At 42.9% G+C, this 132171-nt stretch overlaps 2 protein-coding genes across 2 annotated transcripts; one reads left to right on the top strand and one right to left on the bottom strand.

Annotated features, from left to right (window-relative positions):
- Positions 1-16746: 16746 nt before the first annotated feature.
- MORC1 (MORC family CW-type zinc finger 1) lies at positions 16747-94202 on the bottom strand. The gene is made up of 28 exons (XM_054974432.1): positions 94132-94202; positions 92088-92141; positions 89798-89832; positions 88473-88541; positions 83316-83403; positions 82068-82176; positions 80039-80198; positions 74955-75060; positions 72621-72746; positions 65640-65716; positions 64762-64835; positions 56660-56724; positions 55676-55819; positions 53534-53688; positions 50328-50456; positions 46235-46322; positions 45020-45030; positions 43881-43887; positions 43183-43312; positions 39716-39781; positions 37822-38043; positions 36092-36184; positions 33512-33587; positions 32376-32481; positions 28515-28628; positions 27031-27121; positions 21072-21254; positions 16747-16857 (listed from the first exon to the last, which is right to left on the bottom strand). The coding sequence occupies exons 1-28, from the start codon at positions 94200-94202 to the stop codon at positions 16747-16749; spliced, it is 2760 nt and encodes a 919-aa protein (XP_054830407.1).
- A 4739-nt stretch (positions 94203-98941) lies between these two features.
- C3H3orf85 (chromosome 3 C3orf85 homolog) lies at positions 98942-107833 on the top strand. The gene is made up of 4 exons (XM_054975002.1): positions 98942-99016; positions 102084-102226; positions 103756-103841; positions 104604-107833. Exons 1-4 carry the CDS (start codon positions 98968-98970, stop codon positions 104680-104682), a joined length of 357 nt encoding a protein of 118 aa, XP_054830977.1. The 5' UTR covers positions 98942-98967; the 3' UTR covers positions 104683-107833.
- Positions 107834-132171: the final 24338 nt, after the last annotated feature.

Raw genomic sequence — 132171 nt, 5'->3', positions numbered from 1 at the left:
TTATACATAAAGTGAAATTGAAATTAAAAATATGTTAGTTTTAATGTATTTTAATACCATGTTCAGCCCCATGATATTTATGTTAACAGGGTCTTGCAGGAGCCAAGCCAATCCCTAAGCTATTGAACAGCTATATGAAATCACTAGGAGAGGACATTCAGGAATTTGGATTGAGTTTATTTCTTTATTTTTAATTTATTTTCAATTCACTTTTCTTTTAAAGGATCCAAGGATATTTATAATGCTTATATAAGAGTAAGATTTGGGTTCAGTAGCATCTTAGAGTCCAACTAAATTTCCAGGGTGTGAGCTTTTGAAAGTCAAAGCTCCCTTCCTCAGACACATGGAGTGGAAAAAGGTAGGAGTCTTTAAAATCCAGGTAGAGGGTGGGAAGGATATCTCAAATTAGATTATCAGGAAGCTAGCTATAATACAAGTTGTAATTAAGTTGATAGAACATAGGTGCAAGTGCATAAAATTAACATCCGTAATGAGAGAAAAATCTTATATCTTGATTCAACCCTGGAGAATCCATTGTTTCAAATCTGCAAATAAACTCAGTAATCTCACATTGTAATTTTCCTTTGAAGTTTCTCTGCTTGAAAACTGCTACTCTGAGGTCAGCAATAGAATGTTCTGGCAGATTGAAACGCTCTCCCACTGGTTTCTGAATGTTGTGGTTTTTTATATCAGCTTTATGGCCATTCATTCTTTTGCGAAGGGACTGACCTGCTTGTCCAATATAGAGTTGAAGGGCATTGCTGATGCTTGATGCCATATATAATGTTGGAAGTTGAACAAGTGAATGAGCCTGAGATGGTATAGCTGGTATTGTCAGGTCCAGTGTAGTTGGGATTAATATGAAGGGCAAGTTGGCATCTTGGTTTATTGCAGGCCCTGGTCCCAGAGTTCATGTCCATGTTGGGATATACATTGTTGTGCGTGACGAGTAGTTTAAGGTTGGAGGGCTGTCTGTGAGCCAGAAAAGGTTTGCCTCCCAATGCCTTTGAGAGAGCAGTGTCATTGTTCAGCATAGGTTGCAGGTCATTAATGATGTGTTGAACTGGTTTGAACTGGGAGCTGTATGAATGTGACCACCAGTGGTGTTCTGTTGCTGTTCCGTTTGGGCTTATTTTATAGCAGGTCACCCCTTGGTAGCATTCTGGCTTTGTTAATTTGTTGTCTTACTACATTCGGCGAGTATTGTAAGTCCAAAAATCTCTTGTAGAACATGCAGGTGAGAATCTCTGTCAGAGGCATTGAAGCAGATGCAGCTGTAGCATAGAGCCTGGCTGTAAACAATGGATTATTTGGTGTGTTTGCGATGATGATTGGAAGCATGTAGATATGTTTGGCGATCAGTAGATTTTCTGTATAAAGTGGTCCTTAAGTTTCCATCCTGTATTTGTACAGTGGTGTCAAGAAAATGTACTTCCTGCGTGGATTGCTTCATGGTCAGGTTGATGGTAGTGTGGAAACAACTGAAGGCCTGGTGAAATTTCTCCAGTGCTTCTTTCCCATGAGTCTAGATGATACAAATGTCGTCAATGAATCTCAAATACAAGAGTGGTGTTAGTGGGTGGGGGCTGAGGAAGTGCTGCTCCAAGTCAGCCATGAAGATGTTCACATATGGTGCCCATGGCTGTGCCATTGATCTTAAAAAATAAATCATTGCCAAATCTGAAGTAGTTGTGGGTGAGGACAAACTGGCAGAGCTCAGTAACAAGGTCAACTGCGGTGTTGTCAGAGATGGTGTTCCTAATGGCTTGTATCCCATCTTTGTGGGAGATGTTGGTGTATACATATTTAACCTGTCAAAGGACATTTAAAACCAACATTTACAATACTAAACTTGTTCAGATGGCATCTGCATAATTAAACCAACTTCTGATTTGGACAGCTTCATCTAAGTAGCTCCACCTCACTGTTGCACCAGAATGCCAAGACCGCGGGGACCTTCCTGACATTCAGGCAGCCCACTCTACACCAGAGGGGCTGCTATAAAAAAAGCTCTAGTCTGGGCAGATGGTGGTTGAATCTAGGCAAATATCTGATGCCTAGGAGTACATTGAGAGAAGTAGTTCTGCAAAGATGAGGGTTCTAGGCCATTAAAAGCTTTATAGGTAATAACCAGTATCTTGAATTAGATTGGAAAACAGACAGACAGTACAAAACGTTTAAGATATGTATAAGGTTTTTTTTAGTTAATCCTTTTATTCAGCTAAACATTTTCTGCATGGCTTGTGCCAGTTTGGCACCCCATGCCTTTATCCTCTCTATTACCCTATCCAGCTCCTGCCGAGCCGCTCGGTTTCCTAGCTTCACTCGCAAAACACCATTCAGATCTTGCGCTGCTCCTTCCAGGTCATTCATGGTGTCGTAGGCTAAGCCACGTCGAAACAGCGCCTTGGTGTTGGCTGGCTGAAATGCCCCAAACAGGTCCCCAAACAGAAAACACGTTCTTTATCTGCGCCTTGTCACAAATGACATTGGCACATTCCCTGCCCAACTTCATTTTTATACTGCCTTTCTCCATGATGGTGACCAAAACAGCTCACATCATTCTCCTTGCTTCTGTATTATCCTCACAACAACCCTGAGAGGTATGGTAGGCTGAGAGTGTGTGACTGGATCAAAGTCTCCCAGTAAGCTTCTGTAGCAGAGTGGTGTTTCAAACCTGGGTCTGCACTGAAACTCTAACCACTACACTACACTGGCTGGGGAAGGGCACTGCTGTTCAACAGTAGCAAGCAGCCAGGCCTGGGTGAGTAATGCAAGTAATGTGGTATAAAGGCAGCAGGAGGCTGCTTCTGGGTCTGGCCCCAATGAGTCCTCCCTCAAAGTCCCAAACACCTCTTGGAAGGGCCCTACCCCATCCTAGAGGTTGCCAGGTCTCCTTACCCTACCAGTGGGAGGGGACAGACCTGGCACTCATCTTGTTTTTGTTCTTCGTGTGTGTGCTTCACACCAGGCTGATTTTGGCCCCAGGAATGCTCTCAGGGCAGTGCAATGACATCATTCCTGGGAGTCACGTTGTTGCATCACCCTGGGAATGTGCCTGGGAGGCCTGTTTCCCTGCCTTCCTTCCTTAGGTGAGTGGTGGTGGGGGGCAGAGAGTGGGAGCAGGGGCATTCCCTGCCCCCACCAGGGACCTGGGATCCCTTCCCCTCCCTGGGTGGTTGTCTAGCAACAGCCACTGAAAGCATTTGGTTAAATCTACAGCTGCTCCTTTTATCATGTTGAGGTTTTTAAAAAACCCAATGTATTTTTTTTCAGGTGTGTAGGAAGATCTGTCTTGTCCATTCATGGCTGCAGTCTCTAGATTTAAGTATCCTCAAATCAGATAATAGCCATTTTGTTATTAGTATATAAGATAAATGCTTTCATTTAATATGCTGGCCTAGATCTAGCCAACTGTCAAATATAAGGCAACTAGTGTATGCAGATTTCACTCACATTGTCTCCCTCCTACCAGCAGCCCCTTATGCCCCCTGGAAAGAGTATTCCTGGCATGGCAGGGCCTAGACGAGCAACAAGCAACTGGGGCTGAGGGAATATAATGTGGAGAAGAAAGAGAATAAAATTGCTCCTGTCTGTTAACAGAGCTGTGCGTGTCGGTTTCATGGCATCCTCTTTATCCTCATGGATAATGGCTATGGGGATCCCACACTACACTACCAAGAATCAACATTCCAAGGTTGAGAAGGGACTCCTGAGGGAAAGGGAATGTAGGGGAAATCCATAGACTCTCCACCAGTAATTCGTGGCCTCCAAGCCTCTGACTCTTTCCTGTTGCCTTCTTTGTTATTGTCTCCAATCTGGATTCTAAACTTCTTGTGGCACAAGAGTTTACAATCTCAGTTTAGTACATAAGAAGAGCACTGCTGGATCAGAGCAGTGGTCCATCTAGTCAGCACCCTATCTCACATGGTGGCCAACCACTTACTATGAAGGGCTAACGGGACAGAGGCCAAAGCCTTCTCCTGATGTTTCTTCTTCCTAAGACAGAGGTTTACTGCCTCTGAATATGGAGGTCCCCTTTAGTCACCATGGCTAGTAGCCACCTATAGACCTGTCGTCTGTGAAAGACCGACAAATGGCCTTTGTTTATATTATTCTGTCGAGTGCCATGTATTTTTATGGCTTATTTACAAATAATAGTAATCTTATGGCTGCCACTCTCAAATATTATAAAGAGTCAGTTTAGAAACAAAGTTGGATGACACAGTCCAGCCAAAGTTTAGCACTTTTATTAATTTTCATTGATGTCCATGTAAGAGATATAATGATTTATTTAAAATATTTGTATGCCATCTTTCTACCCAAAGTAGGAGCCCCAAGTTGGCAAACATTAAAAAGTTAACAAGCAACTTATTTTTTTAAAAAAATTAAATTTAAAACATTTAAAATAATATTAAAAGCAATTCAATAAACACACACGCAAACACACAACTCAAAGAACAGAGAAGAGAGCCTATAACTTGGGTTGCTAACTTCAGGTTGGGAAATTCCTGGAGATTTTGAAGATGGAGCCTGGAAAGGGTGGGATTTGGGGAGAGGAGGGGCCTCAGCAGAGTATAATGCCATAGTCCACCATCCAAAACAGCCCCAGGGGGGCAGACGAAGGTGGGTGGGAAGGAAATTAAGGAAGCAGGATGGGGGGGGCAAAGAAGGGAAAGAGAACATAGTGGGGGAGGGGAAAATGAGATGCCCCCCAAATTTTTGTGGGTCCCCACTTGTTCCTATCTAATAACTTATCCTATCAAAGATCGCTACCTCTTCTATGACTGCCCTCGGCTATGCGTTTTACCCACAGCTATGACTCATGCAGGTCTTTTATTAGTATCCAAAGTAGCCTATGTATAATGGCACTGGAGTATTTTAATATAAGTTTTTAAATCTGTTTTTAAAGTTGACTATTAATTTATTGTGTTTTAATGATGATGTGAGCTGCCCTGAGCCCATTTGTGGGGAGGGCGGGATATAAGTCAAATAAAATAAATAAATAAAATAAATAAATAAATAGTAGGTGATAACTCTTCTAGCCTGTTGTCTGTTTGATGAAGAAATGTGAAGATCTGCTTATCTGTATGCAGAGTTTTTAAACTTCAGTGCATTAGTCCAAAACCTTTTGTGATCTGACTATTACCATTGTTAAGTTCCAGCCAAAGAAATGCTGCATCAGTTGCGATATTTGGCTGCCAAAAGCTGCAACTCAGTTGCACATTTTTCTTCCTTGTTTTGTGGATGCGTTGATCTATGGGAATTTGCTTGTGATCCCTGGTTCATTTGTTTGCTTATTGTTTGTTTAAAAGTTTGTTTTTATATGGGGATTTTAATCAATAGGCTTGTTGTATTTTGGATGTTCTTCCTTGTATTATGTGATAAAACATTTGGTTTAGAACCGTGGTGCTCTGTTGTGCAGAAACAGCTGAGTTATGGTTCCGTTTAGCACTTACCTGAAATGAAAACTGCACTTTTGCCTGGCCAGTAATTTAAGTACATTATGTTAAATACTTGGATTAAGTACAGTTACTAAATATGCTCATTTAAATAATGGTATTACAGCAAAAATGAAGGTTCAGTAGGCTTTTAATTTACGCTTATCAATGCATTGCAGATTTTATGGCCACAATCCTGATCCTACTCATGCATAACTATGCGCAACTGAAACACCCAGAATTGTTACTGTATAGTTGTGCCAGTGCTTTCTTGATATCAAATGACTGGTTCTTCTTGAAGAGTTTAATTAGTAGTAGTAGTAATAGTGAAGTAGTAAGGAAGTAGTAAGGAAGCTGGAAGGATATTAGAATATTCCTCATATTAGCCTTTCACGTGGCATGGAACTCATTCAAATACTTGCTGCTATATTTGATAAAGCAAGTATATGGTTTTGCTTTGAGTTTAGCATGAATGAAGATGTTCAAATATATGTTTACAGATGTATTTTACTGGAACTTATCTCCCATTCAGATCCTGTTGATTCGCACCGTAAGAAGCTCACCTCCCATTCAGATTGAGACAACAGTGGATTATGCTTTTGTGTGTGGGGGTGATAATGATGTTTATTACATGAATCCTACCTTTCCTCCAAGGAGTCCAGTGCCACAAACATGGGAGGTTATCCATTTTTATTCTATTAATAGTCAGATTCCTTGATTGTATTTATTTATCATTTGACATTGCTTATTTATTCTACCATCCACCTTGAGTCAAGAAAAAAATTAGGATATAAATATTTTAATAAATGAATACATATTTAGTTGTGTTTTTTTAAGGAGCATATTGCCACTAATGCTGAGCATTTTTGTCTTGCTGATTTCAGTGGGAAAGGTTAAGTATGTTTCTACCATTGAAACAAGTACAAATTTAAAGGTTCTTATCTGTGTCTGAATATTTTTGTATTATAAATTACTGTAATACTCAAGAAATATTTGTGATATAGATGCTTCAGTTCAAACATGGCTGTTTTTTGATCCATAATACATTTAGGGATTTTCTCTTGTTTAAAACGTATTAACATTTTAACTTCTTGGAGAGAAATTTTATAATTTTTTAAAGAGGTAATGAGAAAAACACAACAGGGTTCCTAATCTTAAAAGTTTATGGTATTAATTTTATCTGATTAATTTGATTAGTTCTGGGTCATACTTTTCACAACAAAATTCATCTGCTTTATGCAGAAGTATACTTAGAAGTTCATTAACAAATTTCTGTGCTGCTGTTGGGTTGGAGTAACTACCAGCTATTAAGCGTTTCTATGCATTGCTTTAGATCCAGAGGAGTTATCCATGTTAGTCTGTAGTAGCAAAATAGTAAAGAATCCAGTAGCACCTTTAAGACTAATCAACTTTATTGTAGCATAAGCTTTCGAGAACCACAGCTCTATTGTGAGAACTACTGTACTCTACTGTACAGTAGAGAACTACTGCCCGGAAAATCCACAACAACCAACCACAGCTCTCTTCATCAGATACAATAAAAGTTGGTTGGTTTTACAGGTGCTACTGGACTCTTATGCATTGTCTGTTTGCCAGTGGTTTTGAGACAGAATGGGATGCTGAAATGGTCCTGGAGCACAGTAGTGCTGGCATCACCCCCTCTCTCGCTGTGAGATGGAGCTTGCTAAGAACTATGACAACAGGTGTAGGCTCATCCTACGTTGATTGTTCATTGCATAATCTAGTTCTGGGCTGAATTACTCCTGCATTGCTTCCAACACTGCAGGAGCCACTTGTCTCAGATTTCTTCTGACTGTCAATAGCCCTGTCCCCCTGGGCAGTAGCCTATTAGGAACATCCCGTTGCACCAGAAAATGACATAATTTTCTAGCACATTGGAGGAATTGCAGTGTGTGCTGAAGCTGAGTTCTGTGAAAACTGCTTCCAGAGGGTTGGTTTTTACAGCTTCTGGCCTCAGTATGCACCACTATTCCTGTCACTGATGCAAGAGGGGAGTGCGGGAGCACATGCACACGCTTCTCTTGACCATGTGTCTTCCTCTCACCTGCCAGGTGGCAGCAAGTGGGGATGGGGTTTACTCTGCCTTGGGCAGGGGTTAAGCCTAAACCCAACCTACCTGAGTGAGGGATCCTCTCCTGTTGGCAGCTGCTCCTCTTCCTTGCAGCTCCTGAAAGAAGCACACTTTCCCCCTTCAGGGGACCTTCTATTATTTGTTGTAGTGATATACAATCTTGTAGTTGGGAGGAGAAAGGACATAGTGATGATGTTTACCCTTGGGAACCCTACTAGGGGAAACAAACCCTAGTCACCTTCAGACGTAGGAGCAACAGTGCCCTCTTCCTTGGAGAGAGGGAATTCCTGCAGAGAAGACTTCAGTGAACAATAGTTACAGGTAAGTACTATCTTGTTTTCATCATTGGTCTTCAGTGCAGTCCCACACTGGGAGTACAGCAAGCTACTCACCTATGGAGGTGTGGTGATGATCTCATTGGAAGAGAGAATGTAGAACAGTCTGACCCACTGCTGCTTCTTTTCTTGCAGTTACATCCAGAGTATGATGATTAGCAATGGTGTCAGCAGAAGACCAAGTCACAGTCTGGCATGCGTCTGCCAGAGAAGCCTCTTGCAGAAATGCAGCAGAAGTGGCTTTGAGTCCTGGAAGAGAGTGTGCATGCAGATCAAGTGGACGTGGCAATCAGGCATGATCATAACGAACTTTAGTAATTGTCACTTGCCAACCCAGAATCGCTTGGGTAGATGCTGCCTTGTCCTTGTTGGGGGAGAGAATGACAAACAAAAAATTGAACATCTTTTTGGAAGGACCTTGTTCTGTCTAAATAAAACAAAACCTTGTTACGTCTAAATAGAACAATATGGCTCTCCTCACATCTAGAGTATGCAGTGTTTGTTCCATTGGTGATGTGGGAGTAGGGAAGAGTACTGATAGGACAATATCCTAGGATAAATTGAACTTAGACACCACCTTAGATGGAAATTGCAGACTGGTCTGCAGAACTACCTTCTCTGCATGTATTTTCAGAAAGGGGAATCCGTCTATAGTGTTTGGAGCTCATTCACCCTCCAGGCAGAGGAAATCATCAGCAAAATGGCAACCTTGGTTGAGAAAAAAGGCAAGGAGCAGGTAGCCATGGGTTTGAAAGATTTCATAATCAGTTTAGATAGAACTACCGAGAGGCACCATTGTGAGACAATGATGAGTACATATTAAACAGACCCTTAAGGAACAATCTGGAGGTATAGGGTGAGAACGCAAATTTACCCTCCACCATGGTGTACCTTCAGGGAGGAAGAAGAGAGCTTTGGTGTATGCAAGACAAACAGATAGTCAAAAAGTGTTGACAAAGGACAATTTACCGGGGACAGATATTTAGCACTTGCCTAGTGTGTGAACCTCTTCCACTTCTGGCCATAAGATCTTCTAGTGGAAGCTCTACAAGCATTTAGAATTACCTCAGCCGCCTGCCTGTCCAGATTGTGGTGAAATGTTAGGCCACCGCAGAAGAGCTCTGGAACTTGTGACAAACATATGCATGTGCCCTTGGCTAGTTGTTGTAGCAGGTGGAGCCAAGGCTGGCAAGGCCAGAATGAAGTAAGAACACAAGTGGAGGAGGGGCAATGGTGGGAACGCATAAAACAAGGCTCCTTTCCGGGATACCTGGAAGGCATCACCTACTGATTCTGCATCACTCCCCTCCTGGGAGCAAAAAAACTGCCATCTTGGCATTTTCCTTGATAGTAAAGGGGCCTATGAACGGGAACCTGCACTGGGCAAAAACAGGAGTAATGTAACCGGTCTGTAAGAGACTACTTGTGGTGGAACAAGCCCAGCCTGCTGAAAAGGCCCACTTTTGAATTCAGTGAACCAGTTGCAGGGCCTCCATACACAAAATTCTTGAGGCACTACCACCTTGCTTGTTGATGTAATACATGGCAGTGGTGTTGTCTGTTCGTATTTGAGCACACCTGTGGGAAACAACAGCTGAGAGGGAGGTAAGGGCATAACACACATAATTCTAAGACATTAATGTGCAATGATTTTTTTCAGAAGGCAGCCATGTACCATGAACTGAGGCATCCCCACAATGAGCTGCCAGAAAAGCATTAGTTGTGACTGCGATCTAAGGGTGGTGAAGACAAAAAACCATCCCTGTGGTAATAGAGCATTTCTTTTGTGGTGAATGAAGGACAGGATCAAAATGCCTCAGAAACCATAATTACAACCCCGTCATCTTGAGATGTGCAAATGGAACCACTGCTCTAGTAGAGGCCATCAAACCCAGCAACATTTGAATATACAATGCAGATCGGAACTTGTTACCTGTTTACCATGGTTCTCAACAACACTGTCATGTGAAGAAAGGTTCTACTAAGGTTAGTGTCGAGGAGGTCTACAGTGAACTGGGCTAAACAGGAAAGAACCAATTTGAATTTCTTCTACTTTATTTCTTCTACTCCAGTTGTTCACAAATAGAGATAGTGAGAGTCACCTGCTCTGGGAGAAGCTTGTTGGGATGCAGCAGTAAGTAGCCAATCATTCAAATAATGATATACAAAGTGACCCATCACAACAGCTAAACATTTAGTAAATACCCTTGGGAAATCACTGCATATTGAAAAATATCACCTCCACATTTAATTCTCCAGTATTTCCTGAAGTCAGGACAGGATATAGCGATGTGGAAATACGCATCTTGGAGGTCCAAGACTACAAACCAAGAATCTGGGCTAAGCATTTGTATGGCTGATGGGAGTGTAAGCATCCTAAATTTAGACACTTTGATAAAAGTATTCAGAATATGGCGGTCCAAGATAGATCTTTTCCCTCCATCTTTTTTTATCAACCAGAATATAACAGGAGAAAAACCCATATGGAGAAGCGGAGGTTTCTACTCATTGAACTGCACCTTTCCCCAGGAGAAACTCGAGGTCCTTTCCTAACAGAGGAAGATCATTTTGAGGCACATAATACACTATATGGTAGGCATTTCACAGAACTCTAAATGGTAGCCAACTTTAATAACAGAAAGAACCCATCTATCAGATGTCATTGAGAGCCAACGGGCAGGATAACTGAAAAGCCTGCAGGGGATCTAGTCAGAACTGTGGTTTCTGGCTCTGTCCTGATTCTTCAGAGGGCTGAGTACTTTGGCCTGATCTGGACCTCACACAGCTGTTATGCCTCTGATGCTATTGATGAATGGACAAATAAGACCTCTGGGGAGGATATACTGATCGGTAGGGGTGGTGATACCTATAGTATCTATATGTAAATTGGTAGTGCTGATGACAGGAGGACAAAGAAGTGGAAGGATGACCCGTGGAAGGAGTAATGCCAAAGGACTTTCTTGTCCTTTTTTTGGAGACATTAGCATCCATCCTGTGAATGGGGAGCTGCTCTTGCAAGAGGATTGCAGATTGGGCGGGGGGGGGGCTGTTGTCAGTAGCAGGAAACTCTTTCAAGTAAACAAAAAAGTACTGGGAAGGTTGCAAAACTGACAGTATTATGCCTACTGCAAAGTGTGATGTCATGTCAGTAGACAACTCCCTGGTTTTGGGTTGCATGGTGGATAGCTGTCAATTTTGTTAGTTTTTGACTGTGAAGCAGTCTTTAGAGATGGTCTTTTAGTACATGGTTTTTATTTGTATATGATTTCCATAAAATATTCACATGCTTAAGAGTTTTGTTGCTGTAAGCCATCACCATTGCTTATGCTGAAGCTCAACTGATAGTTATACTGGCATTTACTTAAACTGCTATCCACTTCTTCAAGGATTTTGCAAGTTAATGAATAATTTAATATAATCTAATTGTCATGAAAAAATGCATCTCTATCCACTGAATAAATAAGATTCCCAATTTCTCCTAGGTCAGGAATCCCCAACATGGCACTCAGCATTGAGCTTCCTTGCACTTCAATAATGACACTTCTTGAGACTTGTTTCTTTAACAAAGCATCTGTTCCCTAAAGCAAAAAAGTCACCTCACTGGAGTAAAAGATGCTTCAGAAGAGTCCAGGAAACATGATCTTTGTGTCCACAGGAAGCATCCATTCACACACAATTGCTTCCACCTTAGGAGAATTGGCTTGCAATATGCCGATATTTTGTGATTGGCTGTAGCATGCACCCCATGGCAGCCATTTCATGATTGTTTCCTGTGCCAACTATTTTGTAGTGACATCTTATGTCCCTTCCTCAAAATTCCAAATGTGCTCTCATGATCAGTAACATTAGGAACTCCTGTCCTTGGTCAATAATTCACTAGGTGGTATTGGGGAAGTCACTCAGGATTCAAAAGGACTGAATAAACTGGAAAAACATTTGTTGGACTCACAGGGCTATGGTGTGAATGACCAAGATAAAGCCTGTAGCTTATTGTATATATTAAATACTGTATATAACATTAAACATAGTAATGTTCTTAAGCTGACCTATAACAGAGGTGTAATTCATTAACGCAGTGAAACATTTTCACAAAAATAATCAACAACTGTGTATTCCATACCAGAACCTTATATATTCTGTAGCATATGGGATGAATATGTAACAGTATTTAACAGAGTATATGAAATGTAATTAGAAAAAAAAATTGCACCTAACATTCCCAAAGAAATAGAAATTCAATTTTCAGACAAGATTTTTTATTAAAAAAACCCACAGGTTATTCATTTGCATTGTTTATTCTTTTCTAAACATTGTGTCCAGTTATGAGGTATGGTGCAATATCGTGTTTATTCACAGCATGAACGAAACAAATGTTTTTTTATCATACTCATGTCAAAAGGTGTGAAAGACCGATTAATATTCTTGTGAGCTTCTGGAGTAAGTTGATGTAAGCTCAACGCTGATTTAAATTCACATAGGTAAAGTGGTCTACACCAGTGGTGAATTTTCAGTGTTTTATATTATCTGCTGACCCACTGACATTCATAATATCCCACATCACTGGCATTCTTTTGTGTGTGTGTGTGTGCTTTTTTCCAAATGATTGTGTTGCCTAGAAGCAATGATTTTGCTTATAACTATCATTCAAACACCAACTTGCCAGATGAAGAAAGAGCTGCCTTAAACCTTTTTCGGATCACTGAACAGATACGCTATGCATATATAGCTTCTTGGTAAAATTACCTTCATACCAGTTTACATATAGAAAGCTTTTAGCAGTGGGTGGCAGTCTTTCCACAGCTAGGATAATGCAGTATGATGCCTCTGCACCCACCCAGAGTGCATTCATTGTACCAACAAAGAGAATAGCCCAGTTATCTTTTCTGTGACTATTTTTTTGTTTTAGATTATCTATGAAGGGAGCCCAACCTGATTTCTTTTAGAGAACCTGACTGTGCTAATGAAGAAACAAAGCACACAAACTAGATAGAGAGAACAAGTCTACTGTAGATTTGGGAGCAGGAGGATTATGAACAGTCATAATCCTGTAGATGATGTAGAACTGCTAAAAAGCAAAGGGACTTCAATCATTGCTTCAGTGGAAGACCAAAGGGAACCTCATGTAAACCACTCTGCATCTTCTACAGGAACAGCAGGATCTAACAAAAATAAACTCATGAGAGGGTAGTTGTTTCAGTGGCCTACTTGTCAGTTGCACCCAGTGACTTCTGGCCTACTTGTCAGTAGGGTTCCCAGTTGCCTGCCTGTGGCAGGATTTGCCCTGTTGCCCCCTGGACACTGGTAATTGGTGGGAGGTAGCAAACTGTCTGGCAATTGACCGCCTCCGAAGCTAACCTGGGAATGCACACAGTGAGTGTGCTCCTGGTGATGCACGCCATCACTTCCTTGAGTGTTGTTGTGTTGGCTGCAGGCATGCTTCTGTGCTTTGCAGGGGCCAATTTTGGCTCCAAACAGGCTGAAATGGCCCTGCGTGACACGGGAGCATGCCTGCTATTGGCACAATGATATCAGTTTCCAGAAGTGACATCATTGAGACTCACTGAGAGTTCATGAGTGAGGAAACACCTCCCAATAAGTGCCAGGCCTCCCCCTTGCACTAGGAGGGTGTAGGGACCTGGCAAACCTACTTGTAAGTGGCCTTTTTGAAAAAAAACCAAGATTATTACTCTGCATTCTGAATTTACCAGAATATATATATTTAAAAAGACCAGCAGGGAGTTGGGAACTTTGTCTTTGTGTCCTAGGTGGTAGCTGGAGATCTCCCGGAATTACAACTGATCTCCAGGCAACATGGCAGTTTTGACATCTTGAAATTCTTGACCCATGGTTTTAAAAAAAAACCATTCCAGTACAATCAAAAGACTTTTGTTTAGACACACACTCTTCTTAAAAGCCAAGGTAAAGGGAAATGTGTACTTTACAGTAAAAAATCCACTTATAGGGTTGCCAGCCTCCAGGTGGTAACTGGAGATCTCCCAGAATTACAACTGATCTTCAGGCAACGGAGACCAATTTCTCTGGAGAAAAGGGCTGCTCTGAAAGGTGAACTCTACGGCATCATACCCCACTGAGGCCCCTCCCTTCCCCCAACACCACCCTCCAAATCTCCAGGAATTTCCGAACCTGGACCAGGCAACTCTAACTGTTTATGATGCTGATTGTCTGCTCCCTGTGGTATCACAAGGTCCTTTCCCCTATTTAACTGAAAGAAAATGAATAAATGTACAGACTATCCAAAATGTGGGCTGGGAAGTACAATTATCTGAATAAACAATCTATCAGCTAAGGAGTCAACTATCTTTTTGATCCCCTAGGCATTTTTGATATGTTGAGAAGAGTTAGCAGGCACCACCACAAGATGGCTGACATGGGGTGGCACTGTCAATCACAAAACGGCTGCTAGGGGATCTTGGGCAAATCACAACATAGTGAGAAATATCAAGCCGACTGTTTTTCTATGATGGAGAAATCTGTTCCTGAATGGGTGCCCCTTCTAGGTCCAAAGACCATGCTTGTTGTTATTTTCTCAAGAACCTTCTGCTTCAATGAAGTACAGTAAGCCAGGACTGGTTGTTTGCTATGTGGAAGGGACGTTTCTAGGAAAAAGCGGCTAACAACTAACACTGGTGGGCCCGCACAAAGAAAAACACCCAGGACAAGGCAGGGTAAGTGCCAGGCTTCCAATCTCCCACCCGGGGTTGTCAAGCGACCTGGCAACCCTAGTATGAAGGCCTTGCATGGGATAGCCAATATCATGAATTGAGACTGGTAACTGATGGGAAGCCAATGTAGCATTTGCAAAATGGGCATACTATGCATGCTCCATCTAGATCCCAATAATAACTGAGCTGCAGCATTCTGTACCAACTGGGGGAAGCCTGCAACTGCCCATACCCATGCTTCCTCTGGGTGGAAATACATACTGTAAATTACCCGGGGATGCTCAAGTGCAGGATTTTATGTGTGGTCCTCAATTCACGAGCAGGTTGTGTCTTGCTCGGCACACACAGATGCCACTTTCACAGGAGCTCCCTTTGTGTGATTGCATGTGCGAGTACGAACGGCAGAGCTCCAATTCAGCTTTGTTTTCGCAGCAAGAATTCTCAGGGATGGACACTGTAGAGCAAGTACTTTAGGCTCCTCTAACTTGCCAGTTTGCATTTCTTCAAGGTGTGAGAAATGAGGCTCACTTGAGCATCCCTAGGTACTTCGTAATGTGTATTTCTGTTGTGGTCCCCACTTTATGGAATGGCCTTCCTGATGAAGGCCATTTCCACATGCCCTTAAAGGGACAGTCCACTCACCGAACACTGGTGGCTTTTCCTCATGAATCCAGATGTATCTGCTTGCCAAACAGTTGCGGGCCGTTCGGCTTCAATTTTTGTGCTGGCTTTTTTGGGAACACACTTTCCATGGACCCAGAAAAAGCACCGAAAAACAGAAGCCAAATGGCCCACATCTGTTTTGCAAATGGAGACATTTGAAAACTATGCAAAACTGAATTATTCAGGAGGGTTTTCTAAAGCAGGTAATAGGACTGTATTGAAATAAAATGGTTGAGAAAGATACTTTAGCAAAGAGAGAGGGATCATGGAATATACTATTGTGTTCTGTGTGTTGTTGCAAGCATGCTTCTACTGTGTAATTTCTTTTATTTAACATGTCAGGTTTAAATGCTTATGCTTTTGTTTCAAGTTTGTTTCAGATTTTTGCTTGTTTTCAGATTTCTGCAGTCCAAACCCTACTGCACTATTCTATTGGAGGTCCTGTCCTGTTAATAGTATTTGATTTACACTATGTAATCTGCCTTGAAACTCTGTGAGAAAAGTGGATAATATACAAAGAAACAAACATCTGGAATAAGATTACTGCAAGCTAGTGATATGGTGAAGCATTCATTCCACATCTTAAGCATTTATTTGCTTGTACTGCAAAATCCTAGTTAGGACAGGGTTTCCTTGCAGCTGTGGCGGCTGATGATCAAGAGCAGCAGCAACAGGGCTTACACGTGATGGCTTCTCCACATTTTCCCTACTCTATGATGGGCATTTCTTCTTGCACCTTGGGGGAACGGGGCATCTCCTTTTTTCTTTTAAAAGTAATTTACAATGCTATAGCATTACTCTACAACAGTCTGTCAATTACTGATTTTAAAAACCCTGAAAAAGCCCTCCAGTGGATTGGGGGAGTGGGAGTGGCAGCCACAGGGACTGGGCAGGTAAAATGGTACCATTGTGGGTGGGTTTGGAAAAGTTCTGGACTTTCCCATCCATACAGCACCCATCCAATCCCCCTGGCACAGTGTAGCAAATTAGGGTTTGGAAATATCGCAAGAAATCTGGGGATAAACTGGAAAGTACACAAAAGGAATACAATGCTGTGTGGACGTAGCAAAACTTCTCCCTCCCATTAGCCACCAAGTCAGACCAAATACCAGGTATGGAAGCAACACTAGCCACTTGGTTTGGCAACTAAACACTTGCTTTGGCAACAATCTTTCTTTATTATGTAAGACAGTCTGCATCACTAATAAGTTAAAACGGAAAACTTTGATTTCTTCTGAAAAAATAAAATATCTACTGTTTGTAGTGTTACATATTAACATATTAATATTTTCAAATAAACAAAAGCAACTTTTTAAAAGCTCCAACTCTTCAACTGACACACTAACAATGTCAAGTTTTAACACACACCACTTCCATTCTTCAATGGGTCTTGTGTGGAGAGTCCCATTAGAATGAATGGAAACTGCACAGCAGCAGTGCTCACAGGATTACTGCCACACTACATAATAGGGTTTATGCATTATAAAGTGTTACAAGCCTCACACTTCGTATTGCAGCAGTATAATTTTGCCTCATTCACTGGCACTGCTGGTATTCACACAAAATAATGTACTTAGGTGCTCTTCCTTCTGAATTTCTTCTAGGTAGCCATCAATGTCTTCCAGGTTATTTATAAGAAGATGCTGAAACAGAATGAGGTAATACAATAATGATTAATGTATACTCAGAGTAAACAGTCACTGAACAAGTATGCCCATGATTTCCTCTGCAGAGCAAATAACAACTGGGTATGGGTGGGTTACATTAGGGAAACAGCACAATGAAAAGAGTAAAGCTTTCTACACCAGCACCATGGTTTCAATTCAATTTAAGTGACCCTATAGCAATGTTTAACTTGTAAAAGATCCTAATGTCAAAAAAATTGTGATCTTCAAACTGCTAATTTCTGGAGCAGTATTATTTATTTCAGAAGCCTTACTCCAAAGTAAGCAGTTTAAAGATTTCAGTTGAACTGTAGCTTTCTTTTTTTTTTTAACAAGACTCTTGTTCGGTTACTGATATCTGTATGGAAGATAACATAGAGAAAGTAGAAAATATAGAAATGTCATCTGCTTTGATCAGATAGGGCACAAGCCTCAGATGAAAATCTATTTTTGTTCTTTGAAAGGAGATAAATAATCCCAGGAACAAAGGGCAGTAGTATGAAAAATGAGGGTAAGAAGTTTTACATAGACTTTTTATGTTTATAAGACTTCCTTATCCAGTATGCAGCCTTGGAAACACAAGATTTCTCTAGTGTCTTCCACATTAGCTATCTGCTCCAAGTTAAATGGTTTGGGGCAGTGAGATTTTTTTCATGTTTCCTTACAGCATTGTGATGCATTTGTGCACCTCAAGGATTTCTCTGGCTTTTCTCTAGCCTTTTGCAAACCTGCTTTGCTCTGAAGTTTCGGGAAAGATCACAGTAAATCCTGGATCAATCTTGTGCATGTGGGAAAATTCAGATTTTCTGGGTCTTATGGTGATAATTTCCCCTGACCCTGTCCTTGCAGCAACCATTTCTTCTCCCTGAAACTAGGGGGCTTTTAATTTTTTAAAATATTGGCACCAGAATATCATTGTATCAATATACTGTTGTAATGACAAGTATAGCAGTTTTTCTGAAATCCCAGGTTTAATATTTTTTTAAGTAAGCCTCTAGTCGATTCCCTTGTGGAGATATAGGGGGAAAAGGCATATTTTTGCTAAGGAGGGGACAAATGACTTACTTTAAAAACAATGAAAGCTGGGAAGTCAGAGAAATTGCTACACTTATTGCTACAGCAGAATATAAATATAATGATATTCTGATGCCATTTTTTTAAAAAAAACGCAAAAGCCCTGGTGACCCAGAAGAGGGAGGTGGCCGCTTCCAGGGGGTTGGGGCAGGGAAACTTTGGGGTAACCTGCCACGTGGAAGCTCCGTTGCTGCTGTGCTTTATCTGCAGCCACACCATCAACTGGAAAACTACAAAATCCTGTCCCTTAGTGGAAGGTACTTCCACAGGATGAAGGTGGATAGTTTGACTACTGTGCTTGGTCTATAACAATTTCTATAACAGGATGCAAGTCTTAGGGTTGAACTATATGTTACAATTTAAACCTCATTTAATGTGTTCCCCTCTCCAACTTCCCATGCACTTGCACACTCCCCATGCACTTGCACACTCCCATGCACATGTACAGTCACACTTCAATTTGCTCCACGTGAGTACATTCATGCATTCAATCAGTTCCTCCTCAACTGCTAAAAGTATCCAGGCTGTTTACAACTGCAAAATTCCAAGTTTCCTCCACCTCCCACATTCATTGTTTGAAATGTAGCTCTTGACTCTCTCACACCTTAAAAAGAAATGCAAATTGGCAAGTCAGAGGAGCCTAAAGTACTTGCTCTACAGTGTCCATTCCTGAAAGTACTCACTGCTAGAAAAGAATTGGAGCTCTGCCCTCCCAACTCCGCATTTGTACTCACTTGCAAATGCTATCACACAAAGGGAAGTCTCATGAAAGCAGCATGCATGTGTGCCAAGCAAGAGACAGTCTGCACGTGAATTGAGGGCCACACATAAAATCCTACACTTGAACGTCCCCAGGTAAAGCACAACATATATTTTCTCTCTTGGATTACCCCCCCCCTTTCACTTGCATGTTTTAGACATTTTTTTCCATATAGTCAAAACATTCATTTCATTAGAGCCGAAACTCAAGCTCTTTGAGAACTTAGAATAACGTGCCATCAGGCTGAAGGTGGTGTAGATGGAGAGTAATGGAGTGACAGTTGCCAACTGCAGCCTGGAAATTACTGAAGATTTCAGGGTGCATGAGGATTGAATGGATGGGGGGGGGTTGTCATTGACATTATTCCATAGAGTCTGCCTTCTGTAGCTGACATTTCTTACACGGGAACTGTTACCTGTAGTCTGGCGATCAGTTGTAATTCCTGGAAAACTCCATGCCCCATGCAGAGGATGGTTACCCTAATGCAGTTAGGCTACTGAGAGGATAGTTAATGTCAGGAATTCTGGGAGATGCAAGAATATACCAGGAGGGAGGGAAGCAAAAAGAAAGAGGGGGAGGTGATTCTGCAAATATTTCTCTTACTCTCATGTGCCTTGCTATGAGATGGGGAGGTACAGAAAAGAGGTGGCAATATGTTAGAAGAGCAGAGGAGAGGAGATATTGCTTTGGCTCTCAGATTTATCTTCTGAGCAGAGGGATTCAGCAGTCATGAGGTCACCTTACTTTGGGGGGGGGGGGTTCTAAGCTGCTAGAGCTCGTACTCCAAGCCAAAGAAGCTTTGTCAGCCTCTCTAGTAACTGCAGGTTCTATCATTTTCACTGGGCCTGAATACTTCAAGTGCAAAACTTTCTGACATTCTTTGGATCATGCATCTTAAAAACTCCTGATTCTGATAATCAAAGAACCCTAGAGTTTATGTTTAAACACTGAATACATATATTCCATTTAGTTCAATGCTATCCAAGCATCTATAGTAAGAATTTTACAATCAAAGTCACAGAAGAAATGGGGGTTTGAAAATATTAATTGGTGTGATATTGATCTCAACATATGAAGTAAAAAATTAGAGCTCCTAACCAATTAAATAATTTTTAGTGAACTAATATTTGCCTTTTGACTGAATATAGTCAATGATTATTTAAACTAATAGATGTAAATGAATTTGCACAAAAGTATAACACAACTTACAATTTCATACACTTTTCCATTTATTTTTGCATGGAAAGGTTATATTTAATATTTTATCCTTTCATTTTCTTCAATATAATACACACAGAACTAACATAAACTTAAAATAAATGTTCCCTTAACTCTCAGCCTCCTTAATTTGGGTTCTTCCTAATAATCAACTATAATGTAAGTTGACTAAACTCCTGATTCAACAGATCAGAGGTTGCAATCCTATTTAAAATGGAGTGATGACGGCATGGCTTCTTTTCTAATATATAGTGAAGAGTATCACTGGTAAGAGTTCCAGAGGAGTTAGCCATGTTAGTCTGTAGTAGCAAAATCGAAAAGAGTCCAGTAGCACCTTTAAGACTAACCAACTTTACTGTAGCATAAGCTTTTGAGAATCACAGTTCTCTTCGTCAGATCACAGTTCTCTTCATCAGATGCATCTGACGAAGAGAACTGTGATTCTCAAAGGCTTATGCTACAGTAAAGTTGGTTAGTCTTAAAGGTGCTACTGGACTCTTTTAGATTTTACTGGTAAAAGTAACAGACATTTTTTCAAGAACTGCCACTCAGGAATATTATTTGCCAAAAAAAATGACAAATAATAGCTTGGAACTGTCATTGCCTTTCCTCCCCTTCCTTTTAAATTCTCTATAGTGTAGCGATTAAAGAATTGGTCAGGTTCAAATCCCAGCTCTGCCATGGAAGCTCACTGGATAACTTTGGCCAGTCATTCTCTGTCTCTCATTCTACGTCTCTTTGGGTTTCTACTGGGTAGAACTGGCAGGGTATAAGTCTCTAAACAAACATTTTCCTTATGTTATGGCAACTGTTGTTAGCAGCAGTGTATGGCAAGTGGCAAACAGCCAGCTGATGAGCACTGGAAGTCAGCACCCAAGGTGCCCCATGTGTTTAAGGCACTAGGTAGGAACAGAATGAAGGGAAGGCTGGCACAGACACAGAGAGACAGAGATTCAGCCACTACTAGGTGAGAGGAAGAAGGCTGTGACTCACATATACAAAAAGCCAAAGGCACTTGAGGTTTAGATGCTCAACTTTGTAGAGAAAGTAAACATTATGAATTGCCAAAGCTTAAATGCTAAGTGCTGGAATACTAGTTTCATTGGCACGTCTAAAATTCAATTAAAACAGAAGCACTTACTGGATGAATTTTCAACAGAAGTTGTGCCATCTTTTCCCGAAGATGATTAAGTCTTTCTTGTGCAGTCTTTACTTGTACCTCACACAGACCAATCTTAGTTTCAGCTTCAGCTTCAGCATGTTTAGCTTCAAGGCCTATAGACTGGATTTTTTCTGAGGTATGTCTTTCACATTGTGAATAATACTAAAACACATAAAGAAACCCCCTTAGCATTTTACACTCTACTATTAATTCCCCCCTCCCCTTAAACATAAAATAGAAAAAAACATTGATCTTTATTTTTTAAAAAGTACAAATTCTTTTAAATTGGGACCAAGGGAAAGCTCTTGCATAGGTTAATAGGACACTGCCATGGTAAAGGATAAGCTTTGCATGTACAGTGCCTTGAGTCCAATTCCTGGTATCTCCCATTAAAGTCTCTCATACACCATGGCTTGGAAAAGCGTCTGTCTGAGAGCCCTTACCAGACTTACTAGCTATTGCATGTGTTATGTGCCATCACGTCGCCTCCAATCTATGGCGATCCTATGAAGGAAAGACCTCCACAACGTCCTATAACTAACAGACTTGCTCAGATCCTGCAAACTGGAGGCTTCTTTTATTTAATCAAGCCATCTTGTTTTAAGTCTTCCTCATTTTGTATTGCCTTTTACTTCCCCTAGCATTATTGACTTTTCCAGAGAATCTTGTCTTCTCATGATGTGACCAAAGTACGATAGCTTTAGTTTTGTCATTTTAGCTTCTAGGGCTAAAGATTTATACGATCTTAAGAGAAGCCAACATTGCGGGTTGGCATTCTAAGAAATCTGACCTTTCATTTCTGAATTATCTTTCCTTGTTTGATATTGTCCTCCTCCAGGAAACCTGGTTATCAACACCTTTGCTAATTGATGGGTTCTCTACCAGCTTCTAGGGAGAATTCAGGCTTGATTTGATCTAGTAGACACATATTTGTCTTTTTGGCTGTCAAGGGTATCTGCAAAACTCTCCTCTAACATCACATTTCAAATGAATCATTTTTCTTCTTGTCAGCTTTCTTCACTGTCCAGCTTTCACATCCATACATAGTAATGGAAAAATATGCCTAAATTTTTATTCCGCTCCAGCCGCTGGGCTCCCGCCTCCCCTCTCCACAGGCCCAATGGCCTGGCCTGCTCTGGTGGCTCCTCCTCCGCTCCTGCCTTCCTCTCCTTTGGCTGCGTTTTTTTTCCCTGCCTTCCTTCCCCACCTGCCCCCTCCCCTCCTCCCTCCCCCAGGCCCCCAGCTACATGGAGCCAACAACAAAGCACAAGTGGTGGCGGCGGCAGATGGTGGTGCTGTGGCAGTGCTGGCGACAGAGGAGGCGGAGGCGGCTCAACATGTCTGCATAACAGCGGCCGCGCTGCCGCTAACCTACATAGTAATGGGAAATACCATAGTTTGGATTATCTTGATCTTGGTTCCGCTAACCTACATAGTAATGGGGAATACCATAGTTTGGATTATCTTGATCTTGGTTCCCAGATAGACACATTTATCTTTAAGGATCTTCTCTAGCTCCCTCACAGCTGCTCTTCCAAGTCTCAATCTTTGTCTGATTTCTTCATTGCAGTCTCCATATTCATTGCAGTTTCTCCATATTCTGTCCTGACAGTAGCCTCTTGTCCAGAGTACAGGTTGCGCATCAAAATGATCAGATGTTGTGGCACCCCCATTTCTTTTAAGACTCTCCATAGCTTTTCATGATCCACACAGTCAAACGCTTTGCTGTAATCTAGAAAACACAGGCTGATTTTCTTCTGAAATTCCCTGGTATGTTCCATTAGCCATTGTAAATTTGCAATGTGACCTCTGGTGCTTCTTCCTTTTCTGAATTCAGCTTGAACATCTGGCATTTCTCGCCCGCCAGTACACAACATGGTAAGAGCCTTTGCTGTAGAATTTTGAGCATCACTTTGCTTGCATGGGAAATTAACACAATTGTCTGATAGTTACTGCACTCCTTGGCGTCCCCTTTTTTGGGGATTGGAATGTAGACTGAGCGTTTCCAGTCAGTGGGCCATTGTTTTGTTTTCTGTATTTGTTAACCAATTCTTGTTAAGATTCTGATGGAATCCATTTCTGTAGTCTGAAATAGCTCTATTAGTATCCCATCTAAGTGCTTTGTTTTTCCCAGTTGCTTTGACTGCAACTTTTACTTCACTTTCTAGTATTTCTGGTTCTTTATCAAAAGATTCTTTGTCAAAAGTATCTGTCATCCTTCCATCTCTTTTGTATAGTTCTTTGGTGTATTGTTTCCATTTTTCCTCTATTTTGTCCTGATCAGATACTGTATTTCCATGGAGATAGGTCAAGATGGGTGGCCATGTTAGTCTATCTGTAGCAGTGGAAAAGAGCAAGAGTCCAGTAGCACTTATAAGTGGTAGAGTATGAGCTTTCATGAACCACAGCTCATTGTGGCTCACAAAAGCTCATAGCCTACCACTAATTTTATTAGTCTTATAGGTGCTGCTGGACTCTTGCTCTTTTCCACTGTATTTCCATGTTGATCTTTCAGCATCCCAAGCCATGGCTTGAATTTCCCTTTGATTTCTCAGATCTTTTGGAACAGATCTCTTTTTCTATCTTTTTTGTTGTTGTCTTCTATTTCTTTGCACTGGTTATTATAATACATTTCTTTGTCTCTGCATGCAAGTTGCTGAAAAGCTGCATTTAGAATTTTGACCCTATTTCTGTCACCTTTTGCTTTTCATCTACTTTTGGCCATTTTAAGAGTTTCCTCACAGTCATCCATATAGGCTTCTCCTTTCTTTTGCCATCAAGAATAGTCTTTGCACATTCTTCCTTCATAATATCGTTTCAGTCCACAGTTGTTCTGGATCATAATCAATTAAACTTAATATTGCAAATCTGTTCTTTACCTGGTCTTCAAATTCTTCAGGAATATTATTTAGATTGTATTTTGGCACGATGATTCTTTTAGTGTTTCTCTTCAGCTTTATTCTAATTTTTGATATTAGCAACTCATGATCTGTATTGCAATCAGCTCCTGGTCTTGCTTTATACTATCTATACACAACCAGGGAAAACAACAGTTTCAAGATATCTGTCAGTTTTATAAATCTTATAGACATGCAAAGTGCAAAACCAATTAATGTAAATATAAACACAATATAGTCAATCAATAAATAGTAATGTTACATCCAACAGGTAGAGTCAAAAGTCCATCTAATGGAAGTCCAACTGATGGAGAGTCATACAAAAGTCAATATTCCATTTCTCTTTCTTTCATTAACAATTTTTTCTTTCTGTCATTAACAAATTCTTTGACCTGGACCATCACATAATCTATAAGGATTAGAGCTGGACGTTCCTTCAAACATACTGCCCGATTTCCAATTCCCATTTCATACTCTCACTTCCTCACAGGCATGGTTTTTATGGACTGGAATAAAAGTATTTTATATAATGTAAAAAGGCATTATGTATTCTTTATAGTAGAACAAAGATATAAATACAATAAATACAATTATACAATAGTAGAACAAAGATATAAATACAATTAAGGAACGTCCAGCTCTAATCCTTCAAGATTATGTGATGGTCCATGTCAAAGAATTTGTTAATGAAAGAAAGAAAAATTTGTTAATGAAAGAAAGAGAAATGGAATATTGACTTTTGTATGACTCTCCACCAGTTGGACTTTCATTAGATGGACTTTTGACACTACCCGTTGGATGTGACATTACTATTTATTGATTGACTATATTGTGTTTATATTTACATTAATTGGTTTTGCACTTTGCATGTCTATAAGATTTATAAAATTGATATCTTGAAACTGTTATTTTCCCTGGTTGTGTATAGATAGTGTTTTGCTAGTCCAGGGGTCCCCCCTTTGTTGTTGTGGGTTCGTGGTCTTGCTGTAGCAGAGAGAATAGAGCTTCTCCATCTTCCGCTTCCAATTATGTAATCTATTTGGTTCCTGTATTGGTCACCCAGTGATTTCCACATATACAATCATCTTTTTGGTTGCCTGAAGCATGTAATATCCACGAACAGGTTGTTGGCTTCAAAAAATTCTATGAGTTGCTGTCCTGCTTCATTTTGTGATCCTAGTCCAAATATTCCAATTATGTTTGATTCTGCTTTATTTCCTACTTTTGCCTTCCAGTCACTGCATATCTTGTTTAGGTGTACAATCTATTTCTTCTTGGACACTTGCGTAAAAGTTTTCCATTTCTTCCTCAGCAGCCATAGTTGAAGCATAAACTTGAATGATGGTTATGTTAATAGGCTTTGCGTGAAGTCTGATTGATATTACCGGTCAGACTTTGTGTTGTAGCTCTTGACTGCTTGTGCTATGTCTTGCCTCACTATTAGAGTAACACTGTTTCTTTTGAATTAATTTCCGCAGTAAAACTATGGTTTTCTGACTGATAGTGTCCTGAGCTGGTCCACATTAGTTCACTCACACCCAGGACTGTAATGTTTAAACATTCCATTTCTTGTTTTACAATTTCTAGCTTACCTGGCTTCATACTTCTCACATTCCATTTTCCTATTATGTGTGTCGCACAGCTTTGGACATTCCTTTTGCATCTATTCACGTCCGCAACTGGACGTCCTTTCGGCTTTAATCCAGTCCCATCATTAAGAATAATGTTATTTGTACTTGTCCTCAACTCTTCGCAAGTAGCCAATTGAGTGCCATCCAACCTGGGGGTCCTGTTTTCCAGCACTGTATCTTTTTCATTTGGATTGTCTAATCATAGGGTTTTCAAGGTAATAGATTAGCAAAAGTGGTTTACCATTGCCTTCTTCTGTGCAGTACTAACCAAGGTTAGTTGAAGTGACACTGCCGTTGTCTGTGAAAGATCTTCTGCCAATGTCGCTTTCCACTATTGCTGCTGCCCAGTAGCTAATCTTCAAGAATTCCTCCCATCTCCATTGAAACAATTTGCTCCCATCTCCATTGAAACAATGTCAATGGAAATTATAAAAAACTAATGGAGGTGTACATTTTTTCTTATTTCCCTTATTACAATGACTAGTAGAAATCTGATAATAAATCAGTTCAGCATATTAATTAGCCATATCAAATATGGTTTACCTGATAGATGTCTAGAGGTACCTTCTTATTCTGCTCAGAATGCCCTTTCAGCTTTTTTATATAAATAAAACAAAATGCATAGATTTAGAAAATTGAATCAGATGACCCTTGTATAATATGAAAACAGTAAATAGAAAAGCTGAGACATGGAAGCAAATTCAAATAGTAAAGAAAATGCAGATATTTGCACTAACACACACACACACACAAATATTTCAGATTGCCACTATCTTAACTAAATGTTGGATTGACTCACACAATCTCTAACAAATTCTGGTAACTAACATACAGGTCTTGTGTGTATTCTGCAATTACATGTGAACACAGAATTTGGTTCTGGAATCAGGTCATGATACTAAGTTACCTTTCACACAGTCTTTGTAAACCATTTTGGCTGTTATCCCACCCACCGTTACCCCACTCTATCCTATCATGGCTGCTATCGTCATTCACTGGCTATTGTCTTCGCATCTGAAATCACTCTCCAAGATATAAGGACAGATGGATTCATGTTCTAGTTGTACCTGAAGAAGTGAGTTGTGACTCATGAAAGCTCATACCCTACCACAAATGTTGTTAGTTTTATAGGTGCTACTGGATTCTTGCTCTTTTCTACTGCTACAGACTAATATGGCAACCCATCTTAGTTTAACTTTAGTTTAACTTTTCCATTCCCCTTCCCCCAATTCAGAAATTGAAAATGGTGAAAAAATAATTTAGAGAAACACACAAAGGACAATGGACAATGAGGATAATAACTGCATATGTGTGATCAAATGCTGTTGCTCTTTATTAGCTAATTATAAGTATCAGGACATGTACTCAAACATTTAAATTAATTTATATTTAATTTAGATGCTCACTTACTTTGAAAATAGACAAAATATCTTCAGTGGACATACATGTAAGATGTTCTCTTGAAAGAGAACATTTAGGTAAAAAATACATCAGGACTTCTCTAGAAAACAACAAAAACATTTTTATCAAAACATGTATGTCTATCGTAGGTTCAAAATAATGAATCCTATTTATACATCTATTTATTTAAAACATTTACGTCCCAGCTTTCTATAAAACTACACTCAAGGCAGTTTTCAATATAAATAATAAAGAATAAGCCAGTGAAATAATTAAAAATACAGTCAACAATTAAAAACTATCAATTAAAAATATCAGACAATGCTAAAGCAATAGCAAGTTTAAATTAAAGATGGGCACGAACAGCAATATGAATCAAAAAAGCCACAAGCAGCCTAATCTGCTGTTCATGAACAAGCTGTTCGTGAAGCCCCATTCTAAACGAACAGGTGGTCGTTGCACGCCTCGTTCGTTGCTGTTCATCAAGCCAGACAGTCGGGCACCTGCAATCAATTCTCTTGGCAACTTAGGCAGGGATTGTCTGAACTCTGTCTGAATGCCTGCTGTTACCCTGGAAACCCCAATCTAAGCCCAATTTGGAGCTCCAAATTTGTTACAAGAAAGCAAAGACCATGGGGGAGGGGGGGCTCCCAGCTCTGGCTAGTCTTTGCAGACAGTGGAGAGGGAGAGAGACAGCTGCTGTTGGCAGAGAGACAGGGAGAGTACATTGGAGCTCGAATTTTGTGTGTGATGGGATATGGATCTACCCCTTCAGGTTCCAGGGCTGCTGCCAGGCTCTGGGGCCAAGCTATTATTTACTATTGGTACCTTTGCTGCTGCCTGCTCAGGTAAGGTTTCCTGGAGTGGTGCAGTAGAGATCTTGACCAAACTTGGATGATGGCTGGAGGAGAGCCTGCTAGCCCCCACGAACATCCAACCACAAACATATTCGTGAACAAGTCATGCTCATAAGTGTTCGTGAGTCCCTGTTTGTGGATGGCAACGAACATCATGTTTGGGTTTTTTTCTGTTCGTACCCATCTCTAGTTTAAATCACAGTCCTATGAATGTTTATATAGAAGGAAAGGCCAACACCAAATGCTCCGTTTCCTTGTTTGGCTCCCACACTACAATTCACTAATGAGCAGTTTCATGAATGCAAATGCTCCAGAAATGCAAGCCAATGTACACACAGACTCTGCACATTATTAACTCAATATCTAAAAGGTACATTTCTGAGTGGGCTTAATTACTTTCAGCAAAATAACACAAAATAACCTGACAGAGGTAGTAAGAAAGCATTTGAAAACAATTCCTATGAAGTATGGAAGATCGTACCAGAAAGAGCCAACATTTGTCTAGTTGAATACTGACTGCATAGGGATTATCCAGCGACCATCTTGATTCATATTTTTCATGAAATCGTATCTCAGAAAGTTATTTGTTAGGAAACAAGGGCACCAAATATTTCTTTGTGTCTATCAAATACTTACTTTATATGGTCTGTTAATGTCTCAATAGTTTTGCAGTGGGCCACTGCAACACCAGAGTCCTGCACACTAACATGTGCTTGTTCTGAATTGCTCGCTTTATGTTCTGTTGAACTACTGAAATAAAGCAAACAAGGATCAACTTGTAACCAAGTCACAAACAATAACTGGGATGGCTTTGCCCCTTGGTTAGTTGTGGAAGACACTGGGTACCGTGTGGAGAGACAACAGAATGCTGTGTTGGGGATGCCTCCCCACTCCCACCTTCTGCCCCCCTGCTCTACTCACCTGGACGGCAGGGTCGGGGAGAGGGGAGAGGCTGGCTAGGAACCACCAGAGCACTCAGTGAAATGACATGAGCACTTGCTGAGGCTCGGATGATACATTTCTAGTGGAAAACTGGAAACTATGTGGTCTCAGTGGAGTCAAATTGATCCCCCCCCCACTTTTAGGGTAAGGAGGGCTGGCAACTCTATGCTGCACACGTTTCTGGACACTGTTACCGCTTCACAGATCTAAGCCTTTACACTGACTATACTTTGATGAATCCAGATTCAATTATGGGCTGATTAGAACTTCCGTATTGATGACTCTCAATGTGTTCTATGTGGTGTTGTGATGCCATAGAGTCAGTTAACAAACTGCTCGGGACTCAGTCCTGCTAACTCCATGCACCTGAGCTAAAAGATATTCTTCCAGGTAATTAGTCAAGGCTATTCCAGCTGGTGAGTTTTGCATCCTGATCTTAGAGTTGGGAGGGGAGGAATAAAGAGCACCCCGAATTACCACAGTATGACTTCCTAATTGGCTGAAGTGGGTCTGAAGCCTATAACTGGCCTAAGATCTGGCAAAGAGAGAGTGAGCATAGGAGCAAACATTAGACAAGCAGAGAGTTGAAGAATTATGAGCTGTTGGTGCCTTGTGGGTATATTTGCCCGGCTGCTACTTGAACTGTTTGTGCAAGGAGCTAGGGAACAACACATGCTCCAGGTAACTAGCCACAACATCTTGCTAAGTTAGTCTTTCTTATTTTCTGTGCTTCTGAACTTTAGAGACTTGCACTGGATGTAATTTTAATTGTTTACTTAAATTGAACTATTTAATAAAGAGATCATTTTTCTTATCTCAATTGTCTTTGCTTGTGAGTATACCAACCCTGGAACCCGGGAAAGGTGAGTGGTGGTCTTGCCAGGGAGTATTAGGAGTTCAGGGGTTCCTCTGACTTCCATACACGGTGGGTCAGAAGGAGCACCATGAACTAGCCTCTTTCCTCGCCCTTTGCAGAGCTTAGGCACTGTTGGGGTGGTGGTGAAGGAAAGCAGAGAGTGTGCCCAGAAAGGGGGCTTGTGCATCACAGGTGTCCTTCCAGCAACCTCAGCCACTTCATACACTTACTATATGACACAGTTAGATGCAAGTACTTTGCCTTGTTCTCTAAGTCATTGGTACATATGGATATGTTTTTGTAGGTGTAGTAAAAGCATGGAAGGGTACACATCTCTCCATTATGCCCATGGAGAAATCACTAACAATAGAATTGGGCCTAATATTAGGAACACTACCAAATACCTTTACTTGAGCTCCAATTTTTGTCACTTCTCAAACTTTCAATGAGTGAAATTGTGTGTATTATATCTTGATATAGAGGATACTAAGGACTCCAGTTATATATCTGATGTATATCACTTGAATAATCTTCCTGACATATTATCTCTTTAATAACTCCTAACAGAACCTTTTTTCTATATTGAAGTTGCTTCATATGTTTTGCAACAACATCTTTCATTGTTTTAGAGTCATTTTATCTGGGTGGTTGTGTGTGTGTTATGTGCTGTCAAGTTGCCTCCAACCTATGGCGATCCTATGAATGAGAGACCTCCAAAATGTCCTATCATTAACAGACTTGCTCAGATCCTGCAAACTGGAGGACATGGCTTCTTTTATTGAGTCAAGCCATCTCGTCTTCCTTTTTTTCTACTGCCTTCCACTTTTCCTAGCATTATTGACTTTTCCAGAGAATCTTGTCTTCTCATGATGTCACTAAAGTACAACAGCCTCAGTTTCGTCATTTTATCTTCTAGGGAGAATTCAGGCTTGATTTGATCTGGAACCTACTTGTTTGTCTTTTTGGCTGTCCATGGTATCTGCAAAACTCTCCTCCTCCATTTCAAATGACGCAGTTTTCTTCCTGTCAGCTTTCTTCACCGTCCAACTTTCATGTACATACATAATAATGGGGAATATCATACTTTGGATTATCTTGATCTTGGTTCCCAGAGAGACATCTTTATCCTTGAGGATCTTTTTTAGTTCCCTCACAGCCGCTCTTCTAAGTCACAATCTTTGTCTGACTTCTTTATTGCAGTCACTTTTTTGGTTGATGATTGAGCCAAGGAATAGAAAATTGTGAACAATTTAAATTTCCTCACTGTCAACTTAAGAACTGTGTAATTCTTCAGTGGTCATTACTTTTCTTGATGTTCAGCTGTAATCCTCCTTTGGAGCTTTCTTCTTTAACCTTCATCAGTAGCCATTACAAGTTTTCACTATTTTCTGCCAGTAACGTGGTGTCATCTGCGTATCTCAAATTGTTAATATTCCTTCCACCAATTTTCACTCCACCTTCTTCTAGATGTAATCCAATTTTCTTTATGATATACTCTGCATAGAGGTTGGACAGGGTAGGAAGATAATATGCATTCTTGACTGACACGTTTCCAATTGGAAACCATTCTGTTTCCCCATATTCTGTTCTGAAAGTAGCTTCTTGCCCAGAGTACAGATTGCACATCAAAACAATACGATGTTGTGGCACCCCCATTTCTTTTAACACTCTCCATAGCTTTTCATGATCCACACAGTCAAAAGCTTTGCTGTAATCTAGAAAATACAGGCTGATTTTCTTCTGAAATTCTCTGGCATGTTCCATTACGCATTGTAAATTTGCAATGTGATCTCTAGTGCCTCTTCCTTTTCTGAATCCAGCTTGAACATCTGGCATTTCTTGTTCCATATATGCTAATTCACTGAAGAATTTTGAGCATCACTTTGCTTGCATGGGAAATTAGCACAGTAGTCCAATAGTTGCTGCACTTTTTGGCATACCCCTTTTTTGGAATTGGAATGTAGACTGTTTTCAGTCTGTAGGCCATTGTTTTGTTTTCCATATTTGTTGACTTCTTGTTAAGATTTTGATGGACTCCATTTCTGTAGCCTGAAATAGCTCTATTGGTATCCCATCTACTCCAGGTGCTTTGTTTCTCTCAATTGCTTTGAGTGCAGCTTTTACTTCACTTTCTAAGATTTCTGGTTCTTCAGCAAAAGATTCTTCATTGATGGTATCTGTCATCCTAACCTGCAAGAATTCCTCCACTCCCATCAACATTGGAACATTCAATTCTCTTCTGCTGATGTGACTGTTGATTCCTGAAGGGCATGGATGCATCTTAGTCTGGTGTCTCAGCTTTGACAATTCCACCTTGAGTGACTCTTCCAGGAGTTTAGGATCTTGACCAAGCTTGCGCTCCTGATGGCGTTGCTCTCAGTTTCACTGACATGCTCAAACCACCTCACCATGTTAAGGTGTGTATCCAAGAGGATGCGGTTATCTTATGTTTTCATCTGCACCTACTGGAATAAATTGTGTCCACCAGTGTCAGATCTAGCTACATTCCATTTTACTTTCTGTTCAATGCTATGCAAACTAATTTCAGTATCTTTGATTGATACAATTAAACGCATCAATATCTTTGATTGCTTAGTTCAATGCCATTTCCTTGCCCTTAAAACCTACTGTGATGTTTTATCCATTGGAAATGCTGTAAAAATCAAAAGCCTGCCTGTTGAGAATTCCAGCACACTCACCTTTCTGAATCTGTTTGACACAGATCCTTTTTCTCAGGAATTATGCAAGCCTTCAAGTTCAGCTGAATGTCTTCCTTTTCACCACGCTGCACCTGTTTTTCTTCATCTAATGTAAACATTTAAGAAAAATGGTATGCAAAGTTATCAACCACATATTTAACCTGATGAGCCAGCTTAGGCTGGGGACCATCTGGGAACTCCTCATCAATTGTAATAAGGTTTCTGAAGGAAGTGATAGGAAACATGGATATGTAGGCCAGTGTTAGACTCTGGGCTTATTCATGGCTTGGGTTTTTAGCTATCTGCCACTGAAGCATTCCAAAAAGCATAATACAATTTGTGGACAAAATCTCAACGTGACAAAGGCTGTATGCTAACCTGGGACTATGTCCTACTGACTCAATAGCATTTACTTCAGAACAGACCTGCTTCGGATTGCCCATTGTAGACTGTCATCTGCAGCCACTTTGATTCACAGTGAACTATCAGACTGACACTAAGCAGCAGCAAGCAAGGAGAGTATTTGTTGCAATGCTGCTCCTTTGCAAAGCCTCTGGTAGCTTATGCAGAGATCAATCTATGCATTTAGGATGCAGAAAGCTTTTCACAGCAAACCACTGAAGACGGTTTCTGCCCATTTTGATCATATGAGGTGGCAACTAATTAATGAAAAGGTTTCTCTCCCTCACCACCGTCTGTCTCTTTAATCTTTAACTGCAATATATAGATGTATATGGACCCTAAATATATAACACCAATGATTGTTAAATCTCATTGGGTGTACATACTTGAGTTAAAAAACAAGCACTACTGGATAATGCTATCCCTACAGCTGCTCCTCTCTTCCTCCTGTAAGAGAGATTGCCTCTGCTGATCATCTTTCTGTGGAGTTATAACTCTTGTTACTTTCTGTTCTGGAACATATGCATAGACAAAGAAAACAACAGACGTGAGGCAGACAATTCTTGTATTATCAATGTTTCTGGTTACCTATATTAAAGTCCTTAAAACCTCCATGTCTCTGATTTCAACTCACAGCAATAAATAAGTGAACATCCTGGTTCTGACCCATAAATGGAAGCAGCTTCCTTTAACCCAAAGATGGGGCTACTGAAAGAGCAACAGTCTTATTTTACCTTTGTGTATGAAAGCAAAGTCTTTACATTCTTCATGCATTGGCAAATCTTCATTCTCGCTGTCAGATATTATAATCTACAATATAAAATTATTTTTTTTAAAAAAGGTTATTTCCTTTGAAAAATTGGAAATATATAAATTCTTGGCATTGTTTGATCTTGAGTGGTTGGCCTCACAGCAATCCCATTATCCTTTATAGCTGGTGCCTTATGCATCTTACAATACATCTTTATTTACATTATTTATAGTCTACCTTTCTCACTGAGACTCATGGCAGATTACATAGTTTAAATCAATACAATTAACAGGATTGGATATCCAATAAACAATGTAATAGGATTAGGTTTACAGAAATCTGAAACCAAGTAGAAATCTGAAACAATGCTGAAACAAAACATATATTAACATGACATGATAATGAAGCAGAAATTACATAATAGGATAAACTTAAAGTAACAGATAGTACACAGTAGTGCAGTCCACAGAGCCTTTCCCTTAACTGAAGCATCTTTCTTATCCATTCCCTTATAGCAGAGCCCTATTACCTATGTAAAAATGCCCTCCTGAATAATTCTGTTTTGCATAGTTTGCAGAGAGTGGAAATCTTCCTGACTTTATCTGGCAGGCTATTCCAATAAGATGCGGGGAGGGGGGGGCACAACAGAGAATACATGTGTACAGGCAGTTGTTGATCTTTCCCATTTGCAGGGTGGCACCTGCAGAAGGTCCTGCTCAGATGAGTGAAGCTGTCATGGCAGAGAATAGGGGAGCGGTATTTATTATTTATTTATTTATTTAATTCGATTTATACCCCTCCCTCCCCATAAATGGGCTCAGGGCAGCTAACAACATTAAAAAAATACATTAAAATCACAAAAACAAAAAATCAACAATATTTTTTTTTAAATCATTAAAATAGTCCAGGAGCAGGCTATTTATCTTGTTGGTATCTTGCTGGTATCTGAAAATTTGGCTTCAAACTAAACTCACCACAAATCAGAGATATTAATTCTAGAACATGTCTTCCTAGTAAATCAAGCCAAATAAGTCAAGCCAATTATATCTGTACTCGTGATAAGTCAAGCAAAGTATAATTAAAGGGGGAAAAATTTCTCACTCCATTCTTGCTGCTCACTTGCTTAAAAAAATTGTGTAGTGATGTCCAACATATAGACATTCTCCCAATTTCTCTAACCCTAACCTTGCCTCCTACCCAGAATGTTCTCTTGAGAAGCATCATCTGTTACCAGGACAACTGCAGCTTGCCAGGAAGCACAGCTTACTCCATGGGACCCAGAAGGAAACAGCTACCATGTCACATAACTTTATACGAGTATAATTGAAAGTACCTTTAACATTCCTTCAAAGGCATTAATGAATAAATTATAGAGGGCTTACCCTTACTTTTGACACCTCCTCCTAATCAGAAACAAACCAATTAAAATTACACTTGCAGGGGGAGCTCTTTGCTCAATAACATGGTGATTTCCTAGGCTGGCTTACTTAACAGAAAACAACAAAAGATTTTCTATCATGTTTGCATGTATCTTTGAAGCCTCAGCAACATTGATTTTAATCTCTCATTATTGCTCTTTATATAGCCCTCAATGGCCTAAACTAATCTCATATGAGTCTCAGGTGTTTGTTTGAATTGCTTTCTGAGAGCCCTTTTCTTTGCTTCCTTACTGATTTTTCTCATTATGTTACTTGTTATCACTACAGCCTCCTCCCAAAGTAATCGTAATATGTAACATCTGACATATGTTACCACAATCTCGCTTGCTGGCATTCCTTTTTGTTTTGGATCGGCCACCTGCTATTTACAGTAAGTAGAAGGAACATAATTAACTCAGAAAAGTGCACCCTTTTAGACATCTGCTAATTATACCTGAATAATATACTTTACTGTTTATGGACTGCTTTTCCACTCCATTAGCAGCACAGTATATTTCTAACAAACCAACACAGCAGAGTAGATGAGCTGTAGGTAATTAAGGAAAGCAGTATTTCAAAGCAGGGGTTTAGAGTTCTTAAAGTAGCTAGCAGAATATTTAGGACCTGAAGTTATTTAATCCCCCTTCTATGCTACATTTTGGTAATTAAAATTGCTTGGTACCAGAGTATTACACTGTACAAGATGATTGTTTTGGAAGCAGATATTACTGGAGGGGTGAGGTCAGGATATGCGGATTTCAATGCACACTTCCACTCTAACCGTGGAAGCTGCAGATTTGTCTGTCTAAACCTAGATCTGCCCAAACCATATATATAATGGAAGGCAGAATGAGCCCAGTTTTGAGAAATGGGCTCTGCTCATTGCGATCCCTTCCCTAGCATTTTTCTCCCAGCCAGGCTTATTTTAAGTATTGGAGCTTGGTTGAGAGAAAAGTTATATCATTGACAAACTTTGAGAAAATTAGCAACGAGACCTCTACCCCTAGCTTAATATACGATCAGAGCAGATCTGGATTTAAACACATGGATCTATCAATGCCAATAGACATGTTTACATAAACAAACGTAAATGCCACTACCAGCAAGCCATGTTTACACAAAAAAAATAACAAATTGTCTCTTACACAAATTACTTCTGACTCACTGTCTGTTTCAATTTTGATGACCTCAGGCTTTTCATTCAATGGTTGTTCATCTTGTATTTCAAGAGGCAGCAGCTGTATTAGAATTAGAACAATTACAGTGATTAATCAAAGTTCAGCAATTATGACAGATCTATTTGATAACAGCACAAAAAAGAAGGAACGGTTTTCGTCAAGGTATCTTATTTAAGCTGAACAGTATTGCACCACATTATTAACAACAGACTGTAATATCATAGGGACTAAGTAGCTATATGGTAACAATCGCACAAAATGTGAAATATTACCTCCAATACAGAATCCAGTCCACCTGCTCAAAATAACAAGAAACACAGGAACAGGTTCTTTTAAAAAAGAAAATAACCCCAAGAGACCAAAACTCTCAGTTAAGCAGTTTCAAGAGCCACTGATACCAATGGAATGTTATCATATTGCAAAGTACCTTCAATATCAACAGGATTTCAAAGTGCTTCACTTTTGCCTAAATGATGGCCCAAGTTTCTGGTAATCACAACTGAAAACAAAAGTTTATTGTATAGTTCTTGCAAAACATTTAGAAAAAGAGAGAGTCCAAGTACAACCCCCCCTCTTGGATATACACCTTAATATGGTGAGAGGGTTTGAGAGTGTCAATGAAGCTGAGAGTAAAATGGTCAAGGGAGCACAGACTCAGTCAAGAGTCTAAACTCATAGCAGAGTCACTCTAGGAAGAATGGCCAAAGCTGAGACGCCAGACTAAGATGCATCCACCCCTTTCATGAATCATCACATCAGCAACAGAGAACTGACTGTTCGGATGGTGATGGGAACAAAAGAATTCTTGAAGTGTAGCTATTGGACAGCAGCAGTAGTGGGAGGTGACACTGGCTGAGGATCTTTCACATACAATAGTGGTGACTGTTCAGCTAACCCTGGTTAGTACTGCACAGAAGAAGGCAATGTGTAAGTTTACTTGGGATGATACCATTGTTCTCTCGATACTGTATTGCACACCTTCCTAAATGTAGCCAATAGAGGCACTATCGACACCAATTCTGGTAAGCTATTCCAGACGACTGGACCTAACACAGAAAAAGCTGACAATTTACCTGTTGCTCTATGGACAGTCTTAACAGAGGGCACCACAAGAAGAAAGCTATCTAAGAAATGTAGCTGGGACACAGGAGTATTCAGGGAGAAGTGGTCTGATCACTATGAGGGCTCTAGGACATGATAAATAGTAACTAAATGTGTGAACTGACTCCATGGAAAAACATTGCATATGGATACGAACAGGAAGAATCTAGCTATTCGATTGTGCCTATTCACACTTGCAAGTCATTTCTGAATGAATGACTACGATCATCAAGAAATGAGCTGCACATACGAACCTGCTCAGAAGCACACCTCTCAGCACTCTTCATGACTGGCATCCATTTTTATCTGAACTCCTCCTACGAATTATTCTATTCACAAAAGCCAGTTTTTAACCGATCTTAAAATACCCTTTAGGCTATTTAACACCCTACTTTATAGAGAACTGAAGACTAGAGATTACTCTGCCATGGTAAACTTCAATTTTCACTACTCATAGGCACATCGATTCAAACAACAGAGTTCAATAGGGTACTCAAAAATGTAACGTAAATTTAGGCAAGAATGATTAGATTCTCCAACTATTATGAGGCTTACACAATATTTTTGGCACACACTGTAATACAGCTCTACTATACCATTGGCATATTGTGAATCATCCTGTCATTCGGTTCTGAAAGGCGATATTTTTCTTCCTGATGAGGGTGCCATTTCCTCTGAGAGTGAATCTTTTGCTTTGCAGGAGGCTGCTTCTGAAAGCTCAAGTTTCGTACTCGTCTTTTATTTGCACTGTTCTTAATCAAACAACTGCAGGCTGGAGATGGATCTTTGTGAAAAGCTTCCTTCTGGCACACTGTCTTCTCAACGTTTTCATTTTTCTTGAAAGAGAAATCAGCATCATTTTAGAAGCTTTGATAAAATTATTCCTATGAAATACTTCTATATCTGTCCTATGTAGTATTTTGATTATGCGAGATGTGGTTTGCTCAAGGACAAAGCCAAAGCCACTGAAGTTCCTAGAAATAATTTCAGCGGTCAGAAGTTGCCAATTTATTTATTGTGCTGCTGCATAGCCATTCAGATCAGTTCAGGTTTGCTGATCATTCAACATTTTGCAAGGTTGGAAGGTACAGTAAGGTACAGTACATAAGGACAGCAAACTATTCAATGTTCCCCTTCTTCAATATTATAACTCCTTTTCACATTTTTCCCTACCCTAAGGATCACATAACACACCAGAAACCAGAATCAAAACCAGTATTGCCATATCATTAAAAATACCTTAAGAAAAAACATGCAGACTGATTGATCTGCATGTTGTTCAATTATATTGGGCGAGTCAGACTCTGAGGCCAACAAAAACATTAGCCTGAGAATATTTTTGTTCTTCGTTCCATCCACTCAGGCATATCACCTATCATGCACTACCCGTGTCTGAGGCCAATAACTGGGCCAACGTATGCAAAGTTACACCTTTCTAAGCCCACCGAAGTCAATGGACTTCTCTGTAAATGGCAGTACTAGCCCTGTTAAGTGACAGTGGACTTGCCAAATGTTTTTGGATGATATGTAAGAGAATTATCATCACTCACTCTAGTGATGAAAAAGCTAGGGTCTGTTTCTAGTTATTTACTACATTTAAGATCTTTCCTAATTTTATTCTCATAATAAACCTGTGGATTGGGGGCCCTTTCCATTTTAACCTGGTTATTATTCATTGATGACCCGACTCTGTGTAAAGCATGTGGAGATGGTGGTTTCAAACAGCACTTACCTCTGTTTATGAACCTATGTGAACCATATGTGAATCACTAAGGCCATTTAAAACAGTGCTGCTTTCCTTGTGGTGCTGCAATTTTTTGGTTTTTTTTTTTTTTACAATTTAAATTTTAGCACTATAGTGTCAATTCACTATTATAGGGCTGTGTACCAAAAAAGAAAAAAAATCCAAGAAATCCCGATCTGTGTTCAGGGAAACAAAAAAATTCCAGTTTCCTTGAAACCCAGGTAAGATTGTCTAATCCAGTTTGGCAATATTAGAGAATCCTGGATTTATTCAGCCATTATTTTCTATGGGGAACCCTAACTGGGGGCTATTGGGGGTGGGGTATCATTTTCCAAGCAAACTCCACCAAATTTGCAAGGAATGTCATCCTGACTGTCTTCTAAAGACCTCCCAAGTTTCAGGAAGATTGGACTTCAAGGTCCAATTCTATGGGCCCCTAAACAAGGTGCCCCTAGCCACTCTCCATTGTTTCCTATGGGAAAAAGTCAAAACGCTCAGGCCAAAACACACTGGGGCAAGGCTGCCATAGCCAAGGCACACTCTCAAATGTACCTTCAACACACAGACACCCAACAGAACCAAACTGACACCCCCAAACCCAAGTGCCCCCTGAGCAAGCTGCCAAGTTTTATAAATAATAACAAAATATACATATTTACAGCTATCTGATCCAGAAAGTTCAACTTATTTCTGTGGGACTTACTCCCAAGTAAGTGTATTTGAGACTTCAGTCCATATATACTCACATTCTTAGCAATTCTTCTATCTTCTGTATGCTGGACCACAGTGTGTGGTTGTACCAAGTTAAATTTCTGCAAGAAAAAAGAGGATTCAGCATTTAAGCATTGGTTCTCCATTTTTATCATCTGAAGCAATGATCCCATAAATATACACATTCTTGGAGACAACCTGGACTTAGTACCACTGTTTGTGGTATAAAATTCTTATGGAGAAAATTCTTATAGACAATCCTGTATCAGAGTTAGTCATGTTTAGGTTAGAACATGTGACAGTCATACATGTGGGTTGTTTGGTGTGCACTGTTATTACTTACACATGGCACCCAATACCCATACATACTGTACACTATAGGTAGATTATTATGTTAATTCTGAGAGCACATTTGTGTGGGAACATTTTAACATATTCAATAGCAAGGTCACCATTGTATTTGTTTAGTAGAGTGAATCCCTCTCCCCACCCCCATTTTGGCTTTAGGGGTTATTTGGGGACCAATTCTATGTATGAACAACACTCATTAGCTGCAATGTATTATTTTTCTTCTGTTATGCTCAGAAAGCAAACTTATGTGAAATGCAAGTAAACCATCTGCGTAGTAGAGATGTGCACTCACTGCCAAATAAATGAAAAAAATAAACTGAAAAAATGCCAGATTTGTTTCCAAAGCTGTGGTAACAAAAACAAATAGGGAAAACAACAAAATAAGTGAATTTTATTCCTTCCTTTGCTGCTTAGACAATTCGAGGAGATGACTGGAAGAGGAAAAATTAGTGGTCAGTACTGGCAGTTCACAAATGTAGAACAACAGGCAATACTTGTACAACTGGCATCCCTTTTCTTAGATTACTTCTTCCCCATGTCTCATTAGTGCTACAGAAGATTTATATGGAGATGTAATATACTGGTTTCCCCAAAAGATAATGCAATATAATTGCTGGAATTAGAAAAACCACTCCAGAGATCTTCATGGGCTTTAAATGTGGCCATTAGGATTAAAAAATAACCCTTTTATTTAAAACAGCAGATTTTTTACTGTTTACTGAGGGGCAAGACCTCCATGTTGCTCACAAAATATATGAATGCAAAGTCTTGGCATCTTGTGTGAAAGAGGTTAAAAAATCCTATTAAAATACAATTAAACAATTATTTTCACTCATATGACTAAATTTCTAGGTACAGAGAAATTTGAACTTTGTACAAATGTTCTGATACTATTTTGACAACTAAAGTTGAAACCTGAATTACCTTTTGCTTTTACTTGCCGTATCAAAATACTCTCTGTGCCTGAACAGTGAAAATGGAAGTTATGAAAAACAAAGAAACAATGTCCCATCATTCTGTCTTGTGCACAAGGTCAAGCAGAGTCTATCCACTGTCCAGAACTTTGAGAACAGGCTGAAATACAAATCTCAATTTTCTTCTCGCCATCCTTTCCTCACAGGGGCCGTAGCAAATGAAAATACTTTACTGCAATGTGTTCAGGGTATTTGTACAGTTTGAGAGACGTTCAGTGTGGATTCAAATAGGAGAAGACACACTTATTCTTAAAGAGTGCCAGCAGATCATTTACTGATGCAAAGATAAAGACATATATAGAGTGCAAAGTACAGTTAAAAGCCTTTATTAAGAAAAAGCACTGGACCTGAAAAGCATGTGACTTCTGAGATACAAGAGCATCCTGGACAGAAAGCTATCAAGAACAGACCTCCCACCATTCTTTTCAAAACGGGAAAAGATAAAGTATTTGGGGCTTCTTAGAGTAATGCATCAGAGAGGCTGCAAATTTGTTCCTAATAATATGTGGTATGCATAGACACATTTTTATTAAACATTTGGGACAGCCATTTGTTCAACCAACAGAATGTATAGTTAAAAAGTATAAAAGATGTGTTCTGTGCCTTTAGTAAGAGAAGAGATGGTACATGTACAGAAGGAGAAGGAATGGGTCTTCATGCGGAGCACAGACAAGAAGATATTCAATATCAGGGCCGTGTCCTGTCATGCTGTGCTCAATGTCAGCTATCATTAGTGAAACACTGCTGTTGACCCATGTCATAGACTGGTGAAACAATACCACATATTGTGAGAGGCACAGCAGTCCCTAGGGTCCCATTCTGTATGCTTCTTTGTTGACTGACAAGCCACAAAATTGGGCCTTATGTATTTTCTACAAAACATATATATTCTCCATTATGCTCAAAACATGAGAATGAAATATTACTGGCGGCACAATCCTATGCAGAGAGGTATACAGAAGTCTAATCCTGCTGAAACCATAGAAAAGCCAAGAACTGCTTTAAACTGCATCCCATGGCATTAAAAGTACTTAAAAGTGGCTTAAATGTGCAGCTACATCATCGGCACTGGCCTTCACACTGCCAGTTCAGGACACTCTTAAAAAGTTCATGAACTATTGTTTTAAGTTCCTCCAAAGAACAGTAGAAACTTTTCAATTATAAGAGAGCACTCCAAGACTGGTTTGCTCAAAATTTTACTCTGATCTGCTCAACAGAGTGGTTTCAGGTAGAGATGGGCACGAACAGAAAAAACCCCTGAACATGATGTTCATTGTTCGTTGCCATCCATGAACAGGGACTCACAAACAACCACGAACATGGCCCTGCTCACGAACATGTTCATGGTTGGCTGTTCGTGGGGGCCAGCAGACTCTCCCCCAGCCGTCATCCGAGTCAAGATCCCTACTGCACCACTCCCAGAAACCTAACCTGAGCAGGCACCAGGAAAGGTACCAATAATAAATAATAGCTTGGCACCAGAGCCTGGCAGCAGCCCTGGGACTTGAAGAGGTAGATCCCTACCACACCACTCCCAGAAACCTGACCTTAGCAGGCAGCAGGAAAGGTATCAATAATAAATAATAGCTTGGCCCACAGCCTGGCAGCAGCCCTGAAACTTGAAGGGGTAGATCCCTATCCCACACCACACACAAAGAAAATTCAAGCTCCAATGCACTCTATCAAAATGCCAATAGCAGCTGTCTCTCCGTCTCCAAAGCCAGAGCTGGGATCCCCCCTCCTCCCTGGACTTTGTTCCCTTGTAACAAATTTGGAGCTCCACACTTGAAAGGAAGACCTGCCTATCAAGCTAAATCGGGCTTAGATTGGGGTTTCCAGGGCAATAGCAGGAGTTCAGAGAGAGTTCAGACAATCCCTGCCTAAGTTGCCAAGGGAATTGATTGCAGGTGCCAGACTGTCTGGCTTGACAAACAGCAAGACGAACAGCAATGAATGAGGCTTGCAACGACCACCTGTTCGTTTAGAATGGGGCCTCACAAACAGTTTGTTCACGAACAGCAGATTGGGCTGTTCGTGGCTTTTTTTTGTTCGTATTGCTGTTCGTGCCCACCTTTAGTTTCAAGTGGTTTTAGGACTTCCCTAGAATCCTTTTAATCTGAGGTCAAAAACATCTACATCTCCACTGAATTTTACATATTTTCCAGCAAAGAGCTTACCTGGTTTTTCAGCTTCCTTTGAGGTTGCTGGATGGAATCTATAAGTAGTTTTCCTTTGTCATTCAGGGACCAGGATGGCGAGTGAAAAGTACCCAAAGGAATAGAGGGTAAATGTTCTGGAACATAACATCTATGAATGATACAGACCAACATAAAGAAAGGGAAATTACTGCGAAGAAATGCTTCTCTTTCTTCCTCAAATTATCTGACAAGAGTATTTTTACACTGGGAATGACCCAAAGCCCTGCAGGCACAGGAACTTCCATTTCACTTGTATGACAGGAAATTTTTGGTGTGCATTAAATTGTCCATCGGAAAAGGCAAGCACACAATCACCTGTGCATGTTCACTGTCCCTATTTGGACTCCTCCAGTGGGGTGTATGTGTGGGAGAGTGAGAAACTACCTCTGAGGTAAGGCCAGGCATTAGACTATATACAAACTTCCTACTGTGGTTGCTCTAGTCCAAGAGCAATGCATTTACATGAGGAATCTGCCTAGTGGCATCTTAGAAACACCACCCACCACTGCTTTCACTCTTGATATGATTGGGGCCCAAAATTACCGTATTATGGACAACATTTTCCACCCCTACATTTTGCCCCAAATTCACCTCCTGTGGTGGCTTTTCAGCCTTCCTTGTGATTAGGAAGCTACTGCATGTGTTGTCTTTTCTGTATATGAATCTGGAGACTGTACATCTTCTCTGGCAATCAGACAATTTAAAAACAGAAATAAATACCAAATATGAAAACAACAGTTAAAAAAATGGGGAAGGATAAGAGATCACTGAGGGAATATGAAGTGAAACACTAGTGGAAGATGGCAACAGAAGAGGACATGTGAATCTCCCTGCGGAGAGAGTTTCAGAGTTTTGGTGCCACTGCTAAGAAGGTCCTCTTCCCAGACTGCCACTACCTCAGAAGGCCACCCAAAGCAGGGCCCCCAAAGATGTAGGGTAAGTTCATAACGGTGTAGGGGCTCTTTCAGGTATATTGATCTTGAACCATATAAAGCTTTAAATGTTAGAACTGGGGCCTTCTATTGGGCCCAGAAACAATTGGGCCCAGTTTAGATGAGCCAAGACTGAAATGATATGTTACCTGTAACCCACTCCAGTCGAGATGCTGCCTGCAGAATTCTGCATCAGTTGAAGTTTCCAAACTCTTTTCAAGGGCATCCCCATATACTGCACACTGCAGTAATCTAATTTAGACATAACCAGGGCATGTACCACAGTGGTTAGATCTCTTCTGCCCAGAAAAGGCTGCAACTGGCTAACCAGTCAAAGCTGATAAAAGCACACACACACACACACACACCCAGCTACAGTGGCCACCTGCTTATCCAGCAGTAGGCCTAGGTGCAAGAACACCCTCAAACTATGGACATGTTCCTCCAAGGAGAATGCAACCCCATCCAGAACAGGTGATGGGGTCAGAATCCTGGGGTCAGAACTTCTGCTCACCAAACAAGAAGATAAGTTGGCACCTGACACCATCTGACCATGTCACTGCCAGCATGAGTCCAAGATGGAATGGATACAAGACTTCTTATGTGTAAAGTGCTGAGAAATATGGTCAAAGCAGGCCACCAAGCAGTCCATTTCCTCCTGCAAGCCAGATTCCCAACAGACCACTCAGAATAGCTCTGCTGGCCTACATTGTGCAGATTCAGTGGCAGCATAAAAGTATTGTTTCTTTGCTGCCATTACTGCCATGGAGCATGCTCTTAAATGAACTTTTGCCCATGTCTTGTCAGATTCATTCCTCCTCCTCCTCCACTGTTGCTCTAGCCATTTCCCTTGACTTTTCATTGCCCACAGCCCCTCAGTAAACCAAGGGGCTGCCTAGGCTTTAACTGTAGAGAGAGGGGTCTTTGGAGAAATCATGTCAACCACCTCAGGCCATTCTGTCATTCCAGAAGTCCATTAGGATATCGGCAAGAGCACCAACCATATCAACAGGAAAATCTCCTAGAGCCATCAGAAAGCCATTCGGATCCATTAGGCTCCAGGGGCGGATCATTTAAATAGATCCTCGGCAGACTCCATCCCTGCAGACTCCATCCCTCCATCAGCTCAGGCAGGAAGACTGTTGGGCAGCGGAGTGGGTGGCACACAAACAGAATCTCAGTCTTGTCTTTCAGTACCATTAGGTACACAGCCTGGAAGTTTAAACTGTCCTGAATGGGGCACCATGCTAGGACGACAGAATCTTTATAGACTACAGCAACACAACCTCCCCACTCACTCAACCTATGCTGATATATCACCGAATACCTTGGGTGACACAGTGGGAAGAGGTTAACCCCCTCCATCTCCCCCAGCCAAGTCTCAGTGATACATGTCAGGGCAAGTCAGTCTTCTCATCCAGGATTAAATTTTGGATGAGTGCTGTTTTTCCTGTGACTTCCACTTTTCTCCATGATGGGAATGCAAAACAGCTGATATAATTTTTTCTCCTTTTTCTCTTCACGACAAGCCTGTGAGGCAGGTTAGGCTGCGAGAGTGTGACTGGCCCAAAGTCACTCAGTGACCTTCTACAGCAGAGTGGGGATTTGAACCTGGGTGTCCCAGATCCTAGTATGAAACTTTAACCATTACACTGGCTTTCATGGGTTAGCTGCTGTTGAACAGTAGCAAGCAGCCAGGCAGGGGTGAGTCAAGCAAGTTGTATAGTATCAAGTCATCAAGTGGCTGCAGCTGGGCCTAGCCACAAGGAGAGTCATCTGCCAAAGGCCAAAACATCCCTAGAAAGGCAATCCTTCCTCCTCTGCCTTTTCCTGATAGAATCCAAGGCTTGTAATTGCCTAGCAATGGCCACTGAGGGCACTTCTTAAAGGTACAGGCACTCCTTTTATCATTTCAGGATTTTTATCTTCCTGTACATTATTTCTTTTCAGATTTCAGATTTTTCTGCGAACTTGGGATTTTTCTCAGGTTTGTAGGAAGATCTATCTTGTCTATCCATAGCCCCAAACTGCAGATTTAAGAATCCACAGACAGGACCATGGTGAAAATTAGATATATTGATTAAAACTTAAAAGCTTACTTATTTTCTTCACAAATCCAGATGTCACGATATCGTTCATTATTTATATTGGTGTCAAGTGACAGGAGCCTCCACTTGAGGCAAATATCTATGAAATTATAAGATCATTGTTAATGTTTACAGATCATGACATTATTTTATAGGGCACTGTGACTGATTACATGAATCATTTTTAAAGTTATCAATTCTCCCCAACAACTGTGGTTATTAATCAGATAAAGTAATTCTCCCTTAAAAGGAAAACTATTCCCTTCCTTTTCAAATGCAGAATGTGGAGTACTTGCTCAGGGGCAATTATTTAGCCATTCACATACATACCTTGAGCCTTCATCACTTACACTGCAATGCTAAGTAGATTTACTTCTTTCTAAGCCCAATGTCTTCAATGGATTTAGTAGGGTGTCACTCTTCTAAAGAGTGCACGATTAATCTTTCAATTTGAAGAGCCTCCAACGAAAACTTTTTGGTTTCTGTGATGTTTGATCTGTGAGGACTTCATGCAAGCAAAATATCTTTGAATGATGAACAGGCATGTGTGCCCTATCTAAATCAGAATATGATTAGCTATAAAATAAATAAATGGATAATTTCCTTATTCAAGACTCAAACAATGAATCAAGGAAAGAAACTCAATGATAAGCCTTTTATTCTAATGGCAGTTGTTCACATTACATAGACAACATGGTACTACAAAAATTATTTTGTATACCATCCATTCTCCATTTTGTTCTGTTTGGGTAGCTTGAGAGATGTTGATCGGCCAAAGCTCATCCAGTGACTTACATGGCAAAAAAGAAACACTGGTTTTCCCCACTCTAGTCTAATACTTTAAGCACACATCTCCCTGAAGGATCATGATACATGTTGGCCAATGTGTATGCTGTTTCTATTTTCAGCTTTTATTTCCTGAAAATAGTTAGTTGTTCAATACTTTAGCAGTGGATTATAATAAGGGAAGATCTTGAATGACATCCCACCTTTGATGGGGTTCAGTTGATCCTGACTGACTCAGTTAAGAGCCTTGGGGTTATACTGGATCCAGCACTATAGCTAGAGAAGCAAATAAATGCAGCTGAAAAAAAGGCCTTCTCTTGGCACAGATACCCTAGAAGATGGCACCATCCTTGAAATCGCCACCTGGATTCATGCCACAGGGACACTGAGACTAGACTACTGTAATGCACTCTACATAGGACTCCCCACAAAGTCAATTTGGATATTCCAGCTGGTGCAGAACACCACAGCTAATTTACTGTAAGGTGCTAGACAGAGCATGCATATTACTCGCATTCTGCAGTCACTCCATTGACTACCCATCAGTTACTGGGCTCAATTACATACAAAACCCTTCATGGCCTTGGCCTCTCATATCTGCAGAACTGCCTTTCCCCCTAGATTCCACCACAGCAGCTTCTCTCATCTGAACAGGTCCTTCTGCAGGTTCCACCCTGCAGTTGGGCAAAATCAACAGCTTCCTGTACATCTGTACATGTGCTTTCTTTGTGGCAGTCCCCACCTTATAGAATGGCATACCTGAAGAGGTCAGGACAGCTCCCACTGTCCTGGCTTTCCACAAACTATGCAAAACTGAAATATTCAGGAGGACTTTTGTACTCAAGTAATAGGGCTGTGCTATAATAAATGGCTCGAAGAGATGCCTTTGTGGAGGAACAGGGACTGTAGACTGGGTACTGTCTGTTGATATAGATATGCTCCCGCTGAGTAGTTTCTGCATCATTAAAAATGTTATCACTTATGCTTTGTTTCAGCAATGTTTTCATCTCTGTGTTTGGATTTATGCTCATTTTAAATTTTCTGCAACCCCTACCCTATTGTATTTGTTCACGGAATGTCCTAGCTGTTGATTGTACTGACTTGCACTATATAATCCAACTTGGGTCTCACTGAGAAAGACCAACTACAAGCAAGCAAGCAAGCAAGCAAGCAAGCAAGCAAGCTAAACTAACTAACTAAAGTCCTCTGTGCACAGGTACGCAGACAAACTAACAAACACATAAATAGTACCATCTAAATTCATCTTGAAACTTTTCAGAAGTTTTAAAATAAATTTTAAAATAAACATCAAATTAATGTATTTTAACTCCTCCCCATCAATCTAAATTCCATACTTGCAAAATATACCTAAATATATTCAAAAATCTAAACCCTGCAAATGTATCTATTTATCTAATTATAAGCCTACTCCCAAAGAGTGTACCAAAATGTATTTCGAAAATCAGCACAACAGATAGAGAAGTTGTTTCTACCAATATGGGTAAACCCTATCTAGCCAACATGCTTTTCTGAATAAATAGCTACTTAAGATACATCTGTACCTGGGTTTGATTCAGTGGACTGGATTTCCTCCTTCGGCTTTGCTTTCTTCATCCTTTATCTCTCAACCTAAATTACCTTGTGTGACCCCTCTAACCTACCACTCTGCACAAACCTCTTTTTCTGATTCTGAGGTGTAGACAGGTTAGGTTGCCACAGGTTCAGTGCTTCCCTTTCACACTGCCTCCACATACATACATGCATACCTACATACAAATGTTTGTGTGTGTGTTTGTAAATGTGTGCTGGTATGTATATAGGCCAAGGTAGGTTTGCCAGGTCCCTTCACCTTCCTAGTGGGAGGGGTGGGGAACCTGATATTTTACCTTCTGGGACTGATGTCATCACACAGGCCTGGGAGTGCTCCCATGGAATTGGCCAATTTTGGGCCTAAATTGGTCTGGTGCGCAGTACGGGAGCACTCCCATGGTCTGCTCAACGATGTCAGTCCGGAAAATGATGCTGTTGTGCTGCACCAGTAGTGCACCCCGGAAGGCCCATTCCCCTGCCTTTTCTCCCTGCTGGCCAGGCGGACTAGCAACCCTAGGCAAAGCCTGAATGATTTGTGTGTGTGTGTGTGTGTGTGTGTGTGTGAGAGAGAGAGAGAGAGAGAGAGAGAGAGAGAGAGAGAGAGAGAGAGAGAGAGAGAGAGAGGTTTCTTACCCTGAGACAACTCGCTCTCAGCCAGTAGGGATGAATAAAAAAGAGTTAACTTTTATTTAAAACTTTAACCACCACTGGAGTCATTCTGATACAAGAATATGTTTCTTAACCCTTGAACTTTTGATCCCTAACTCTCATTATTCTTCAAGTTCTCTCCATTACAAACTCCATTTCTTACAGCCAGCTTCTGGTTCATGCTGTTTCTCTTACTGGCTCAAAACTCCAACTGCTCTCTCTGTTCCAATTGTCAACTCTCAACCCTCTCTCAATATTCAATCACCTCTCTTGGTTGACTTTGGTGAGAGGCAGAACTGGACCTGTCTGTCATACCTTGCAAGGTCGTTGTGAGGATATATGGGAGGGTATAACCCCCTGATGTCTCAGGCATAAAGGTAGGAGATAATTGACAAGATTTTGAAGATACCTTTGAATTCTCAGATGAAAAAAAAAGTGTGTTAAAGGCATTTCAGTTCTGTACTGAAATTTGGCAAATAGGTAGCTCAGACCAAGGCTTGCCCACATGCCCCAAACAGGATATATCCCAGGCCTGTCCAAAATCCATCCCAGAATGTTTGACTCTACTTTCTGTAAACATTTCCTTCCTTTACCCCCTCCAAATGAACCCTTTTGCCCAGGGAGAAAATCTGAAAAGCAAGTATGTTTTTAAACTGTCTTCTGTCACAAACCTTTGAAAAAACTGACCCTAAAAGCAGCAACTTGCCTAAAATCTTCTTTTTATCATCTTGAGCAGCCGACAAAAGCCACTTAAGTTATATGCTGGCAGCCTTTTTAACAAAACATGAAGGACACCAATTACATTAGCAGCCCCACAGTATGCTCTCATTGTAGTATAAAGTGAAACAAAAGAGTTGTTTCAGGGTTGTTAAGTGAAACAAAAGAGTTGTTTCAGGGTTGTTTGTGAGAGGATTCTTTCAAAGGAGGAGGAAGTGAAAAACACAGCAGTATACAGCATCAGTGACAGGGAAAACTGGAAATAACTTGTTTGAAGTCAAAGAAAAAAGCCCTTTCATTCATATTCCACTAAATCCTTTATTTCCTCCTTTCTCTTTTTAGCCACCTCATTTTATAAACTCACCACACTGAACAATATCTGGAATCTCTACTGCCCTTCTTCTTTTGTACTGAATTGTATCTGAAGGTTTCTCATTCCACTTGGCACCCAAGTAGCCAAAGTCGCTCCAGAAAAACATTTCTCCTTTTTGACCTTGAATAACAACAATTCTTTATAAGATACTGGCAGTAGTAAGGCAATAAGCTATTTATTCAGCATTAGTGGGTATTGGTCTGCTCTGGTATATATTGGTGGTGGCTGACTAGAAACACCAGCCAGATTGCTCTGGGCAGGGCTAGTAAATTTCCCTTAGATTAGAGTATGGGTTACTGAATCCAGAAGGAAAGGTGAACCATACGTGAACAAGTAGTTTCTTCTATATGCTCCAATGGGACCTTATTTTATCAGGAACAGTGCCTGTTTACCAGTACGTGTCCAGTAAATCACTGATCCTGTTTTGTTCCAATGTTTGCCTTCTTACGTTTATCACCGCCATTCTTCAGGGTCCCAATCCCTTCTTTAAATCACTAGAAGTTAACTGTCTGAACATGGAGTAGATGCATCTGGCCTCTCTGGAACCAATGGCAGCTATGGGGAGCAGCACATCCCTGCTGAACTCCCTCCCCATCCACCCTTTTCAGGCTCAGCCCTAAATCTCCAGGAATTTCCCAACCCAGTGTTGGCAATTGTACTGGCTAACCTTGGGCCAGTCACACTTTCTCAGCCTGATCTACCTAAAAAGCTTGCTGTAAGAATAAAATGGGGAACCTTGAATCTTGTACACTGCCCTGGTCATCTTCGAGTAAGAATGGGATTTTAACAAGTTACAGTTTATACATGGAAGACCAGGCAATTACAATATTGCTTTAGCAATATACAATAAATGGACAGGAGGGTTACTGGATCATGGGAGGCAGGCATGACAGTGACATCATCATGTCATCAATGATGCACTGACATCACACCAACGCATCTAGAAGTGATGTCACTATGTTCCTGGGGGATGCCTGCAATGCTCTAGTATTTGAGCAAAAGAGTTTTGCCCGAATACCAGAGTATCCCGCAACACCCCCCCCACGCCCCCGCTATATGCCGACATGACTTTTTGGTGCACGAGACATGACATCAGTGAGTTGAGATGCTGCTGACTTCCCTCCACTATTTCCCCCTTGCCAGTCAAGTGAGTGGAAGCAGGAAGAACTGTTGGTGGTGGGCGATAGTAAGCCTGGAGCCATTTTACCTCAGCTCCACCCTGCCTCCCCTCTGGTTGAGCCATTCTGAGATGTTGCCAACTGGCTTTGCGGCGGCAGCTCTTTAAAGGCAAATTCCTCCATGGTGTTGTCTTTTTTTTTTTGCAACAGCTACCAGACAGGGATGAGGACTTTTCCTGCTACCAGACAGTAAGAGAACTATTTTTGTTTGCATATTGTAGCAAAAACATCCACACCCTTTAATTTTGGCATTCCGCAAATAAACAGGTGGCATCAATCAATTGTAGTTGAACACATTTGAAGGCAAAAATGTAAAAAGGCTCAGTACATTATTTAAACATTTTACATTAATATAAAAACTAATGATTAAAATCAGGTTAAAAATATGCAAATGTTCACCTACATTTGCATATGCATGCAGATCTAATTTAGTGAAAAGAATGCAAAAACATATTTGACTGTTCTTTCAGCTTGTCTACTGGGGGGAACAGCAATCGCCAGATTTTATTAGTAACAAGTATCTTGCGGTTTCCCCTTTCTTTTTGTTCTCTCCTTGTTCATATGATGTAATATTTATTTCTTCCTGTCATTCCCCTGCTCATTTTACTCAATCATAGAAGAATATCTTACAGGACATATGAATATGCCTTATACCAAATCAGGCTTTTGTCTATTTAACTCAGCATGACTACATTCTGGGAGTTGATCTCCAGGATCTGAGATTCTTTCACAATACTACCTGGAATCCTTTCAACAGGGATTTAAAGGGTTGAAATGTGGACTTTTTGTAAACCAAGGATGTGCTCGAATGCAGTAATACATGGGAAGAATCATGCTAATATCCCTTTGTACTCAGGAATGAATATGTTCCTCTCTATCTGAACTCACACATTTATGTCATTTATACCCTGCCTTTCTTGCCAGTGGGGATCCAAAGCCGCTTATATCAGTCTGCTCTCCTCCATTTTATCCTCACAAAATCCTGTCAGTAGGTTAGGCTGAGATTGTGTGAGTGACCCAAGGTCACCCAGGGAGTTTCCATGGGGCAGTGAGGATTTGAACCTGGGCCTCCTAGATCCTAGTCTGACACTCTAACCACTACACCCCGCTGGTTCCACACAAACTTATACTGAATTGGGTCTATGAAGGTTAGTATTATCTATTCGCAGCAGCTCTCCAGGGTTTCCAGCAGAGATCATTCATATCACCTACTACTCCATTCGCAAGAGATGCGGAGGATGGAATGTGGGACCTTCTGCATGCCAAGCAGATGCTCTGCCCTTGAGCCACAGCCCTTCCTTTCCACATGGTTTCTATATTTTTCTACTGGGAGCAGCTAGGATGGACCCAAGCAACTGGCAAATACGGTGATCCTGTCTCCTGTGGTGAGCCAAACACATCTTTGGTGCAATGAATTTTTTTAATGGTGAGTTTATGTATTTTATTTGATATCATTTTATTATATATTTCATTTCGAGTGTCTATTAAGACAATAACGTGGTTAAATAAATATTCTTTAAAAGAAAGGAGCATGAAGATATGAGGATAAGCATGTCTGGTAACCATGGTGTTATATTAATGGCGCTTCAGAGGAAATTCTTTAACTCCTGGAAGCCTCGTACTGATCCCAAAACTTTTACCACTTAATTTCCATCCATCAGCTGCTTGAGTTTTTATGTGCCAGCCCCTAACCAGCCACTCTACAGCTTTCCAGAATGACTATCCACATTAAAATTTGGATTATCATCAAGACACTTTTCATAATGACCTTTAAAAGAATTAAAATCAGACAGTATTTGTGCCAGTCATCTGCCTGGAGACACTTTAATGGCACATGGATGGTGTATTTTGAATGGAATTTGTCTGGAAATGCCCAGCGTAAAGAACGTGATTGTTCACTACTTAACCACTCACCCATTCAGGAAGGTTTGTAGTGACATGGTTCAAAATTTCAGTACCTCACCACACAGATCTGCACTGGTTGGTTGAATGAGTCAGCTCCCAGAAATTTTTACTTACTGATTCCTATGTCTTTCCAGTACTGGACAAGATAGCGTCCCATTGATTTCAACAAGTGGTTATATTGCTTAACATTGGCAAAGGACTGTTTGTTATGAGTTGGCTCCATGATTTCTAAGGGTACGTCAACCATCCCTACAGCTCCAGCACCCAAACTGCAGAGATAAAAATATATTAGCATAAGGATTAATATTTTAGTCCTAGATATTTTCATTTCCATTACAAAAAGATATATCTGGTCTTATGACTATAAATAAAATTAATTAATTAAATAAATAATATAACATGTAACATGTTTCTAGCTCAGTTTATTAATATTAATGAGGTATTTATAATGAAAAATTTGAATTTACAGCCTGCCATAATCCAAAGGTCCAATGCAGGTAAAACCACCTGCTTCCCCTCAGTCATTCTTGTAGCAACCATGCAAGGGTGCTATTTAGGGAGGGCAGAACAGCTCCCTTCCTTGCCATGTGTTTCAGATTGCATGTAGGATTGCTATAATAATTTATATATTAGGTAAGATAAAGTAATCACAAGTACTCTTAAAATACACAACCTTTAAAAACTTAGGCTTGGATCCAGCAATGCACAAGCAAAAATGTAAAGAGACATAGAACAATTAAGCTTGGGCAAGATCTTGTGCAAATAACGCTTTCTTCCCTATCTTGCAGTGCCCAGAAATCACTTGCACAACTCTTACGCAAGTGGAAAAATGGTTCAAGATATACTGCACTTAACTTAGTAAACGGGGCTACTGTGAAGTTTTTTTTTCATACTTCTGCTTGCAAAAGGACCCCAGCACATGTGAATTTATACCCCACTTTTCTCTCCAATGAGAAACCAAAGTGTCTTGCAACGTTATCTTCACAACAACCTTTAGGGTTGCCAACTCTGGGTTGGGAAATTCCTGGGGATTTGGGTGCAGAGTCTGGGAGGGCAAAATTTCGGGAGGGGAGAGAGCTCAGCAGAGATATGATGATGGATGTTGTGGATTTTCCGGGCTGTATTGCTGTGGTCGGAAAATCCACAACAACCATCGTTCTCCGGCCGTGAAAGCCTCCGACAATATACAGATATGATGGTTTATAGGCTGACCTCCAAAGCTGCCATTTTCCTCAGGGGAAATGATTCCTGCAGTTTGGAGATCAGCTGTAATTCCAGCCACCACTCCGAGGATGGCAACCCTAACAAACCTGTAAAATAGGTTAGGTGTGACAAGGCCAAGGTCACTCAGCAAGCATCCATGGTAGAGCAGGGATTTAAAACTGAGCCCCCCAGATCCTAGTCCAACATTCTAACCACTACGCAACACTAGCTCTCCTATCTTTAATTCTGAATATACCTAAGGGAAGGCCTTTGGACATTACAGTAGATATCCCCTCCCCCTTTCCTGCAATGGAATATCTTTATTTCTACAGCCTTCTCCTAAGCCACTTCTATAATTATTGTTCAGATGATAGCACAATATAACAGAAGGTGAACTGCTAGAGAATAAGGTAACATCATAGGGATCCCATTCTCCTGCTAGGGGCACAGAGTCCCCTGCTTCCATTCTTCGTCCCCTGCTACCACTCCTCTGGCCAATGGGGGAACAAAAGGCACAGGAACAGGCCTCCCGGGTGCACTCCTAGGGCAGCATGACATCATTCCTCGGACTGACATCATCGTGCTGCCCTGAGAGCGCACCTGCACTTCACAGTTGGCTGATTTTGGTGCAAAACAGGCCCATTGGTGGCCAAAATTAGCCACGTGTGAAGTGCATGCACATCCGTCTTGGCCTGTTGATGTCAGTTCCTAGAAGTGACATCATCGTGCAGGTGTAGAGGATGCATGCACACATTGCGTGCGCACAAAGAGCATGATTGGAATGAAGGAAAGGTAAGCACCAGGTCCCCCCCTCCCACTGTCAACCCTGTAACAATAACCAATCACAAGATAAAAGTTAGAGAAAAAATGCAGAAATGTAAGATTTATTTTTTCCATAAATATCCATGATCAGCTCCAAGCATTAATATCTCTAAATGGAGTTACCAAAATATGCATTTGATTAAGAACTGTGAAGACTCCTAGCGCTGAAAATGAGTGACCTTCAAGCCTTAAAAGTGTCCTTCAAGTGTTACAGGTAGGAAGAAAACTTACTAAGATCCTGGTTTCTTCTGTGGTCCCACTTTCTCAAACATCCGAATCAATCGACTATTGCTGTAGATAAGCATTCCATCTCGACTTCTATCTTGAATGTTAATCCCAAATATTAAGTAGAGTGTTTTTGATTTTCTAACGTTTCTGAACAGAAAGACAAACACTATCAATACAGGTTTCTAGTTGCATTTGAAAGCTCCTAACTGTGTCAACTCAGGTCCACTGAGTGGCGATGCGGTGGCAGCCCTGTGGCTTTCTGGCTGCTGGCCTGTAGGCTCTGTGCCTCCTAAACATGCAGTGGTAGCACCGTGGCCTGCCTGGCTCCTGGCCTGTAGGTTCTGTGCCTATGCAAGATCCCCCGCAACCCTGGAGAATGGTAGCCTGTTGTGCTTCTAAGGGATCTCCAGCCACTACCTGGAGATTGGCAGCCAGTCATAATTCTGGTGGATCTCTGGCTGCCACCAGGATATTGGCAGCCAGTTGCAATACAAGAAGATGCCCTTCCTCCTCCTAGAAATTGGCCACCATTTTTCAGGTTTCAGAACTTTGGCACATAAACAGTCTTTAATATTCTGTAATTTTCCAGTTAGACTTTTTCCAAGCCAGTATGTGAACATTTTTCTTTTTGTGTTTATCATTAATGCTCTTTTTAGGAGGATCTTCTGAAAAATACATTCCTCAGCTATTCAGCCCTGAAACTGAGCCAGTCTTTAACATGAACTATTTCACTGTCACTGTTGTAAAGGAAAAAAACATTCGCCATTGCAAACTCTCATACTCACAGCAGTATCTAAAATAACTGCAGAACTGTGAAAATGTAATGCCAGAAATATTAACACGTGCATTCGTCTTAGAATTGGTTTACACTTTCCAGCCACCCTTGGTTGTTAAAGGAAGACAGTGTCTATTTTCACACATGACTCAATTTTTTTCCTGTTGCAATAGCAACTTCATAAAACAAATCTATTCTATTTCTTCACTTGCCTTTGCGTGTCTTTGAGTTTCCCCCTCATTCTCTTTTCATTCTCCACAGCATCCCATACTGCAACCTGAGCAACCTTTGTTTCCACCTTTGTAAAGGAAGAGCAGTAGAACAAGGTTTTTTTTATTGTATATTTAATTAAAAACAATCTGCTCTAAAATGCAAGGAAACCTGCAACTGAAACTGGATTATCACTCCACAGAGACTCTGTCACTGTTATTCAAGAGGTTTTTTTATGTGTTGCAGACTAAAAATGCAAGATGCTACAAGTTGTTTCCTGATGTAACAAAAACAAGCTTTTCACACAGTCCTTAAAAAACCAGGAAAACCATCTGAACCATTTGATCCATTCACTGTGCATTGTGGCCATGCATATTTTCCATTCCCAATTCCCCCAGTAGCGTCCTGAGATTTTGGAAAACCTGATGCTTGGATCCACAGGAGCTTTGTGAACTATGTAGCATGGAGCACAGAAAACTCCTGTGTAGGGTGGGAATTGGGCATAATTGGCTTCACTTCTCTGTGCTGACCTCTTGCATCAGCAGAAAATCTACTGGTGGAAGAGCAAGGAGGTCTGATGTCATCTAATTTCCCTGTGGGGCTCCTGTAAATCTTAGCATAAGCTTTTTGGAGGTCTTAGGAAGCTGCTTCTGGAAGGGAAAGATAGAAACGATTTGTGTCTGCAAGCACTCTTGTGCTTATGACTCAAAGGATCCATTCCTCCGTTATCAAAGGAAGACTCTGGGCCAAACCCATGGCTGCTGTGTCATGTATATTTCCATACAAAACATGGCACAGTGTTGGCACTATTTTTAGTCATGGTTAGACATGGGCACGAATGGGTAAAAAACCCGAACACACTGTTCATTGTTCGTTGCCGTCAACGAACACGAATAGACGAGCAGTAACGAACATGTCCTGTAAACAAACATGTTTGTTGTTCGTGGGGGCCAGAATAGCCCCTGTTGGACTTAGAGAGTTCATATTCACAAGGAGTTTTCAGCAGGCTCTCCTCCAGCCATCATTCAAGTTTGGTTAAGATTGCAATATGGATCTTTGAGTTATACATTCCCAAATCTGATGCCCCCAGGAAACTCCCATTCGATACAATTGGAGCCACCAACTGGCCCCATGTGCAAGCGGTGGACTCGAAGGTGGGCTGCCTCCCCTGTAGGGGGTGAGGGGTTTAGCTGCTTGTCAGTGGCACCCCCCATGTGCCCGCCCACCAGGCCTCCCAGAGGCTACTTTCTGCCAAGGTATTATGGTGGGTGATGTCAGTGGCTGTCGGGCCTGGCGGGCTAGGGGAGGCGGTGGCAGGCCACCTCCTCTCTAGGGGGTGGTGGTGGGGGTTGGCTGCTTGCCAGTGGCACCCCCCATGTGCCTGCCCACCAGGCCTCCCAGAGGCTACTTTCTGCCAAGGTATTATAGTGGGTGATGTCGGCGGCCACTGGACCTAGCGGGCTGGGGGAGTTAGTGGTGGGCTGCCTCCCCTCTAGGGGGCTGGGAGTTGGCTGCTTGCCGGTGGCATCCCCCATGTCCCTGCCCACCAGGCCTCCCAGAGGCTACTTTCCACCAAGGTATTACAGTGAGTTATGTCAGTGGCTGCTGGGCCTGGTGGGCTGGGGGAGGCAGTGGCAGGCTGCCTCCCCTCTAGGAGGTGGGAGTGTGGCTGTTCGCCGGTGGCACCCCCCATGTGCCTGCCCACCAGGACTCCCAGAGGCTACTTTCCGCCAAGGCCGAAAGGTGGGTCAGGTTGGCGGCCGCCGCATAACCACATGACCCAGAAGCAACAGTCTGCAAAGAAAACACTCCAGCAAGACATGATGGCGTACGCGGAGGCCTTGCACACACAAATATACACCTTGGTGGGTCAGAGACACCAACATACGCCCACCAGATGGGGACATCATGGCATCGGGGCCAATGCTGTTGTCCACACCTTGCATGGTGCAGAAGCTGTTGCCGCCCAAACACACTGGCTGGACATGGAGAATTGGATGGTTAGGTACATAGGATAGATAGGTTTCTCTATAGACAGGAGCATAGCTGTATGGGATAGGTGTATAGGATAGAGGGATGCATGGGTACATTGAATACCTGTATTGGACTGACAGGAGAAACAGATACCGTGTACAGGGATATTGGGGAGACAGGTGGATTGCATAAATATCTGGGTTATTCAGTCATTAAAAAGTTGGAAGGAAAGAACCAAGGGTGGGAGGTGGGGCCCGCCCCTAACATGTAGAAGTGGAGGCTCATGTGCTGGCCATTGAGGCGGTGGAGGATGCCTTTCCCCCCATCGTGGGGGAGTCATCGGTTCCCCTAGGAAAGGGGATTGTTGGCAGACAGGTAGGTGCCCGCGTGGGGAGCTGTGTGTTGCCCCCTGCATCACCCACCGGCCTGCCATCACAGACATGGTAGTCTATTCAGTGCACCCTACAGAAGACGGCAGTTCCACAGAATCCACACCACTCAGAGACAGCTTACCTGTACTGGCAGTACAGGCAGGCTGCCGCCAGTATCGCCCACCTTCCTGCCTTCACGGGAAGGATGGGTGTCGTGGCCGGGACCCATTTCCCCCTGCTCAGTGGGGACAGCAGGTACCCATGGATAGGGGGCACTGTGCTGTGCAACCATATGTGAAACAGCTCCTGAGCTGCCCTTTGTGCCCCAAAGCAGCAGCAGCAGACAGCACCCACCTTCCTGCCTTCATGGAAAGGGTGGGAGTCGTGGGACCCATTCCCCCCTGCTCATAAAGGAAAGCAGGTGCCATGGACAGGGGGCACCGTGCTGTGCAACCATATGTGCAACAGCTCCTGAGCTGCCATTTGTGCCCAAAAGCAGCAGCAGCAGACAGCACCCACCTTCCTGCCTTCACAGAATGGGATGGAACATTCCACCCTGCTCAGAGGGGACAGCAGGTGCCATGGAATAGGGGGCACCGTGCGGCACAACCGTATCAGCAACAACTTTTGAGCTGTCCCTTGTGGCCAAAAACGGCGGCAGCTGACAGCAGCCACCTTCCTGCCTTCACGGAAAGGACGGGATGAGCAGGACAGGAGAGGTTGTTGGGAAGGGTCATATTGGTTCCATCCACAGAGGCCGAGGTTGAAAGAGGGAATGTCCGGGAACTTGTCAGGGAGAGGATGCGATGGGCAGGACAAGTTGTGGGGAAGGGTCGTTTGGGCACCATCCAGAGAGGGAGAAGTTGAAAGAGGGAATGGGAACTTGTCTGGGAGAAGACAAAGGGAACCAGCAGTGGAAGCAGCCCCGAGAACTGAGGGGGCTAGAGCCCACTGCAGAGGAGCTTGGCCTAGAACCACAGTAGTCTTGGGGTGGCTCAGAGCCCAGGTAGGTCCAGGTTGATGGAGGAATACCCAAGAAAGTTGAGGTTGACCTTGACAAAGGTCAACATATCCACCAGGCCTGGGTGCAGATGTGCACAGCGGGGACAGAGGAGGTCTCCCAGGTTGGATAACACCAGCTTGCTCTGCAAGTTGGTGGGAGGGCAGGACAGAATGTTGGTTGCCACGATGGAGAGGTCTGGCTATATGGCAGATTTACTCGCCCAATACTCCAAGGGGTTGGAATGGGGGCTTGGTGGGCTCTGTGAGGTACTCTTGCACCATAGCCCCCGCTGAGTCCTCCACTGTGACAGACACGCCCACTGTGCTGCAGCCAACCACACAGCCAACCGAAGAAGCCCAGAGATCACGTGGGGCCATTTGGGTGGGTCTCTCCTGGTGTGGCTCTTTTCCCACCTCCTCCCACTCTTTATCCGCCGTCTGCCACTCGCCCCTGCCCAGTTCCCTCAGGTCTGCCCTCTCTTTCTGGAAATAGAGCACTGCTGTGTGGAGCTCCTTTTTCCAGTGCTACATTTGAGCCGCTCACATTTTGATGCTGCCCTTGATCCAGGGGTCACATAGGGAGGCCATTTGGCACGGCACCTCATGGCAAAGAGGATGCAAGCGCTCAGCCACACATGCCTGCATCCTCCTCACAAAGGCCCTGACCCTGGGGAGCAGCTCTTTCTCGTGCTCGAGCTCCTTGGCCAGGAACTGGTCAAGCCTGTGGATCAGGGGGATGACGTGACCCAGGCTCGCCTCATAGTAGCACAGGAGCTCAATGGCCTCCTTTAAGGGTTTCAACATCCAGGACATCTGGGCAAGGACTCTCCACTCCATGGAGCTGAGACTCAGCTCCTTTCCTCAGAACCTCTGTAGATGACAGGATATCCTGCAACGGGCCCTTATGCTCCACCAGATGACGTAGGAGTGCTACCATATGTCGTAGGAGTGCTACCACTGGGTGGGCAGGTCCTGAAAGAGTTGGTGATTGGGGTCCCCCTTCCCTCTGCCTCTGAAATAGCTCACAGGAAGAGTTAATGCTGCGGTAGGAAGCAATGCGGCGGCAGCTGTCCAGCAGATTGCGCAGCCACAACGTTCCCTTGTCCCAGTTGTCCCTTGGCTTGTTCCCTAGCCTAAGCACATCCCTCATCACCAGGTGCAGCTTGTGCACTATGCACACCAGGCCCGGGAGGGATGCCTCTTTCAGGGCTGCAAACATGTTGCTTCCCGAGTCCATCACCATGAAGCCACGGACAAACCCTTCCCCCCTGGCCGTCCACTCCCTCAGTGACGCCTTTATGGTGGTGGTGATGTTCTTCCCAGTATGGAATCGTCCATCCCCCAGGCCTGGAGAAGTACTACCCTGTAGCCTGGTGTCAAGCAGGGCACCTTTTTCTGGGTGCCAGTTCTTGGCCTGGGGTGGTGGAGGTCCTCTGGTTGTCACCAGTGGGCAGTGATGGCAAGGTAGCCATGATGGCAGCTGCTCCAGAGGTTGGCCGTGAAATGTTCTGTATGGCCTTTGGCGGCTGACAGCTCCCTGAACACCATGTCTCGCACAGACTGGTAGAGGGCAGGCAGGACTCGACACCCAATGGTGCGCCGTGATGGCATGGAGAACCATGGGGCAACGTGCTGAAGCAGCCTTTGGAAGCCCACACCCTCCACGACAGATGGGGGAATCCTTGCAGGGCAATCGTCTCTGCCACGACATGAATGCCCACTCCTGAGCCCTTGACCTCACTCTTTTTAACGGCACTATCCCCAACCCTGATGGAACAACCTCCCCAAAGGCGGCCTGCCTGACCATTCCGCTCCTACCAGCAGCAGCCTCAGGGCAAGGCTTCTTGCTTGGGGTGGATTCCAGTGACCCTTCTACTGATCCCGGCTCAGAGGAGCTGGTAGCCCTCTGTCTTCCTCCGCCGAATGTTTTGCTGGCTGAGGATGGAGACCGCAGGCTCGGGTGGCGCTTCTTCAGGTGTCTGGTCAGGACCATCGATGACAGGTGCTTCGGGTCATTGCCCCTGCGCACCAGGCCATCACAGACATGGCACCGCACCACACGGGAGTCATTCGGAAGGGCTTGAAAGTGCCTCTATACAGAAAGTTTGAACTGCAGCCCACTAATTGTTCCAGGGGAAGGACGAAGGGTTACTGGCCGTGCTGTGGAGCTGGCAACGGAAGATGGAGTGAGGGGTGGACTGCAGGCAGGGACAGCACCAGTAGTTTGGGATGGGGACAGGATGGATGTTTCATCGAACCCCAACCATTCCTCCATGGATACCTCAGCCTCCTCCTCAAACAGTTTAAAGAGTTCCTCTTCCCCTGGCAGCAAGAGCTCTTTGGCCTCCTCCACAGCCTCCACAGGTAAATTTTGGGGAGTGGGAGTCTCTGCTGCCCCAGTACTTCTTCCCATGGGGCAACCGGAACAATCTTTGCACTTCCCCCCACGACAACCCTTGGCCCCCACTCGAAGCCAGAAAACAAGGATTAAGGAGGAAAGAAAAGGAGAGAACACTGTGAGCCCTCAGCTGAGGTGCCCACTGAGCTTGGCCCCAGGGCCTGGCAGCAGCCCTGGAACCAGAGGGAGGGGGTAGAGCCCTAGCCCAGCACTCCCAGAGACCTGACCAGATCAGGCACTAATAATAATGTTAGCCCTCAGCCAAGGTGCCCACTGAGCTTGGCTCCAGGGCCTGGCAGCAGCCCTGAAACCAGAGGGGACAGATCCCTATCTCACCACACACAGAAAAAATCTAAGCTCCAATGCACTCTCCTTGTCTCTCTCCCAAAAGGCTAGCAACAGCTCTCTCCCACTCCACTGCCTGCTGAAACTGAAAGCTAGAGCTTGGAGCACACTTCCTTTTATAACCAGAGGTCCCATAGAGCAACACAGGAGGTCTGTGGTTGTCAATCAGAACTGCCTAACAGGGTTTGCAGAGATGAGATTGGAGTTCCCATGGCCACAGAACACTCCCCTCCTCCCTTCCTTCCCCCCTCGTGTCCGCTCCCATGTAACCAATTGTAACCAATTTGGAGCTCCACACTTGGAAGGAAGACCTGCCCATCAAGCTAAGTTGGGCTTAGACTGGGGTTTCCAGGGTGACAGCAGGAGTGCAGACAGAGTTCAGGCAGTCTCTGCCTCTGTTGCCAAGGGAATTGATTGAAGGTGCCTGACTGTCTGGCTTCACAAACAGTGGACGAACACAATGAACAAGGCTTGCGATGACCACTTGTTCGTCTAGAATGGGGTCTCACGAACAGCTTGTTCACGAATTGCCGATCGGGCTGTTCGTGGCTTTTTTGCGTTCGTAATGCTGTTTGTGCCCATGTCCAATTGTGGTCTGAAGCCTAGCAAATAAGTATAGTGGGAATTAGCACTAGCGAACATACCTATGAATATAAATGATCGTTTGTGTAGGTACAATTAGTCTATAATTATCACACTGGAAGTCTTCTGAAGTGGAAAGTGCTTTCTAAACATTCTTTAAGAAATAATTAAAGTTGAAGCCAAGGCAGTTTAATAATGACTTTTAAAAGCCTCAACAATGGTAAATATGCAATTAACAAGGTTTGAAAGTCTTTCCTACTGTTTAAAGGTCATGCTAGGCAAAAGCTCCAAAGAATATATTTTTTAGCAATTAACTTATAAAACTAATGATGTGGCTAGGCTAAATATGACAAATATTGATGCTATAAATGGAAATGTGGGTCAACAGGTGGACCACTATAAAGCACAGGAGTAATATAAAGTGCTAGGAAATTATCTTGCTCAAGGCCATTGAAATTAATGGAGGGTAGTGGAAATTTGGCACCAGGCACTCAAAGGATAACCCAGCGGCAAGAGTCATGGACTGTATGTGCCCAGCCTAAGGGCCAAACTACACAATCAGTTTGGTGTAGTGGTTAAGAGCGGCAAGACTCTAACTTAGAGAACTGGGTTTGATTCCCCACTCCTCTGCTTGAAGTCACAACCTCAGAGCTCCGGAACCACAAGTGACAAAAGGCACAGATTGGACACTTGTCAGCTTCCCTCAAGTTTTGATGGGAAATGTAGGCAGCTTGGCGGAATGTTGGACAAATGACAGTTGAAAAGTCCATTGGACAGCAGACAGAGAGCCAAGCTGCAAGACTAGGATGCCTACATTTCCCATCAAAACTTGAGGGAAGCTGACAAGTGTCCAATCTGTGCCTTTTGTCACTTGTAGTTCCTCTCTCAGCCCCACCCACCTCACAGGGTGACTGTTGTGAGGATAATAATAGCATACTTTGTAAACCGCTTTGAGTGGTTGTTAAGTTGTCCTGAAGGGCGGTATATAAATCTAATGTTATTATTATTAACATCCCTTTTAACAGATTCCTTGCCCTTGGTCACTTTTCCTGCAGCCACAGAGCAGCTGAAGGGAACGTCATTTTGAACACCTGTGGGGGCCTCATTCTGCTTGGGAGCACTATGTGAGGGGATGAGAGGTTCCTGCCACATTCATCTCCACAGTTGGCAGTTAGTATAAAGTCTCCGGATTAGCTAAGCCTGGCATAAATACTAGGAGTTGGGCCTGGCTTTTTGCAACTTCCAGACCAAGCCACTGATCTCAGGGACCCTGAAATAGAAAACATACTGTCCACCTGTTAGCCTCAGTTTGAGGCTAACAGATGGTCCCATGCTGTTTCACAGCTCACATTCCTTTCAAAGGGACTTGTACACTAAACAGCTCCTAAAAATAGATTATAAATACTTTATAAAGGTTTAATTTATATTATACCTCATTGTGTTCATGCAAAAGAGAGCCTTGCAAATGTTTCTGTCTGCCCTCTGCTCCCTTTCCAGCATGTTCAGCTACAAGTGTAAACAAAAGCATTTGTCAAACTACTTTGGGTATTTCCTGCCCAACCCACAATATCAACAGTACTGAATCTAGTTAGGTGGTCTGCGACACTGGTTGCCATTAATACTAGTGCCAATGAAAGATATGTTTGGATTGCGTCAAGCAATCCCTTGTCCCTGCAGCCCAAGTTGTAGAGGAATTAGCTGGGCTTCTTATGAGAAATTCACTGAGAAATTAGCTGGGCTTCTGATCAGCCTCCTCCCACAAGCAAGACTGGGATGCATCTCCAGAATAAGAGATAAGAAGAACGTGACTTCTAGCTTATCACCAGGAGTTGACTTACGTTTTCTCCCCACCAGTGCCCTAAAAACCTCGGCTGGTTATAGATAAAATTTCCCAAGCAGATACCAAATGCCAACTCCTAGCTGATCTTACTTTAGTGGGGTGTCAGTTTCTGCTGGTTACAAGTAGCGTATTCTTGCCAAGAGATGGCAACAGGTTGCCAACAGCTGAAGGGCCCACTGTTTAACTGACAACCTGATTGCCATTGGTGAACAGAAAGTGAGCAGAATTGGCAGGTGTTAGAGCATCCCTACTCTCAAGCACTACTGCAAAATACCTCCTGTAAAGGAAATAAACCAGGCCACCTGAATTCTCTGAGGAGGTGGAGAAAATGAGTCATTGTGAAGTAAAGCGAACGTTGTGCATACTACGTATTCCTGTTAACAAATAAAGTTAGCAGCCACTCAGAGCAGCTTTGGGAACATGGAAACATAACTGTGATATTTATATTAAGATTAGAGGACACTACTTACCACAATTCACTTTCATTTCTGCTGTTTTTGGTTTATCAGTAGCAATTTCTTTAAATGGTGAGGTATATGGATATTTCCTATTAAGACACAAAATATATAATCAAGTTACATTTATATATTTATCACTCAAGTACTGAACGTAGTTAGTCTTAGTTTTATTTATAAATGCACGAACACTCATTGGTTCAGCTCACTTCCTGTTCTCCATTTGCAAACAGCGGCATATCTTTTGATGACTGGTTTGATAAGTCATTGATCTGTTTGTGGGTGCTTGACAGGTTAGTTCACTGGATTTCTTACTAACCATGCAACACAGTGCAACTGGCTTTTTGTGTATGTGAGTTCTCACACAGCCTCATCGAGGGCTACCATCTCCCATTATTGCTGCATAACTGCTCTATTCAGCAGGCAATTGTTTAAATAGACAATTAGATCACTCACAAATCATATAAATCAGTCATCAATAAATGCCATGCTTCAACAAAAACCTACCCTTCAGTCTTAATGCAAGTAGTGCTTGGTGATGCTAATGGCTCCTGATTCGTTTGAATCAGCAATGTCTTATGCATCCAGTTTTGGGAACCCCTGATGCATACTGGTTTAGATCACTCACAAATCATATAAATATAAATGCTATATTTCACCAAAATTCTACCTTTGGGTGTTTGGTTAAATAGCCCTTAGTGATGCTAATAGCTGCCAATCAGTGTGAATCAGCAGCCTCCTTAAATATGTGCAGTTTTGAGAAAACCTAATGCAAACTGTGTTGGCTGGCATTCACGGCTGCTTGACATGAACTGGACAAATGAGTGGTCAGCTGTCATCTGATAACTGTCTTCAAACACAGTAAGTTCAACCATCAAATGTGCTCACAGTGAAATTTGCAGCATCCCCCGTCTCATTCATAACACCTCTGTGAAGCAGACCCCTATTATTCCCATTTGCAGAAGGCCACACTCAGAACACTAGATAAATTGTTCTCTGCCTGCTCTACACATTTGATATAACTTGTGAATGGCAGGTACACACGTATTCCCAATAACTGCCCCTTTCAGATGTTACCTTTCACCACACATATGCAGAGAATGCATTAAACACAATACTCCTGAGTCCTCCTGATGCACAGTGTAATGATTTTAAGTAAATGTGTGTATGTGTCTTTAAATGCTTGGTGTGGCATAGATGAAGAGTGGGGGTGAAAGAGAGGGATGAGTGAGTGATGTGATTGGTTGATGGCTGATTCCGCACACATTGGATAATGCACTTCCAATCCTCTTTATAGATCATTTGGAACGGATTTTTTCGTGTGCGGAACAAAAAATCCACCTCAAACGATTGATAAAGTGCATTATCCAACGTGTGCAGAATCAGCCTATGACTGAGAGTGTGGGTGGAGTGAATGCAGTTTTAGACTGAGAGTGGAGAAAAAAGATTCAGTCAGGGCAAGAGAGGCAAGTTGTGTGCAGCCTGCATATTTTTAAGCAGATCTGAGAGAAATATTTAGTCAGGAGAAAGCAGGCAAGCTGTGTGCAGTCTGAGCTTGTTTAAATTGTCCGAGAGAAATATAACCTATGTGGAAACCTGAACTGTGTGTTTGTGAAAGAACATTCAGTCAGGGAAAAGCAGGGAAACTGTGTGTGCACCTGAGAAAAAGTCTTACTTCTAATTGAGAGAGAAATTAATATCAAAAGCAAGCAAACTGTGTGTGAAGCCTGAGAGAAGATCTGTGTGACTGGGTTTAAGTAACTTTAAGAATTGAGAACGACTCTTTTGAACCTATCAAGCTTAAGAAATAATATGAAACCAATACGTTTCTTATAAAAATAAAAGTTTATTTTGTTTTTGTTTTTTTATCCCAGAGTATCTGTCATTCCTACATCCCATTCCTTTCCTCAGGGCCACATAGTACCACAAAAAAGCCTGACCCTTGGGCACGTTACTAAAAGGAAAAATTTAAGTTATTCTGGAATTTAATATTCCTGGTGGCAGCAATCTACCCAGAGAGCGTAAGAGAAAGATGAAGGGCAAAATCTACCCAAGAGAAAGAAAAGGTCGTAACACATAGCATCACCATTTTGTCTAAAAGGGGCTATTGTCTCTTCTAGACAATATGACAATTTTACTCATTGGGAGAATTGTGTGCAGCGTGTTATTTTCATACATGCTAAGGGCTAATTATGCAGTAATCTTACCCTCTAAAAGTGGTGGTGGTGGGGAGTAGGGATGTGCGTTTCGGCATTCAGAATGCCGAAAGAATGCCGAAACAAAAGTGTTTCGGCTTCTTTCGGGGAATGCCGAAACGTTTCGGGGAATGCCGAAACGTTTCGGGTAGCCGAAAGAAAAAAGCCGAAACGTTTCGGGATTCTTTCGGCTTTCTTTCGGCTTTTCTATGGGAAAATGCCTCCGTCTTCCAGGACGCCTGGAGGAGGCATTTTCCCACCGAATAAGCCCAAAATTGGTGGAGACCTTCCTCTAACCCTTCTCTAACAACCACCCAAGTTTCAGACAGATTGGACTTTGGGGGGCCATGTTATGGCCCCCCAAAGCAGGTCCCCCCATCCTCCCATAAGAAAGCGAAGGAGCAGCATATTGTTAGCATGCTGCTGCTGATCTTTCTTCATTATTTCCTATGGGGAAAAAATGAAGAGGCAGGCTTCCTTTGCCAGGGGTGGCATTTTGCATGCAAAATGCCCCCCAGCCCTCAGGGGCCCTTCTCCCACCCCTCCTCCCACCCCCCACCAAGGCTCAGCCTGCTCCCACTTGGGGGGGCCATTTCATGGCCTCCCCAAGTAGGTGCTCTAATCTCTACCACTGACAGCTGGGGGAGGCTTGTGTTGCCAGGGGTGGCATTTTGCATGCAAAATGCCCCCCAACCCTCTGGGGCCCTTCTCCCACCCCTCCTCCCACCCCCCACCAAGGCTCAGCCTGCTCCCACTTGGGGGGGCATTTCATGGCCTCCCCAAGTAGGTGCTCTGCTCTCATCTCTACCACTGACAGCTGGGGGAGGCTTGTGTTGCCAGGGGTGGCATTTTGCATGCAAAATGCCCCCCAGCCCTCTGGGGCCCTTCTCCCACCCTTCCTCCCACCCCCCACCAAGGCTCAGACTGCTCCCACTTGGGGGGGCCATTTCATGGCATCCCCAAGTAGGTCCTCTCAGCCCCTAAAGTCCACCCCTTACAGCCCCACACAAACCCAATTCCCCCCCAGCTGCCACACACAGACCCAAATCCCCACATTAGCCCCTCACAGACCCAAATCCACCCCCACCTGCCCCACACCCATAACCCCAGGAACAGGCTGGCAAAGGCCAGCCCTCTCCCTTTGTTCCCTATGCTGGGAACTTCTAAACTCTCTTTCCCTAGGCAATTCTGCACAGCCCAGGGGTGCCACAATGGTGGGCACACTTCTGAGTGCCAGCTGGTCCCTGTGAAAGAGCACCTGAACCACAGACACCCTCCCTCAAATTCCCCCACCACCTACAGAGATGGCTGGCCAGCCAGCCCCATTGTTCCCTATGATGGGAACCAACTGCACAACAAAGAATAAAACAAGAACAACACAAAATAAAGTTTTAAAAAAATTATTTTCTCCCTTCCAAAGTACAAGTAGGCAAAGCATTATGACACATTACACCAGCAGTCCCCCACACAGAAAAATAACACAACTCACTTAACATCAGAGAATCACAAAGCATGATTCCTGTCAAAAACACTTTATTTCTTGAACAGCTTTAGGTTACACAGCAGGGGGGAACACCAAAGGGCATGGCAGCACTATCTTACACAAAAATAACACAACTCACTTAACATCAGAGAATCACAAAAACACAATTCCTGTCAAAAACACTTTATTTCTTGAACAGCTTTAGGTTACACAGCAGGGGGGAACACCAAAGGGCATGGCAGCACTATCTTACACAAAAATAACACAACTCACTTAACATCAGAGAATCACAAAAGCACAATTCCTGTCAAAAACACTTTATTTCTTGAACAGCTTTAGGCTACACAGCAGGGGGGGACACCAAAGGGCATGGAAGCAGTATCTTACACAAAAATAACACAACTCACTTCACATTAAAGAATCACCCCAAAAAATAGCTGTCAAAAGCACTTTATTTCTGTAACTGCTTTAGGTTACACAGTAGGAAGGCACCGCAGAGCAGGAAAGCAGTGTACTACGCAAAAATAACACAACTCACTTCACATCAGAGAATCACACAAACACAATTGCTGTCAAAAACGGTGAAGTGGGTTGTATTATTTTTTGTAGTACATTGCTATCATGCCCTGTTGTGCCCTCCTACTGTGTAACCTAAAGCTGTTCAAGAAATAAAGTGTTTTTGCCAGGAATTGTGTTTTTGTGATTCTCTGATGTTAAGTGAGTTGTGTTATTTTTGTGTAAGATAGTGCTGCCATGCCCTTTGGTGTTCCCCCCTGCTGTGTAACCTAAAGCTGTTCAAGAAATAAAGTGTTTTTGACAGGAATTGTGTTTTGTGATTCTCTGATGTTAAGTGAGTTGTGTTATTTTTGTGTAAGATAGTGCTGCCATGCCCTTTGGTGTTCCCCCCTGCTGTGTAACCTAAAGCTGTTCAAGAAATAAAGTGTTTTTGACAGGAATCATGCTTTGTGATTCTCTGATGTTAAGTGAGTTGTGTTATTTTTCTGTAAGATAGTGCTGCCATGCCCTTTGGTGTTCCCCCCTGCTGTGTAACCTAAAGCTGTTCAAGAAATAAAGTGTTTTTGACAGGAATCATGCTTTGTGATTCTCTGATGTTAAGTGAGTTTTGTTTTAATTTTTCTGTGTGGGGGACTGCTGGTGTAATGTGTCATAATGCTTTGCCTACTTGTACTTTGGAAGGGAGAAAATAATTTTTTTAAAACTTTATTTTGTGTTGTTCTTGTTTTATTCTTTGTTGTGCAGTTGGTTCCCATCATAGGGAACAATGGGGCTGGCTGGCCAGCCATCTCTGTAGGTGGTGGGGGAATTTGAGGGAGGGTGTCTGTGGTTCAGGTGCTCTTTCACAGGGACCAGCTGGCACTCAGAAGTGTGCCCACCATTGTGGCACCCCTGGGCTGTGCAGAATTGCCTAGGGAAAGAGAGTTTAGAAGTTCCCAGCATAGGGAACAAAGGGAGAGGGCTGGCCTTTGCCAGCCTGTTCCTGGGGTTATGGGTGTGGGGCAGGTGGGGGTGGATTTGGGTCTGTGAGGGGCTAATGTGGGGATTTGGGTCTGTGTGTGGCAGCTGGGGGGGAATTGGGTTTGTGTGGGGCTGTAAGGGGTGGACTTTAGGGGCTGAGAGGACCTACTTGGGGATGCCATGAAATGGCCCCCCCAAGTGGGAGCAGTCTGAGCCTTGGTGGGGGGTGGGAGGAAGGGTGGGAGAAGGGCCCCAGAGGGCTGGGGGGCATTTTGCATGCAAAATGCCACCCCTGGCAACACAAGCCTCCCCCAGCTGTCAGTGGTAGAGATGAGAGCAGAGCACCTACTTGGGGAGGCCATGAAATGCCCCCCCAAGTGGGAGCAGGCTGAGCCTTGGTGGGGGGTGGGAGGAGGGGTGGGAGAAGGGCCCCAGAGGGTTGGGGGGCATTTTGCATGCAAAATGCCACCCCTGGCAACACAAGCCTCCCCCAGCTGTCAGTGGTAGAGATTAGAGCACCTACTTGGGGAGGCCATGAAATGGCCCCCCCAAGTGGGAGCAGGCTGAGCCTTGGTGGGGGGTGGGAGGAGGGGTGGGAGAAGGGCCCCTGAGGGCTGGGGGGCATTTTGCATGCAAAATGCCACCCCTGGCAAAGGAAGCCTGCCTCTTCATTTTTTCCCCATAGGAAATAATGAAGAAAGATCAGCAGCAGCATGCTAACAATATGCTGCTCCTTCGCTTTCTTATGGGAGGATGGGGGGACCTGCTTTGGGGGGCCATAACATGGCCCCCCAAAGTCCAATCTGTCTGAAACTTGGGTGGTTGTTAGAGAAGGGTTAGAGGAAGGTCCCCACCAATTTTGGGCTTATTTGGTGGGAAAATGCCTCCTCCAGGCGTCCTGGAAGACGGAGGCATTTTCCCTTAGAAAAAAGCCGAAAGAATGCCGAAATAATGCCGAAAGAATCCCGAAAGTCGAAAGCCGAAAGAGATTCTTGTTTCGGCTTTCGGCTTTAACGATAGAGAATCTTCTTTCGGCTTTCTACTTTCGGCTATAGCCGAAAATTTTTGGCTTGCACACCCCTAGTGGGGAGATATGGTTTTATATGCAACTCTCTGTGTTTTTGCTGTTTAAACAGTGTGCCAGTCCAAATGCATAATGGCAAGGTGGAACAGGGAGTGCATGATCCTTGCATGGCAAGGAAAGACAAAAATTTTTATGAATATGCAAGTAAGTCTCACAAAGAACAAATTATTCAAAAGTCTCTTGAAGCCACAAAAACTACAGTCACTTGACAAAGTGAATACCTACACTTACCTACACATCAAGTATAATCAGTTTGGCTTCTCCATGTTATACTTATGTTCTCCCTCCTTTTACATGCATCTCACTGTTGATCAGGCCTCAGCTTTCTTGTAACCCCCATTAGTACATTGATTTGCCTTGCTCTGTTGTTTTGTGTGTGCTACAGGTTCTAAGACTGAAGTCCATTAAAGAACTGAACTCATAAAATGGCCTAAAATTATTTTGTGGCACCTTTACAGAACAGACTAAACAACTTTCACTCAGTGAAGAAGAAAAAAAAACAGTGAAAAAAATCTGATGTGAGGTGATTATCTTATGCAGAGTGTTCTTTGCTCTGGGTCAAAAGTATTTGGTCACAGCTGATTACCTTTTAATGGTCCAGCCTGCCGGGGTGATCGGAATTTGCCTTAGATTATAAATTGCTCTGCCATCAAAGTCAATTTCTTGTTATGGCCAAAAAGGGTAGTTAAATGCTTCCAAACACATTGCTTTGAAAATTTAAACATCTAGCTGTGTAATAGTAAGAGGAGCTGACTCACCTGGGCCTATAAAAGCAGTATGGTAAGCGTTTGGTTTCTACTTTCTGGGCTTGAATGAATATCCTCATTTGTGGGTCAAAATATAATAGAGCTGTATAAGCCCTCAGTGATCGTTGCTCTGGAAGGCTGGCAAAGAAAAGCATTTAAGAAAGAATAACTTAAGCCCAAAGGGAGAAAATCTACTACATGGAGCGCTTTTTTGTAAACAAAAAAGTGACAGTGCTTACATATAAATTTGTGCTGATATCCACCAATTCCCCCCTCAGGCCTTGGAAGAGCCCTCCCTCAAAGGTAGCAGTTCAGTACTGGAAGAGCCCTCCCTTAAAGGTAGCAGATACAAAAAAAGGCCTGGCCACATGTAAGAAATTATAGGCATAATCAGCTACACCTAAACAAGCTCTGAAACCCCACAGAGCTCGAAATAAATGCTCTTCAGCTCCATAAAGTGTTCTATAGATCTTTTTAAGTAAATTGTAACTAGTTCAAATGTTAGATAAATGGCAATTTTACCCATTTACTGGAGAAGTTTTTTAGCAAGAATGTCCAAGAGAAAAAACCCTCCCTAACCAGTTATCGAGAACACTACCTTAGAATGGTAAAACAAATGTCTTACTCATGATTGGGTCCACACAATGGAATGTTAAGCTGACATGCACCCGTCTAAGCCCACTGACCCTAATAGATTTCAGAAGGTGTAATTCTGCTTAGGATTGCACTGTTAGTGTTTTTCTGATGCTTTAAAAGTGTATCAGCTGGATTTTATTTTATTTTGTTTCTAGACAATTCCATAGTCTGACAATCTGTTTTGAACATACGAAGCAAGAATGTGCACTCAGAATCTCTTGATAATTAAGGCATAACTAATGTGTGTTAAATGTTCCTAAATATGAATCCTTGCTGAATAATAGCAGAACACACAATGAGCTTACTGCATCCGGTCCAAACTAAATGTTATGTCCTCCATGGATTTGACCTGTGGATGCCAATGCCAATTTAGAGAAGAAACTGACCATTTAAAAATGCCACAAGGGCCCAATCTTGAGGGCACAGCAGGACCAGGCAATCTTGTTTCCCGTGTGTGTCTTTGCAAGTGCTGAAACAGCTGGCTCTGTATAAAACGCTCTAAGTAGAAAATCCAAATGATCATGGGAAAATTTCATTGATCTGTTCCTTTCTGGAGGGAACATTAGCACAGCATCCCCCCACCCCCATTTTTTGATTTGGACAAAGATAGATTCCCTCATTCCTATGGAATCTCTGAAATAAGGACTGGCAAAAAGAGGGACCTTGTCAACTATGAATCCTGAAAAGCTTGCCCCACCTAGCAAGGCAAGCTGCTGTAGCATAGTGGTTAAGCTGTGAATCAGCTGGTTTGAATTCCACTACTTTCATAAGCTCAGTAAGTGGCCTTGGGTAAGCTATTGCCCACAGCCTTAGCTCCCAGCTTTATTGTGGGGATAATAATAACACTGACTTTGTTCACCACTCTAACTGGGGCAACAACCTGTTTAGAAGAGCAGTATATAATCACAGTTATTATTATTATTAAACGTATAGGTCACTGAATCCTTGAAGTTTCAGAATCATCTAGGAACTGTACCATGAGGGCCCAATCCTGCCCTCAAAAAATGGTGCAGGTAAAGACAGGAGCCCCTTCTCCCACTGCACCATGGTTCCTGCATCAGGTTCCTGCGGCATTTTCCAAGAAGAATTCCTGAAGTAAAATAGCAGCAGTGACTCTGGGTTGTCTCAAAGGAAGCTGTAGTGTCTAGTTGTGTTCCCAAACATACTACAATGTTATTGGAGTATCATTCTGGATTACTTCCACAGAGATTTTTGCTCTACTTTGGTATCCAAATGGGAGGTTTTTTTTGGGGGGGGGGGGAATCCCCATGACTTTGGTTCCTAATAATCCATTTCCTGGGTCTCTCCCTCCCCTGGGTTTCCTGAAATCTTTCACAAACCTAGTTTGATTTGCTTTTGGTACCTTAGCAGTCAAAATAATTTTCCATACCATATGAATATGAAGGTCAGCATTTTTTAAGATTCCTCGAACCCCCATGGCTACCATTTCCCCTGCAAAAAGCTCTCTGGGCTGTGGTGGTGGGGCTGAGTCCAAGACAGTGCAAGGAAAACTGCCATGTGGACTCTCCATTGCTGCAGTGAAAGCTAAGCATTTTTAGCAGAAGCAAGAGCTACACAGAGAATTGTCTCCATGTGAAAGCAGTCCCATTCACAGATTTCAACAGCACCTGAAGAACAAGCCACTCAAATTGATTGTAAGGAATATTATTATTTATGTTGTTTGTATATTATGATGATAATTGAACTTACTTTTCATGCGCTCCAGCAATCAATATATCTACTTCATCTGTCTGAATATCAAGTTCTGGTTCGCCATTGAGCATGAGTTTCAAATTGTATATCATCATCAGAGTTCCTAGATGTAAAATTTAATATAGATTACTAAAATATCATCTACCTATTAAAGGCATCAATTAAAATGGCCATGAAGTGATAAAGTAGAGGATCATTACACTATTGGGGTGGGGACTATTCACAAGATTAATCTCTTTAAAAAAATTAATATATATCAACTGCCATCTGATATTTCTGAACCATATTCATTAGAGGTACACAAGTTTCCAGGGAGCTTGCACCCAGAGCTTTCAAATGGAGACTTCTAACAGGAGAGATGAGCTAGAAGTTTAGCAAGAAAGTCTGAGGGGGTGCAGAAGAGTACCGTTGAAGTCAGAGTTTCTCAAAGATGTGACATACAAGTTCTGCATTAGCAAGGCCAGTGTATCACATTATCCTTCCTGGCACAGAAATCTAAAACACCCTCAAAACAACCAAAATTGTTACAAAAGTAGAAAGCCTACAGAGGAGTGGGGGCTATCCACTGTTTTGCAGGGAGTGCCGCAAGTATGATTATCTGCCTACTGGGCAGAAATTGTGGGTGTGTGCTCAATGCATGAAATTCTGGTTCTCAGGAAACAGGTTCATTCCCTTGAGGCTAGGGTTGCTGACCAGAGAAGCTGAGAGAGGTGGGGGGGGGGAGAGAGGGAGAGGTATGTGGGTGAGACTTCCAGGGACCTAATAGAACAGTCCCACTCCTTTGCTCCTCTTCTTTTGTGGAGACTGAGCATCTCAAGGTTGAACAATGTCAAGGCTGAGGACGAGGGACATGATCCTTCCTTGGATGATGGATCAATACCCTTTTACACCGAGGATACCACTCTGTGGCTGCAGGGAGGTAGACTTTTGGTAGTGGGTGATTTGATTAGAAATAAAGAGTGTGGGGTCTGTGGCTGGCATTTTGACCACTCTGCCTTCCTGGTACAAAGGCAGTTTAATAATGACTTTTAAAAGCCTCAACAATGGTAAATATGCAATTAACAAGGTTTGAAAGTCTTTCCTACTGTTTAAAGGTCATGCTAGGCAAAAGCTCCAAAGAATATATTTTTTAGCAATTAACTTATAAAACTAATAAAGAGTGTGGCGTCTGTGGCTGGCATTTTGACCACTCTGCCTTCCTGGTGCAAAGGCAGGGTTGCCAGTTCCCTTGCCTCCTAGATGGAGGACTGGTGGTTGAATTGCAGACAAGGGGCCCTACTCAGGTTGCGTGCTCCGAAGGATGTAACTTCCAGTTGAAAAACAGAAGAAATGGGGTCTCAGTAGGGGCAAAATTGGCCCCAAACAATTTTGCTGTGTTTTGGGCTGATTTGGCCCTGCTAAGATCCTGTAGCCTCCGATTTTCAACTGGAAGTGTCATCAAGACCTCTGGAGCATGCACGTCATTTCACTGTGTGCTCCAGTGGCCCCAGTCCTGTCTCCCCCCTCCTGTCCCTGCCAGGTGAGTGGTACTGGGGGGAGCAAAAGGTGGGGGCAAGGATCCCTATGCTGACATTGGGGGGCTGGCATCATGCCCTGTCTAGATAGGTTGACAGATAGTGCTGGGGAGGAGTCAGCGGTCATGGGGTGCATATTGGCACCAATGACATTGGAAAATGTAAGAAATATAGTACTATGATCCTGAAGGAAAAAATTAGGTTACTGAGCAGAAAGTTAACGTCATCAAAAGTAGCATTCTCAGAACTGCTGCTGGTTCCATGCTTAGGACCAGCTAAAAAGGCACAGATTAGGGGTCTCAATGTGTAGGTGAGCAAGTGGTTCTGGGAGGAGAGGTTTAGATTTGTTAAGCACTGGGGAACTTTCGGGGACAAGCCAAACCTGTACAAAAGAGAGAGGCTCCACTTGAACCAAAGGGGAAATATGCCCCTGGTGGTTAATATAAAAAAGGTGAGGGAACAACTTTTAAACAGAGTTGGGGAATCTTTCAGTTTAGGACAACTCAGTCCAAAGGGATAATACTCAGGGTATTATTTGTAGAATCTGGGAGTGAGAGTAGGATGAGAAAGAATAGCCATGTGTGGAGACAAAAGGGCCAAGGGAGACAAGGGTTGGTGGAGAGAGAAACATGCTATATGTGTCTATATGCTAATGTTACAACCCTCTGAGATAAAATGGGGGAGCTGGAGTGCTTTGGTGCTAAATGACAATGTAGATATAGTGGTATTTCAGGAACATAGCAGAGTGGGGGGAAATCAGTGGGAGATGGTCAGCCCTGGCCAGCTTTGTAGGAAGGACAGGGAGGGACATGTTGGGAGAGGTATTGTGTTGTATATCAAAGAGGGCATGGAGTCAAACTATGAAACACAAAGAGCATAAACTCCCCAGCAGAATTTATGGGTGGAGATAAAGTTGGTCATAGAGCCAAGCAGAAGGCAGTCCTACTCTATGCTTTCTTTTGTTTAGCCAATTTTTAATCCATAAAGGACCCACCATATTATCCCATGACTAACGTTACTTGGGAGTCTTTAGTGAGGCACTTTTTCAAAAGCTTTTTGAAATCCAAGTATATTATATCTGCTGGGTCACCATTATCAATATGTTTGTTCACTTTCTCAAAGAACTGAAAAGGTTAGGGGGGCGGGGGGAGGTGACACAGGTACATGTACCTCACTTTCCACAGTAAATACAGATGCAAAGAATTTGTTTAGCTTCTTTGGCATCTCCCCATCTTCCTTTAGCAATCCTTTTATCCCTGGGTCATCCAAAGACCCAACTGCCTCTCTAGCCAGTTTCCTGCTCTGGATATATTTAAAGAAATGATTATTGTTTGCCTTGATGTTTTTAGCAATCTCCTTCTCAAATTCTGTTTTTATTTGCCTAATTGTTAATTTATTCTTCTTTTGCCAGACCCTTTGCTCCATTCTGGTCACTTCATAGGAGTAGACCTTCCAATTTTTAAAAGAAGCATTTTTGTTTTTATGGCTTCCTTGATGTGGATTGCTAACCTCACAGATATCCTTTTAAGACATGGCAGTCACTTTCCTAATCTGGAGAAGGCATTATGTGGGCTTCAGTTAGTGTGGCTTTAAATAGCTTCCAAGCATCCTGAAGGGAATCAACTCGCTTTAATCTCCCTTGCATCTTCCTTATAACTGGTCCCCTAATTTTTGTAAATTTTGAAATCAGAGGTTACTGTTGTGGATTTTAGGGGTGACTTTACATTGACATGAATCACTGTCGCTATTTTGTGCAACAACATCTACATGTTCCACCAGGTCTTGAACTTCACTCAGAACCATATCCTTTTTTACTCAGTGATTGATTAAAATACAGAATTCACTGCCAGAGGATGTAGTCAGGGCCACAGACACAGATTACTTTAAAATGTGACTGGATAGATTAATGGAAGCTAGGACTATCAGTGGCTACTAGCCATAGTGACTAAGGGAACCTCCAATTTCGGAGGCAGTAAACCTATCTATAGCAGTTCCAGAAGGCAAGATCATGAGAAGATCTTAGCCTCTACACCACTGGCCATCCAGAATAATTGGTTGGCCACTGTGTGAGACAGGATGCTGGACTAGACGCACCACTGGTCTGATCCAGCAGGGCTCTTATGTTCTTTGCTACAACCAGTAAAATGAATCAGAGTCACAAATCTTCATACACTGTATGTGAAATAAACCACCACAGTAACATTGTTAAATGTTCAATGAACAGCCTTCTTACCCAATGGCTTGGATTTCACCTAGACTTCTGTGGATGCTAGAATGGGTGATTTTCACTAGTTCTTACCTCATCTGGCAGTCCAGAAATGCTTCTGAAAATATTGTTTCTAGGGTCTAAGTGACCCCAGGAATCAGACGTCTTTCACAGGTAGAAGAAAACTGATGAAAATCATCTCTATATCTGCCAAAATTCTAGGCAGCATCCAAGCCAACACCTCTAAATTGTTCCTGGGGTTAGACAGATAATACACATTGACAGAGGATACATGGATGTCTTGCACTTCCTTTTTGGTGCTTCTGCTCAAATGTGTGAAAAACAAATTAATTCTCTATGGTGATGTCACGATCCCATCCACTGAACTTTTGTAGATGAGACAAGACACAAGGAGAGCAATAATGACCTACTCTCTCTGTTGAACACAACAGAAGTTTTTGCAGAGCACTCGTCTTACTATTTATTCCACAATGGGAATGAAAGGGAAGGCACTCCCGTGGCCTTTGGCTGTATTCACAGGGGTAAGGAGTCAATTGCCTCCTTTCATGTGATATAAATGGGCATTGCTGGACTGGTAGTTTCTTAGGCCATGTCAGAACCACTGAGAAATTCCTGGGGCTCAGACTGAGCTCTTGGGCCACCACCTGCGGATTCCTTTTCTAGTCTCACTGCTGAAGATTCTAGTATCACTGGGTTAATCCATGTGCACCTGCTTTCATGTGCATCTTTGCAACAGTCATGCTCCTCTCTCCTCCATGCTTAAATGACTATGGGTCTGTCTTAGTTCCTCCAACTTTTTTCCTCTCATCTTTTAATTGTAGGAGTCACAAGATCTTTGTGAGCATGCTCTGTAGGGGCTTTACAATTACTGGGAATGGGTGATTGTTTAGAGCTGTGGCAGCTGACCTGGGGGTATATTTTTAAAAGTGTTTTTAGAAACAAAAAGAATCCTCCCCCCATATTTTTTTCTTCAGTCTTTCTCTCCCTTGATATCACATTGGATAGGACAGAATGTGTTAATACCATGGACATTCAGTAAAATATAAGGAAAAAAATATGGGCACCACCTAGCAGTTTACATAAACTGTAAGGGGATCACAAGTGAATGTTTTAAAAATATCGATTTACTTGGGATCTTCTAGAATTCAGTCTCTCTTCATGAATGGGGGTGGAACACATGGATCAATATCAAATGCATGGGTGATTGTGTGGGCAGGTGACACACAAAATACTGAAGGACATGTGCAGGTATGAATATACATTTGACACAAGTTGAACCAAGGAAAAAGTCATACCTAGTTTGGCCCTGAGTGATATACTTTGGAAGGATAAAAACTCACCCTTTCCCCCATAGATAACATCAAACTGTTTTATGAGTTCAGCTTCACTCTTAAAAGGAGAATATTTAGAAATGATAGACAACTGGGTGGCAAATTTCTCAGGATCATCCATTACAGGCTTTCTTGTACTACTTGACCATGAAAGTATTGGAACGATGACCTATTAAAAAATACAAGAGAGTGGCATAATCTAGAGATTATTCAAGTGCAGCAGCTAGCAGGGTGAGGGGTGGGAGTGGGTGAGTTGCTGGCTATTGCTTTTTTCTCCCATCCCCTCTAAAGAAATGAGAATGATACAGTTAGCTTCACTCTTTACACCTAAGAGGTGAAAAGCACTTTAAACGTGATAGTGATGATAATCTCTCCTGCAGTATATGTGTGGTACATATACTCTCAGGATCCTTTCTAGGTGTATGCAATATGGATCTGGTATTCAAGCAGAAAGCTGGATTTTCACAGATCTGGCTAAATCCAGCTTCCCTGAATCCAGAGAATCCTGGATCTAGACCCCTGGTAAATCTGGGGAACAAGGCTTCAGCCTCTAGCTGGCTTCTTTCTGGACTTCTGCTTTTTCCCAGAAAGAGAGGGAGAGAAGGGAGGGGGAGTGAGGCAGGGAGGGGAGAGCAACTGGCCAATCTGTGCAGGAGCTCTCCTTGTCTGCCTGGGTTCTATAAGTGACACTGTTCAGTTGGGCTAAGTTGCAAAAGTGTCCCTTGCTTCATTTTGGTTTGAGTGGAATTCTCTGTTTTGACATTATTCTCTAGTTTGATGTTGGTCACCTTGAAGCACTCTGGTTCTGGTGGGTTTCCATTCATTCACTTGCTTCAGTGTGGTACTGTTGGACTTCCTTTTGCTTTTGGGAGTGTGCCTTTAGCCTTTTAATTATTTTTATTAGGCTGTTTTATTGTGATTTCATTGAATATAATATTTTTGTACTGTTTTTAACCATTGTAATTGTTGTGAACCGCTTCAAGATCTTAACTGAAGAGAAGCCGTGTAAAAATTGAATTATACAAAAAAAATTGTTTGAGCCAGTTTGGTGTAGTGGTTAAGAGCGTGGGACTCTAATCTGGAGAGCCCGGTTTGATTCCCCACTCCTCCACTTGAAGCCAGCTGGGTGACCTTGAACTAGTCACGGCTCTCTGGAGCTCTCTCAGCCCCACCCACCTCACAGGGTGTTTTGTTGTGGGGATAATAATGACATACTTTGTAAACCGCTCTGAGTGGGCATTAAGTTATCCTGAAGGGCAGTATACTAATTTGGATGGCAAGCCATTCCTGCTTATAGAAAGAGAGCCTCCAAAACAGATTCTTACCAACAACAATAAAAAAGGAACTCAGGCAATACTTTTACAGAACCGAATGACATCAGTTATATTACTCTAGGCTCATTCTCCAAAGTGATATATATGCCACCATGTGTCAGTAATACCTTTCTCTTCTCCACATAGGCCAGTCCTTATTTATATAGGTCTACATGTAGATGCTAATTGTACATTAAAAATCACAATATTCAGAAAACACTAGAACAATCCATTTTACTGGGACACTGTTTCTGACCTGAGAGAGTCTTCAATGAAAGACCTTTAACGGAAGACTCTGGTGATAAATTCATTTCCAGACTTCAGTGCAGCCATTGCAAATAAATGATTTCAGAATTATTAATAATAAGCTGACCAACATATAACCTTTTCCTCCCACTGGTTTTTGAAAAAAGAATTAAGGAGTTAACATGTATTTTGGTTTCTGGCATCCATAGAAAACATGATCTGGATTTTTACACAGGATATCCATACGGATCTCTTCTATTTTACACTAACCAGTTATATATTTATTAATAGGAGAGCTTCAAAATATGTATTTTAAAGTCACTCAGTATTCAGAGTGACATATTTTGTCGCTCAGTAACAGGACCTTTGCATGTTTTCATGACAGGGTGAGACCAACACATGACTCTGTAGAGGAGAAATGGTAAATTGATACTGATGGCTATATTATGATAAATGAAACTAAAGAAAAATATAATTACCTCAGTGAGACCTTCTGTCTCACAAAATGTCCGAGAGAAAAGAAGGCATGTTATGGTATTCTCTTTCTTGGTGAATAATATGAAGTCTTTTCCTATACGCATGGATCCCCTACAGTCAGGACATAGGGGAAAAGCAGATTTTATAATAGTAGTATTCTTCATAATGTTGCCACTCTGTACAAACCAAGTGGGTATATGTCTTCTTTGACAGGAAGGAATTTTACCCTCAGCTATCAATACAGGAAGGAATTTTACCCTCAGCTATCAATACAGGAAGGAATTTTACCCTCAGCTATCAATACAGGAAGGAATTTTACCCTCAGCTATCTTTCTTCCTGATGCATCTTGTAGAATTAAGAAATACACTCAAAATATGTATTTATTTAGTTCCCTTATAGACTACCTTTCAATTTAAACAGTTCCAAAGGTGAGTTTGCCACAATCAACAAATACAATAAAATTAATAAAAAACCAATACAATTGTTTCAAAACATCAGTAGTGCCTACAACCAATCTACACTCCCAACACAATTTAATTCAATGGGTCAACTCAAAGGATCTCCAGAAAGGGCAGGTGTTACTGTTAAGATCCACCCAGGGCTCTTAGGGAAACTGCTGTTCTCAGTTCTCAGTGTGAATTCCAGAGCAGCTGAACAAATCCTCCTCGAGGTTCCCATCTACTGAACCTTTGCTGAGGTTAGTTCCTGTTGAAGGGCTGATCTCAAGTTGTAGACTGGTTGGTATACTGTGGAGGTAGTCTTTCATGTACCTTTCATGTACTTAAGCCAACACCTTATATTAAGCCTACAAACAAACTATAAGCCCGTATAGATGGTACAACACTGGCTTAATATGGTTGCTCCAGATCATTCCCACAAGGATCTTTGCCAAAACATTTTGGACCAATTGATTAGCAAGTGAGTCCAGTGGCCCCTTGGAGATCAACATCTTGTTAATTTCTAAGGTACCACTGGACTCAAATCCTGCTGTTCCACTGCAGCCCAACACAGCTACCCGCCTAAAAATGGACCAACCGATTTTTCTGAACTGTCTTCTAGGACAGCCCAACTGAGAGTGCATCACAGTAAACTTTTTAGACATATTCGTTTAAGATAGACAAGAACACAAAACCATTTTTATGTACAATAATGGGAGGAATATGAAATTTTCTTCATTAATAGATTCTTTAGACTTGCGGGCCTCCAAATCATTACAACCAGAAAAAATAAAGACAGAAATAACTCTCACGATTTAAGTCCATTGCCATAGTGTCCAATCATCTTAGACGTGGTCCGCTTAGAAGATCTTCCAAAATACACAATATCCATAACCTCTCCTGCAACAGATTTATAATTATGTTGTTTTTTTAAATACTCTTTGGGGCTGTTGTTAGAACTGTCATTGCATAAAAATACAGAAACTGGAAATGAAACGTTCACCTTTTGTGGTATTTGAAATATATAAGACAATTCTGAACGGATGTGTCAAGAATTATGCAACTGTAATTAATTCTGAATGAGGCTATATAGTTCTTTAAACTCTGAAGTAAATCCCTTTTAAATCATAGGAAAGATATAGATGTGGGTGAATCACTTCCTAGCCCTCCAACACTGCTGGGTGATTGCTGAAAACAGTGAAAGAAAATGTCAGCAGGCATGTACAACTAGAGACCTGTGTAGCCAGTTTCAGTCCACCAGCCAGTGAAGACAGTCCACTGGACCCCAGCAAACCTCCTTTTTTGATTGGGAGAGGGCTCTCAAGCATTTGTCAGATCTCAATATATGTCTGCTATACTGGGTTCAAAAGTTGTACAGGCCTATATTCAGTTGAGAAGGCAAGAACAGCAATTATCATGTAATAGACAAAGCACGCAGACTGACTGAACAAATTTTGGTGTCATCATATTCTGTAATTAACTATATACCAGTCTCTATCTCCATTTAAATAACTTTTTCAAGTGGTGTAAAACAATACATGTTCTTCTCTAACAAACAGTTTATTTGAACTTGTAAAAGCAGGTTAATGCACCATATATTTGGGTGGATCCAGCCATTCCAAGCCTAAGAAGCCCTCCTCTGTCTGAAGCAGCTCTTTCTCCAAAAGGAGAGTGAGTTGTGTTGGAGGCTGGAGAAAGGCTTCAAACTTTGCTCCTTGGACTAGCAGCAGTTTTTAATGTCAATGATAGTGTTTCAGATGAATGATCTGGAAGGAAGGGGCTTCTCTTGCACTGATCAAAAGATGGAGTTTTAAAAGCACACATTATCTTTTGATGGCTACATATCATCTAGTCAGTTTGGTGTAGTGGTTAAGAGCGTGGGATTATAATCTGGAAAGCCGGGCTTGATTCCCCACTCCTCCACTTGAAGCCAGCTGGGTGGCCTTGGGCTAGTCACGGCTCTCTGGAGCTCTCTCAGCCCCACCCACCTCACAGAGTGTTTTGTTGTGGGGATAATAATGGCATACTTTGTAAACCGCTCTGAGTGGGCATTAAGTTGTCTTGAAGGGCGGTATATAAATCGAATGTTGTTATTATTATGTTATCTACTCACTCCTTCTTGGTGATCTTCCTCACATGTAACATTGCTGAAGATAGTATGGTTAATGTTAATATTTTAATATGAATGTTTTGGAGATGATGGTAAAGTAGAAGCATGAAAAATTCAGAATGCAATGTAAGCATGTTTTATGTGAAGGAACTTGTGCTGCTTCAACTTCTGTCAATTCTTAATCATTGTCTTATTGCATGAATACATTTAATTATCATCACCATGACCAAATCTATGTATTTTTAAATTTGGAGACTGAAGCCATGAATGGACAAAACAAATATTTCTATGAACTAAGAAAATCCCCAGGCTTGAAGAAAAATCTGAAATCTACCAAAAATGCATGGGAGGATTTAAAACTCTCCAAAATCACAGAGGCAGACTGTAGCTTTAAGAAACAAATGCCCTCAGTGGCCATTGCTAGGCAACCACAAGAGTTCTGCCAGCATTCTAGGCTTGGTTTCTGTCAGTAAAAGGCTAGTGGAGAGGACCCATGGCTTTTGTGGAAAGACTCCTTGGGGCTCTTTGGGACCAGCCCCAGAAATTATCACTGGCCAGCTTGCTATCAACCCAACTTGCATGATTCACCCAGTTCTGACTGCTTGATTCTATTAAAAAGCAGCCAACCACAGTGTGGTATAGTGGTTAGAATTTCAGATGAGGATCTCGGATGTTTGATGTTCACTGGAGACTTTGGACCACTCACACATTGTCAATCTAGCCTACTTTAAAGGGTTCTTGTGAGGATAAACTGAAGGAGAGCAAAATGATGTAAGCTAATTTGGGTTCCCATTGTAGAGAAAGGAAGGATATAAATGAAGTAAATAAATAAATAATAAATATAGCTGAACAGAGGGGGTAGATTAAAAAGTTTGAGAGTGGGAAGGAGGGAAAGGTGCAGATATGGGGGTTGCCAGGAGCAGAGAAAGAAAAAATAATGTGGGGAGAAGGACACAGGGGAAAGTGATGGTACTCCCCTTCCCCACCCCCAGCAAGTCCATGCAGGTCCTCCTTTGTTTTTAAGAGAGTCAGTACTTAGTGCACTAAGAGTTATTATGGAATGGTATTGCCAAAGTTTATGGATCTTCTTTGTGAATACTGTTTTCACAGCACTCTTCTCAAATAATAGCTCTATAGAATCACGGAAGGGGCCATACAGACCTTCTAGTCCAACTCCCTGCCCAATGCATAATCCATACTAAGTTGCACTTTTGCAGGACCCATTCTTGACAGTCACTAACTGGCATATTGTTCGAGTTCCATACCTCTGGATAAAGAAGCGAGACTGAATTAAATGTGATCTGTGTATAAAGGATGAGTTACTATTTATTTATTTATTTGATTTATACTCTGCCCTCCCCACAAATGGGCTCAAGGCGGCTGCTACCCAGTTCCCACAATGTAGGGTTGCTTCAAGGATGGCCAGAAATGAGAGCTGAATCATTACTCGACCCATATTTCCTCCCTGAAACTGAATTTGAGAGGTTTTTCTACTTGGAGTGGTCTGTGAGAAGGACAACACTGGGGCTGTCTCTCTGGCCATGCTTTAACCCCCCCTCCCCCCTCCAACTTTATTTGGCACATCAAGCACAGAGCCATGCTGCAGTCCTGTGCATGGTTGCACTTACACAGACAAAATTAGAGTGTCATCAGGCAGATTATGAAATAGAACTCCTCCTCTGCAACCTGTTCTACTAAAAATACAGGCCTTCCCCCTTGTTTGCAGCTGCTTTGAAGTGGTGTTTTGCATAACGAACAGGACCCACCTGTAGCAAAATATAAAGTCACCTCCTCCTTTCTCTGTAAAAGTTTGTTGTGCCAAATTTCAAAGAACTAATTTTGCGTAGTGGGGATTCTAAGAACACTTGATACGCCCATTCTGGGAACAGTTTATTTTCAGCTCAGGTTAACCTAAGCTGTCAGACACAGGCAGCTTGGCACCTACAAGAAGCAGCCATGATCCTATCTTATTAAGCTGTTTGTTCTTCACACTGAAAGGGTGGAAAATGTTCACTCCAGGCAAAGGAAGCCACAGGACAAAAAAAGAGAGGCTGTTGTGCTTAGCCAATTAAACTGCCCACATGTCAATGAGTTTCAATAGATATAAATAGCTGGCATGCAGAAAGGTTACACAGTCCTAACCGAGGGCATGTTATAAAGGATTTTTATTAGAACTCTGATTTAGGTTGCCAACTGGCCTGGAAAAAATGTATTGTGCCTTTAATACAAGTTTATTTAATATGCAGAAATTGACAACTTTTCATCACAAGGAGCCAAGTAACTCAATAACTGCAGCAGATCAAACTGATATTAAATCGATAGCTAGAGGGACCAGTGAATTTAAAAGCTGGCAACCATAACTCTGATTCATGAATTAACTTATTTAGATATTATTTACCCTCTTTTTCCCCAACAGGGGCCCCAAACAGCTTATAATAGCATTCTATCCTACTCCATTTTTCTTGTACAAACATACCGCTGTAAGGTACATTATATGTAGAAAGCAGATAGCCTGTGGCTGCTGAGTGAGCTTCCATGGCAGAGGTGGAATGCTTGAGTGTATTGACTGGGAATTAAAAACTGCACATCTTGGAATGATCTGGTTTTAATCATCTGGTGCATCTTGAAATGATCTGGTTTATTATGATCTAGCTTTACTCATATTTATTGTATGTTTTTGTGCTTTTATTGTATTATGGATTTGATGTTGTGACCCACCCTGAACACACTTGTGGGAAGGGTGCGCTAAACATCTAATAAATCAAATCAAATCAAGCTTGATTCCAGCACTCTACGCATGGTACCTATCCACGCCAAGATCCCTACTGCACCACTCCCAGAAACCTGACCTGAGCAGGCACCAGAAAAGGTACCAATAATAAATAAAAGCTTGGCCCAGAGCCTGGCAGCAGCCCTGGAACTTGAAGGGGTAGATCCCTATCCCACCACACACAAAGAACATTCACGCTCCAATGCACTCTCTCTATCAAAATGCCAACAGCAGCTGTCTCTCCCTCTCCTAAGCCAGAGCTGGGAGTTCCACTCCCCCCTGCTCTTTGTTCCCTTGTAACAAATTTGGAGCTCCACACTTGAAAGGAAGACCTGCCTATCAAGCTAAATTGGGCTTAGATTGGGGTTTCCAGGGCAAAAGCAGGAGTTCAGACAGAGTTCAGACAATCCCTGCCCAAGTTGCTAAGGGAATTGATTGAAGGTGCCAGACTGTCTGGCTTGATGAACAGCAAGACGAACAGCAACGAATGGCTTGCAACGACCACCTGTTCGTTTAGAATGGGGCCTCATGAACAGCTTGTTCGCAAACAGCAGATTGGGCTGTTCGTGTCTTTTTTTAGTTCGTATTGCTGTTCATGGCCATCTCTACTCAGGTTGTGAGCAGAGCTTGGGCTAAAGTACTGCAGCTTACCACTCTGCACCACGGGGCTCTTTTGGAAGAGAAAGAGAATACTAAAAGAAAGTATACTAGCGTGTTTGGGGAAAAACAAGGGAACCAAAGCCTCAAAACAGAAGCCTTTAGATATCTGTAACAAGCATAAAAACTGAAGCCTGTGCACGTTCTGACTATCTCAGAGAGATAGATAGTGATATGTTGAATTACCTCAGAAATTTTCAACCTCTGATTTCACCTGACCTTTTCCTGCTAAATTAAATAAACTAGTAAGATATTTTTAGAATTTTAAAAAAAACTCCTCTGGTTCCATTTCTGTTGTTTGACGAGGGAATGTCAGTTTATAGAGCCAAACAGCCAATGGACCAGATATAACACCAAGGTTTATTGCAGGGCTGGATCCCTCGGAAAGTTGTCATTGGGCATGTACTGAAAGTGAATAAAGGTATAACTTACGAGGCATCATGCCACATCCATCATCCAAAAAGCATAACATAAATCCACCTTGCAGTTTCTCGTCATTCACTGCAAGAGGGAAAAAATGGTGCAAGTCATACATTATAGTTAGAATAGTTATAATTTTTCTTTAACGAAACTTCACCAACATTAAGCAGAGACATACAATGCAAATATTGTCAGGTCATACCACTGCAAACTGAGTTGGCGGGGGTGTGTGTGTTCATGTTTGAATGCCCCCTACACAGAGGCCTGAACACACATGAGTAGGATTCTGAGTGGACCTCTCCAGGGCTGTTCTCTTAGACAGCAATCATAAGGATGCTTTCCTGCAAGTAACCCCTGTTAAATAACAAGGGACTTTCTTCTGAGTAGACCTCTTTAGGATTATACTAGGCATTAGGCGGTACCATATTTATACAAAAGGAAGATGATCCTGAATGTAAGATGACTCCCTGCCTTTAAAAATGTTAACACACAAAAAAAATTATTACTGGACTTAACTGTAATGTATGCAGATGTAAGACGACCTCCCCTCCCTCCACTTTTTACGGAAAACTCATGAAAAAAACCCTAGTCTTGCATTTGAGTAAATACATTTAAGTATTTTTGAACTCACAGCTGATAATTATATACAATCTTAACAACCAATTATAAAAATGGGAATATTTGTATAATTTGCATGCCAGATGCATGGCTCACGGTTTTTTTAGAAGGTTCAGGTTTACAAAACTATCCAGGTGCCAGTAACCTCAGTCTGTGTGGAGAGATTCACTGCCATTTCATACAGTCATTTTTATTCAGGTCTCTCTTTCTCTACAGACCTTGCCTGTTAATCCAGTTCATTTTTGGCCCTGGACTGGCTCAGTTACAGCCTCTATCTGTGAACAAAATGGATTCCAGACCCTGACCCTGCTTAGTTTGCCCTCAGAAATTGTGGTTTTTGCTGAGACTGCTACATTACAGCATCCCAAGAGGGAGGATCGTTTCCTTTTCTCTACAGCCCAAGCTGCCCTGCCAAATTTGCTGCACCTCATATTTGTGTGTAAGATGAAGCGAAGTTTCTTGGACCGGAGATCAGATGAACGCAACTTTGAGGTAAATTCCCTATAATCACCTGGGAATCCCTCCTTAGAAAGCTCTGAAGAACAAGAATTTCTAAGCAGGAGATTAGAAGCCAAGTGCCAGCTGACCCTGGTGCCTGCAAGCAGAAGGGAACAGGCAGCAAATAGCCTCAATCAATAGCCTCATCACTACTGCCAAACAGGATGTGAGCCAAAATAGCAGGTCCTTGTAAACAAATACAAAACTCAGGCTGAACTCACCAGTAAAGATGTCAAGCCTGGTAGCACCAGCATCTCTGAAAATATTAATATATTTTTTAAAATATGAAAAGTCAGCATTACAACCAGATACATATAAAAACCAAACCCATTACTCAGATGAATCTGTTAGCTAGAAAAAGATTTGTCTAGTAATTTACTTGCTTAGTCCTCACAATTGCCTAATATGCACAAAATGGGGCAGCATTGCCGCTATGGCAATGATGAAGGCACCGAACCAAATGTGCTGATGTGTCCTGAGCAGGGCTGTGCCGGCACTGAGGATTACTAGGAAAGGGGCTGAAAATAAAATAGCAACTATTGTAATGACCTTATAGCGAGTCACAGTGTGGCCTCATTTGGAATATGGTGAAGAGTTCTAGTCATTGTATCTCGAAAAGGACATTTCAGAGCTGGAAAAGGTACAGAAGGTGGCAAACAAGGGGCTGGGCCACCTTTCCTATGAGGAAAGGCTGGAGTTTTCATTCTAGAAAAAAGACAGCTGAGGGAGGACATGATAAAGGTTCATAAAATTATGCAGGGGGTGGAGAAAGTAGACAGAGGCAGCTTTTTCTCACTCTCCCATAATACTAGCACTTGGAAGTGCACAATGGAGTTGATGGGCAATAGGTACAGGGCAGAGAAAAGGAAGTATGTCTTTAATCGAGGAGTAACTAAAGGCAGAATTCACTACCAGTGGAGGTTAGGGAACAAACAATTTAAAAGAGGGTCAGACAGATTCAATGGCTACTCTCCACAGCGAGTGCGGAGGGCACCTTCATATGCAGAGGCAATACACCTCAGAGCACCAGTGCTGGGAAGCGTCATCGGGGAAGGCCTTGGTGTCTCTGCCCAGTTTGTTGGCCCTCTGGGGCAACTGGTTGGCTGCTCTGTGGAACATGATTCTGGGTTAGATGATCCAGCAGGGCTCTTATGATGTTCCTATATGCTCATTTTTGCCATCCCAAGTGGCAACAGCACACAGCATGGGAGGAGGCATCCTTTCCTCAGAAGCACAAGTGCTCCTGTCCGTCGTGACCCCTGGATCCGAGCAGCAGAAAAGCAAGCAGAGAAGGAGTGCCTGCTTGCTCTCTTTTCCACTCATGCTGCCCTGGGTCCAAAGAGGAGCAGAACATCTCTGCACATCAGCAAAAGAGGCTGGCGCCCAACGGCAGGTGGAAGCCATGCCTGTCATCTCCCTCCATGACACCCTTGCCAATCTGGTATCCCAAGAATCTGCTTGGATTGCTTGGCGCACTGGCCCCTGCTTTGGGGGGGAGATGGCCAGCTATCTCCTGATAGACTGAATGACTATTAGCTGTGTAACAAATGCCTTGCCAGCTACTTTTGGGGGAGACAGATAACTCTCAGCTGCTTGGGAGGGAAACAATGATGTCGAGATGTCCAATGACATCCAGGGATGTCAGGTTTGTGCCCCCCCCCCAAACCAACTCCTTGGCTAAGCAGAGTCCACTGCTCCCAGGCTGAAGTTGTTGCCTGCAGGAGAGGAGTTTTTTGGTTTTAACAGCTAAACAAAGCCCCAGACTGAGTATTAAAAAATGCATGAGGCAAAATAAATATTTTATATTATTACACTGAATAAAAACATTCCATCTAATAAGGAACAACACATTTTTCTTTTGCTCTCTGCCTTATAAAGGAACCTGAGCTGAAGAGACACTTGGCTGCCACCTTTTCTATTCACGAGGGGGAAATGCCAGCTTTCGCTTTCCTTCTTTGACCCAGAAGCCTTTGGGTGCAACTAGAAAATCACTTTTGCACCTACTAATCCAATTTACAGTGGAATCCTAAACAGAGTGATGCCCTTCTGAGTCTATTGAAGTCAATGAGCTTAGAAGACTGGAATTGTGCAGTTGTGACCGCACTGCTGGGCTGCACCACACCTTGCATTCCTTTTCAAAGCTGTAACTGCAGACCTGAGTCATTTTCTTCAAGCCCAGAGATATTTCCCCATAACTCCCCTTTTGTTCTGAATATGTAGTCTGATCAAGAATTCTGGAGGACTCTAAAGCTTGCCTGTTTTGTAACACACCTTGTTTTTACATTTGGTTAGTCCTAATAAAAGGTATCAGGTGACTTTTATTTTAGAAATCTGAGGACTAGTGCAGTAACTTAGAATTTTTGTTTTAGAGAAAAACAGTTTATTTGTGTCTGTGGCATAGAACAGAAAAGATCTTTTCTTTTGATTTACAGAGTTATCTATCTATGAAGCACCCTCTTATCACAAACATTGTTACAAAATTTAGCTGTTGAAAGGCGGAAAAATATTTACCGAGAGTTGTCAATTAGTTCAGCAACTGCTCCAAAGAGAAAATCATGTGTAGTTCTACAAAGAATAAAAATAATAAAAATATAGAAAACAGAACCTGAAAACAGCAGTAAGTTTAATACTTAAGTATGATTTGGAATATATGAAAGCATATTTTTAAAAAATGCCAGAGAGTGAGAGAGAGAGAGCAAGAGAGAGAACACATATTTGAAGGTTATACCTCCTTGAGCCTCAACACGCAAAGAGAAGGAAGCAATTACTTTTACAGTAAGAAAACAGAATAGCAGAAGAAAGCAGTCGTTGCACAGTTTCACTCTACACCAGTTTATTCAGAAACAAGCCCCACTGCATTCATAGATTCTCAGTTCCCCAACGAACATCTTGGCTGCTTTCACACTTTCAATGCACTTTCATGAACTTTTTCACCTGAATTTTCCGGTGTGAGGTTTTTTTTGCACGGGCAATTTTTGCCGCGTTTGGCTCCATAACTCTTCTTAGTTTACTTGGAAAAGAACCCTTGAAATGCCATATTGCAATCTGAAGGAGGAGTTACTAGTCCAGAATTCGGAAGAAAACCCAAAAAGATACAGGGCCAAATGCAGCAAAAATCGCCTCTGCAAAAAAGGCCTGGAAAAAAAAATCCACAAAACTAATAGGTTTTGAAAGTGCATTATCCAACATGCAGCCCTTTGGGATTTGGATTTAATCTGATCAAACCACAAAGAGCCTGCAGCACCTTAAAAAGTAACAGGTTTATTGTGGAATGAAACTTCCATAGATAACAATCTAATCTACCAAAGTATATGCTGCAATTAATGTGTATTAAAAGTACCACAAGACTGCTGTTTTTTTGTGCTGCCGACTAACACAGCTATCCCTCTGGAATTAATATACAGAAGGATTTCAAGGGAATTGTCCCAATCTCTTCTGAATGGCTTCTGTGGACTTGAGTTTTGCACGCTGGCGGTGCGCCAACAGACAAAACCTCCCTGTCAGCAGTAAATGTTTGATCTCTCTACACAAGACATCTGCGAAGTCTTATATTCAAGGGTACTCCGTCTCCCTAGCAGTGCACTTCTATCCACAAGCGGAGAACAAGTGTAAGATCTTTCACTTGACCCTACTCGTGTAAAAGATGTCTTGTGTAGAGAGACTCTCCGTTTCCATTGGCATCAACCCTCTTAATCAGGTCAGGGCAGTACCTGAGTAAATGTGGGCTTTAAATCACACCTTCAGCGGTGGATGCAGGGCACGTAACATGACAATTATTCTATGCATGTAGGAAGAAAAACCAAGCAGCACACAGACTGGGCAGCAGTGAGAAAGGCTCAAGCAGCTCTTCCCGTTGTTTATTCCTGATGGATTGTCTCTTTAAGTGTTCTTGGATAAAAACTGGTCAATAGATTTCCCTCCCCTGCAGAATCCCCAGCATCTGATAAACGGGGTAACTGCCTACAAATGCTCATTTCTATACATATTTTTTTTCAAATGTAACTGTGTAAGTCTCCATAAATACAGTATTTTAAAATTCCAAGTTAAGACTAAATACAACAGGAATGTCTCAATGTTACTTTCTCTAAAGGTTAACATACGTCTAGTTAAATATTACGAGGAAAAAGTAATCTAAATATGCAACAGCTCTAAAAAGCAACTCAATTAAAAATTGCGTTTACTTTGGGCTATCTCGACCTAAATGAACAAAAATATTATTAATATACAAGCCGAACGGGGCATCTCACTGACTGCCTTGCGCAAGTGCATCAAGTGTCAAAAAAAGTTTAATCAAGGCTCTGAAACCATTTCTCACTTCTTTCTCTGTTTTATTTTACCGTTTTTATTTTAACCCAACCTCGACCTACATTTTCTTGTAAAAACTTTTATTTTACAAGTAAAAGTTTTATGCATCGCTTTTAGAGAAAAGTTATGTATTTTTTAGCGCTGTCTCTGGATTATTTCCTCACGATGAGAAAGAGGGACGCTTCCTTCCCACTTCGCCTCGCCGCCCCACAACGCTGCATCGCCAGTTCCACTGAGCTCTTCCACTCACGAGTTTGCATGCAGATATTCCAGCCTCAGCTCGGCCCTGCAAAGAGGCTCGTATCGGGAAGCTTCAGACATCGCGGCTACCGACCGCGAACTATTGCGCCTCGACAAGATCACCAGAGCGCGCCCCCTCGTGGCCGATACTCGACGAGCACTTCAAGGGCGGTGCCCAACTCAAGGCTCCAGAATAGGGATGGGTGAGTGGGCGAGGAGTGCCCCCCAGCGGGGAGAATGTTTCATGCTGTTGAAGTTGGGAAGAGTTTTGTTTTGCAGCGCAATTCATTTCTTTATTAATGATCTCATGTAAGCGGTGGCGGGCCTTCAACATGCCTGCCCTCTAATCCTACAGCTTGGTTTTAATTACTAGTGGTAAAGTGATTATGAATCTACGAAAAGTAACAACAACAACAATATAATTGTTAGTCTATGAAGTGAAAATGCAGAACTTGAGTTTTGGGATCAATCCTTTATGAGTTCCGGCTCAAATTTTTCTGTTTCAGTGGGCTTTTAATACTTGTTTACTACAAATTTATGAACAATTTAAAAAACAATAATAACTCATTTCAGGTTGTTTAACATTCATTGGTTGAAAATGTTAAGTTTTCATTTGCTTTCAACAGCTTGTTTTAGCACTGAATCTACAAACTCTTTTCTCCTTCAGTAGCTTTGGCAGTCCATAGGATATACAACTGGTTATCATGAGTCTCATCTGAAGAGGAATTCTGGGAAACTTGAACATTTGCATATTTTTTTGTAATAAAGTAGATTGCTCTATTTAAAAAAAATTACATGTTGATTTTGGAACTATTCTATGGAGTCATAACAGTCTTTGAGCTCAGGAACAGATTTTGAAGAACAAAATATACATTGTTCATTTATTAATGTTGCCTCAGAATAATTTCCTGGAAGATCACTCTTCTTTTTACTTATATTTTGCAGTTAACCAAGGAATTATCAGTCTTCTGCTCACATGTATTTTCTTTCTGATGTTTATTTTCTTTTTCATCACATTTATTAGAACATAAAAGACTATGCAAGTGCATTTTTGTTTTCTAAGGAACAATAAATTTCCCTTATAACACAACAGAAAACATTCCTTACAGCCAGGGCTTTTTTTCAGCTGGAACGCGGTGGAATGGAGTTCCGGAACCTCTTGAAAATGGCCACATGGCTGGTGGCCCCTTCCCCTGATCTCCAGACAGAGGGGAGCTTACATTGCCCTCCACGCCGCCAAGCGGTGCGGAGGGCAATCTAAGCTCCCCTCTGTCTGGAGATCAGCAGGCGGGACCACCAGCCATGTGACCATTTTCTCCGAGGGCAACCCACTGAGTTCCACCACCTCTTTTCCCAGAAAAAAACCCCTGCTTACACCTAATGCTGAAGAACCTTGTTTCCAAGATTTTCTATATATTATAGATATTGTTATTGTTAAGGTTACACTTTTCAAAATAAATCTTTCTAAAATGTTTGACTTTGTTGTATGATAGAATGGGAGTCATGGTTTTCATAAGTGAGTAAATAACTTAGTTTAAAAAAGTGTTCTCAGAGGCATGTATTTTAAAGGTCCTTTAATAGAGTTGGAAATTTTTAAAACATTAGAAGCCTTCATAATAACTTTAACATAATTTTAATATACTTAGCAGTTCTGAATTTCAGATCTGTGCCTCATTTTTGAAAAAGAATTCCTATAATCTGACAATATTGCAAAAAGGAATAAAACAGAAAATAGTATGCTTAGCCTGCACACTTTTCCTCTGATAAATACTAAGATGACAATAGTTGCACTTGGCTATTCTCCAGTGTCAGTTTCCCAGACGAGAAGACAAATGACTTATCCTGTTAAGGATTTTTCCATTAAGTGTAACTCCAGAATGGCGTTTCTGTCCAAACAGGGATGCCAAAACAAAAGCAGGGGGGGGGGAAGTTTGGTGAATGAAAATATTTTTCCTCAAGTCACTCCTGGGTGGACCGGAGGAGGGTGAGGGTTAAATAACACAGTATCAGGCATGTGACCTCCTGTATTTTTTACACTTGAAGCAACGTGTCCCCAGAGATGCCCCGCCTGACCCCATTATGAACAAGACATCCTGATAAAAGGCAGATCTTGATAAGAGAGGTAGGACCCCCCCCCCCCCACACACGATAAGGCTGGTCCTGATAATCGCTCAGCCAATGAAGAATGACCTTTGACACCAAAATGTTTGAAAGACAAAGATTTGCTTATCAAAATTAATGAAATTATGTTCATTCAATTCCACTCCACCATTCCTCCAAAGAGTTTAGGGAGGCATGCATGCATTTCCCCCTCCACCGTTTCATTTTATCCTTGGAATAACCCTATGATGTTGATTAAAGGGAGAGCGAGTGACAGCTGAGAGTTATCCAGTGAGCTTCAGGGCTGAGTGGGGGGACTGCAACCCTGCTCTCCCCTAGGGTTGTCAACCTCCAGGTGGAGATTTCCCAGAACAACTCGATCTCCAGGCCACAAAGATCAGTTCCCCGGGAGAAAATGGCTACTTTGGAATTATACCCCACTGAGGTCCCTCCTCTCTCCGAAACTTGCCCCCTCCAGGTTTCACCACCCAAAGTCTCCAGGAGTTCCCTAGTCTAGAGCTCACAATTCTACTCTCCCCAGCCCTGTTCTGGCATTCTAAATGCTGCATCACACAGGGTCTCTAATGGAGGACTCCTGTACAGAGTTGCCCTAGCCTAAGCCAATTGAAATCAACAGTCTACTGTGCATCATAACTCTGCTTAGGATTGCACAGCAAGTAATTCACATGTGTAGGAATGCAATATGCTTGTAATAAAGGTGCAGAGAAATGAACAAGTATGACTGAAAAATAGTATATATGTAAGAATGAAATAAAAAGTAAATTAAACTTCAAAATTAACCTCCTGTGTGCTAGAAGCACATTATAGTATATCATATATCATTTATTATTTATTTTTATTTACTTCATTTATGCCTCACCTTTTCCCCCAATGGGGACCCAAAGTGGCTTATGTTATTGCCCCATCCTCCATTTTTATTCTCACAACAAGCCTGTGAGGTAGGTTAGGCTGGGTGTGTGTGAGTGGCCCAGGGTCACCCAGCAAGCTTCCATGGCAGACGGGAGACCTCCTACCGTAGAGCCTAGTCCGACACTCTAACCACTACAGCACAGCGGCACTTTTAATGTATTTATACTCTTGTGAACATAAAAAAAAGAAATAATAAAATTAACTCACAGGGTTATTTTCAAAGGCTTAATTTTTTAAAAAATTGCACTGAGCTTCTATAGAAAGGCAACAGAAAAGAAGTATAAGTGTTTTAGGATAGTGGGAAAATTTATTTCACTTTTTTAATATATGTATTTTTAAATTTCAGAGGGAACATTTTTATTTTACACAAAATCCATGATCAGCTTTCTAAAATTGTTATTTATACTTGCTGTAAGACAACCAAAGCAGAACCTCAGACAGAATGAAACTGCAGAATAACAACAAAAAGTAAGAAAGGCCTAGTAGAGGACTCGTCATGGCACAGATTCATTTTGAACCATGGACTCCTGGACGTAAGTCCAGCCTGCTTACCAAGTCAGGATTTAATATGATTTGGATCCCAGCAGCACCATAACTTGTTTTCTTGCCCATGATGACTCAGCCTGGAACATGCAAAGAAAGAAGAGACTTGTCTTTGAGCATGTGAAGAATTTCCTTGCCTCCCAATGAATTATTATAACTAGCTGGAGGAAATACTATAATGAGCAATATCAGCAGTTTTATGTTCCGGTGCTGGACTTTCTGGCTGACCTGAGTTCTGCCACCTCTGGTTTAAGGAAGTAAGCACTATGCCACTTATTTATAACATCTAATGTGTGGTGGTAGGCAGAAAAGGGAGTGCCCAGAATACTAAACCTGCCTTGCGAGCCATCTCAGGGCCACCAGGGAAGTTCAAACGGCCCACGACCAAGTCAGGCTGAATATTTCTTGCGTCACTGAGTAGCCAGGACCACTCAGCCTGGGCATCAGTGGCAAAAACTGAACGTTGGCTCATGCGTTGCCTCCTCCTACGTCACCACCGGTTGGCTAGCAGAGCTATCTGGACTTGGCTGTGATAGCACCCAGCTGCCAGCAGCACTCCAAGGCCGTGGCCCACCAGGAACGTTCTCTGTTAAGTTCAATGGCCGATCCAGCTCTGCTCAGATTGTTAGTTTTGAAGCAGCCCAATTCAGGTTGCTTGAAATCTTAATGAGAGTAGCTCAGCATCCTTATTAAGCATCTTCATGGCAGTACATCTGCCAGAACGGGACCTGCTGTTTTCTTTAATAAGCCAAAGTTACTGCGTGGTTAGGTTTTTAATTGGACACACTGAGATTTTATGAAGCTTCGCTTTGTGTCGAAAAAACACCACCAATGAACGTTCTTTGGTACCTTGATTAACCATTATTTGTGGCTTGAGTTTGTGTTTGTATCCTATATAGAGGCAGCCGAGAATCTCATCAGCCCTGTTTGTTAACTCAGTTGTCCCTAGCCACAGACAGTGGTCCTGTGGCACAAGGAGACATCTCCTAATCATTCTGAAAAAGGGGGATCATCTTTGTGTAATTAAAGTTTAGTAAGTTAAATGTCCATTCAAAGGGGGAAAACATGTTTGGAATATATTAAAACTTCCATTTAAAAAGTCCAAAGGGCGCACAGAGGGTTATGACAAGACACTGAGACGCAACAGTGTACCCTGCCCTTGCCTGCACAGAGGTATGCAGTAAATGATTGATAAAGCACAGGGGTTCCAAGTACAAAACAGGCACCTTTTATCTTGCTTCACTATGAAACAGGACTTCCCAGGGAATACACCATGTCTGCTCCAGTGCTTCAAGTGGCCACATGCGCTGTGTTGCTCACAGGTAAGCTTTTAGAGGTCACTTGGATATGACCAGTCAATCCGGATTATTATTAACAATAAACACAAGTGTAAATGAAATAGCAGGAAATGCTAAAAGCATTTAAGTGGCACTGGTTTTAAGTCATGTAAGTGCATTTGTCTGTGTGTTTAATCACAGTTCAAATGATTAAGAATAATAAAAGCTTGGATTTGGTTCAGACGTGGCTTTAACACAATGTGCAAAGGATGACCTGTGTTCTGCAGAGCTGTTCCTCACATCTCACTCTGCTGACTGCCCATGCATTAGGTCCGGCCGCTACCTATAGCTGAAAAGATTTTACCGTCTCCTCTGGCGGATGGAAGTGCAGCCAGTTACAGCCAGGTGCTCCAAAGGTGTTTCTCTCTGAGGAACTTGCATTTGGCCCAATGGAGTGATGGTCTTGCTTTGCAGTAGGAATGTTGACTTTTATTTTCTAACAGTCCAGCTTCATGATATTTTGTTGAAAGTAGGCCTTAGGCAAAGGATTTAACAGGTTTTAATCCTAGTTCTCTGAGATCAGATTAAGTAGTAAAATTGTGCCTGGGCTGTATCACTGAACGGCCAAATTAGATATGATTGGAGGTGGTGGTGGGGAATGCCTTTATGCATTTATTCGCATGACTGACTGTTTATGTGTAAAGCATGGTAGAAAGGAGAGTTTATTTTTTTCTTTTACAAAAAATGAAGGATGCGGGCAAAGGGGAAAAAATCCTGTCCCTCCTCTATTTATCTCAATATGCTTCCTAGTTTGAAGACTTTTTCTTAAATACTGGCTTACACTTGGTATCAGTGCCAGGCAGAGAGAAAAAATGCTTCAAATAAAGGAGTGTATTGGGGGAAAGCTGTAACTGGGATAGTGCAGGTAAGCCTGATTTTGTCAGATCTCAGAAGCTGAGCAGGGTCAGCCTTGGTTAGTAATTGGATGGGAGACCTCTAACAAAGATCAGGGTTGCAGAGGCAGGAAACAGCAAGCCATTTTAGAGCCAAGCTACAAGTGACGCCTTACACAGGTTAGACACTCGTCAGCTTACTTCAAGTTTTGATGGGAAATGTAGGCGTCCTGGTTTTACAGCTTGGCTCTCCATTACAGCTGCAAGACCAGGATGCCTACATTTCCCATCAAAACTTGAGGGAAGTTGACAAGTGTCCAACCTGTGTCAGGCGTCACTTGTAGCTTGGCTCTTAGTCATTTGCCTTGAAAACCCCACCAGGGGTCACTATAAATCAGCTCAGACTTGACGGCATTCTCTACCACCACATTGAGGGAGAAAGGACATAGTTTAGCTCCTTAATTTGTGTGCTCTGTTTTCTGTCCCCCACAAGGCACCCCAGAAATGGGCATTTGAAGCTTTTCATGGCATGGAGCTGAACAGCATTGCCTGATAACTGCTACAGATCAAAGTGATGTTAACAGGACAGCTAGAGAGACTAGTTTAAAAGGTGGCAACCTTGAAGGCATGTTTTTTCTTTGTTTATGCAGTGCAGAGTAATACAAATAGCAATCCAAATTATTTAGGGCAAAACTTAACATGACTGTGAACCTGTAGCTACCATGGGCTCGCTGTTGCCATTTCACAGTGATTTTAAAATGCCATGAGGATTGGGCCCACAGAGCTCCCTCCCCTGTGCCTTTTCAAATGCCAGTCAGGAGCGGGCCTTTGTGATATTGTAAAATCATGTTAAAATGGGGGGCCCACAAGTAGAGATGGGCACGAATAGCAATATGAACAACAAAAAGCCACGAACAACCCAATCTGCTGTTCGCGAACAAGCTGTTCGTGAGGCCCCATTCTAAACGAATTGGTGGATGTTGCAAGCCTTGTTTGTTGCTGTTTGTCAAGCCAGACAGTCTGCAGTCAATTCCCTTGGCAATTTAGGCAGGGATTGTCTGAACTCTGTCTGAACTCCTACTGTTTCCCTGGAAACCCCAATCTAAGCCAAATTTAGCTTGATAGGCAGGTCTTCCTTTCAAGTGTGGAGCTCCAAATTTGTTACAAGGGAGCAAAGAGCAGGGGGGAGGGGGGCTCCCAAATCTGGCTTAGTTTGCAGACAGTGGAGAGGGAGAGAGAGTTGCTGTTGGCATTTTGATAGAGAGAGTGCATTGGAGCTTGAATTTTCTTTGTGTGTGGTGAGATAGGGATCTACCCCTTCAAGTTCCAGGGCTACTGCCAGGCTCTGGGCCAAGCTATTATTTATTATTGGTACCTTTCCTGCTGCCTGCTCAGGTAAGGTTTCTGGGAGTGGTGTGGTAGGGATCTACCCCTTCAAGTTCCAGGGCTGCTGCATCTTGACCAAACTTGGATGGTGGCTGGAGAAGAGCCTGCTGCCCCCCCCCCCCGAACAGCCAACCACGAACATGTTCATGAACAGGGCCATGTTTGTGGTTGTTCATGAGTCCCTGTTCATGAATGGCAATGAACAACGAACATCATGTTCGTTTTTTTCTGTTCATGCCCATCTCTAGCCACAAGTTCACTTTCATATCTAGTTTGGCTCTTAGAGTCTCACTACATAAGATATCTTACACAGGGACGCTTAAGTGAAAGATCTTACTCTTGTTCTCCCATTGTGGATACACATGCATTGTTAGGGAGACAAAATACACTTGAATGTAAGACTACATAGAAACTAAGGGCCAAGCTACAAGTGACGAATGACACTTGAACAGCAAGTGGATTGAGTGGAGGGCAAGTGAACAGGGAGAAATACACTTGCTGTTCAAGTGTCATTCGTCACTTGTAGCTTGGCCCACAGTCACTTGAGCATCCCTGTGTAAGAGTCTCTCTACCCAAGACATCTTTCACGGGGACCCTGAGGTTGCTGGGTGATGTGTCCTTTATGTGGTATATTAGTTTTAAATGAAGAACTTGAGTGCTTTATAAAACCTTAAGTTTTCAAAGTTTGAATTGAAACTTCTACTTTAAATAAATATGACCTCTTCTATCATATATGGGATGTCAGGGATGTGTGGGGGGAAACCAGTTTGCTCAACAGATTAAGAATGTGCATGTTCAGCTAAACTATGACTGTGACTGTGGCCCTCTTGCAGTTTCAGGGGTTTGGGGAGCACCATTTGCATCTGAAGAAGAAGCCAATCAGTTTTTACGCCTTAAGAGACAAGCACCTTATTCTCAAAGCTATTGGGACCCCAGCAGCAGCCAGAATGCCTGGGGCTTCACTGTGGCTGAACAGGTATTCGTTCACCTTTTTCTAAGACTGGAGAGTAACACATCAAGAGAGCCAGACTGGTTCAGAAGGCAGAAGTTTCTCTATAGTGAGCATTTAAGTATTTGAGCTGCCACAAACGTGAAAATGAATGAAATCCAGATTTTAAAACATTTTATATAATTAAAAGGCTATGCATTTTATATAATTAAAAGGCTATGCAAATAGTAGTTATTATGGCTAAGCAAATAATAATTTCATGACCTGCATCTTGCATCTTGCATTGTGTGAAAAGGTAGCATGGTATTGCCTGAACTCATCAGACTTAGAAGCTAAGCAGAGTTTGCCCTGGTTGGTATTTAGATGGGAAAGGAAATAATCAAGGATGACAGGAGTTGCTCTGCAAAGGAAGGCAATAGCAAACCACCTCTGCTTCTCACATGCCTTGAAAGCCGCTTGCTGGGTCTGCCATAAGTCAGTTTCGACTTGACAGCTCACACATATATTTTATAATAACAGCAGAGTTTTAAGATGAAGTAATCTGATAAAGATGTTCTCAGCTCCCTTTCCTTTTTGGATAATTCCATTTGTAAAGTTGCATGTTCAAGTTGTGATGCTACTGATTCTTTCTTTACCTGGAGATTTATTATTTACAAAGCTTTTTAATGTGCAAGATTTATAAACATATCTCTATTGCATTAACAATATTTCCATAGAATAGGTCACTCTTGTGTCTATTTTACATGTGGGAAAGCAAGGCTGAGACTTGCTGAAGACCATAGAAAAGGATAATATGGAAGGTGGTGAATCTTGATCTCAATTCTGTGAGGTCTAAATTCACTCAGGAGTCATTGGAAGACACTGCTTTGAAATCAGAGCATTTATGATGGGTCCAAGACAGGCCAAAGGTACAGCGTGTCAACAATGCTGCCATTGTTACTTGGACCTAGAGCCTCTAGACTAGAGCACCTAAGATGGTCAAAGGAAGTGTGAGAGAATTCTTGGATTAGATACCCCATCTCTTAAATAATCAATTAAAATATTTCAGTACTACATTTGAGGTGGCTAAAACAAATTCTTTTAAAATATGCACTTAAAAATGTAATCAATGGACCAAAGAAAGGAACAACCTTATAACACAAATGTAACAAACCTACAAAAACAAAGGGAATAGCAGGTAATGGTGCCCTGAGCTCCTTGACAACAGGGTAAGATTCAGGGCCCACTAGATGGACCTAGGTGATTGCCTAGGGCACCTGAGGATGGGGAGGGGTACCAGGGGCAACAAAAGAAGATTGCCCTGTGTAGCACCTCAGCCTGTCTATCCCTCCATGAAGAAGGGAGTACCCCCAAGCTGTCCCAGTGGCTTGGAGCACACCCAGGCTTGTCTGGTGGCTCAGAGCAATCCTGGGCGGGCGGGCTGGATAGCAGAGGGTGTGGAGGTGCGGCAGTCTGGCTGGCCAAGGGCACCAAAAGCCCTTGGGCTGGCCATGGAGGGATTAAAAATATAACAGAATAATACAAATAACAGAAGATACATTTTCTGTTCTAATCAGGCTGTTGAATCCTGGACTGCCCTGAGGACAACTGCACAGTATTACATGGACTTAGGATCTTTTTCATTTTATCCAGACACAACAAGGTAATTAATGTCTAAAAACAATCCATCCAAAGAGGCCTCAGTAGTTATGGCATTAGATGGGGCCCATCACATCCTGACTGCATTAGAGTTTTACAATTGGGCTGATGTAAAAGATCCAGACCTATGTGCATTCCTTGATTCCATTCAAGTGCAGAATTTGGTATTCAGCATGGCAAGCCTATGGTGCAATTTAAAGGAGTTTACATCTGTATAACAACTCTGTATAAGGGGGCAGTTATCTTGGGGTTTCTACTGTCTTTGTATTTTCTGTTTGACATGCTTTGTTTTCTTGTTGCACAGTCTTGGTGACAAGGGACAGGGCCTTCTCAGTGCTGGCACCATGTGCTATGGCTGTGAATACAGCCTTGAAAGTGCTTTGGGATATGAGATGCCTGATAAATTCTCACTGAACAGAGAAAACTCAGGAGGATTTGCCAACAGTGCTTGCCAATTCTGCACTAGGCTAACTCTAGGCAAGAAAGGTAGAATTCCTCAAAATGTATAGTAAATATAAAGCTAAATGGCATTCATATAACTTGTGGAAACATAATCAGGCAAAATATGTGTCATTTTAGTATAGATTTTGAAGAATTTAGCCTTTCTTGACTAGGATTAGCCTGGCCCGTAATTCTGAATCTCTTATTTTTTATTTTTTAAACACAGAAGATGGCCCTGCAAACACGTCATTCCACAATGTAAAACAAAACAAATGTTTTGATGTTGTATTTTGGCAGACTTTTCATGAAGTGCTTCTTTTTACAGGGACCAGATTCAGTCGTACATGGATATGTTACAGCAATCTGGAACTCATTTCCAGCGGCAGACGAGCCGACACAACTAAACAGGCGGCTGTCCACAGGCCTGTAATTGTACACAGAGAGATACTCCTTTGATCAGAGTTTGAAGTCCATTGCTTACATCAACTCGACTCTTACTAAAATATCGCAGTCTGAGACTGTTTTGTTTATCAGCTATTTAGTATCCACGGAGCTGCCAGAAACATCTTTACTAGCCCTGGATGAAGGACTTTCTGGACACAACCTAGACAAGATGATAGAATCCCATCTGAAATAAATAGGATCTGCTTCTCTTGTTCATGGCCAGTTATTACTTGCAATGGGGCTTCACACACAAAAAAACTTCCTTGTTCCCTAACTTTGGAAGAAAACTTATTTGGAATACACATAATAATACTGGAACGTTCTTAATAGGCCAAAATATCTGTGATGCTAGGGATGCAGGACTGGATCACCCCCTAACTTGTAATTTAGCTGCAAAAACTAGCTCTTGGGGAATGAGGTCCGTGGTGCCAGGGAAGGTGCATGTGTGTGTAAATTTCCCCTCATGTTCTTTCAAAGATCAAAAATTCTTCCTTCCACCTACACAGTACCCAAAGCCACGGTAGGGTAAAAAGTCAGGTACCTGTAGGGTCTCTGTCTTTTTTCCATACTGGAGCTTAAAGTAGCCTGGAGGGGCATGAGGTTCGCATCAGGGAAATGACAGAGGGGAAATTACCTCCATTCTTCAACCCTTAGGATTTTAAACTACATTTTAACAGTTGGAAGTTTTGCTCTTTGCAATAAATTTTGGAAATCATGGCCCCAAAAAGGGGCAGGGGGAGAAGACAGGTACTACCATCTCTTGGCTTGTTGTCTCCCTTCCCCTGGCTAATAATACCATGTAGGATGGTTTGGGTTTGATTGGCAAAAACATGTGAGAGAGGAAGCATTAAACCCCATTGACCTCCATGTCACAACTGAAGTTGTTTGAGAATGCTGTTTGCATTTGTAAATGCTGATACAACCCAGTCTCTGATCTCCCAGCATCTCCTGTTGTTAGACCCTCAGGAACCAGCGAATTTTAGTCTTATCCCCAGAGGCCTCAGGGCTGTGCAAGAGAAGTTCACTTTTAAACTCCAGCGTTTCATTGCTAAGTAGTAGAAATCATTATTAATAAAGAGAACAGATTGATGTTTGTACCTCCCTCCCCAGTATTAATGTGACAGAGAAATTGTGGTGGGTGCAATAGTTACAGTGTCGAACAAGTCTTAAAGCCAAGCTACAAGTGACCCCTTACACAGGTTGGACACTTGTCAGCTTACCTCAAGTTTTGATGGGAAATGTAGGTGTTCTGGTTTTACAGCTTGGCTCTCCATTACAGCTGCAAGACCAGGATGCCTACATTTCCCATCAAAACTTGAGGGAAGCTGACAAGTGTCCAACCTGTGTCAGGCGTCACTTGTAGCTTGGCTCTTAGCGTTCAAATGGCTGCTGCACCACAACACTTATTGGAAGACCTTGGGCACCATCTTCTTTTAGCCTAACTTACCTCACAAGGTTGTTGTTAAGTATAAAATGGAAAAGTATACCATTCCTGAGCTCTTCAGAGGAATGATGGTATAAAAAGTTACCAAAATGTACTAAATATCCAGAAAAAAATTATTCTTCATCACAACAGAAACTAAAACATTAACTTAAAAATCAGAGAGAGGAGTAAGCTGAAAATTATCTGGTTTGGCAAGCCACATATGAGAAGTGTTTATTTCTTGAAAGCCTCATTGTAGGGAAGGGGCATATTTATGAGAGCAAGCAGGCTTGGAAGAATTCCAAGAATTTTTTACCTTATGATAAGATTTCCCTGTAAGAAATGATTGTGTAAACTCAGCCTAGTAACACAACAGCTTGTTTACTCAGAAGCAAGCCCCACTGGGTTCAATGGTCTGTTTCATATTGTCTCCCCTGGTGGATGCTCTTGTACCGAGTTTCAGATATGTATTTGTGACAGACGTGGTTAAAATACCATTACGAAAGCTGCTAAAGGTGTTTGCATATGTGTGACTTGGAGGAAGGAAGAGCTGAGAAGAAAAAGTACATCTCTGTGCCCCCCTTCTCACTCTCAGTCAGCGTCTCTGAACTTGGGACATAGCTTTTCTTTTTCACCGGACCACAGTTATAAGTGTTGGTGTATCATAAAGTGCAGCTTGGCCCTGCTTCTTATTCCGAGCTTCTTCATAGGGCTATTGTGCGAATGTGATAAAAATGGAAAACATTTTGTACTCAGGAAAGCACTACAATAATTTCAGTAACTGTTAATAGGAACTGTTGGTTCAAAGCTGATCATCTTTTGATCTGAGCCTATCCTTGATTTTTATTATGCTAAACAAAGTTGAAAGACTTTTAATAAAGGAGGACTCTAAAAGAGCAAAGAAAGTGACTCCATTTCTAAGTGATAGCCCCCCCTTTTCATTATACAGAAACATTTTATCTTTGGGTTGAAGAGATTAATTTCTCTACCTCATTAGTGTGGAGAAAATCAATCAAAGCTGCAGCTCCTCTGATAAAAGCTTTGTGCTGTCTTCAAATCTTCTTTGTGCTTTCATTATCCAATTTCAAATTTGTTTGGAAATCTCCAGTTAAATGTTCTTCTACTTGGAGAATTTGTATGTTTCATAGACCAAACTTGTATCTAATGAGAGAGTGCTTGACCACCACATTCACTAGGTTAAACATCTGTGCCCCCATACCTTCTGTTCCCTTTCAGTCTAGCTCCTGACTTTTTAATGTACTTTGAAAGTTACTTCCTGTAATCATCCTGTAATCATTCCTGTAATCCTGTAATCAATTCCTGTAATCATACTAGAGCCAGTTTGGTGTAGTGGTTAAGAGCATGGAACTCTAATCTGGAGAGCCCGGTTTGATTCCCCACTCCTCCACTTGAAGCCAGCTGGGTGACCTTGGGCTAGTCATGGCTCTCTGGAGCTCTCTCAGCCCCACCCACCTCACAGGGTGTTTGTTGTGGGGATAATAATGGCATACTTTGTAAACTGCTCTGAGTGGGCATTAAGTTGTCCTGAAGGGCGGTATATAAATCGAATGTTATTATTATTATTATAAATGTGGATGTGCACCAAAATTTCATTTATATTCACTTTTAGTTCATTTGCTCTTTAATAATTGTTTGTTTTCTTTGTAAATAAATTTATTTATTTATTATTCTTTATTCATTTTCATTGGTTTCAATGAGAAACAAATTTCTAGGACTATATATATAATTTTCTATCCAATAGCTATGGGATTTTCAATTATTGTAGCCTTCATCCTACCTGCCAAATTTCAGGCTGAGAAGAATGCATATTTGTATTATAGTCAATTAAAGGCACAACATACTTTGGGCTTTAACCTTTTATGTTCCTATCCAGTTCAAAATTAAATATTGAGGGCTTGCACCCCCTCACCTAACAGATCCCCCTTGCCAAATTTCTTTTAGATTGTACAGAAGCTTCCCATTTCACAGGCAATTAACATTTCCACTTATAGGAAAAGTGCAGGGATGCATTTGCCAGTACTGGGAGGCAGTAAAAGCCAGAGAGGACCATAAATGCAATCTCTCAGATAAGAACTTAACAGTGCAATGGGGGTGGGGGGGTACTCAATTGACCAGCCTGTCTCAAAGATGTGCTAGCATAGCACCCTGCTGCCGTTCTGCAGCCAGCTGCCAGTGCAGCAAGGCCACAGACCCTGCCAGAACATCACTGGTGCAATCCTCTGCACTGGCAGGGAGAGAAGTGGGCCCAGGGGTGTAGCAAGAGTTAGTTGGCTCCCTAAGCTGCCCCAAGCTGGGAATACCCACACCTAGAACTGGTGTAATGTTATACCTTTAGAAACTGCAGTGTATCCCATAGTGCCCATTTAACAGAAGAGGCAAACTGTACCCCACAGGCACAGTCCCTACTCACAAACCTAGTATAACGCAGGATGCCTACTATGGCCACAACCAATCACAATGCTCCCCAGTGGTGGGTAACCCCCCTCCTACACACAATCACTGCTCCCCTCCCTGCACTACGTAAACCTGAGCCAGGATGTCCCATAGCGTAGATAATAGGGCGCAGATCATGAGACTCTGTCTGGGGTAGGGATATGAACCCATGGTCATCTGGCAGGTGGAGGGGAAAGGAGGGGGGATGCAGGATCGGAGTGATTGGAGTATGTGTTGAAATGTATGCATGTGTTCTGGAGGCCCTGATTATGTACTTCTGGCTGAAGCTACAGGGTCTCAGCAGTGCCAAATCAGCCCCAAACATAGTGAAAATGCTGTGTGTGGGACTGCTTTTGCTCCCATTGAGGAGCCTGGTTGCTTCTGTTTTTCAACTGGAATTAATGTCATTGGGACCTCTGGAGCATGTGTGCACGAGGAAGCCAAATCAGGTCCCTGCACCTGCAACGTGATCGCCTGTTCCCTGCTTGGGAGGTAAGGGTGGGGGGGCTGGCAACCATAGTGTGGGGCTTATGCCTAGCCTGGTCTTGTCAGAGCAGCTGCCATCCAACTGAACTGGGGCCAGCTTGCTCACTGCCAGAAATTGCAAACTCTGTTCAGGGGCTTCAGAAAGAGGCAGCACCATCCAGGAGGAACAGCTTACCTGTGGAAGAGAAAGAGAAGCCAGCACCAAGCACCACGTGTGGCCCAGGTTGGGGAAGAAACTTGTGGCAGTGGCAGCTGGAGCCCAGCCTTCCTTGGGTATGCCTGAAGTGACATCAATCATCAACCAGTGCCTGCTGGACAGCAGCACTGGCTCAGCTTGCTCTTACTGCCCCTGCTGGTTTGGGGGAGGCAGCAAGGGAACAACCCTGGGGATAGGCTCAGAAGGTGAGAACCTGGATGGGTGGGCCCAGGGAAGTTGAGGTGGGGCTGGCAGAAGCCCTCTTCCTCATACCAGCCAGCAACTTCCCCATGGGATGATCCCTGCTGTGACAGCACAGTTGGCAGCAAAAAAGCCAACATAGCTAACCCAGAGAGAGACTGTCCATTCTGGGACCTTGTTCTGACATCAGAACCGGTGAGCCAAGGGGATGGAAAAGAAAAGCCCTCCCAGAGAAAAGGGGGCTTGGCGGGAAGCAGAACACCAGATGCTGGGAGAAGGCCATAGCCCAAGAGAAGCAATTGGAGGCCAGTTGGTTAGTGAGGAGGAGGGGAAGTCCCTGAGGCGGGCAGATTCCTGGCAGGATGGAGCAGAGCACTGAGAATGAAGGAATGTCAGGGTGGGCTCACGGCAAGCGGGCAGCGGCCATCACACCTCAAGTCTCTCATTGCCGACTGACATGCTGACAGATGAGTAGGGGTGGGGATCCATTAGGCTTGGCCTGAGAATCCACACCTGCTCCCTTCTTCTTTTCATGCCCCCTGGATACAGCCTAACAGTACAAGCCTCTACAACCAAGGCTAATGGTTTATGTGCATGAGGGTGGGGGGTAACTCGAGGCAGCTTCACCCAGCAATATGGTCCAGGTCAAGTGTACCTAGGAGTGCTATCTTTGATGCTGGGGTTGTGGTGGCAAGGATGTTGGCAGCCCTGTACTGAGTTGTTAGCATGGTCCTTTGCCATGGTGCATGATCCCCAGGTGGGAAATGTGGACAGAACTGGAATTTGCAGGGATGACTGGTGCCTGCCCCACTGTGCTCTGTGGACCTGCTGACCAAGCACCCATGGCTTGCGTGACCAGAGACCTATGAAGTAGCAGCAACAGATGGAGCATATACAGGTGATGTCTAACTCACCTAGTGGACAAGTATGTTGCTTGAGTCATGGGGGGTTTCCTAATAAACGGAGCCCTCTTCCATGAAGGGGGGAGCACAGGGCCTACTGGGGCCCACCAGCATGGCTGTAGTGGTCAGGAGGACAACTGCAATGCACATCATTCCTTTTGGCATCTGTGCAGGTAGGAGTCCTCCTGAGAAGTGATGTTGCTGGTGCAAGATGTGTGCTGGCTACAAAGACCAGAGTGCCCCTTGCCGCTCAGCCATGAGGATGCCATCTCACTGGTTCAAGTCCAGCTCCTGCAGCATCTGGAATCAGGCAGCCATCCATCCAGCATGTCCACCTCACTCACAGGCGTGTTGTGATAGAGAGGGCTGGCTGCATTCCCCCATAGCTTCCCGGAGCGGCTTGCAAAGGCACAAGAGCTGTACCGGGTAACTCGTTATTATTTCTTTGATGCTGTTCAATAAATTCTGGAGCGATCTACAACTCTGATCTTGTCTGTTTGTCGTTGAGCGGATGAGGTTTGTTCTACAGCCCCTCCCACCTTCACCCCTCACCCCATACAATTCTCTGCCTCCTTCTGTGATTTCCCCACAGTTCTTCCTGGACTGATCTCCCTTTCACAAATCTGTGGGGTGAGCTCTGACTCGGGGTAGCTCATGCTAGGATCAATGTCGGCAGTTGTCATGGTTCCACTGGACCTCTGTTGTGTTCAGCTGCAAATATAACATAGTCCGGTGGCATCTTAAAGACTGGTGACATGTAGTTCACTATAAACTTTCTCATATGTTTTAGCTCACCTCTTCAACAGACTGACATGGCCACCCCTCTGCAGTCCCCAGCCTCTTCCCACTCACACCCTCTGCTGTGTGCAGCTTGCACAGGGAGTGGCTGGTCCAAGGGGGGGGGGCAGAGTGGATGCCCCCCCTCACAGCACTGTTGGCATCTGGTAAAACATGCAGATTGGCAATACGGCACAATGGGACTGTGATAGAGTCTCTGCCAAAATGATGGATGTCCAGGATGGACCATTGGCTGGGCTGCCCTGTTTCCTTTTTTGCAGTTTGCAGTGGCAAAATATCAGCTCCAAAACTTTTGCCTGCCTCTAGCCTCTCCCCCTGTACAGAACAAACCAGGAGTCCTGCCCATGCTACCTCAGTGCCTTTCCACCAAGCCATGCCTGTCTGTGCAACGCTGGCTGCCTGATCCCATGCAGATGGTGGTGATGTCAGGGTGGCAGTGGAGTGCCTAATGCCTGAGGGCATGCCCCTTTTGTGTCTGCCTTCATTGCCCAGTGGTTAGGTTCCTGGTCTTTGGTTTTGGGAGGGGGGGCTAAGGGTTTGAGCCCAGTGCCTGTCTTTTCTTCTTCTTTTCCTTGGGAAGTGTGTATAACTTGAAGCAGGGATGGTTTGCATGTGGTCAGCAATTTTGTTGCCAGTCAGACCATTGCCAGGGCACATTGCATGGGTACCCTTTCCCTGTGGGCTATTTGGGACACTTGGGTCATGTCCCTCTGTTGGGGTTGTGCTGTCACTGGGTCTTTCCATCCTGTTCTCTGGCACTCAGTGGGGGTGAAGAGGTATTGGGAGGCAGTGGCTGCATTGGCAGGTGTTGATTGGCTGCACCTTTGTGTGCTATTCAGAGGAATATCATTAGCACCTTTGCCTGATTGGCAGGTGTTGCTAGAGTTTGCTATGGACTTCAGTGCACTTGCGATGCGATCTGTGCTTTGTGGAAGGGCATGTATTCCCCCCTGTGGAATGTCCATAAGGATCTGTGGGCAGCTGGCCACCACTGCAACAGCAAGCCTCAAGATTGGACTTCCACACAGGCAGAGAAATGGCAGAGCTGCTCCTGCTCACAAAAACTCTTCCCGATTAATGCAAAAATTGGCAGAAGTACAGTGCATAGAGTCCCATCAGCTCACAGTGCAATCCTAAGCAGAGTTACTCCAGTCTACACCCATTGAAATCAATGGGCTTTGACTGGAGTAATTCTGCTTAGAATTACACTGTAAGTGCTTTTTGGTGGCACCATTAATAGCTGGTTGGCTCAGTCGCTCCCTGGTCTCCCTTTTTTCTTTTCTTCCTGCTGACTTTGCTTTTGTTCAGCTGAAGTAGCATCTGTGAACTACCAAGGATTAATGTTCTTCACTGATTACTTTTGGAAAGTCATAAATTTCTGTAGTCAGATTTGGTATAAGAACTTCATTAAAGAGCCAAATGTATTCAGATTTTGATTAGGTTGCTATTTGATTACACATTCTTCATATTAGTTATTAGTAAACCATACAACAGACATCAAAACACAAATGTTGAAAGATCAGCACCACCTTATTTTCTTGATGATTCTGTCATTTAGGGTTTGTAAGCACACTGCAACCAAAATAACATGAAGAAGATGTATTTTGTATCATTTTGATCTCTATTTCTGATCCTGTATAATTTCTCAGAGCCTCAAATTTCTTGGGCATCAGGCAGTGACATTTCCCTGCAGATCCTGACTGCCTGAGTCTGGAGCGATGCTGGCCTAGCTCTCATATTTCCGTTATCCTGAAGCAGTGTCCATGCAGGTGGGCTTAGAGCAGTGGTTCCCAGCCCACAAGTCCAAATGTACTTGGTATGGTAAGTGTGCACAATCAATAAAATTGAAAACCCACTGGGATCCACTTATTTAGGCTTCAGGATCCACTTGTAAGCAGTCGGCCCAGCCTCTGCCATGTTTAATAGCTATTTAATATAGCTACCTGTGATATAATATCACAAGGCCCCTGGATTAAAATGCAGTTTGGTTTGCAAACAGGGGAATTCCAGCTAGCAGTTGCTGAGTCCTGCCCAGGAGACCCAGACAAGAATGGAATGCCACATAGGAATGCGGAGTGACCAGTGGTGATTAGTTTTACAGTCTCCCTAGCTCCAAAAGGAATCCAGAGTAACAAAGGTCTCGCAGAGTCATCCCACTTAACACATTCCTTTCCCTCCTTCTGTGATGAGATTTCCTACCCATGATTGAGGAGCAAATCAATTGGCATTCATAAGTATTTATAATTAATTCCTGAGAAGGTACATTTCCCAACTAAATTCAACTAAATTAGCTCCGGTGAACTCCATTAACGAACTGCCCCCTTTGTGCAGTCTCAGAAGAAACTTTGCATTCTCTTTCACACACCCCAGCAGCAAGTAATCAAGTTAAACAAACCTTTGTTATTCCCAGGAACTGACTGTTGGAGTCTTTGTCCCAATGGTTAGGTGGGCTCTCCCACCCAGGGCCGGATCAACGGAGGGGGCAGGGGGGGTAGTCTGCCCCTGGCGCTGCCAAAGAGGGGGCGCCGGGCGTAGCTGCCAGCCCCGGGAGCATGCCGCCAGCCCCGGGCGCATGCCTGGGGAAAGGAGAACGGCGCGGGCAGCCTCCCAGCCACCCGCGCTGCTTTTTGCCTTTTCCTGGAGGACAAGGGGCGGCCGGCTTGCTGCGCGCCCCTTGTCCTGAGGAAAGGCGAACGGCGCAGGCGGCCTCCCAGCCACCCGCACTACCTTTTGCCTGCCTTGAGAGGCCGGGAGGCTGCCCACGCCATTCGTCTTTCCCCCCCACCCCCGCAGTGAGTCGGCTGTCCCGGTGCGCCGCGGAGCTGGATCCAAAGTGCTGCTCCCTTGAGTTTGCCCTAAGCCTCTTGGTCTCCTGGCCGAGAACACTGGTGTTTGAAGCTACTCTCTTCCTCCGCAGACTGGACTACTCTTCAGGATAGGTAGATATACTTTGCCCTCCCTCACTCTATTCCAACTTCTGACTAGCTTCTTAGGACTTTGTGTGTGTGTAACCATTTTATTAATTACTCCTGTGTGTGCGTGTGTTTTTCCTCTTCAATAAAGTCTTGCTCTTTGAACCTAAAGCACCAGCCTCATCTGCTATATTGGAAGGGACCCCATAAAAGTTTGTGGAAAAGATCTCGTAGTTACCGTATCTCGCACAGCCATCTTCCTTGCTGCCCACAATTCTCTTATTGCAAGGAGATCAATTCAGGTAACACACTTTTGGCCAAGACCCACAAGCTAGGAAACACAGTCTATAAAATGTGAGATTCTGGATGAAAGATGGGATGGCATTGGAACAAGCTGGTTAAAACAGTTCCAGAACCATTGCTCAATTTATATTCAGAAGGGAAGACTTTGTAATCCTAGCTATCCAACAGATACCTCCAGGGTAAAGCTCATGAATTGTGTTGAGGCCCAGTTCCCATGATTCTTAGTTGTCAACCAGGAAGGGAAGATTAAGGAAATTAGGCACACATATGGAACACCTGCTTCCAATGTTATCTGCATGGTGGAGGAGAGAGGCTTGCATCACTCTCCCACTACAGAGATGAGAGCCAGACTCACAAGATGTATGAACAAGGGGTTGGATCCTGTGACTCTCTTCTGTTATGCTGGATAATGTCAGTGCCATCCTAAGCAGGTTCACTCAGAACCCTACGGAAGGCTACTCAGACTTCCTTCAAGAAAGACTTTTCTCCATCAGAAAAAGTCATGCGCTGCTGCAGGAAGTCTTTTTTCCCTGAAGGAAGACTTAATGGAAGAGAGACATAGGATCCAACAGGAGACATAGGATTCGACCCCACTGTTCTGGTCTCAACATTTCTCTTTTTAGAAACTGACTCTGACTCTTTCCTTTTGAATAGGTCCCATGTCCTTGGCAGTGAAACTGTGAGCTTACCGACCCTAAGACCAATTTCACTACTTCTTGAAACCAGACATCACGTATTGGAATATTTATTCTTTGAAACAGCATTGGAACAGCATTGACAAATTACATTATCACTTTGAGGTCACACAGAGTATAAATGCTCTACCAATCATGTGTGCAATATAAATAATGCATTATGCATGTTCCTGTCACATTATCTTGTGACAGAATTGCTCTTCATTTTTCTCAGTGCAATTATTTGTATAAGGTGTCCTTAGCATCTCTTGCTCAATGTAGGTACATTTTTTATTTCTGTATGTTTGTTCCTCTGCAGATAGTAACTCTAAGAAAACCATTCTCATTTCTTAAAGTCGATACACTTTGGTAATAACATTCATTTTAGACTCTAACTCTCTTACACACACACATGTGCACACACAAAATCAGAGGGTGGGGGGAGAGATCCTGGTCATTCTCTGCCACTGTGGTAAAAATGTATTGTGGTAAAAAAAAGGTCTCCATAAAGGTAGATATTAAACGTTGTGTAACATGACACATTCCTTGATCCAGAATTCTTTGTGAACTTTGTTAAGTGGAGAGGGCAGACGTTGTACACAAGGGGATGGGCACACAAAGTGGCTCCCTCAGTTGAAAGAAAGAAGTTGTTTTTATACAGTTTTGAAAGAATGATTCAGAACATAAGCAGATTCCAAGCTACTGTACTGGAACAGAGACAAGGTGGTGAATCCATAGCCTCCAACACTTGATGGAAGAAAATAGGGTCACTCTTATCTGTTTGTTTCTCTCTTATTATAACGCCAAGGATTACTGCTTGAATGTACCCCATACACATTGCTGAGACCTTTATCCACATGGGTATTAATTTACTCTGTTACATTATCACTATCACTAACAATATTCTTCAGTGATGGGATATAACACCTCAAAGTGAACGATCATGGAAAAATGGCAGGCTGTGCATTATACCATGCCTTTGTGCATGTACATTTACATGCATGTGCTCTAGAGACAAGATGCAGCCACTTCCATGTATACCTTAGAAATGTAACTCCTGTAGATATGCAGGAAAGAGAATGGAATCTTTAAGAATGGCAACTCACACTCACTGCTGAAGCAACTTGAAAATCAATGATTCCATTTTGATTCTTCCTTGTGTTAATTGTACTTTTGAGCTTTTATTTTCACACCATTTTCTGATGTCAAAATTTTACCAAAAAATTTATTTGGTTTTAGGGTCATATTTACATCATTTTGGCCTATAAATGGCAAATAAATTGCATAAAATAGTGTTTAAAATGGCATTAAAGAACCAAAGAATCTGAGAACAGCAGCCCCCAAAATGGGTAGAATGAAAAGACTTAAATCAACATGAGAAAACAGAAATAAGAGAGAAAAGGGATATTCACACAGCCCTAATTAAAAGGCAGTCCCCCAAACATAGACAGCAGTTTACCAGAGATGGAAACCATAAAGCAGGGATTGTTTTTGGTAATCCTACTCTCTTCACACTCCTATGCAGATTGTTATCTCTTTAATCTGCTTGATGTGTATAGTATTCACTTTTGCTATACTTACAACTTAATGCCTCATTTTGCTGCTCAGCTGTACCTTTTATACTGATAACGTGCATTATTTTTTAACCTCTAGAATACAATGTAAGTGTAGAGAGACAGCACAAGGCAACTCCCCAGGTGCCTTTCTCCGCTGTAAGAAATATTTCCCTTGTAAAAAACAGCAGATTATTTTTAAAGGCATTGTTCTGTTATTACTTAGCCTTCAGCTAGAATCATTAAACGAAATTGGCTTTTACAGTTGCCCAAATCTGATTTTCCAGGAACTTACGATCTTATTGTTATGAAAATTGGTACAAGCTTAATTCCGTTCAGAATTAATCACTTTCTTTTTCAGCCTTTTAACATTTACTGAAAGATATATGATATATGGGTAGGTCTTATTCTTAACCTCATGTGCAGTCTGTCAGAACATTGGCAATTATGCCAATCAGCTGTTAAGCGGGGAGAAGATAAAAAAAGGGGGGGGGGAATTATGAAAATTATGGGGGGAATCACTTTATGGTATTTTATCCATTGTAAACATTTTAAATTATAAATTATAAATTATAAATTATAAATTCCTCTGCATTTCTTCAGAGGAACTTGAAAGTTGTATTTTATTTCTGTCCAGGCAGCCCTGTGGCAAAGGCACATATAGCTTCTTTTTAGTATGTGTCACCCAAGAAAAATAGTCTCAAAGTGACTTATAATATGGGCACGATATTCTATAGCTATTCCTGAAATGTCTGTGACATTATTAATACAAATGTTTTGCTAAGATAATAGCTGCTGCTACTTATCTGCCACTGTAATTAAAAAGTGCTAATAAAATAATATTGAGATAAATTACACAGCACTTTCTATTCCAGAGCTCATCAAAGAAAGCCTAATTTTTACAGCACAGGCCACAAACTTGTTAGGAAGTCATTTCTGAAAGTAATGCCACAATAAATTTTAATAGTATGCATAGTGCAAGCTTCATTGCTATATTAATTATGCATTTAAAGCTCTGCAAGCGACACTTGCACACAGAGGGTGTATGCCGCCTGTCGAAGACGTAACCTGAGCCAAATTACAAAGGTGCACAATTCATCAGCAGTGGCTGCTTTTGACATAGTTATTCTACTCTAGCTTCACTATGCATTAAATTACTGTCATGCTTTCTTACCTTTCTGGCTTGCCAAGGGAGCACCAGGGGTCTTGTTGATGTGCTTTCAGGATTCACTGGCTCTGCTGAATGCTAACTATTGAAGCTGTTCCCCCAGATTCCTAATTAGTAATGGTGTGAGAATACAGAGAGAGGACCACAAACAAAGTTAACTGTGGCCTTAGTCTACTTGCACAGCAGTACGGTTCTGTGTGCACACAGCCCTGGTGAAATTGCACATGATAGTGTCTATCATTTGTTCAGGAAGGGAGTGAGTGGATCTAACTTCTGGTTTCCTCCACTTTCTTGACAGGTAATCAATGGTTTAATCAATTATCTGACTTGAATGGGTTCAAGAATAGTGCAGCCACTGTTTGCATGTGTAGTTTCTCATCCTCTTTCCATGTGCATATGGCCCTAGCTGACCTGGGGGGAGGGGGGTCTATGTATCAGTTGTATTGGGTTAATGGTATACAGACAATGAGCAGAGCTGATTTCTGATGAAATAGTTTGTTTTTGACTGAAGTGCCACACTCACTTTTGGATAATGTACTTTAAAAAGTAGTAGTCCAACTGGAGAAAAGTTAGGCTATCACTTTCTATCCTGCTTATAAGACATTGACATAGCAGTCCTAAGCAGAGTTACACTCTTCTAAGCCCATTGACTTTCAAGTTTCACATTTTCTGACTTGCTAGTGAGGCTTCACTCTATGTCCTTTATAACAGCATCCCTTGGTGTTGATTAGTGATTGCGGGGCCAGCTTGAAGGCTGAGGTTGTTTGGGCAGGCAACAAAACATGTATGAGACATTGCATGGAGAAAAGAGGCCACAACTTTATTGGTTATAGTGATGGGAGCATTGGCTCAGCATAGGGCATGGATCCCTGCATCGGCTGACCCACCTGCCAGCTGATGACCTCTTACCCTTTCAGCCCACCTGCTGAGAATAAGGAACTGCGGGATGACCGTGGGATCCAGAAAGGGCAGCAGTCTCAGCGTGGTTCCCCTGTCACCTGGAAGCAGGCATACCCTGGCAGTCCCCAAGCTGGGCTTGCCACGACCCATGCCTGGTCCAAGATCCCTTATGGGGATACCCATCTATGGGGAAACTGTGCACGCAGGCCCTGTTTCCCCCCAAAGGGGATCCATGCCCAACACCCAAAATGCCAGCCAAAAGTTGTGACAAGTTAACATCACCGAAAAACTCAACCCAACACATAACCCTGTGTTCTTAACGAGTTGAAAAAAACCCATAATAACCCCACAGTTATGACGATAAATACAATTAACCATTATCATCCAAAACCTTTGCAAAGATGACTGATACCAAATTTGAAAAACTTATAACTGAAAACCCACAGTGAACTATAAATAAAGCGGTGGATGGGAGGGAATTGCTGTCGGAACCCAGCTGCCATACTACCTGGCTGGCTCCTCCTAAAGTAGAGGGAGGGAGGACCTGAGAGGAAACCTCTCAGGTCGGATACTAAGATCCACCCTCCCTCACCCAGCCAGCCACTCTGATTAGCTGGCTGGGTTTTCAAACTCTGTGGGTCCCATCAAAACACTGGGAGTCGCACCAGCTGGGAGAAGGAAACTGGCCTGCCTGCAAACTCTGGCTCTAGTAAGTTTTGGGCCGGTGGCTTGTTGAACTGTCTGTCTCTGGATAAATTCAGTCCATGTGTGTTCTCACATTCTCTCAAGGAGGCTGTTGGACCTTGCCTGCATCAGCTGACTGTTCAGGCACAAAAGCAGTATGTTCAGTATAGGCCACTTAAATGATTCATCTGCCTATGCAGGTTTGAAGAGTGGGCAAATTGTGAGTGATTCTGTGCTCCGCAAGTAATTGGTCTGTTTATTGACTGAAGTGCAACTCTGTGGGATATGTGCCGCCTTCTCCGAGAATATCTGCTTTGCCTTCCAAACAGGTGCAAAAGCTGCAGCAATCTGCAACATATGCGATACAAACATCATTTTTCCCTACCTACATACCATCTAGTCATGATCCCGAATTACTAGTTGCTGCCATGCAGGTGCAAATCTTCTCAGCAAAATGATGATTGGGTTTAATTTGTATGTTATCGAGAAGTCTGATCATGGTACATGCAAATGGCAATTGTGTTTATGTCAGAGTGTTTAATATTTCTGGATCAGAGCGGCAATCCTTGAATATTTTCTCTAAGTTGGAAGGGGAAGATTCTGGAAATAAGTTTCCCATTGAAACTAGCGGAACCAAATATTGAATATAATGATGACACTGAATAGGCTAAATATGGAACAAAAGATTAATATGGAACATGAATATGGAAAATGAACGAAATTCAAACCTGAATCTGAGCAAACATTTTGTTTGTGCACCCCTACAAATCAAAACAGAACATGTACCCAATTCTTTCTCCCATTTTTAACCCCTTTGTTATCAATAAGCCCTTTGTGGCTCCTACAGCTGTTCTCCCTTATCTAGACTCTCTCCACTGTCCTCTTATTAAAACAACAAGCACAGCAGGAGAAAATGAGCTTTCGTTGCAAAAGTAATTGGTTTCTCCTCTGATATATTACAAATATAAGCATGCAAAACAATCCTGTTTTCATGTAAGTTGCATAGCAGCAGACCTTGGCAGAAAAATCTGTGTGTTTTCACATTTGTTTTGATTTAGTGGTACTGCACAGTCCTCTTATGCTAAAACATTTTTTTTTTGCAGAGCAGCTCAATTGAACTCTAACCAGCTCTTCAATTTGCACAGTGACTGCCTGAAAATCTGCCAGGGTGAGTGATGTAACTGGGTATTTTCTGCTGCCAAGATCTCTTTATCCATCTATCACTGGATAGAGCTGATCCTTTTAGTAGTTGCACAATCTGTGTTGTCATTTTGGAGAGATGAAATTGGAACTTTCTACCTAATTTTCTGAGATATTCAAAGATATAACAAAAATAGATTAAAATAAATCTCAAAAAACGAGGGATGAACTTGTGAGCTTCTGGTTTTTCTGGAGTTCACGGAGCCCTGCTTTATTCCCCTTGGTTCTTTCTGATCAAATATAGATTCAGCTGCTTTGCAGAATTCTAGACAATTGTTTAAACCTTCTTTTACTATTATTTTATACATTTTAAACATTAATTACTATCTCAATTCAAACATAATGTGTAAGTTGCTTCAATTATTATCTAATTCACAACTCAATCTTTTGGGGAAAAACAATGAAGTGAGAAAATATGCAACTCAGTGCAAAGTGTATTCCAAATGTAGAAACTGAAGCTCTCGACTATCATTTTCCGTTATAATTTGTCTTTATTTAAACCACAAACAACACAAAAACTATAGACAACACAGAAGACAAAAAAAACATTCTAAAAAGAAAATACACCAGCAACACATAGACAAGTGAAAAAAGAAAAAGAAACCTTTAAACTAAACTACAGATTGAATTCCGATTTTCTCCACCACAAATATAGATCATTTTCAGAGTCTCACTTATTCTAAGTTAACCATAAAAGCCCTCCTTTTCCTATTGTTCATGGTTCTTAATTAGAGATGGGCATGAACTGGGAAAAAATGAATCGTGAGGTTTGAGGTTCGTTCCATTTCACGAACTCCAAACCATGAACTTTGATGAACTTGACCTGGTTCATAAACTGGTTCGTGGTTTGTCAGAACCCAAAATGGCCTTCATCAGACTCAGAGAGCCCAAACTCACAGGAAGTTTTCAGCAGGCTCTCCTCCAGCCACTCTCCAAGATTGGTGAAGATTGCAATATGGATCTCCGAGTTATAGCCCCCCAAAGCTGGTGCCCCCAGGAAAGTCCCATTTGATAGAATTGGAGCCATCAGTGCCAATTGACTTATGGTTCCATTTGAAGCAATGGACCCCCAGACGTGGGTGATGTTGGTGGCCGCCCCCTCCTTGTGGGCTCGGGGAGGCAGTTGGCTGCCTCCCTTCTCAGGGGCAAGGGGGTGGCCACTAGCCAGTGGTATCCCCCTGTGCCCGCACGCATGCTCCAAGGGGCAGCCACCGTCACGTCTGGGACATGGGTGATGTCGGTGGCTGCCCCCTCCTCATGGGCTCGGGGAGGCGGTTGGCCGCCTTCCTTCTTGGGGGTGGGGTATGTGGCCACAAGCTGGTGGCACCCCCATGCCCACCCACATACCCCAATGGGTGGCCACCATCAGGCACAGGTGATGGATGATGTTGGTGGCCGCCCCCTCCTCCCTGTGGTTGGGGAGGGCAAAACTAAGTCCCCCAGATGGAGCCCAAGTCCCATGGATGGTGTGCAGGGTACCCCCCCTTGGATGGGAAAAAGACTGTTTGATACCCATCCCTCGTGCTGAGGTGTGGTGAGTGACTGGCCACCGACAAAATTCACCTCCTGGATGTGGCGGCACTGACGGACACCTCCCCCTTCTTGGGGGGAGGCTATTCTAAGTCCCCTTTTGGGATCAGAAGGGATGCCTTCCCCTCTTTAGGGGGAGGCTATTCTAAGTCCCGCTGGTGGGGTTCGGGGGTCCTATTACCTTCCACAGCTTATGATCTCAACAGCGTGAGCCCCCTCTGCCCTAGAAGACAGAGGGGGGCCACCAAACAAACAAAACCCACCCAAACCTCTTTGGCACACAATTATTATCATAGTATTTCATATCATTGTTGCATATTCGCACATTATCACAATATTTCATACCACATTGTTGCATATACTCATATTATCACAGAATTTCATATCACATTGTTGCATATTCTCACATTATGTCATATTATCACATTATCTGAGTACGTGGATTTGATTATATTGGCAAAAGACACCTCTGAGATGAGGCGGCAGTCACGGATGCCTTTCCCACCTTGGGAATAGGCCATTCTAAGTCCCAGGGATAGGATGTAGCAGCCACAGACACCACCCACCTGCTGGCGTGGCAGCAAGGACAGAACCCCTTCCCCCCAGCATAGAGGAGACTGCAGGTCCCATTAGGGACCATAGAAGGATGCAGCCACAGACATTACCCACCTGCCAGCTGGGGCAGCAAGGACAAAACCCCTTCCCCCGGTGCAGAGGACACCACAGGTCCCATTAGGGAGAGTAGAAGGATGTGGCCACAGACATCACCCACCTGCTGGCTGTGGCGGCAAGGATGGAACCCCTTCCCCCTGGCACAGAGAAGACAGCAGGTCCCATTAGGGACTGTAGAAGGATGTGGCCACAGACATCACCCACCTGCCGGCTGGAGCAGCAAGGACAAAACCCCTTCTCCCTGGCACAGAGAAGACTGCAGGTCCCATTAGGGACCATAGAGGGATGAGGCCACAGACATCACTCACCTGCCGGCCATGGTGGCAAGGATGGAACCCCTTCCCCTTGGTACAGAGGAGACAGCAGGTCCCATTAGGGACTGTAGAAGGATGCGGCTACAGACATCACCCACCTGCCGGCCATGGTGGCAAGGATGGAACCCCTTCCCCCTGGCGCAGAGGAGACTGTAGGTCCCATTAGGGACCATAGATGGATGAGGCCACAGACATCACCCACCTGCCAGCCATGGTGAAAGATGGAACCTCTTCCCCTTGGTACAGAGGAGACAGCAGGTCCCATTAGGGACTGTAGAAGGATGCGGCTACAGACATCACCCACCTGCCGGCCATGGTGGCAAGGATGGAACCCCTTCCCCCTGGCGCAGAGGAGACTGTAGTTCCCATTAGAGACCATAGAAGGATGAGGCCACAGATATCACCAACCTGCCGGCCGTGGTGGCAAGGACAGAACCCCTTCCCCTGGTGCAGAGGAGACAGCAGGTCCCATGGATCGGAGGCCCTCCCACTGTCTTGTACAATTTTATGTGCAAAGCTGTCCCTCGTGCTGAAGAGCGGTGGCCATAGACATCTCCCACCTGCCAGCCGTGGTGGCAAGGATGGAACCCCTTCCACTGATTGGGGAGGAACAGACTATGTCCCCTCCCCTGTACTGAGACAGCTGGCAGTACAGCTGAATTGATGCTTGTCCCTGCGGACATCAGCCACCTGCCATGGCAGCAACGATGGAACCCACTACCCCTAGATCGGGGAGTGGGTGTCATGATAGGGGACCCTCCCATGGTCCTGCACAGCTATATGTGTAACACTGTCCCTTGTGCTTAGGAGCGGTGGCCATAGACATCACCCAACTGCTGGCCATGGCAGATGAGAAGGATGCCTCCCCCTCCTTGGGGGAGGTTGTTCTAAGTCTCACTGCCCTTCATGGTGCGCATCCCATCATGAGCAGGTGCACCTTATAGGCAGCAGGCAAACAGGGCCCTCAAGGGATGCCTCTTTCAGGGTTGCCGGGGTGGGGGATAACACAGAACATGCACAAATTTTTTCTGGCCCCCCCACCCCAGAAGACGTGGCTGCTGACATCACCCGCCTGCTGGCCATGGCGGTACCAATGGAACCCCTTCCCCCTGTAGGGGGGTGAGAGACCAAGTCCTATGGATAGGGGCAGGTTGCACCCAGAAGAAAAAGAGACATCAATCCCCCTTGCGTGGGAGCCCTATCCCACCACACACAGACACCCGACCTGAACAGGCAGGACAGTTGTACAAAATAAAGAGATAGTAATCAAATCAAAGAGAAAGAACAATGTGAGCCCTCAGCCGAGGTGCCCACTTAGCTTGGCCCCAGAGCCTGGCAGTGGTCCTGAGATGGGGGCGAGGGGGAGGGGAACTCCTCTATCAAAAGCTACCAAATATAAAGCAGGAGTGTGTGTATGCGGATGGGAAATTTTAAACACATTAAGGATGGAAGGAAGATGCTTAATTCTTTGTTGCCTTTGTCCCCCTCCTTCTTTAACTATATTTCTGCCACTGAAGCACAGAGATTAGAAGTAATCTTCACTAGGAGCTTCAAATAAAGTGGCCTCAGATGGAAAAGCAAAGATTGTGAAAGTGCTTAGTGCTTCCTTCCGCCCATGCCTGGTGTACTTTATACCCCTCCACCACCAGTTTTATAGGGATTTGGCATGAACCAGGCTGGATCATGCTGTTGCTTTCAGAGATGGCCTCTTGCCTTCTCAAACAGTTTTAAAAGAGGAGGCATGTTTTTTCATATGTTACCAGCTAGTTGTACAGTATTCCATACTTGAAGGAACTATTTTGGTTGCCCATAGAAGCACATATTTTACAATGAGTTGATATTACTTATTGTGCAGTTAGTAATGTATTTTGACGCAGCAAAAAAGTAGTCTTTCATTTTATATTTGTGTGCTTTATGGGAATTGGCCATCTTAATGTGTTTGAACAAGTGTCTGGCAAGTTTTTCTGGTTGTCTCAGGACAACAAGAAGACGGAACCTGAGGTTCTAAGGAATCAGGTGACATGAGAGTCTGATTTGCAGTTGTGTGATAATTTGTGCTGTGAATTGGATGTGCAGCTGTGCTTGGCTTTTCCTTCCCTTTTTTTTCTATTGAGTACACTAAATTTCCACATGGTGACTGCATTGTGATTTTTATCAGAGAAGAAATGCCTCACCAGAGATTATAACATGATTTTTCTCTCTTGGTAGTTATGGTATAGTGGGCGAAGGGGGAAAAACAGTAGGAAGACCGTGATAAAATTTACAAAGGCCTTAGGAAGCAGACTATATAATAACCCACAATTTGCTGAAACATTGCTACAAGGAATTATTGTCTACTGCCACAAGCAAAGGATAAGGCAAAGGAATTCAGTTGTATGTCTTAGAGCAGCATTGCAGGCACATATCTTAGTCTGAATGTTGAGGACTGAGGTACTCTTCATCTTCATCTTAGTCTTAGCACACATTTACTTTTCTGTATGGTTTTCTGACCATACACACAAGTCTCAGCACTACCTGTTTTGAAGAAGACACTTAATTACACATCTGTCTGCCCATGAAATTTGAAGAGCAGAGAGAGCAAAGTAATTTCTTAACCTCCAGCCTGACTCTGAGAGATATTGTATACCTGCCCGTACCTACGAGGATGGAGGAGCTCAGAGCAGCTTTAAACAGGTGCCAAGAAAGTGGCATTTTGAACCTGGCTAAGCTATGATACTTTCAGCAGTGATTTAAACAAACAAACAAACAAACAAACAAATATCAGGGCCAATCTGCAAGTAATTACTTCCTTTAACTCTTAATCGCAATCTCCAGGTGGTTATATGAGTTGACTATTAAGTGACTGAATGTGAGCTAGATCATTTGTAGTACCTAGTCATTTCACAGCCTGAGCTGAGCTGTGTTACTCTCCATAAATAAGGAAGTTTAATTTCACTGGAATTGGTTCACAATTGTTTCCCCTCCCAAATTAAAGGTATATTATCCCTAGATTAACAACAGTTGATTCAAAGGAAACTTCATTGCTCTTTGTTGAAGGAACAACCACTATGATCTAAGCTAAGAAGAATTCTAAAAGGATAACAGTATGGGGGTTTGGTTGTCCCCCACTTTTGGTGAGGGCTTTGCTACATGCATGTGACAAGGCAAAGCAACACTGTGCCCCCACTCATATGTTCACAGTTCCCCCACACAAAGCATCCTCTTATTTGTAGCCCTACGAAGGAAAGTGGCAGATGTACTGGGAGCTCTGTAGCCCACTTATGGTCCCCCTCCCTCCATTTTCATAGAATCATAGAGTTGGAAGGAGCCTTACAGACCATCTAGTCCAACCCTGAGATGGGGTGGGGTTAGAGCCCTACCCCACCACATACAGACACTTGACCTGAGCAGGCAGGACAGGTGCACAAAATAAAGAGATAGTACTCAAATCAAAAGGAAAGGACAATGTGAGCCCTCGGCTGAGGTGCCCACTTAGCTTGGCCCCAGAGCCTGGCAGTGGCCCTGAGACTCGGGGGGTGGGGTTGAGCCCTACCCCGCCAGACACAGACACCTGACCTGAGCACTCAGGACAGGTGCACAAAATAGATAATAATTAAACCCAGAAGGAATAAGGAGAAACAGAAAATCCAAGGAAAAAAAGGTAGGCTTCAGTTAAGCTAGGCCGCAGCCCAGAGCCAGGCAGTGGCCCTGGGACTGGTGTGTGATGGGGTGGAGGAAAGAAGGCACCCTTCCCAGCAATGCTAAGACTAAAGCTGAAGAGGCTTTTCAGTCTCTTTTAAACCACCATCAGTCAAGCTCAATTCCACTCTCCCTCTCTTTCACTCAAATCCCAGCAACAGCTCCTCATTCTCCCACTGTCTGATGAAACTGAAAGCACGAGGCGATAACCAATGCTCACATAGAGCAGAACAGAAGGTCTGTGGTTGGCGGTCAGACCTGCCTAACAGGGTTTGGAGGGATGAGATTGGTGTTCCCATGGATACAGAAGGCCCGTCTCCCCCCTGCTCTTGGCTCCCATGTAACAGAATGGGAACTCCACGGTTGGAAGGAAGACCTGCCTATCAAGGTTAGGTGGGCTAAGATTGGGGTTTCCAATGGCAACAAAAGGTCTGCAGACATTCCGGGCCTACATTGCCTAGGGAATCAATTGATCAGTGCCAGCCTGTCTGGCTTCACGAACCACTCACGACTCTCACGAACCGGGCCAAAAATTGTGGAGTTCGTGGAAAACGCGGCCTCACGAACCGTGTTTTCACAAACCACGAACCGGCATAGTTCGTGCCAAATTTTGAGTCGTATTACGATTCATTCCCACCTCTATTCTTGATCCATAAATCCAGATGCCATCAAGTCCTTATTATCCATTTCATGTAAAAAGTCTATAAACTGTTTCCATTCAGTCAAAAATGCAACTAATGTCTTTTCTCTAATCAGTGAAGTAAGTTTTGCCATTGATGCAAACTTCTTTTGACTCTCAATTTCCAACCGTTAACTAAACACTAGCTGTTCATTCTGAGTCCTTGCTGTACCAAAAAATGATAATCAACAGTAGAGGTGCAGTTAGATGACTTACAGTGCAATCCTATGCAGAGTTGTTCCAGTACAAGTTCATGAATTTCAATGGCCTTAAAGTGGAATAAATCTGTATATAATTGTACTGTGAATCCTTAAACCCTAAATATCAACATTACTATGTAACTTGGCTGTAATGTAAACTTGTCTGACAGCTAATTTCATTCCTTAGTGTAAAAGTCTACTTAAACAGCCAGAGTTCAGAATGAACCAATGAACAAGAGAAGTTCTTTTACACCACTCAGTTCAAACAAGGATCGATACAGATGCCCTCTTCACATTTTACATTTTCTGCATGAATGACACTAAGTCCATATATTCTATCTATGATCTGAAGTTACATTTTTTACATCCATCCACCTAGTACTTATTAGTTACATATTTTTTTCATTGGATTTAGGTCATTAGCTTTACTTCTTGATGATTAGGTACAATTTTAGTTTAATAAAGGCACTTGCCTGACTCACCAGTGGGCATTGTTGTGACTGGGAGGCAAGGATGAGGCAATTTGGAGAGGGAGACTAAAGAGTGGCAGCATATTGCACATTATCTGGATTTTTTTTGTTCACCAGCCTGGCTGGGGACTCAGTCTGTTCAGAATGGTTTGTGGCTTTCAGAAGCTTGCCAAGGAGTAGGGCACACCATTGGTGCCCAAGAAGACTGAGTGCCTCTCAGTGTTGCTGGTGTATCCAGGAATCTTATTGGATGTGGTGACCAGCCCCCCAGCTGACAAGCTGGCAACCCTCTGGGCTTGTTAGACAAGGCTCTTGGGAGCAAGAAACACACGTTGAAAGAGATCCAGTCCCTGTTGGGACTTACAGGGTAGTGGCCCCTGGGGCAGCTTCTGCATCCATCTCACCAGGGCAACCACCAGGGTTATGTTGCCTCACAACTACAAGGACACCAAGAGGATGAAGGCTGATTTGTAGTTTTGGCGCACATGCCTTGATGTCTTCAAATGCACCTTATTCTGGCAGTTGCCTTCAGTTGTGGGCTTCACCTTCCAAGTGCAATTTTGAGAGTACACCTGGATGGGAAGTGGTGTGCTCAGCAGTGGTCTACTGGCTGGCAGAGAGTGGGCATTTCCAGCTATCTGATGTTCTTGGAGTTCTTCCTCATCTTGGTCATGGTGGTCACCTGGCAGATCTGTTCCAGAACACAGAGGTGTGTTTTTTGATGTGACAATCAGACAGTGGTGCAAGTGGTTAACCAGCAGTTGTCATGCTCAATGGGTGATGTGCCTTGTAAGCAAATTCATCCTAGTTTGTTTGCACACTAACATCTCTTTCTCAGCCCACTATGTTGCAGACATGGATGCTGAGAATTCCCACTGTTATGCGTGTCAAGCTGGCTGCTGCTGGACTCCCCCCTAGGGATTTCAGATCTCAGTACTGGGGCTGTCATGGCAGCACCCCTAGCTCACACCAATCTGTGAAATGCTTGGTCTCCAGGGCTTACAAGGGGCACATCTGAGGCCACACAGGCTCTGATGCTTCTTTGATCTCCAAAGTGGTTCTGGAGACTGGGCAGCAAAGTTGGGTTGGAAACTACACTGGAGGAGGTCCAAGACTGTCTCCTGGGGATGGGAACAGGGCTGCAATACACTAAGGTGCCTGGGTGGTCTTGTCCTGGATGCCCAGGGGCTCACCAGTTGCCTGTTTGGGGGCCAGGAAGGAATTTTTCCCTATGGGGGTAGATTGGCTATGACCCAGGTTCCCCCCCCCTTTCTCTGGGTACTGAGCAAGGATCACATGGCTGTGGGGGTGGCTCCAACTTGGCAATGGCATTTGGAGCATTTGCAGGAGCTGGCAGCACTCCTTTCCCTAGTGGTGGCATCGGGGCATTGGTCCAGATCCATTGGGGTGAATTTGCACTGGCTGGACAGCTCACCCCCTTTTTATGTTCCCCTTATTGAAGCCAAGGGGAAGCTGAAAGGTACATGCTCAGTTTGGGGGCATTGCAAGCTTCACCCTGGGAGGCAGGGTATCTCCGGGGTCCTGCCTGGGCAAGCATTATACCTCCTATCATCCCAAATTAGGGGCCCAGCAGGTGGGCTGGGGAAGATGTGCCATAATGGGCAGGTGGGTCATTCAATTCCATGAATCCATGCCTCTTGCTGCACTAATGCTCCAATGGCTGTAGTTAATAGAGTTGTTGCCAATTTCCTCCCAAATGATTTGTATGTGTCTTCATTGCCCAGGGCACCAGCTTCACACACAGCTAATACAGCTATAAATGGTTTTCAACATATTTTGAATATCTTTATCAGAGGAAATTATTCAAGAGTTCACAGACTCAATATGTCTCAATAGTGTCCCCTTAACAGAAGAGCATTGGATCAAATTATAGGTGGCTCTGGGTCTAAATCTGCTGTGCTGGGGAAGTGCCCTGTTTTGAAATCTGTCCCTACCATGGTGCCTGATGTGGCAGAAAGGATAAAGACTAGCACAATATAGGTATAAGACTTAAAGGCACCTGGAGACAGGGAAAAAGCAGGGGAATGGGGTTAGAGGGAACTCCCAATTTCCCCAGTGCTGTGGCTAGTATAGTGTAGTATTAGACTAAGTTGAATGCGAGAGATTTGGGCTCAAATCCACAGTCATAAAACTCACTGATTGAACTCAGGCCAGTCCCTCCCAGTCAGTCTAACCTACCTTATCAAGAGGATAAAATAGGAAAGGGAAATGCTGACCCTAGCTCTTTGGAGGAAGATGGGATAAAACATGTACTAGGCGGATGGATTACAGAATTATCTATGGCTAGTGCCTGAGGTCTTCTGTCTCAAAGTAAAGTATAGGATAACTTTTCAAAACATTTTCCTGTTTTCAGATCTTTTAAAGGGAAAAGGGGTGGGGGAGTTGGGATCAATAGCTCTGTCAAACCCTGCAGTTACATGGAACACTATAGCAAGTAACAAAGAAGATAGTGTTTCTTTTGAAGTGTAAATAAGATGCTGGTAGGCAAAGAGATATCACAAGATGCCAGCAGGTGTGTGTTCCAGCAGGGTTTTAATGCTGGAACACACCCGCTGGTATCTTGTGATTAAAACCAGGCACTTTGTGTTTTGCCGTTTAGGCGTATGGATTGTACAACAGTGTGGTTTTCACACAGCAAGAGAGATTAAGGACGGGAGATCCATCTGGAGGAAGAAGGCAGTGGACAAGACTAGCCTTGATGGACGATACATTGCATGCTTTCTTCAGCTGTCCTCGCCCAGGTAATAGCTGTTGCTACTTCTTACTGGAGAAGGTTTTCTCTGTTTCAGCCCTGGCAGGCATGCTGGAAAAGCAACAGGCACATATAGGCTCAGTAGTATCTTCTTCTGCTTGCAGATGCAACCTATCTCCAGCTCATCTCTCATGATTCAATATTGCTTTTAAGCATGCATGCTCCCTATTACTTTCCCAGCAGGTGTGCTGACAGGGGGCTGGAAGGATGCCTGCTGAGGGGAGAGAGAACAGCAGTGATTGCTACCTTCTCCTGCAGCTCCCGTACAAGGCTTTCTTGAATGTAAAGGCTCCTGAAGCAGTGGTGGTGTGACTCGGTGCACTAGCATCATCAGACAGACACTTTGAACACCAACACAGACAGTGCAACCCTATACAGAATTTTAATTCAGTAGGCTTAGGTTGGAGTAACTCTGCATAGGCCTGCCCTGTTAATGTCCCTAGTTCCATACGTGAAAACCAACACTCTTTAAGTTCTTCATTCGCATCACCTGTCATGTTGATTGAAAAGCAATGGGGCAAGACATGGCCAGCACCAAGGGCTGGGGTGGTGGTGGTGGAATACCAACTGGCAGGGGAGCAAGCACTGACCAGAGATTCTTGGTTCATCTGTTCCCATCAGGGAATTGGGGGTTGCCCCAAGAAGCCTATGGCATTGCAGAAGATAAACCCCCATTTCCTGGAGGGAGAACCACTGGAGGGAATGGGGTAGAGACTTCTGGATCCCTTTAGTCCTGCTAGCAGAGATGATGTGCATGTATGTTGGGCGTGCATGAAGTGGTAGCAGCTGGGTAGATGGAGTAGAAGAGGATAAAGGATTGAGGGGAGGGATCAAATGAACTGTGATTGTGAGCTGGCGGGTTTGTAACCCATATTTGTGCTTTTCACAGCTAAAGAAGCTACATAGGTTTGGACTGGAGTGGAGTGTTCCACATTACTTAAGAACTGAAAAACAAAACAAAACCAAAAAAGCTAGGGATGGCCCATGAAGTGATCAACACAGGTATGAGTTCAGAGAGGATTTCTGCTGAGTACTATCCATTCCATTCTGCTTGCCTCCAGATCAGTTTTTTTTAAACAAATGACCATATTCAGTTTAGATCAGAGACGTGTTCAAGTATCTATAAGGGAAAAAAAATTAAAGCTACACTCGGTGAGGTGTTCAGCACATTTTAAAGCATTAGGGCTGCCAATGTGAAACATTCTCCTCTTTCAATCATTAGACAGCTCAAGGAAGCTGCCTTTGCCCTTGTTCACTTTACATTTACTTTTTGCAGATC

The sequence above is a fragment of the Eublepharis macularius genome, chromosome 3 (assembly GCF_028583425.1).
Source record: "Eublepharis macularius isolate TG4126 chromosome 3, MPM_Emac_v1.0, whole genome shotgun sequence".
Taxonomy (NCBI): Eukaryota; Metazoa; Chordata; class Lepidosauria; order Squamata; family Eublepharidae; genus Eublepharis; species Eublepharis macularius.
This window is presented reverse-complemented; position numbering and strand designations above follow the sequence as displayed.

Coding starts and splice junctions, on each gene's coding strand:
- C3H3orf85 (XM_054975002.1), top strand. CDS start 98,968: ATGTCTGCTCCAGTGCTTCAAGTGGCCACATGCGCTGTGTTGCTCACA. Junction 99,017..102,083: donor ATGCGCTGTGTTGCTCACAG/GTAAGCTTTTAG, acceptor GCCCTCTTGCAG/TTTCAGGGGTTTGGGGAGCA. Junction 103,842..104,603: donor TTTTATCCAGACACAACAAG/GTAATTAATGTC, acceptor TTCTTTTTACAG/GGACCAGATTCAGTCGTACA.
- MORC1 (XM_054974432.1), bottom strand. CDS start 94,202: ATGTCTGAAGCTTCCCGATACGAGCCTCTTTGCAGGGCCGAGCTGAGG. Junction 88,542..89,797: donor CAGGCTTGACATCTTTACTG/GTGAGTTCAGCC, acceptor TCCCTCTTGCAG/TGAATGACGAGAAACTGCAA. Junction 72,747..74,954: donor ATTGCTGGAGCGCATGAAAA/GTAAGTTCAATT, acceptor TTTCTTTGCCAG/CCTTCCAGAGCAACGATCAC.